This window comes from Ambystoma mexicanum, chromosome 1p (genome assembly GCF_040938575.1).
Source record: "Ambystoma mexicanum isolate Mex_15411 chromosome 1p, UKY_AmexF1_1, whole genome shotgun sequence".
Lineage (NCBI taxonomy): Eukaryota > Metazoa > Chordata > Amphibia > Caudata > Ambystomatidae > Ambystoma > Ambystoma mexicanum.
In genome coordinates, this window is record NC_090921.1 from 1,221,029,546 (window position 1) to 1,221,173,724 (window position 144,179).

General features: G+C 44.1%; 1 long non-coding RNA gene across 1 annotated transcript; it reads left to right on the top strand.

Annotated features, from left to right (window-relative positions):
• The first annotated feature begins 18,001 nt into the window (after window positions 1-18,001).
• Window positions 18,002-88,887, top strand: LOC138572856 (uncharacterized). The gene is made up of 4 exons (XR_011303915.1): window positions 18,002-18,098; window positions 46,464-46,568; window positions 46,657-46,767; window positions 88,007-88,887. It is a non-coding gene; the product is annotated as an uncharacterized lncRNA (long non-coding RNA).
• The last annotated feature ends 55,292 nt before the right edge of the window (window positions 88,888-144,179 follow it).

Below are 144,179 nucleotides of genomic sequence, written 5' to 3' on the forward strand. Positions count from 1 at the left end.
ATGAACCAGATGAATTCCTTGAAATTAACCCTAAAAGTCACTTCAACCCACAAATACTGAATCACGTCCTGTCAACATTTGAAAAAAACGTTCTGCAAGACCCTAAGAAAATACAATTTAAAAACAGCGGACATTGTAACTTCTCCACACGTGAGAGACAGACCTTAAAAAATCTACTGGACAACCAAACGATAATTTTCAAACCAGCAGACAAGGGGGGCGCCTTGGTGTTGATGGACAAGAGCGACTACTTGGAGGAAATTGAGAGACAATTGGCGGACACAGAAACATACAGGGAAATACATTTTAACCCCACCAATCAAATTATGACACTAATTGAAGAAACCTTAGATGAAGAACAGATGGGGAAGATTTCTGAGAAAACCCACAGATTCTTGAGTAATAAACATCCTATTACACCTGTACTCTACATACTACCTAAGATCCACAAGAGGTTACTGAAACCTCCGGGATGCCCTATCATTGCAGCAACCAACAGTATCTTGGGACCGCTGGCACAATACTTGGACCGCATTTTACAACCACTGATCCAGGGAACAGAGACCTACCTGAAGGATACAACTGATTTTTTGAAGAAACTACAGAATGTCAGATTCATAGAGGGGCGTGATGTCCTGTTTACCATGGACGTCACGTCTCTCTACACAAATATAACTCATGATACAGGCTTAGAGGCAGTTGAATGGATGCTGTTAAGAGCTGCTGATTGCAAATCAAATCGAGTGTTTGTCCTAACTCTGTTGAAATTAGTTCTAATTAATGACTTTTTCAAATTTGGGGAACGTTATTTTCTGCAGATCTCAGGAACTAGCATGGGTGCAGTGATGGCCCCATGCTATGCTAACATCTTTATGTTCTACTTAGAACACAAGCATGTCTTAACATCTCCCAGATGGTCACGTCATTTGTCACTTTACAAGCGGTATATTGATGACATCTTTGAAATCTGGACGGGTCCCAAAGGTGAACTACAACAATTTTTCTCGATGATGGACCATATGAACCCGAGAATCAAATTCACGACATCCACCAGTGAATCTGCGATTCACTTTCTTGACGTTGAAGTGTATGTGAAAAATAGGAAACTGGAAACAGGAATCTTTACAAAGTAAACTGACAGAAACAGCTTGCTTCTAGCGACGAGTTTTCACCCACAAAGGACACTGGACAGTGTACCTATAAGCCAGTTTCTATGATACAGAAGGAACATTTCGGAAGCCACTGAATATTCAAGACAATCATCCACTCTACAAACTAAATTAATTGAAAGTGGATACAACAGGAGTTTGATTTCTGAAGTAAAAAAAAAAAAGTGGATCTTATTCAAAGGGAAAGCCTCTTGACACCTAAACCTATCCAAGATCATCAAAAACTGGTATACGTGACAACACACTCCACTCAGAGCAAAAGAATCAAAAGGATCATAAGAAGCATTGGCCCATGTTACAAATGGATCCAAAACTCCAACAACTCTTTCCGGAAACTCCGGCATTTGCCTACAGAAACAACAAATCACTACACAACCGTTTGAGCAGAGCAGACATAACTACCACAACTGGAAACCAAACTCAAAAAGGAACTACACCATGCCTAAATTGTCAACATTGCAGTAACATAATAAAAGGGAACACCATCAGACATCCACACACTGGAAAAATAATTCCCCTTAAACATTTGTGTACTTGCGATTCATCTAATGTCATCTATGGTTTAAAGTGCCCATGCGGCCTATTCTAGGTAGGCATGACCACTAGAAAAGTAAAAATACGTTGGTCAGAGCATAAATCAAAAATCAGAATGAATAGTCAGAAATCACCAGTGGCAATGCATTTTGCAGAGGCCAGACACTCAATAGCACAAATTAAATGCGTGATATTGGAGCAAGTCAAACTCACCCCCTCAAGCAGCGACATAGTGAGAGCGTTACAACAGAAGGAAATTATGTGGATTGATTTACTTGACTGCCTGAGCCCTAGGGGCATGAATGTAGACTTTGATTTGATGTGCTACGTCTGATATGGTAAAAATTGTTTCAATGTGGACCTTGTTCTCAATTGAGATGCATCTCAATCTGAATTGTAATGGTTGGATTCCAATGTAAAGATTGGCTCACGTAGTGTTGAGAGGCCTAGAATGTGAACGTCACCTAGTGTTCTGAGGGAGTTCAGGCTTTCCTTGACGGCAGGGACTAATGGAAGGAGTACATCAATCAATAAGTGTATCAACTAATAGGTGTGCTTGAGATGGAAAATGATGACAAGAACAGCTGGGGCATTTACTTATGAAAGGATATGTTTTAGGCATACTCCAATACCGACAGGATGTGATATAACTGATGGTTATATGGAGGCTTTAAGTTATCTGATCTATTAGTTTACTTTCCCATTATGCAGTGGCTATGTCTGGGGCACATGGGGACCCGAGCAGACTTGATCTGCGTCCCCCCCACCAGCCTGGACTGCGATCTGCGTAATAGAATCCCCAATAGACATATGGATCCACCATGCTGGACCTCTAAAAAGACAGACACACAGGTGGAGTCACCTGCTCCCCACGGTTCTAAAAATACACGGGGTATGGAAAGACCTTCCTCCGTAAGGACCGACATTACTGATCATCCTATGGAGTTAAAAATCCCCAATTGAACAGCTATGGTCTGCAGGGGACGAACAAAACGAAGAAGCTTCATTATGTGAACAGAGATTGCGGTTGTTTTCAAAATCACTTAAAAATTACCCAATCGAGGTCACACCTTTTTCCAAATGCACAATCGCATTTGTCCCTTTTTTTTCCTCATATGCAGGGGCCTGTCAGCCAGACATAAAGATGAGGCGCACGCGGCTGTGCAAAGATTTCAATAGTCCAACAGTGGAAAACAGCACTTCACATGAGTACAGTGAGAGCTGATAGAAAGACGAATTAGTACCCATACACATGCGTACTAGATACACACATTTTGCTACTCGCAAGAACGCAGGCGCCGGGGAGTAGCGGCCCGTTCACACGGCCTGCGCTGCTCGACCTGCACATCCATGACGAATAGTGGCTGCAACATAAACACAGCATCCGGACGAGAGTGCATTACTCTCATGCCGGACGTAAGGTGTCTCGTACACTGGATTTATTTCCTTTGAAGAGGTAAGATTAGCGGACGCATTGCGCCACACGGGCTGCATTAATCCTGCAGCCGGTGTACCTAACATTAGATAAGCAGCGAATAGCAACTAGACTAGGGTCCAGTGAGCAAGGTATCACAAGCTCACAGGCATGTGGACAACCGAAGGTTTAGCTTTACCTTAGACACGTTTGTATTAGATACTACCATTTAGGGTTGAAATTAACCACAGAATGTAGGTGAACGTATACGATTTGGGTGAATGTCTTCATCCTCCATATATGTGCTATTTAACCATGATGGACGGCTAATGATAGGACTCTGGTCCCGCACAGACATAACTAATAAACTGTGGATATAAATTACATAGGGGTGTCTTCTGATGCCTTGAATTTCCCCAATACAGCAACTAACCTATACCTCTCTCCGCCTTATCTCTAAAAATTATTTCTGAGGGGACCCGCGTGAGGTGGAATCTAACGCACATAGAGGTGCACGTGCGGAGCCACGTCTTGTACTAAGGGTGTGCCTTAAACTGGAATTAGAGATCCCATCAGTCTGAATACGAGGTGGGTTGTGTGCTATTATCCAACCTTGAATAGTTGTAGTTGAGGTTGAAAACAGTATTAATAGTTGGAACTTCTCTGCATGTTCATTTTAGGGACTGAAGTTGCGGATATATCTTCTTTTGGGAACCAATAGTATCACTTGCCCTGAAGATGGACCTTTTTAGGGTCCGAAACGAGTTGGCAACACAGTAAAAGAATTGGTGCTATTTGGGATTGGTGACGTTTAACCAAGAAGAATTTGTGTTTGAGTTTTGGTATCTACAACGACTAAAGGGAGACAATGTGAACATATGTGAAGTGTGTAAATAAAAACCCAGTTGCTTTCTGAGAGAGAAAGAATTACCTGGTTGATTTCACAATTGAATTTCTGTTACGTTAAGTGCATGACACTAATGTACTCCTGTTTTGTTTGTTTGAAAATATACACAGTAATTTGGTGTTTCAATTGATTAAAAATGACCCATAGAGGGTCCTACTTTTTACTTTTAAGAAAAAGTTTGTGTCACTGACCTGTTCCTTTTAAAAAACATTGAGTAAATAAGTGTTAAAAAGAGAAACCTCAAAACTTTTGAATCTGAAGTTGATTTATATGAATTAACATCCAGTAAAACTTCTACAAAGTCTAGGATTGGATATTTCCTGTTTTATAGACTGATGTACATTAACCCACCCTGAAGAAACCCAATAATTAAAACAAAATACTGATTGAGTTCTGCTGGTCGTAGAGTTTATCCTCTACTCTGCCAACCAGCTACACAAATACATTTGGGAGTTTTCTCCCCGTGGAGTGCACTGGGGGTTGGCGCGTAGCAATACACGTCTTTTCCTCAAGCTGGCCAACATGTTAAACCACATCATTAGAAAGGTGACCATTGCTTCCACTCTTGCCAAGATTTTGAATAATTCTGGAGGGGAAGCTAGGTTTTGCTTTTGGAGGATTTTGTGAGGGTAGCCATTATATTGTACTGCCTGTAGCCTTTGCACTGGAGGGTCTCTTCTGATCAGCATTGAAATGGTTATGCAGTTGACCAGAGTGCCACATTTAATCGAGTCCATGAGGGTTGCCATCTTATGGATTCCAGTCAATTGTAGAATATGTTCCACTCCAGGGAATGCTGGTGTTGGCAGAATGCTGCTTTTTCGGTGAAGTGGGGTCTTGAATGTAGCAACTCATTGATAATTGGAAGCAGGCAGAATTTAGCCACCATAATTTATCAACGCAGATGTCTTAGAATGTTTCTTAGAATGTTGCCAAATATACCAATTCAAGGCTTTAATTTGACTATCACCAATGCATGTTTACTCTCACTTGCCACGCTTTTGGAATTAGCCAAAGGCGCAGCCACACTCCTGCATGCATCTGCTTTCACATATGACACAAATTACACTATGTACAACACTTCTGCCATAAGAATGTAGCTATCGTTCATGAAGAAAATGTGAACTGTAGCTACACACATAACTGACTATCCGCTTACACACCCCTCCAGTTTATTTCCCTAGTGCACATCTCTCCACCCATACACATGCCAATTAGACATGGATGGTTAGCAGGGACACTGCCAAGCCCTCATATCATTTAATGCCCATTCTGCACACACACACATACAAGCACCTCATAACATTCCCATACTTCGGACTTCGGAACCTCAGAGTGCTTTCAACTGACAGCACATTGGGACTATAGTGTAATAATCAAAGCTCCTTAGTCATTCTGTGTAGGTTCCACAAGTCATTTTTTTTCAGGTACATTAAGATGGTACATTAAGATGGTAAACATGAACCACTGGGACCCATCACGCAGGCAGGGCCTCTCCAACTGACATACTCTGGAACCTTCATGTCAGACATTCCTACACTCACAACCAAACATTCTCTCAGACACACCAACATTCTCTCATGCATTACCTAGCACCTGCATTCACACCAAGCACAATACAACACATCTCCCTCCTTCACTCACACACGAATCAGCAAAAGGAAACGTACAGGGAACACTCATACAAGACATCTTTTTCTTATGAGAGATGCAAGTATAAAGACGGAGGACGTCCCCCAAACATACCAGCTGTGCCTACACCAACAGCCACTCATTCCTATGGAAGGTACCCCCCCCTATCTACCCATACTCTACTTTTCTTAGTGACATGAGAAAGGAAGGCGTCCCCCCAACATACTGGCTTTGCCTCCAAAAACAGCCACTCATTCATTTGGAAGGCGTCCCCCCTAAATACCCATTCTTTACTTCTCTTAGTAACATGGGAAAGGAGAGCACCTGTCCTTTATTCACAAACGCATCTGGCCCATTCCTCATCTCACTTTAACTCTGCTTGCCTGAATAATACCCGTTCCTCACTTCACTTTAACTCTGCATGCATACACAATATCCATTGACAAGACCTCACACCCGATGAGAGATCTGACCAAACCTCACACCAGAGGAGAGATCCCACTCCTTTTCTATACACACAATTGTGTTTGCACAGTGTATACCGCAAACCATACCTCATACAAGACAAGACTTGTATCCTTTTCTCCTTGTCTGCACCCCCCGCAGCAGACTGATCACCTTTATCTTCTTATTTCCCACGTAGGTTCTTTTAGTTTCCTTGAGATTCTTCGCCCGTGTAGAAAAGTAAGTTCCTTGGACACATTTGTCAGGTTCCGCAGGTAAGCTTTATTCCAGTCACACTAATGTGGTAAGCATTAACCACTGGGACCCATCACCCAGGCGGGGCCTCTCCAACTTGCATACTCTGGAACCTTCACGTCAGGCATTCCTACACTCACAACCAAACATTCTCTCAGACACACCAACATTCTCTCATGCTCTGCTTAGCACCTGCATTAACACCAAGCACGATACACCACATACCCATGGTGAAAGGCGACACAATGAAAGGAAATGAAATATTGTTGGCAATAGATCTCTCCCCCCACTCTTTTGTTGAAAAGTGTTTATTATATGCCTTATTGGAAAAGCACCATTGCTGGTAGGTTACTGGTCAATGTTTTTTCTCTCACAAAGTGATACTGGAATTGTACAACAAGTTCATGGCTGCATTAGGGCAGGCACTACACCTGTAAATGGGGCTACATATTTACTTTACCATGGACTTATGGACCCATGGTCAGAGTATTGACTCAGCACTCAGTTTACCCTTTTCTTCATCAGCCAGTACGGGCCCCAGGGTAATTCAAAAGGGGCAACAGGTGTATTCAAATTGTCACCAGTCAACATTGTTTATACAATTATGTCAGGGCAGAAGCCACATTTGAGTTGAAATCTTGAGAATATAATGGAGGTAAAAGCACTATGTCTAAGGCTTTTTAGTCTGTGCTTTGGCTTTGTTGCACCAGACAATGTATCCAGGGGCGTAGGAGACCCATTAAATCTTGGGGGGACAGGGGACACCTTGGGAACTTGGGCGGGGAGAGGCAGGAATTGCCTGCTCACAGATACTCCTTTACATCTTTCCCCCATCACTGACATATGCAGTAGATTGTACAGGAGTTTACCCAAATGTATGGAAATACTTTGGTCTTAATAATATTCCCCCCATGGGCCTTGTTTTTCTATTCCACCTCAGTTGGTGTGATGATCTGTTTCCCTTCTTGTGTTTCTCCGGGTCTCCAAGCGATGGACCTTTAGAGAGATCTTTTATAATACTTTATGGAGTTTCGCCAACTCATCCTATCCTATTCCACTTGAACCCTCAGCAGTGTGTGAACTGCAATCATACCTCGGCACCAGGGTATTTACTGGATTTACATGTATAGCGGAAGAAGTGCTGTTGTGAATCTCGAGGCTCTGCTTTATCTTTTTCTGTGTCACCCAGATGGCTTATGGTGGCCTCTATTAAAACATGTCTGAAACTCATATTCAGCTTGTGATGGGTACCCGAAATTCAGTTGCATCCCTATTTTAAAACAAGTGTTGGCAATGCCAACCGTTTGGGTTTTAATGAAGGCATGGAAAAGGCACTTGGCAGGCACCGCCATAGTGGTATTAGGTACCTTCTGATGGTAGAAGCTGCAAAATGGTGCAAGTACCTGGACATTTAATGGCAGTGCCTGGCAAATGCCCAATATGTATACACAAGCAAACACTTGCCATTGCTGGTTTTTAGCAGGACTTCAGTGAAGGAAATGCAAAGTGCTAATAGAGTGGGTGAAGGCATCCCTGGATAAGACATTTGTATTACACCAGTAGTATGTTCCCAGCACCAATTAAATTATTAACTACACATGGCTTTGTAGTATGATATGATATGATATGGCATGTATAACACGCCTATACACAAGTGTTACAAGGCGCGACGAGGCAAGGGAGGGGGAACAGAGGGAAGACTGACAACAATCCTACTAGGCCAGGTGTCATTCAAAACGCGCAAGTGCATGGGAAGGAGAAGAGGCAAAGTGCGGAGGGGGTGGGGGGAGAGGACAGTGCAGTACAGGGGATAATAAGATAAATAAACTAAGCAAAAGTAAGGCCAGCAGGTGGCAAATGCAAGGGTAAGTGAGGTGCTTCCGGAACCGGAGATGATTCTCCTCAAGTTTCAGGGAGGCAAGGAGGCTGTTCCTGATGAGGGCCCCAGCCGACAAAAGAGATCTACCACCAACTCGTTGCTTGGAGGAGCGCCTGATCCTGAGGGAGTTGGAGGTGGATGAGCAAAGAGCTTGAGAAGGAAGATATTTAGGGAGAGAGAGTTGAAGGTATTGAGGCCCCAGGCTACAGAGGGCATTATGGACAATGCAGAGGGTTTTGAACTTAATCCTCACAGCCACTGGGAGCCAATGCAGATATTTCAGTCCTGGAGAGATAAGATCCCTGGGCTTGAGGCCGAGGACAAGTCTTACAGTCCTGTTCTTGATGAGTTGCAGAGGGCGGAGAGTAGCAGGAAGATTTAGAAAGAGGCTGTTGCAACAGTCCAGCATAGAGAGAACCAGAGCTCTGGAGACAGTGAGCTTCTGGGGGAAGGAGAGAAATGGAAGAATACCTCTGAGGAGCTGCAGCTGGTAGTGAGACCTCTTAGAGACGTCAGAGATGTGAGGAGAGAAGGAGAGTGTGGAGTCGAAGGTGACACCGAGGTTTTTGGCCTCACAGGTGGGAGCGGGAAGAGGGCCAAGAGAGGTCGGCAAGAAAGTGACTGCAAAGGAGGGAGCGGGTGTGCTAATGAGGCGAATCTCAGTCTTACTTGCATTAAGGCAGAGATCATTGGTGGAACACCACTCCTGTATGGCGGGCAGACAGTCAGAGGTGAAAGAGAGAGAAGAGGTGGCTCAGGGTAGCCTGAAAGTGAGCTGAGTGTCATCCACATAGCACTGGAAGTTGGGGCAGAGCACGGCAATGCGGCGGGCAAGAAGTTCCAGGTATTGGTTGAACAGCCAGGGAGAGAGGCTAGACCCCTGGGGAACACCACATGTAGAGATAGAAATGGAGATAGAGATAGAGATAGAGATAGAGATAGAGAAGATGAAGGACCCAAGTTGAACCTCGGAGGGTTGATCAGAGAGGAAAGAATTCAGCCACGCCAGGGCCTGACCGGTGATCCCATGGTTATCACTGAGACGGTTGAGCAGAATGGCATGGATGACTGTTTCAAAGGCAGAAGAGAGATCAAGTAAGATGAGGACATAGGGGGTGTTGGAATCAAGGTTGGAGAGTAGGTCTTCACAGAAGTTCAGGAGAGCAGTTTCTGTGCTTCTGGTAGGTCTGAAGCCAGACTGATTATCATGGAGACAACCAACACATTCAGTGTGAAGATTGAGCTGGGAGATGGCTAGCTTTTCCAAGAGTTTGCCAAGGAAAGGAGTGATGGAGATTGGGCGATAGTTAGCTGGGCAAGAGGGTTCAGCAGAGAGTTTCTTAAGGAGAGGGTGCACATGGGAGTGCTTCAGGGTTGAAGGGAAGACTCCAGTGGCAAAGGAGTGGTTGCAGACGTCAGCCAGGGCAGGAGCCAAGGAGTCAATGTGGTCCTTGATGGCTCTGGAGGAACAGGGATGAACCTGTTTTGATGAGACTTTCATAGATCGTACTTCTCTAGAAACCTTGTCTGGGGAGAAGAGGGGAAAGGCAGAGAAGGAGGGGGAGGGGTGGCTGAAGAAGGGTCAGAAGAAGAGCAGGGAGAAGAGGATGGAAGGGGAGAGGAGGAGAGAGGGGACAGGATGTCCTGAGTTTTAGAGATGAAATGAGAAGCCAGTGCTCTGCCGCGCAAACATCCCTAAGTCAATGGCTTTATCTAAACCCGAAGCACTTCCTATGATATTTCTGCCCTACACCACTCTCCTTGTGTCCTGGGCTTTCCTGAACCCTCTCTCCCATGCACACACTGGTCACCCCATGCTGCAAACCATCCCCATCTTTCATCTGCACTCCGTTCTTGTTCCCATCTCCCCCCTCCCTTGCTCCTCTCTTTTTCTGTCCTCTGCACCCTGTCAACCCCTTTTCACTTTGCATTCCCCCACTCCACTGCACCCCAGTCGCACACTTCCCATTCCCCCACGGCCAGAACCCCACAACTCTCACCTGTACACTTACTCAGCACTTTCTCCTCAGTCTTCAGAGCACCCTCGATATAATTGGGCACTTTTCTACAACAATTAGTCATGCTCCATTGTTGTACCTCATTTTGGGGTCTTCTCCAGGTCACTGTCGAGGCAAGGCCCAGCCAGTGCTGTGCACACATGCTTGTATTTATTATTTACACTATAATGCTGCTTGCCGCTTGCCGGATGCTGCCCCCCCCATACCGGCCTGCACTGCACTGGTCTGAGACCACATGTTTGCCTCACCTGCATTGTATGAAGTGTCAGTATACATACACTCATCGCTCTGTGGTGATGAAGTCCAGGTATGAAGCCAGCTGGGGGTTGAGGGGGGCAGGTGGGTAATGGGGATTATAAGCCACTTGAACTTCCATAAACTATTGTACTGTTCTGGATGTGCTAAGGGATGGCAACATGCTTCTTCTCACAGCAACAGCATTAATAATGCATATACCATAGGGACCCCTGGGAGCTCTGGGAGGCAAACACACAACACAAGGGAAAGGAAACTGCAACGGAGCATGGACAGGAATGTGCACTGGCACGCAGGTCCATGGGAAAAGAGGCCTGCTAACAAGGCCATCCAGTGCTGTCTCGGGTCACTGTCACCAGGTAAGTAGTACGACGTAAGTGACTTGTCTGCACTTATTTTCGGGGTGTTGAGCTGTGGGGTCAGGTCTTTGTAGTATTTACACATTAGCCTGCAGTGCAGGTCTAAGTAACTTCTTATTTCTGCATTCATGTAATACAGACTATTCTTTGTAGTCGACACGATTTCCAACGGGTCATCTCCCTATCATGGCTTTTTAATTCCCACGAGGCGCAGGTGTCATGGCGGTGGTGGTGCTCTGACCTCACACTACACTTATGGTTCCTACATCCAAATTTGAGCACTGCAGAGCCTAAACAAGCTCCCCCCTGGACCCGGGCCAACCGCTCCCTGTGAAGCACACCTCCCCTCAGCCACAGCCACCACAGTACCGGAGTTGGGTTCAACTGCTTCAAATTAAACCACAGACGTGTGAGTACATCCCTTTGCTCTGGGTACAGGTTGAGGCAACTTGCATTTCACACTGACTTTTGTGGTACTCACGAATGCCCTCATTATCAGGAAGACCACACTACACAATGCCCTCAATTATGAGCTTCAATATAAACAAATAGCTTAATTTTGCAAACAATGCAGACCGTCCCAGAATAGCACTCTGGTGTATGTGCTCCAGGTATGTCACCACAAACCAGTTTGCCTGAGGCGACCTACAAAGAGTTCCACCAGCGGGTAAAAATCAGTAAATATTGAATCCCTCTGAGCTGGTTTTTTTTTCTGAAGTCGCGTAGGCTTGCGATGCACTCGGCAGCACGTTGCACAACAGAGGGGTCTTGGGTGTTTATTTATCATTTATGTTCTCTAATGGTGCTATGCAAAATGTGAACAGTGCATGCAACACATCAGGGACGTATGTATTTTGCTCATCGTTTAAAAGTGCACATTGCATGCACAGAACAGCCCAATTTAGCACGTGTGTGCTGTTGGGTAACCTGCATGCAATTTGTAACCTTCACGAGGCATGGGGCGAATCCTGTCTTTTCCTGTTATCATGAAATAATCAGTTTGCAACGCGCTGCACGTGTTTAGAAAGTGTATAAATATGACGTTGGCACATTCCCCCAAATAAATCCTCCCTATGCAGGCCTGCAGTGCACCTGGGAGAGGGGGGCCATTTGACTTCCCTTAAGTACAGTAGATGAAGTCTCAGGAGGTCGAGTGGCAGTCAGAGTCTCACTCTGTCTCCCTCGATATTAACACACGCTGTCAGTCAGTCACTCACAGCAGGACCATGCGTCGCTGCCTATGTTCTCCTTCGTTCTGGAAGCTGAGGCTGCGCAGCAGTGCACTGCGCAGAGGCATGTGCAGTTACCCGGCCTGGGCACATTCCAAATGCACAGGCGCGGGGCACGCATTAGCAAGTAGCAGAAGTTCTTGTTTTAGCCCGCTGCTGCTGTCATGCGCCCCTTTTTCGTTAAACATTGGAACCATTGGAAGTTTGGCCGCCATGGATTGTCCCACTACGTTTGATACGTTTCTTGGGACACGGTCTAGTCTTCTCCCAACATGGCCGCCCCCAGCTTATTAGGGTTCAGTTGCTGCCCGCTCGCCGCGTTGCAACTGTTGCTATCGGCTGTTCTCTCAGTTGTTACGCTTGTCATTTCTCTTGGCTCCGCTGAGCCCCTCCTTTCCTCAGGGCTCCTTCGCCCCTCCCTGCTACGTATTTTCTCTTTTTCCTTCTCCTTCCCGGATCTCCGGGTTTTCCGTTTGCTCTATCCCTATCCCGCTTCCCTGCACCCTTTCTCCCCATCTCTCTGTCTCTCCTGGTAGGTTTCTACTTACCGGTTTCTTTCTCCTCCGGCCCGCCTTCTCCCTGGACATTCCTCGTCTCCTCTCAAGTGCCACAGAGAATCCTCCTGGACTCCTGCCGGATGCCCTTTCTCCCCTGGTACCCTGGCTCTTACCTGTTCCTGCGCATCGTGGTACTTACCAGTCATCAGAGTCCGCAGGAGTACTTCCCGTCGACTAAACATCCTGTTTTTTTTTTGCCTAACTGGCTTTTTCCCCGCTGGCTATCACGGTTCCGGGGCCACTGGTTTCTGGAAACTTCCGTACCCATTGTGGCGTCGTTCCGTGGTAGACCGTATCTTCTAAAAAAGAAATCATCGGTCAAAGAGAGAAGAAAGAAGCTGCCCCAGGACATTTTCCCAGGTGAGGAGGAGGGGGAGGAAACAGAAGTTGGCAGTGACTTGGACATTACTGATAAACCCGAAGCGTATGACAGCTGGAGACAGTCTGAAGTTAACTTGCACTTTTGCACCCATGACCAGGGATGTCATTTCACCAAAATGCCAGGGGTAACGGGAGTGACATCACACAACCCTTGACCTCCGATGACATCACAGGAGGTGATGTCACTTGACCCCACCTCAAAGTGATGTTGCGGCATCACATAGCATTGTTCCTAAGTACACTACGAAAAATATGTTTACGATATCACTATAATGTGATGTACAATTCATACAAGAATGGATCGCCATATGTATCATTAGGATCAGTGTGTATAGACCCATATTACCAAATTACTGTGAATGCAAGCAGAAGTCCATGGCCAAATGATAATGATGTGTTATTATATAGCACTTATGCTTAAGCACTTTATATAGAAAAAATATACACCCAATATCACCCAACCTCTGTTGTTGGTACTCCTTTATCGACCTCAAAAGGATGAAAGGCTGAGTTGAGGTGTTTAAGAACAGACTAAATCAGTGACTCTCCCCCTACAGTTTGCCTGAAATGAACCTTTAACAAGTCTAGCAATTATTGTATAGAATTCCAGAAAGACACATTATTTGGTTTTCCTATTCTTTCTTATTTAGGGTCAGTGCTGAAAGTGTTAGACTTGTGGCACCCCTGTTCTTTTTTTTTCTTCTTTTTTTCTTGGTGCATTTTACAGGGATGTATTGAAATCACCTAATTTAAATAGGTAGATCTTTTATAATCTCTATTCAGACAAATGTGATGTTAGTATCAGAGTGATTTGAAAAAAAGCATGACATCCTCTCTCTTATCATGTCACGTGATACCATGATAAGAGAGAGGATGGCATGCTTTTTTCAAATCACTCTGATACTAACATCACAATTGTCTGAATAGAGATTATAAAAGATCTACCTATTTAAATGAGGTGTTTTCAATACATCCCTGTAAAATGCACAAAGTGGATGCTTTGATCAAAATCTTGAAGTATTCTGCGAAAACGCTGATTAAATTGTATATTTGTGTCTTGTCTTTTAGTCAGACGATCATGATATTGGCTTTACAGGTGGTCTTTTTTAATGATTTGAGTATGAATAAAAAATTGTTTTTTGCAAATACCTATGTTTATGTGATCAATGCAGCCAAGTGAAAATAAGAATCAGTTGGAGGAACCATCACCTCTCTGACAGTGTGTAGGGAAGTTGGGTAGCAAGTGGTGTTTTTTGCTTATGTACTTAGTTGATTCCTCATACACCCTTGCCCCCTAAAAAAATAGGAAACAGTCGTTGTGCTCAACTTGTTTACTAGCTCTTTCATAGGACATTATTACAAACTAAATTTCTATGGCTTTTACATAGGGAGCAGTCACCCACTAACGTTCTCATGTTCTGGCATAGGGCACCTCCATCCACTATGGTTATTGTGCTCTATTGCAGGTTCAGTTGCTCACTAAGGTTCTTGGGATATTTCACAGGGTGCAACCACCCACTGAAGTTCTCACAGGTTGTTTCCTAAAGTTCTCCAGATCTCCCCAAGACCGCTGCCACTGCCCTGAATGAGCAATCACCCAGTGAGGACAGTCCCTACCTCAATACTTCCTCATTCCTTCCCACAGCACAGTTCCCTACAGGTGGAAATGGAGGTCTAGCGCCACATACATCCTAGGTTCCAAATTACCAATACACAGTTCTGTTGCTCCCAGCTAATGAACTGCCCCCAATAAAAGCAGTAGATTCCTCCATGTCTTATTACGTGGTTCAAGGGCTCCAGCCCAAAGATGCAGTGGGTGGCACACTGTTCAAACCAGATATGGGGCCTCCCTTTGCACTCAGTAGCCCATGCCACTGCTACAGATTGGCAGGATGGATAGGTGTGTGGATTTCCGCACAGCATGCTCAATGTACCCACTGTCCTCCATTCAGGCCCCGGCACATGCTAGTACCCCCTCAGAACTGTTGGTTACTGCATTGTTGTTATCAGCCTCTGTGGAGACTGAAGACGTGTAGCCTGCTACACCTTCCTGTGCCACAGTCTCACATGGTTCCTTGGGGCTGTTGTCCCTAAGATATGTTACTTTCTCCTACACTTAAGCCTCCCATATGCCTCAACTGTGCAGAAAACCTCAGCCCCCAAACCTCTGATGATTTTTCCTGGAGGCAGGGAAAATAATCCTACACCCAGCATCCTGCACTGCTCCCTGGGGCAAATCTGTGTTTAACGTGTCCATCTGCAGCAGCATGTGCACCCTTCTATTCCACCACATTATCTTCTACCAGCACCACCTCATCCTCCTGAGGTAAGTCCACCACCATCTGTGGCAACCCTGGAGGCTGGTCCTCCCCCCTAAGCCTCCTCCTGAGTGGCCATCCCATCTTCCTCAGCAGCACCGTTGTTATGCTTTGCTGAAAGCATGTTCTGGTCTATTCTCCCCAGACAGGAGTTGTCCCAAATTGCTCCACCACAAAGCTTGCTGCTGCCACCCTCTCCTCTTGCATCATGAACATGACCTCCGGCTCCTCGAATGCCTCCATTTCTTAGCTGAGGGTGTCTGCATACATCCCCGCCTCCCCTTCCACTGCGATGCTGTCTGGATGAGGCCTTGCCTTTGATGTTGCTGCACTTCTTGTCACTGCCTTCTCCAATGTATTCACTCCCTCTGTCACTTCTGAGTCCTCACCTAATGCCTCATCCTCCCTTACTGACTCAGAGGGACATCAATACCGTTTGGCCTGGATTTGCAAACCAGCGCCCACAAAGAGCACAAGGTTTACCCCCTGCAACCATCAAGTGGGAATCCTCCTTCTAGCCGCCTTCTAGCACTTGCCCTCCCAGCGTTGCAGGTGCAACATGAAAAGGGCTACAAATGGAGAGCCTGCAAAACTGCTGCACAACCTGAGGTCCCAAAATTAGACTTGACAGACCACAGACAACCAAAGTGAACCAAAACACTACCCCAAGCCAACCAACAAATGAACAAACAAGTGAACAACAATTCTTCTAAGAAACCTCTTACTTAAAGTAAAACACTTTTGTACTACAGTTGTATAGTAATACAGTACTTCTACTGCTACAATACTATATAGAACAGCAAATGACAACACACAGGCAGAAGTGCTAAAGTGTACACACATGTTTGTGTTTTTTTCGGGAAACAAAGAGATGTCTGAACATTTTTGGATTTTTTTATTTTTCATAAGGGGATACAAAAGAGAAAGGCACAAGAGGTAAACATGTTTCCTTTTTTATATGGCGAAGCTAATACAACAACATATTACATAGTGGACAAATACGACAACAGTGACAACAACAAATTGCATACAGAAATAAAGTAAATCCCAAGTACTACACAAAAGATCAACGACAAAAGGCTACAGCTCCTCCAAACTCTTCAACACACTTCTCCAACGCTCCATAATTCCTCAATACACCAACATGTGTGAGTCTAAACTGTGCAACACCATTCTTCACAGCATAACGAATCCCACAAAGGAACACATGTCTGAGGGGGGTTCTTGGGCTCTGATTGTCTGAACAAACTTGAAAGAGCTTGATGAAAATCCTGAGAGGGCTCTGATTGGCTAGACAAAGAGTCTGCAACTTTTTGATCTCCATATGTTTTGGTTTTTCAGTTGCCATCTGCTATAGCCAGTATAGTCAATACGGGTCATAGTCCAACACATCTGGAATTCTGCTGATGGAGAATCCCTTGGCTACAGAAGCCTAACGAATAAAAAACATTCTTCGACAGACAATCCATTGCTCCTGTTCGGATGACAAATCATGTGAGAGACCCCAAATCCTCCAATGCATCTAAACAAGGTTTTGTTGGTGACAAAAACTCATCCTATAGTTGCGGTTGGGATGACCGTTACTGCAGGTCCGTCTTTGGGGAGTTTGTCCAGGACTAATCAACGCTTCCTGTTCTATATGTTAATAAAATTAGCAAACTGAACAACATTGTCTCTGTTTCCCGATGCACACATTATTAATTTATCATAGGAGATTATGAATCTATCCTAGGAGAAATTGCAGGATCACAAGTTTACAAGAAGGTACTATATTATCTTCTGTGTTTAAAAAAAAAAGATATGATTACAATTAATTGGAGCTCTAGAAGGTGATGTTTCTACTCTTTCCCCTCCCGCTACCATTTGTGTCTTATCCGTTGTTCATGTGGGGTAGTAGAACTACTCGTTTTTATGGGTAATTCAAAATGCAAACATTTTAATCTTTGCTGAGTATAACCTGAGCATAGCATTGCTTAACCAAAACTAGGCATCTGACTGAATTGCTGAGTTGTATTTTCAATGGTTCTTTGTACTACATTACTGATTATTATTTATAAATATGGAAATAAAAGAAAGGTTCAGATTCACTTCAGATAAGAAATTAATTAGATTTTTTTATTTGTATTATTGTTATTATGATTACCACACGCTGCTTTGGGCCTTTACTGAAGCACCTAGCATAACACCCTATAAATCACGGCATACCTGTTCTACTGTACCCGGTTTACCTTATAGTGAATAACGTTTCCATTTAAACAAAAGCCAGGCTATTATGTAAGTCTATGCAAAAGGGAGGTGAATACTGGTCCTTGGCACTTAAGACCTATTCTAGCACGATGACTCAGCAGAGTCATGAGTTTATATTGGTTTGCTTAAAAAAGTTGACCTAACTATACTTAATTGAGGTCTTCCAATTATAAACGCCCAACATTAAAATTCCTAGTACTGAGCACGTTTTACACACGAGCGTTGAATCATTGCTTCGTGTAATTGATGGGTGTCTCAACTTTGCTCAACCGGCCCGAAATGTAGGACGTCAGTGCGTTCTGCATCGGATCGGACAAATTCAACGAAAAAAATTCCATACAAAAACACAATACAAAGATGTGAACAGGTGGTAGCCACTCCCACTGCCGTGGCAGGAAGTATAAAAGTATCGGTGCATGACAGCTGGTGACTATTTGACATTGGCAGGTCTGTATAAAGCAGCTGAGGACAGTCGTTTTTGCAGAACAGGGGGAGACTTGGTAAGTTTGAACTTTATAATCAAGAGCCATGATTAATATTACGTTTCTTTCTGCATATAAAAAATTATGTTCTTTGCCTACAATATTTCTAAACCAAAATAACTCCATGGATGGAAACGTGGTATACACCTTTCCAGAATCCAGTGATCTGTGCGTGTTTATAATCCATTCGGTAAAGTTGTATTTTGTGTTCCCTTTTCGCTAAGTGACAACATGCTCACTTGTCTGCTATTACAAATACTGGAAACTGTGCGAGACTAAAGATCCCCACACTGGCCAACAGATTTCTGATTCGGTCTATTTACTTATTTGTTTTTTAAAATATGACTTCTACTGCAATTCATCTGATGGTGGCAGAACCACATCCAAAGACTCTCTGCAAGGGAAGGAGAAGAGGGTAAGTATGGTAGAGGTGTGTGGTATGGAATCCGGGAATTGTGCAGCGATCTATGCCACTTCAGGGGATGTGCCATCCAGGGGTGGATTGGGAACCAAAACAGGCCCTGGAAATCATTTTCAAAGTGGCACCATATAACTAATTTTGAGCATTTTCCTATGAGAAAAATTGAAAATAATATAGGTAAGGGGCCAGGGTGCAGAGTCCTACCGGGAAATCTCAAGAATTCCCTATAGGCCAGTCCAGCCCTGGTGCCATCCTGACCCCAATCTTAAATGGGAGTAGCTTGTTTAAGTCTACTGCCAGAATGGTGCTAGTCTGGTGCCTTCTGCATGGAAAACCTACTCTCTCTCTCTCTCTCTCTCTCTCTCTCTCTCTCTCTCTCTCTTTCTCTCTCTTTACAGGACCTTGAGGTGCTAATAAAATTGCTTAGTGGTAAGGTACACTGTGGTAGGTATCCGCCCTCTAGGTCGGCAATTGGTAATAGGACTGGTGGGGCAGTCAGGCACTTCTAAGCCCACCTTATCCTCTATATTTGTATTTGTATTTTATTTATTTGTAGAGCGCGAGCCAAGCCCTGAGGCAACTGGGCGCTAGTCTTACATGTTACAACAAGTCATGGCAATACATAAAAAGTCATGGCGATACATAACAGTACACAGATAGTGGAGCAGTAGGTAGTCATTACAGCAGGGTAAATATACAAGGAATAAAATACAGTGATATGGATGGAAATATATACAGCAGTGGTAGTACTCTTTTAGGGTATGGTCAATTGTAAGTACTTGTTCAGTTTATGGTAGGACTTATATGTGTGTTGTGGATGAGAAGGAGGCAGGTACATTTGACCCACCACATCTCCGGCTGTAGAACGATAGATGTGGATTTCAGTGGACTGGGTGAGTTTGGTGGGGCAATGCAAAGTCCTGTTGGGGCTGTGAGCGCATGTGATATGAGAAAGATGTTAAGGAGGTGGGAGGGTGGCAGCTTAACTGGGGAACCGTGACCTTTAGTTAGCGGCTGGCATAGGCAAAGGGGATACAAAAGGACAAAATACAGATGGTAGCTAGTGGGCAATTTAAAGCGATAGAGGGGTGAAATGTGTGGATGGTGAAAGAAAGGTGTGTTTGATAAGAGCATGGAGGTGGAAGTAGCGAGGATTATGCAGGGCGAGGGAGGAAGCAGTTGGGTAGCAACATTTTCCAAAGTTGTTGAGTGGTGAGAAGAAACTAGTAAAACTGAAGAGCAGTGAGTCTCTCTCTATTCGTTAGGAAAGAGGTGGTGGTGCTTGTGTACGAAAAGAGGCAGCCTGAGAGTAGCGGTATGCTGGAAGTGAACACAGAGACATGCAAATCTGAAATCTAATACTGCATGGCCTGCGGTAGCAGCCCTGTAGGTATGGTTAAATTGCTCAACCCATAGGAAGAGCACTTTTTGTGCGATTTATAACTTTGCCCCCCCCCGGACGAATCCTCACAAAACTTTGAAAAAAAAGTATCTAGCCCTGTCAGATTGATTCTGAGAAGATTGGTGAGGTTTTGTGTAGGGGGGCAAAGTTATAGGGGGGGTCCCAAAATGTGTGGTATTTGCCATAGACGCAATGGAAAACAAATTTTGCTCACGCCTGCAGCCCAAACCGCTGATTGGATTTTCATCAAATTTGCGGCAGGAGTGGCACTTGTTCCTGAAAGCGTGCTTTTGTAAACTTAGTGTAAATCAGTAGTTTTTTTTAAAACGTCCCAAAAATATGTCTACAGAAATGAGTCTGCAACAGAAGGTCAGGGAGACCCTCTACTTGCACAAACACAACCCATTGACCTGTTCTTGGGTGGTTGTCCCCCATGAGAGTCTCAACCATGCTTTAGCTCACTGAGATTTTCACAGAGGAGAAATGTCCATATGCATATCAGTTTTTGTCCCACCCTACGGCAGTCCAGTACCAAAATGCTAGGCAAATCTCCTCCGAACAAGAGTACCAACAGCAACCCGAGACACGTGTTTCGGCTTAGTCAGGCCTCATCAGTGAGGTGGAGCTGTGCCTCTCTGAGAACAGTGAGTAAGGGGTCCACGTCTGGATTAATCTGGTAACTTAGTGTGAGACCCCAAGTACCTCAAAATATGCAACAGAAGGTCCGGGAGTACCTCTGGCACAAACACAACCCATTGAACTGTTCTTGGGTGGTTGGCCCCCAGAAAAGTCTCAACCTTGCTTTAACTCACTGTGCTTTTCACAAAGGAGAAATGTCCATATGCATATCAGTTTTTTTCCCACCCAAAGGCAGTCCAGCAATGAAATGCTAGGCGAATCTCCTCTGAACAAGAGTACCAACAGCAACCCCAGACATGTCTTTCGTCCCAGTCGGGCCTCTTCAGTGAGGTGAAGCTGTGCGTCTCTAAGCACAGTGAGGAAGGGGTCCACGTCTGAGTTACCCTGGTAATTTAGGGGGAGACCCCAAGTACCTCAAAATATGCAACAGAATTTCTGAGTCCCACTACCAGCACAATCACAGCCCACTGACCTGTTCTTGGGTGGATGGCCCCGGGAGAGTCTCAACCATGCTTTAGCTCACTGCACTTTTCACAGAGGAGACATTTCCATTTGACTATCAGTCTTTATCCCACCCAAAGGCAGTCCAGAAGTGAAATGCTAGGCAGAGCACCTCTGAACAAGAGTACCAACAGCAACCCCAGACACCCAGGTAACTTAGGGTGAGACCGCAAGTACCTCAAAATATGCAACAGAAGGTTTGGCCCATTGAACATTTCTTGGGTGGATGGCCCCGGAGAGACTCTCAACCAGGCTTTACCTCACTGTGCTTTTCACAGAGGAGAAATTCACTGAACAAACTTTGTCAAAGGGACATTATGGTTAAGTTGCACTAATAAAAACCCATGAAATTCAATGAAAAAACGTTGTTAAAGGGACATTATGGTTTAGTTGAACTAATAAAAAATGATAAGAAAAATGTAAAAACTTTAACGGAACGTTATGCTTACAAGTAAAACCGAAAATCCCCAGAAATTTGCCAGTTATGGTAAGCTAAGCAACCATAACGCGTGCCACCACCGGGCACCGCTAAGACAAAACACCAAGTATATGAAAGATGACATCACAAATGTCAAATGTCCTTGATGACATCACTGATAACATCACCCATTACACATTAAAATAATTTTCATGAACAGTCCCTAAAAGGGGTAGTGTTTATAATGTTGGTAACAAGATGTTAGGGGGGATCGGGAGATCTAGCATAAACTACCTAATGTATTAAAGAATGTCTCATCTAAAGCAAACATTACATTCAAATGTTGTTGTTAATAGAGGAACCTAATAGTAGATACACAAATGGCTGCAAGCAGCAATATTTATTATCTATAAATAAATGCTACCTTATCAAAGTTTTGTGGCATTAAACATCAGATAAATATCTAACAATTGCAAACTTATGACATACTTGTGTAAGTACAAAAAATACATATAAACCCCCCAAATGTTTACAAATTAGAGCCACATACAGGGAAACTAAAGTAAAGAAGAAAGAAACAACAGCACCAGAAAATTACAATAACATTAGAGTTGATTATCATGAGCACAAATGAATTGTGTATTTGAGGCCTGCTTACTGCCCCATGTATGTGCACTATGAGGTCAAATCAAATTCTATGGAAAGCAGTTTAAGAAGATATAAGAAGGTTAATGTATATATAGCATTTAATGAAAAAAAGGACATCCACATTGGGGACAACACAATTTGCTTGCATTGTTCATTTAAGTTCAATCTTATAAAGGTTCTGTGCTTAAAGAGTCACTATTAGGAAAACAATAAAAGAGTGTCTAAAGGTATCAACATGTATTAATAATACAGTGAATCATGACAAATACATACCTCAGTGACACAATCTAAGTAATTTGTAAATTTGCATAAAGTAAAACATATGAAATACATCAATCGTGAGTGAAAAGATAAACAATATAGAAATGTTTGTGTAAACAAAAAGAATTTAGGAATTCTACTTAACAAATGGGACACATGAATTTAAATCAAGTATTTATGGGTGTCCTGGATAGGAGCCTTATTCCTACTTTGAAAGGATATCAGGATGCCTATTTATGTGTTCCTGATTAGTTTTTTTTTTTTTATATATTCCAATATTCTAAGTACATGATCAATGTATGATCATGTTTTCTAATTGCCAGATCATGCATGCATTTTATGAAATGTGTTGATTCATTGTCAAAATGATCTTATTAGTATTAGTCTGTGAAAAAAATATTTGCAGTGTTATCACAGTGATTTCCTAAGGTTTTGTGAAGATTTTGTGTATGGTTTTCATTGGATTGTGCCTATGCTCACTGTTATTAGAATTGTATTGCTTTGTCTCTATTTCTTGTTGCCTTTTATACAATAATGTTTGCATTCTCCCCATTTTTTGAGAAGTGTTTTTTTGCTGCTATCAAGTATTGTAATACTGTGTGTTTTAATCTTGAGGTGAATATGTATGCCACATTTTAAAGCCGTATAGTGATGAGTATTTTAATAAGGTCTTAATATCTATGCACTTTGCACCTTATTTGACTTTGTTGTTTACATTCTTGTTGTTTACATAAAGAAAGATGCACTAGGCACTTTATTGATGCACTTTGCGCTTTCTGATTTGGTTCTGTTTAACCTTAATGTTTTCAAAAACAGAAAGATGCACTGTGCACTTTATAGAATGTTAATACATTGTCTTTCTAAAACATGACTTTAAGTCAATTGAGCTAATTTAGCATGTTGCAATTGGCATTGCTTTTATACAGTGATTTTATTGCTCCATTCATAATCATTTATGAGCTATGTAAATCCGATCTGTACAGACCCTGATCAAAGCGCAGAGCTTTCTCACTCTCAGCCTGTCCGCCATACCTGTATGTAAAAAGCATCTTTCACCATGTCTCAATGCAATCTGCCTCAACTCATCAATACTGAATTTCTTTATTTGGTTTAGATTATCATTGTATGATAAATCGCATTGGTTAGCGATTTACAATGTTTGAAATAATTATTTTTTATTTCATTCTGATAAAATATCTAAAAATGAGGTGAATATTTGCTTTTCTGTAATTCAAATAATGTCTACAATGGTCCACGGTCATATTGTTGACATAAGACATTTGGAAGAATTAGTATTGTTCTACACATTGTTTCTTTCGATTATAAGGTATAAATAATCTAAACTAGATGTAATGATCCAGATAGTTCATATATCCAATAAAAGTGCAGAAAGTCAAAATAAGTGGCAAAAAGGTTGTTAGTGTTGAGACTGGCCCCACTACAAAATGTACACTGTGTTTTATGAGGTTTTGCACTGAGGCCTTGCAACTTGTATTCACATACGTAAAAAGGGAGAAAGGACAACAAGCAAAAAGTATCATAGAGACTGCAATTCTTTGTATATATGCATGAGCTTTCAAGTGAACTTGTTTATACTTGATCAAGCAGCAAGGGTGCTGCGAAACGCGGTGTACCCTGTTTTTAGCTGTCAGCTGATGCTTTAATAAACTGGATATTTGAAGGATTATACAGTCATTTTGTCGGTGATTTATTGGGATGAAGTCACTGACTGGCGTTCAACCCAGTCCTCTCTGTGCTATCCCTTTCGGGAAAGAAGGAATAACTTTCCCCCTTTTGTCAATATATATAGGAAAAACTTCATTTGCATGGGCATTAAGGTTAGAACTTAATGCAACAAAACCCCTTGAAATTCAGCTAATGCCACCTAAACTTCGCATCCACTGTTGCACAGCCTATGACCACAATGATCATATCACAGATCGCATCACTGATGACATCACTAATTACATGCTGTATGAGAACACTGATGACATTACAAGTCACATCACTGGTGCCATCACTGGTGACAGCACTAATTACATTGTACATAACTGATTACATCAATTATGGCTTTAGACATAACATGATTAAGAAGTTAGCTCATAAAAACATTGATTTTCTTTATAACAATTTAGGCCATGGGCTTGGCCATGACAAAGGCTGTAGTCACTGGCCATCACCCAACACCACAGGTAGTGGTCAGTTAGTGTTGCAAAATACCAATGTGCATGGTTATAAGCCATGCCTACTGGCTTGTCACTGTTTTAAAATATACAGTGAGCAACATTGAAAGCTGTAGTCAGCGGCCATAGCTTGAGGCCGTAGCCAGTGCCCATTAATATGTTAGAATATACAGGTGGCACAACCAAAGGTCGTGGCCAATGGCTAGAATTGTGTTTAAGACCATTGCTAGTGGCTGATTAGTGTATATAATATAGAGTGGGCACAGCCGAAGGCCATAGCTAGTGGCTAGTTAGTGTTGTATAATACACAGTAGGCATGGCCGAAGACCATTGTTTATTGAATTTTATTATTGTAAAATATACAGTGGACATGGCCAAAAGATGTACAAACTGCTCATGGTCAAAGGGCAAGCCTAGTGAGGCCCCTTTTATATGTTAGAATATATAATGGTCACACCCAAAGATGTGCTAAAGTCCATGACTAGTGTCTGATCAATGTATAAAATATACAATGGACACAACTGAAAGCTGTATCCACTGGTGAAGGCCTAAGTCTACGAGTGAGGACCTATTAGTTTTTTAAGGAATACAGTGCACATGGGTGAAGACTGTGGGCAGTATCCATGACTGAAGGCCATGATTAGTACCCATTAATGTGTTAAAATATATTTGGCCATGCAAACTGACCATGGCTGAAGGCCATCCGTAATGCTAGTTATTGTTGCAATGTAATTAGTGATGTCATCAGTGTGGTCATAGGCTGCACAAAAGGGGGCGCGAAGCTAAGGTGATTTTAGCTTAATTTCAGGGTTTTTTTTTGCATTACGTTCTCACCTTAACCACCATGCAAGTAAAGTTTTGACCTTGAATTTCAAAGGTTGTGTTACAATGTATTGCTCACCTTAATGTCCATGCAACTAAAGTTTCTTCCTTGAATTTGAAGGGTTTTGTTATTCCATAGATTTTTAGAATGCTTGCAGACCACTAGCATTGTCTTCGGTCATGGTCATTGCGCACAGCCTTTGTCTGTATCCACTGTCTATTTTAAAACACTACCAGACCACTAGCCATTGCCTCTGGCCATGGCTGGTGGACATGACCAAAAACTACCACACCACTAGCACACCCACTCAATATTTTAAAACATTTGCAACCCATCACTCAAAGATATTCATAAATCACAAACTCATTTTGACCTGTTTTGACAGTCGTATTGTTATACATAAAATATTGCAGACTTTGAGAAATCATAATGTTTTTAGGCAATACACAGTGAGATTAGATTATTTCCTGAGGATCTCTCACTTTGATTAAAAAATGTATGGCCATCTCTTGGTGACTGTTGTTTTACACTGTACAACCCCAACTAATCCCATTTAAGCATCACTGAAAAAGTAAAAAAAATAACTAACTGCAAGAATTACATATGTCCAGTTACTTTTGCCCCCATAGCGAAAATCAAAAGCTGGCACTCATGAATATATGCAAGGATAAGAAAAAAGAGGTAGGAACTGGGAAGGGAAAGACACGAGAATTCATACCTATAACAAGAGGTAAAAAAGAACATTTATTTGTTTTCGCAATTTATATTTTGTAAATGTTTTGATATTTTGTTTCTAAACAATGAGGAAAAACATAGACACTTAAAACTATTATTGGCATTCGCAATTGGCTGTATGATCTAAAAGAGCTTTGCCCAAAGCGTCTAGGATGCCACATCCAACCTCGATCAAGCTGTGACAAGTTTTGCATATCACCACAAAGTTTGAAAGATCCGGTGCAGGCGGAAGGGACTGAGATTCGGTGTTAGTGGAAAACAACTACTGATAGTTTTGGAACTCTATGGCACAGATAATACTGATATCTGCTCCTCCTTACTTTCATCCACCTCCAACCTCCTCCTCTTGGGTGACTTGAACATCCAATTGGATGCCTTTGCATCAGCATCCACTCTTTTCATTGACCCCTGTGCCTATCTCTCCCTCTCCATCTTCCACCTCCAGTCCAACCCACTCGGCTGGACATACCCTGGACGTCATCACCCACTCCGATCTCGTGCCAACCCCCCTCTTGTCAGCCCTCTCTCCCGGTCAGACCATGCTCTCCTCTGCACCTACCTGGATTCCTTCAGCCCTCCTACCACACCCACAAAAGCCCTGCCAACCTCCTTCTCGAACATTCGACCGATGAAACGAGTGTGAGCCGCTGCCTTTGCTTCCCTCCCTACCTCAGACTCTGCTGTCAGCAATCTTCAGTCAGAAATCAACAATACTCTTGACATCCTTGCCCCAGTCATGAGGATCCACCTGAAAACTGCCTCTAAGCATTACACCTGATATGAATCCGAACTTGCAGCACTGAACTGAAAGTGCAAAGCAGCAGAACAGAAGTGGCAAACCTCAGGTTTACCCTCTGAGAAACTGGCCTGCTGCCTGCTCCAAGGACAATACAGACTTGCCATCCATGACAAGAAAAGGGCCAACATTCAGGCACAGGTAACATGTGCATCCAAAACATGGCTGAACTTGTCAAAATCAGCAGGCAGCCAGCCAACCCTTCTGCAGTATCGTACTCCCCTCTTCCGTGCCCAGGCCCTCTGCAATGCACTGGCCACACACTTCACCACCAAAACTCATGAAATCCTGAACACCCTTGTTACTAACCCACCAAACCCATCCCACATCCCCTTATCTCCATTGGCCACTCCCCCTCCTCCTTCCGCCTTCTCCTCCTTCCTTCCTGGCACACCTGAAGAAGTTTCCAGAGTTGTCTTCTCTATGAAGTCTTCTTCCAAATGGGTACCCACCTTCTCGTCCAGAACCTTCAAGGACAACATTGGCTCTCTTGCCCTCACACTCACTGATCTCTACAACCACTCTTTTGCCACTGGCTCTTTCCCCTCCTCCCTCAAGCACTGCCTTGTGCACTCACTATTGAAAAAACCTTCAGTAGACCCTACCCGTCCATCCAACTACTGGTCTGTTTCAAACACCCCCTTCCTGGGGAAACTGCTGGAGAAGCTGACCTTTTCCCAACTCAAATCGCACACTGAACCTGTTGGTGGTCTCCAAATCATCAATCTGGATTCAAGCATCCAGAAGCATGGAAACTGCTCTTTTGAACACCCGTGAAGAACTGCTCACATCCCTGGATCAACTCCCCAGCTGCCCTCATTCTACTTGATCTCTCTTCTACCTTTGGCACTTTCAACCATTCCATTCTCATACAAAGGCTTCATGATACCTTTGGTATCTCAAAACGGGCACTGGAATGACTGACCTTTTTCCTAACTGACCGCTCTTAACATATCATCTTGGGCATCTTCTCCTCTCCTACTTCCTTCTCCACCTGTGGTGTCCCCCAGGGATCTATCCTCTCCCCCTGGCTCTTTAACATCTACCTTGCTCAGCTGGAATGCCTCATCTCCTCCTTCTCCCCCAACTTCCAGTGTTATGCAGACAACACTCAACTCTTTTTCAGACTTCCTGCTGACTCACTTGCACCTTCCTTCCTCCCTGACTGCCTGTCTGCCATCCAGGCTTGGTGCACTTCCAATTATCTCTGCCTCAATGCCAGCAAAACTGAGATCCTTCTGATTGAGACCCCTGCTCCCTCCTTGGGCTCTCCCCCTGCTCCTTGTTCACACAGGACATTTCCAAGAAGTCCCACTTCCAACGCTTCCTTCTCAAAGGAATTCTCCCATTTTTCACTTTCCCCCAGAAGCTCAATATTTCCTGAGACCTGGTTCTCTCTAGACTTTACAATTACAACAGCCTCCTTCTTAATCTACCTTCTTACACTCTACGACCTCTTCAGCTAATTAAGAATAGAGCATCAAGTCTTATCTTTGGCCTTATGCCCAGTGACAGCATCTCTCCTGCTCTAAAAAGCCTCCACTGGCTACCGGTTGCTGCACGGACCAAATTCAAATCCCTCTGTATCATCCACAAGGCTATGTGGGGCTGGGGACTACACTATCTGCAACTCTCTATTACCAAATACTCTCCTTCTAGATTTCTACACTCCTCTGGCACCAACTATCTGTCTGCAAAGCATTTGCTAAACAGAGAGCTTTCCTCGGCTGGATCCATCCTTTGGAACAGCCTCTCCCTCCCTCTGCACCTTGAGCAGGACCTTCTTAATTCTGAAAGCACATCAAGATTCTCTTCTTTTCCTCCCCCTTCCTCTGCTAATCTCACAGCTGCTTTGATTGGTGTCTTGGACCCTTATGCATCCTTGGGGCCTCTGGCCATTCACACCCAATCTCCCCAGCTTCTCTCTTCCTTCAGCACTTGCCTCGACACAGCCTGGCATTGGTGATTCTCACTTTCCACCTTATGCAGTTTCTGGCCGCATAGCACTTACCCTGCACTTCATCTGTGGCTCACCCTCGAGCATGGGCACCACAGCACCTACCCCACTGCCCTCTACCTTGCTGCACTTGCACGTTCTGAATACTCACAAGGCATAGTCGGTTTGGACGCCCCTTCCCTACTGTATTTCTTTTTTCTTTTTTTGTGTATTTAATTGTACTGCTATCCCATGTTCCTTCCCTGCTTCCTTGTGGGCACTTAAAAACAGAATGTATTTCCTGTATAATCACCTAACAAGCAAGCAAACAATAAATAAATAAATAAATAAATAAATAAATAAATAAATACTGCTGTACTAATCTTGCTCCATGCGCTTTCACCTTATATTTCACATGAGCCTTCCTATACGATTCATCCACTTAAACCCAATGGATGCAGACAAGATGTTAAATAAACGTTGAGGTTTCCAAACTTTGCGCCAGCTTGTTTGAAGGTCCCCTCCACAAACCTTACCACAGAAATTGTAAATGACCTCCTGTTTTAAATGGCGTCCATGGAAAGGGTGAACTGACTTTGTATTCCATTCCATGGCGGACATCTTTTTCAGTTGCAAAATGCCAGTGTGTCTTGCAACCAAACCAAGACACTATTAATACCCCAGTCTAATGGGCCATAGACCTAATAGCAATGTGCATTACCGCATCAGGTGATGAGGTAATGCCCCAGGGTCTTTGTTAAAGCCCTCACTTTGGCTACATATCCTGCTGACATATTTCAACATATAAATAAAATAAACATTAGCAATATGTTTAAATTGCATTGAACATTGTCACTTTCTTGGGGAATTTGCAAATCACTTGCACAAACCTTACAGAAGACCTGCTCAGCACAGAGAGAAAAAAGCAATTCAAGAAAGTTATGAAGACATGCGTGGGATATTCGCCTTAACTCCATGGAAGAATCAATGTGCCCAGAAAACTGTCATTGACAGCTGGCAGTATTTCGGGATCGAGTAGCATCGGAGTGGGGGTCGTGGCTACATGGCCATGGGATAGGCTGTGTTCTCCGGGAGCTCCTGCTGATCCTTGGTAGATCCTAAGAAAAAGTGATGTTGCACAGCAGACTCAAAATGCAAACTAGAACCTACAGAAGCATGAATGAACGGAGGTTGCACCGCTCGATTGCCCGGTGAAATTCGTTGCATGGAGACTTAACTGGGAGCAAAAGAAGTTTGCGTACGGCGGCTGGTGGACAAACAAGATGGCAGCATTAGAACACAAAGAATAGCCAAATGAAGGCTGCACCACAACAGTGTAGCCAGACGAAACGCTGCTGCAGCTAGAACTCCCATCGGGAGGCTAAAAGACTGATTCGGTGTGAAAGCTGAAGTGTCTGCGGCAGCTCACGCGGTAATACAAAGAAAAAACACATTGGTTGCTAGCGGAAGCCAGCTGGGGGCTACGCAATGCGGTGAGAGCTGGAGTGGCACAGGGAATAGATCAGGATGCCAGAGTGACTAACGGATGAGAATCAACTCTCCCATACGGAACAAAGCTGGATGGGCATTCTGGGTCGCGAGGCCACCCGACAAGAAATACGCGGAACACAAAGGAATCTCACACCAGTGGACGTGATTGAACGAAAGTGTGAGATCGTATCTCACTAAAACAGATGAGGAACACTGCTGACAGGAGACCATGGAACTAAGTCCCTCAGGTGCTCGGGACAGCAACGAACGTGACAAGGGGTTGAGTTACATTAGATCAAGGCTCGACTACTAGGGAGCATGCACAATAATACGAGCTAGTGAAACTGACATCCGCAGTGAAACAGGGCACTCCAACATAATCCTGGGGAAAACAGATGCACAATAAGTGCAGGCTGACCGCTAAAGAGGATTCAGGAACGTAAAAAAATACATTGGAGGCCCACATGAGATACTTGGGAACACGCTAGAGAACGTCACACCGGCCCAATCCATGTGAGGACATGGCTCTGTAGAACGCTGTTTCTACGGTCAGTATACTGATCATGGGAGGACCCCGGGATGTGGAATCAAGATGGCGCCCGTTGCAAAACAGTAGGGGATAAAAACATTTTTTTAAAGAAAAAAAAAGAAAAAGAAAAATGTATCCTTGTGCACTTTGACTGCGTCCTGGGACCCCCACGGCTCAAGGGCTCAGAAGAGTTACTACAAAATTCGGTGGGTCACCTCAAGTCATAGGATAAAAGGCACACAGAAGCTCCCTGCATTGAAGCGATTGGCCCTCAACATAGGTGTGTGGACCCATCATATGGGGGCACCTGACAAGACTGCCCCACGCACACGAGAATGGCATCCAAGCTGCCCAAAGATCGAGGAAAACAGTCATCCATAGAGGAATTCGCCAAATCATCACCAACAATGGAAGGGGCCAAAACGAAGGGACAGTGCATACAAGATGCAGGAACCAAAGGTCGTAATGACCAACAGATAATGGATGCCATAGCTGAACTAAAATTATCTTGGGAGAACAAAATTGACATGGCTATCTCGTAATTGAGGACCTTGCTTGAATTCAAAATTGACGCGGTAAGTGTGGATGTAAATCTATTGCAGCAAGATGTCCGGGCACTAGCTGAGCACACAGGAAGCCTGAAAAGGGGGTGGGCACCAACACAAGCTTTGTGTGACTAATACAAAAGAGTTCCATACGCTGCTACAACAGGTGAGCAATTTAGAGAACAGAGCTGAAGAAGCAGAAGGGCATACGCGCAGAAATAACGTACGCATTGTGGGGCTTCCGGAAGGCGAAGAAGGGTCGGACCCAATGAACTACATCGAAAACATGTTGTTGCAAGAGATAACAGGCGGAGCACTCTGCCAGGCGTTCGCGGTAGAAAGAGAGCATAGAGCCTTGGTCAGGAAACCACCACCCGGGGTCCAACCACGACAATCATTTCCAAGATACTGAACTACAAAGACAGGGAGAAAGTCTTGGAGTATTTCCGCATATCCATACTATACCTTCTTGGTGCAAAAACAGTGCCTGAATTACGTGGCGGTCAAGAGGAGATTACGTGAGGCAGGCTTCATATACATGCTGCTGTATGCGGCAAAGATGGAAGTGTTCCATAAGAACAGGGCCCTCTTTTTCGACTCACCGGAGTATGTATCTGCATGGCTGGACGCGAGCAACTGTCCATTGGGAGCAGAAGGCCAGATGGAGAGCGGAACAGAGAAGTGACCCATCCCTGTTTTTTCCAGTGCTGTAATGTTGGACAAGTAGATATTATGAGAGATAAGTACAGCATGTAAATATTGACTTTAGGACTAGAATATAATGACAAATGTACAGAGATGGTACAGGAAGAGTTGCGCGGAGGCTCACACAAACTTGTATTGCTGTTAGCTTAAAGGAATGGTTGGCCCAAAAAATGTTATTGCCCAAAAAGATGGGCAATAACAAAAAAATATACTGCCACTTTTTTTTTAAAGTTCCTATGTAAAATTTTGAGCAATTGTAGCTAAAAATTTACAAAAGCAAGCACATGGGGGCATCCATTTTGTGTAATGGATGCCCGCCTGTGCTCGCTTTTGCTTTTGCGGCACTAATGAAGGAAAAGCCAGCCAGCTGTAGTAAACAAAAGCTACCACTGGGTGGCTTTTCCTTCATTGGTGCCAGGACTTGCAGGACGGAGACCGGAGACTACAGGCAGAAAAGCTGCAGCTGGAGGAGCCCAGAAAATGTACAAATAAAACTGCAGCTTTAAAAACGTTTTATTTATGTTTGTGGTAGTTTATGAAGTTACCGCAAACATAAATAGAACGTGATTGTGTTTGAAAACGCTGTGGTTTTTCTTTCTAAGTTTCTCAGGCTCCTCCGAGCCGGAGGAGACTGAGAAACTTAGAAAGAAAAACAGCAGCGTTATTGAAACACAACCGCGTTGTGTTTCCATGCCGCAGTGTTTCTGCCTGCAGCTGCTTTCCCATTTGGGGCTCCCGGGAGCCCGAGAACCCCAAATGGGAAAGCAGCTGCCGGCAGAAACACAGCGCAGTTGTTTTTAGAAATGCTGCAGTGTTTCTGCCTGCCTTGGCTTTCCCATTTGGGGCTCTTGGGCTCCCCGTGGGGAGCCAGAGAGCCCCAAATGGGAAAGCAGCTGCAGGCAGAAACACAACGCGGTTGTGTTTCCATGCCACGGTGTTTCTGCTTATAGCAGCTTTCCCATTTGGGGCTCTCGGGCTCCCCACGGGGAGCAGCTGCAGGCAGAAATCTTTCTAAGTTTCTGAGGCTCCTCTGGCTCGGAGGAGCCTGAGAAACTTAGAAAGAAAAACCAATGAAGGAAAAGCCACCCAGTGGTAGCTTTTGTTTACTACAGCTGGCTGGCTTGTCCTTCATAAGTGCCGCAAAATCAAAAGCGAGCACAGACGGGCATCCATTTCACAAATGTGCTTGCTTTTGTAAATTTTGAGCTTCAATTGCTCCAAATTTTACATAGGAACTTTAAAAAAAAAAAGTGCCAGTATATTTTTTTTATTATTGCCCATCTTTTTGGCCAATAAAATGTTTTGGGTGAACCATTCCTTTAAAGCAGGAGGCGCAGGTGTTGCTGTAGACAACCGGCAACAAGAGACACACTACCATCCCCCGTTATAGTTTAGTTGGGATACCGGTAAAGCGGTATCCCCCTGCTAAGTACTGAGTATCAGTGATACCGAGAAATGGGCTAGATGCGGGGTAGCCTCAGATCCAGGGGTGGAGCTGGGCAACAGTTTGGGGAAGTTGAGGGGAGGGGAAGGGGAGAGCATCAATTGGGGATGGGAAGGTGTTGGGGAGTTTGAAGGGGTGTTTAGAAAAGTAGGGGAGCGAGCATATACCTACAAATCACTTAGCATGGAGAGGAAGATAAGGGAGGACAGGGGCGGAACCGGGCTTGGATGAGATGAGAGACCTCAAGATAGTGACATGGAAGGTCAGGCGGCTCAATAATTATCTGAAGAGGAATAAGGTCATGATATATTTGAAGAGGCAGAGAATTGATATTGCTTTACTACAGGAAACTCACCTGACAAAAGAAAAACAGGAAGTGGTGGGACGGAAATGGAGAGGGATCACCATAGGAGCAACATACTTGGCGTATGCCAGAGGGGTGAGTAGGTGGATAGCACTGCATGTCCCTTTTAAGCTGTTACAGTCCACCGTAGAGCCAGATGGGAGGATGGTGCTAATGAGAGGACTAGCTGAAAACAGAGACTTCAACACATATGCCCCAAACCAAGATGCTGCCGGTTATTTCAGAACTCTATACAACAAGATCAGCCCATATATTGGGAGGATAGTCACGTGGGGAGGGAACTTTAATTGCACGCTAGATCCTAGGGTTGATAGATCAGATGAAAAGTTGGGAAAGCCTACCCTGGTAGCTAGAGCCCTGAGGACCCTATTGAGTGATTTTCAACTGGTGGATGTATGGAGGATGCACCACTCAAAGGATAGGCAATATTCTCACTATTTGGCCCCACAAAACCTACATATTCGCTACACCAGAGTTGACGGGGGAAATAGCACAGTCAGAATACAAAGCAAAGGTCCTTTCAGATCACTCGCCATTGGTTATAACTTGGCAGTACTCGCCGCCCAGAGCACGGATCCCGACATGCAGACTTAGGGCCGAAGCTTGGAAAGACACAGTGTTTAAGGAGGACCTGAGGAAAGAAATAGTAAAATACTTCGATCACAAAATAGGGAGCGTAGAATCGACTGGCACATTATGGGAGGCATTTAAGGTGGTGGTGAGGGAGGTGGCAATATCAAAATCCAAAGGCCTACAAGGTGCAATAACGCATGAGTTACATGAAGCAAAAAAGAAATTAGAGATAATAATGTGCAAGAGTGGACATTCCCCAGAGGAACTATAAAACAATTACAACAGGATTGCAGGGAGTACTGGGAGAGATTATGCAACCTGAACTACAAAAAATTAGTTGAAAGACAACATGCAGATGGAGACAAGCTGGGCAGGTTGTTAGCCTGGTTGTTTAAGAGCGAGACACCCAGACAAATGATTAGAGTAATACAGGGGATAGATGGACAAATACTAGATACCCAGGAAGGAGTGAACGCAGGCTTCTTAGAGTTCTACCAGCGACTGTATATTGATGTTGACGAGGGAGGAGAAATTGATGTGATGGAAACATTGAAGGACATCGGCCTTCCCAAACTGGATGCAGCAGAGAGGAAGAACTTAGAGGGCCGAATCACGTTAGAGGAACTCGAAGCAGTGATCAAGCTCCTACCCACTAGCAAAGCTCCAGGGGCGAACGGACTCCCTAGCGAGTTCTACAAGACGTACAAAGCAGAGTTGCTCTCTCCACTACTGGCAATGTTCAATGAGGCGTTAGATAGGGAGATGCTGCCACAGTCTCTGAGGAAGGCAATTATCATCCCGCTTCTCAAGCCTAATAAACCATGCATGGACTGCGGGTCTTATAGACCGCTATCCATGCTTAATCAGGATAGCAAGATACTTATGGCAGTGCTGGCAAATAGACTGCGACCGGTTATCAATAAACTCATACATCCTGACCAGACGGGGAATGTTACGCGCAGAAGTATATCCAACAATCTCAGAAGGCTCCATCATGTTATAGAACAAATGGAAAGGGACCGCCAGGAAGTTGCAATAATTTTGTTAGATGCGGTGAAGGCCTTCGACTCTGTCAAATGGCCTTGGTTGATGGTGGCCTTGAAGGAATATGGGATTGGGCCCACGTACTTGAGTTGGGTCCAATTGCTGTACAGTAAACCACTGGCTAGAGTTAGGACAGGAGCGACCATCTCAGATCAATGGCAACTCAGCAGGGGTACTAGACAGGGATGCCCGTGGTCTCCAATGTTTGTTTTAGCGCTGGCAATATATTTGAGGCAACAATATGGGGCGGTGGGGATCAACACGAAGGAAGTGCAGCATCTGATATCAATGTATGCTGATGATATGCTGTTGTATTTGAGATACCCTGAAGAGAACCTACAATATATTCTGGAAGTAATGCGGCGATATGCAGTGCTATCTGGCATCACAGTGAACCCTAAGAAATCATGTATATTTCCCCTGGTTAGATATAAAGGGATACCATGTTAGAAATTGCCGACATTACAAATACAGTGAGATACCAGGACCTTTAGATACCTGGGGATTGATGTACATCACAGTGTAGAGGGCGAACACAGACAGAACACAGGGAAGGCAGTGGCTAACATTGAAACAGCATGAAGTTCTGGGCCAAACTACCTTTGACCATAATGGGGAGAGTGGCACTGTTAAAGATGGTGATGCTGCCTAGGCTGTTACATTACTTTGTGAATATAATATATATGATACACAAGCAGATTTTTGTCAAAATCCAGAGCATATATAGGGGGTTCATATGGCACAATACTAGGAACAGGATCGCATTATGGAAATTGCAGCACGCGTATGACCAAGGGGGCATTAAATTGCCCAACTTTAATATTTACTATCTGGCCAGCCAACTTCAATACGTGGCGTGGTGGTTATCAGAAGACTCCACATCGGAGTCCAGACTATTGAGAGCGGAATGCATCCCGTTTTTCCTGAAAGAATGGATATGGTTACCGAAATCACAACAAGACGGGGGAACAAGAATGTTAGACTTGGGATTGAAGAGATGGCGACAGGCTTGCAAGGCCATGGAGAGCCCTTTCCCGTGGTCTGCAAAGATGCCACTAGTGGCACTATATGGAGTAGATGAGCAATTGCGGAAGATAGTCCGAAAGCGTTTGGAACCGATTGGTATAGCGACGCTGGGGGATATATGGCAAAACATGGTTTGGAGATTGCCACACATATTGTACAGCATAATATAGATGTGTGTGCTTTCTCTGAAACATGGGCCCATACGGCAGCAGGCCCTTCTCTTAATTTAGCCATCCCATAAGGTTATGAGATGATTAGATGTGACAGGAAAGATGGTAGGGGAGGGGGTGTTGCACTCATATGTAGACTAAATTTAATATTTGGCAAAGTAGGGAATTTGTGATGGAAGGTGTTGACTCCCTCTGCATTAAAAACTAGTTTGAATGTGGAGAACACACTCAACATACTTCTCATATACAAACCACCTAATTTAGTTGGAGACTTTGTGAAAAACCTCTCTGCCTTCCTACTCTCTGCGCTTAAAGCAAATAAAACATTTCTGCTTATGGGAGACTTTATCTTGTGGTTTGATCACAAGGATGACAAGGCCGCATCTGAACTACAAAATACTCTGATTGAATTGGGCTTTACACAACTCATTCAGGAACCCAAACACAATATAGGACATACCCTAGACTTGGTAGCTAGTCACGCAATTAATCCGACTAACATTCTAGCATCACCATGTCCATGGTCGGACCACTTCTTTGTGAACTTTGACATTTTGGTAGACCTCCCTATCAAACTTAAACGCCAAAATAAAACCGAAATGTTGTATCGGAATCTAAAAAATATCACTATAAATAAAGTACAACCAATACTTGACTCTATACCTATGCATCCTAAACTTGACACACTGGAAGATCTAGCAAAACTAATCTCCACCAACTTAGAAACTGTAGCGAACATCCTGGCACCCATCAAAAAGAAGTCTCCAAAACCTTATATTAAACTCAATCTATGGTTCACACCAGAACTTCAATCCTTGAAATCACTGACCCTTAAATCTTACCATACATGGAAGTCCTGCAATACACCCGCGCTCCTCAGTAAATATAAAGCTATAGCCTCCACCTACAAGAATACCATCATATAGACCAAATATAACTTTTTAAATAATAGGATACAAAATGCTCAACATGATACAAAAGAGCTTTTTCGCATACTGAAAGAACAAGAAAGTACTAATCACACTATCCCAGAGAGATCCATCACTGATGATGACTCCCGGTGCAATGTAAAGCAACAAGTTATGCACAAGAAAGTTGACACTATCAAGGGTAACATCTTGGAAAAGAGCACTAACTTAAAATGTACTGGGTCTATGCCTGCGGACTGGTCCTTTCAAAGATCTCTGCTCATCCCCACCTTCAACCTAGAAAGAGCTAAAGACTATTATTAACCAACTTAAGCCCACAAAATGTAAGAACAATATTTACACCACTATGCTGATTAAAACCTGTGCCCCCTCTCTAATCACCCCTATTTGCAAGTTTATTAATGTCTACATAACCTCTGGTGTGGTGCCACAGGATCTTAAGAAAGCCTGGGTCATGCCTATTCTGAAAAAGCCTGGCCTCTCAGACGATGCTCCAAATAACTACCGGCCTATCACTAATATGGCGTTCCTTCTAAAAATCCTTGATCGCGTGGCTTATATACAAATCGCCGATCACCTAAAGAAATATCCAGTTTTAAACGATCATCAGTCTGGGTTTCGGGTTGGCTTTGGAACTGAGGCCGTGCTTTTGGAACTTAAGTCCAAGCTACTGTCCCGCATGGATCACAATGAAGCTTCACTACTTATGTTCCTTGATCTCTCTGCGGCGTTCGACCTGGTGGAGCATGATATCATGGCCACCAGGTTGCACGAAGTCGCACATTTTTCTCCCCTCCTCATTTCTCAACAATCATGATAGTAGGGTCTTCTGCGGTACGGCGTAATCTGAACCCATCACAATCACCTGCAGCGTTCCTCAGGGTGCTTGTACCTCTCCCTGTTTCTACAACATCTTCACAGCCCCTTTGTTTGCAATGCTTGACCAGGAGAACATAAGATTTACAAATTACGCGGATGACACTCAATGTGTCATCCCGCTCTGGCTCACATAGCATAGATGAATCTGCCATCAATAGAGTTTTCGCCTTAATTGAAACTTGGATGATCCATAACAAGTTGGCCTTGAACAAATCTAAAACTGAGCTGCTTGTTATAGGTTCCTTTAACACTCTACACAAACTTGGACCAAAGTATGATAGTTTTCAGTTGGGAGATGAAACCATTAAAAAAGGTGAAAACGTTAGGGGTGACCTTTGACCAACGTCTGACAATAAAACAACACGTCAGCAGTTTGGTATCGTCATGTGCCATTACATTAAACTTTTAGCAGATCTAAGACCCCTTATTCCACAAGACAACGCAGAGGCTATAGCAAGAGCGATCATAGGATTTAAAATAGATTACTGCTTAAGTCTCCTCCTGGGACTCAATAAGACTGATTGCTCCATTTTGGCATACTTGCACTCTATTACAATCAGAACTGTGATGAAACTCAAATTTAGAGACCATGTCACGACCACAAGAGGCAATCTCCACTGGTTGCCCGTAGAATCCAGAATCCTATTTAGGACTCTTACCCTAGTGCAAAAATGTAGACTTGGCAACATGCCTGTATACCTACAACAGCTACTTAATATGAGAATGAACACCAGAACATTAAGATCCAATAATTAACAATTATTAGTGGTACCGAAATATTGAACGATTAAAGTGGCCAACTCAGCCTTCTCCTCCATTGGACCAAAGGTTTGGAATGCTCTCCCCTTAGACATGAGACGCATCGAATCACTTGAGATCTTTATAAAGAGGTTGAAGACTCACCTTTTTAATTAACTCACATACTCTTTGTATCTGATGAGTACTTCCCTTTTAGCATGTATGCCTATTTTTTATATGATTTTTTGTTATTTGTTTGTATGTGTCTTGTAGCACCCTCACGCCTTAGGGTCTATGGCCGCGCTATAGAAATGTAATAAAGTAAAGTAAAGTAAAGGTAAGGAGGTGGAGTTTGACACACTGGTGGAAGAAACCGGTTTACACCGGGGACAGTACATCACGTATACCAGGCTAGTGCGGAAGATTAAAGACACGTGGTCGGAAATAGTGCTGGAAAATCAGCCCAATACAGTCATAGAAACATTTTATGATGTGTCAGTCGGAGGCCATGAGGTCTCCCGAATCTATGAACTGCTGATGTCAAGGGTGGGGAAGGAGGTGATTCAGCTGAGACGGGACTGGGAACAAGAAGCTGGGGAATCTATGAGTGATGGGATGTGGGTGAGGGTACAGGGATACCACAAAAATGTGTCCAGGAATGCGAGGTTACAACAAATCCAGTTATATGTCACCCACAGAGTGTGTATGAACCCTCAGAAGATAGCAAGGTTTAAAAATGCAGCTACACAAACATGTCCTAAATGCGGGGAGGAGAATGCAGGAATGGTACACATGTTCTGGGCGTGCCCGGAAATAGAAGATTCTGGAGGGAGGAGGCCCACCTTTTGACCGAGAAGGAGATTAATCTGGAGGTGGAATCGTTGTGGGCATGCATGGTGGGGGGGTTCCCTAGGCCACGTAAGTTGAAACATGTGAGTAAAATCAAAGACCTGGCTTATATACTTGCCAAGCGTAGAATTGCCATGAACTGGAAAGCAGGTAATAGACCAAAAGTAGAAGTTTGGTGGCATGACCTACAGAAATGGGCAGATGCAGAGACTGTGGTATGGAGCGAAGCAGCTAATACAGGGGGAGATAATGAAGCAGAGACATTGATGGCCTGGAGGCACCTAGTAGCTACACTGTCTGGGTCTGCCCAGATTGGCCCAGGGGACATTGGTTCCTTAGAGGGGGCGGAGGGAGAGGTGTCCTCAGATAGAGTGGTGGAAGGCAGTGATGTAGGGTAGGCTCGAGAGAGGGGAGGGGGTGATTTGGAGGCAATGGACACACCGGGAAACTGTACATGAGAATTGAAATGTATAACTCGTTCACTGTCTTTTTTTTTTTTTTTTGGTTGTTTGTTGAAATGAATACAAATTGTTTAAAAAAAATAATAAATGCATCGGAGTAAAGGACATTAAAATAGTTCAGTGTGTTTCCTATTTTAAACGTTTGCAGATGGAAAGTTCCAATAAACCATCCCAAACTTTTACAACCAGTAATTTGATTTAGCACCTCATCCGATTACATTCCAAAAATGTGGAGAAAACCTATAGGAAGGCTATTTTCAATCAGAATGTACAAACCAATGGCCTATAATGAGCGCACAGGTATCTGCTGTAGAAAAGCAAATCTGTGTCACTCTATTCCACTTCCATTGCTTCCTCTTTTGCAGCCACCTCCACCCAACCTCCTCCCATCCTACACATACCCAATCAGGATGTGAAATCACCCCTACATAGTTACACAAGACCTTTTTTATAACACCAAAGCAATTGCTGCTACTACAAATATGTATTAAGAAATTCAGTCACAATTTCTTTATCCTCTTATTTTACAAAAATAAAAACAGAAATAAAACTCTTGAAAAGAGTAGGCACATCAAACCAATAGTTCAAATATTGTGGACACAAATTGCATTGCTGAAGCACATAGTGTGCCTGCATTTATTGGGGCAATTTGCACCAGACAAAAGATTCCATTTCTTTTTTTACATTATAGGAGTTTGCACAATTAATATCATTTCTTTATTCTTTATGAGTGTATATTTAAAAATAAAACCTAACAAATATATATTTTCATGAAATTACAAACACATGAAGACAATGCATTTTCTCTTACAGATAACCACAAAGTTACACACTCCAGAAGAACAAATCTTTTTAAATCACACACATTTTCAGGTCACCCTAAAAAGCACTTTAATACACACCACAACTGATTATAAAAGCATTGTAAATATAATCACGTTTCTACTGCTCTGTGATCATTCTTCTACTTTGAGTGCAGGAAGTATGCTTACTGATTATTTATTTTGCACCTCACTGGAATACATTTTCTTTCCTAATAAACAACTTCTAACAATTGTTACCACCCATGTTCTACATATACAGCAGGACCACTTCATTATTAACAAATACAGTAAGAGAAGAAAAAGCCCATCAAATACATCTTTCAATAAACCAATGACAAACAACTGATTAATGCCAATCATATTTTGTCACAGGTAACATGAATTGCACAGTGTGGGTTCTGATGTCAAAATGAGAAAAGTAGACACATACATAACCCTGCTCAGCATCTCTAGTATCCGCAGCTATCCAACGTGGCTACAAAGCTTTCTTGTAGCTGCAGATACATATACATTTTCTACAAACTGAAAACCAAACTAAGCTAACCTTCAAAACTTCAAAGAAGAAAGGGCACCACCTAATCCTGCAAAATAACACACACAGATACAATTCTTACCTGCATCATCCACATAAATAATATGATTATTGCACAGACAATGTCAAATAGACGTGGCTATAACCGTAGCCGCGTCTATCAGAACAACCAACGAAAAGGCAAAAAAGCAATGACGCGCCCACACATGTACTTGTTAGAGCTGCGGTTATAGAGAAGCCTTGCCGGTTCAGCTGTTAATACATGCGGCTAAGACACATCCACAAACACCCGACGTGCCATTTGCTGGTAAATAGTCGCAGCTTCACAGGGTGCCACTTGCAGGTTGCAATGCTGCACACCGAGTGGCTGCAGGATAATCGCGGTTAAACACGCCAGCCCGTTGCTGTCGCTAGGCGTGATCCTCAAAAGACCAATCACTCCCTTTTTTTCAACAGCCTCTTCCCTCCCATATTAAAACTCTCTTGTAGCCACGAACGCTTGACATGCCATTTGCCGGCATATATCGCGGCTGCACAGTGTGCCACTTTTAACCACGGGTAGCAATGCTGTGCAATGGGTGGGTGCAGGGTAGCTGTGTTTATTATTTATTTGATCAAAAATATCTGAATATAGAATATAAATAACAAAAGAGACAGTAGTGAAAAAATGGTACTTAAAAAGTGTCAATCCAATAAATGACTGCTTGTGGAGTTATCTAAAGGGGATGATTATAAACTAATCTCAGCGTTCATAAGAAACCACAACCAATTATGAATTGCAAACAACAACATACAGTCTACATACCCAATTTCTATAGACATGATGGAGTACACCTAACCAATGAAGGAAATGTGGTGTTCCTTCATAATATCAAAACAGTACTCCAAATGTGCTAAAATAGTACACTAAGTGTACCCCAAAACAATCCTTTTAAGGACTACTTAACACATATAAATACACAAATTCAATAAAATAATACGCAAAAACATGTTTTAAATATAACCGCAGTTAGAGTTCATTGACTTTTTTTATATCCCTGGTTACAAATATTTTGTTAAAGTGGTGGGGGATCACTTCGGGTGTTATAATACAATAGAAGTTATAAGATCAATACAGTAAAAGACTGCTCATGTAGTTATGTAAGAAAGATGAAGATAAAGAAAGCAGAGTATAATACATAACAGTGAACTAGGTGGGGATAGATTTAATAGGTACAATTACACAAGATAAAATAGCACGGGTGACAACACACAGTATGGGCATGGAAACCTAGAGTAGAGTGGCTCCTTCTTCTATTGAATTTTCCAAACAATGTTCTTCTGTTTTTGTCCACAGTCTCACATGTAAGAAAGTCTGAAAACATACAGCCAAAATAGATAAGATACCTACTGTGTCACTGATCATGGCTTTTGGCCATACCAGTGATGTTTCACCCCCAACGTCACTATACCTATCCAAATAACTTTAAAAAACAGAGACACCCCAAAATGTACAGTCACGGGCATGGAATTACTCTTACCCACTGGTATCTGTAGTCCTTCATAGCCTCAAATGAAGCCACAAACATTGGGAAAATGGCAGATTAAAAACAAAATGCATTCCTTCCCCCCAGGCCCTCAACAAGTACCCCCTCATCTGTGACAGCTCCCCCCACTCCACAGATGGCCTCCTAACCCCCCCTACTCTCCCTCTTTCCCCCCACAAAACAAGCTGTTTCTGTGACGTAGTTTGCTTTGAGATGTCGGCTTCTTCGAGGCTTTAGCCACGGTTACAGAAAGTCTGGTGTTGCAAACTCAGTCCCTGGATCTCCTCTAACTTCCAAATTTCACTTGGAGTCCTCCACCAACCTCCCCACCTGTAGACTAAACTCATTTGCAATTATTTTAACCGCCAAATAGCTTTTTAACTACTTTTCTTTTCCCGTTATCATCGGCTATAACCACGCTTATCTATTGCATTGAGAGAAAAACAAGATGGTCAGTCATTTTATTTCTAAAAGAACCCTGTGTCTGGTAAATCCCTGAGATATAGCTATCTATTTTTGAGACAGGCAAACCCCCTTCTCCATCAAATATTTAAATAACTAGTGCGCGGAATAACCCCAAAACATGCATGGATCGCGAGTCAACGCTTCATGCCCAAGTTGTTTCAGACCTCGTCCAAATCCGTCCAGCAGTTTGAGCTGTGCGCTTTGGCAAAAATTGATCCTGTTTGCCTATGGGAAAATTAATGGTAAGTAGGCCGCACTTTTTGAAAAAAACTATTCTCTTCTTAATATCTTTTTTTATTTTGTAACAAATCTTTATGAAACTTTGCACTCCAGTGGGGCCCGCGAGTCCTTAACCACCTTTGAAATCCGTTACTCGAATTAAAGGTTATTCATGATAGAAGAGTCTGACTCACCTTAACTATAGGGCGGCTACGGCCACCCTATAACATATATATATATATATATATATATATAGATATATATATATATATATATATATATATATATATATATATGTATGTATATATATATATGATTGGGTTTGTATTGCAAATACTAATTGTTACTTAGAGGAAAAGGTCTATTTGTAGTTAAGCTGCTGTGATATGTCGTGCTGTGATATGTCATGTTATGAAACAGAGGGCCTGATTTACACAGCATTTTTCAATGCAACTGTAATGAAAAATATTTGGTCCATACTAATTCTTTTGAGATAAACCAGCTTTTTAATAAGTTATGGAGTTATTGGTGGTCAAGAATATTGTGAACTTTTCTCTTTTTCCTTCCAACCTCTCCCGCCCCTACTAATGTCCCTTCTGCCTGAGACTGCTGGCCTGGTTCCTTCAGAGTCATACAGGGCACCTGTCCTTCCCCTGCCCAGTCTACCTCTCCACTTGTTCTCCTGTGACTCCACCCTTCCCAACCCTAATCCTGAACTTGCCCTCACAGGCCACCAGGCTACACTTAGCTGGCTGGCTTGCACTCCTTGGAGGCATTCCAGCCCCTTAAATTGCACTTAGTTGTGGAACCCCTTCACTCTCTGCTTCCCCCTGGTCCTGTCCACCTGGCCTCTCTGGCACTCTCCTTCTCCTGGGCCCTTCCACCCAGTTCCTGCACTTCCACACCTTCCCTCCCCAATGCACTTCTCGTTACAGCACTTGCCTGATCTGAATTGCACAAGGCCTATTAGGATCGCTACTTTTCTACTACCTGTTCCCACCCCCCCCGCCCCCCCCAATGCCTTGCAGTGTCTCAAAACACCTATGTATCGGCGCATTAGAAAAGAACAGTACAAAAAAAGACTGACCTATAATCAATGTAGGCCAGTCTAGTCACGTAAAACACTTATCATGCTTGCTTTACCCTTGATGCTCAATTCTGTGCATCAAGGGTAAAGCCAACGATAAGTGTTATTATATGGATTGACTGTACTACATTCAATGTATGTCTGTTTGACCACATAATAACACTTTTATCCATTTACATATTAGTCTGTTCACACCCACAAGGGAATTCCAACACTGAAATGCTATACCAGTCTCCTCTCACCAAAAGTACCATCAGCAACCCCAGACACATGTGCCAGCCTTCTTGGGCCAACTCAGTGAGGTCAAGATGAGCCTCATTAAGGCACAGTGAGCAAGGGGTTCATGTCTGAATTACCCTTGGTGACATAGTGTGAAACGCTGAGTTTTATAAAATTAACAAGTGTATGGGTGAACATCTACTGAGAACGAATATGGTTCAAATAACTTGTTCTATGGAATGTCTTATACTCAGGAGGGTCAACAACCACATTTTAGATCACTGCACCCTTTTACAGAGGAGAAATATCAATTTCCACATCAGTCTGGTCCCACGCACAAGAGAAGTCCACCACTGAAACACTAGGCTAGTTTCCTCTGAACAAGGGCCACGTCACTGAGCTCAAACATGGATGTAGACCCTCCTGTGAGCTTCTCCGCACTGAGGAGGTCCAGCAAGGGTAAAAAAAGTGTCAGAGGTTGCTGAAGGTACTCTTGTTAAGAGGAGAATTGCTTAGCATTTAGGTGTTGGACTATCCCTTTGGGGGAACCAGTCCAATATGCAAATGGATATTTCTCCTCTGCAAAGGTCAGTCAGTTAAAACATGGTTGAAGACCTTCCTTAGTGGAAGGAAGACATTTCATAGAACAGGTCTTTTGAACCATGTTCGTTCACACTAGAGGGCATACCACACTCTCTTTAACTTTGCAACATCCGTATGCCCTTGCTAATGTCCTTGCTTCCATTGAGCCTACAATGGCTGGGGATGGCTGCCTGTTACTACAGAAGCATTTGGCTTAAGATAAATACATTGGGTATCTGACAATCATCTAATGAAAATGACCAACATAATTATAATTCATGCAATAGTCATTCTCTTCCTTTTATTTGTTCCTATGGACTCTTGCATAACCCTGACTGAACAATTAACTCCTCCCTGCTTGAATCTCTTACTCCTTCTGTGCCATTTATAGTCAATGTTTGTGTCTATTAACTCCGCAGACTGTCGAACATAAAAGGAAACCCACAATTCTCTTGTCGATTAACATCAAAAACCCAAGTTGAAAATGAGATCCTCTCTTTCTGTCTTTCAACTGCTGGTGTTTGGTGAGTGCTAAACAAAAACAAAATGGTTTCTAGAAACTGCCTAGTGAAACAATCTGCTTACTCACTAATACATGTGTTCCTTTTTCAGGGTTGCTCTTTGCTGATCAGGTTTGGGGCCAGACAACAACAACTGTGCAACCAACAACAGTAAAGAAAACGTTAGCATGTAACCAAACAACAGCTGACAACCAAACATCAGGTACAAACGATGTATATGTTGGTGGTGTGATCTTTGTTGGGCGATGTGTTCCAAGGGAATTATACAGTTTTGGATGTGAGCTCCGGTTTGTGATGTGGAATGGCCATGTTGTACATTGGGGCATACTATAACTGAATAGAAAAGGGAAGAACTATATAGGCCGACTGCAACTCATGCTTTGTTCTGCAAGCAGGTGGTCTTCAAAGTTTGCTGAGCCCACAGTTTGATGTGGAGATTAGTAACCTCATGTCGACTGATAAAGGCTGTACAACCGTGTCAAATCGTTAACACTGACAAAAAAATGCAATACTGGTTTTCTGTTTCCTAACATAATTGTTTCATTCCACAAAAGAACAGCTGGTTGTAAGAACAAAGCTAAACCAATGCAATAAACTACTTGTTTGCCTGACAATCAATCTATTCACAGACTGCAAAATGATCATGAGAAATTGTTCCAAAAACACACCTCATATGTGCCATGTGAGAAATAGTCTACATTAACACAATGCATATGCCATTTATGTATGCATTCATTTATTTACTTGAATGTATTTACATATTTGTAACATGTGCATGCATACTTGGCTCACTTCAGAGCGTATTTCCAAGTTCCAATCTTGTTTCTGTTGAGACCTTTTTAATTAATGTGTAACATTCAAAGATACAACTTTTCAAATATAAACTGATTAAATAAATCATTAATAATCCTCACCAGTCGTTGTGTCACATATAGTGTTATAATCATGCAACGTAATAAAACCAAAACAATTCAACAATTTCAGTACGTCCATAGATAAAAATGATTCATGACCCGAGGACAGTCTTTACCAGAAATTATCTGTATTCAACCAACCTATCTTATCTACGAACCATTCCAGGTGGTGAATCCTCGAGTCTTGGGTCGCTGGGCATTAGATCTGAATATGACATCGTGCTTGTCCTACCTCCTCATTACATAAGGAGCATTTGCACATTATTTTATACTCTTTGCCCCTTGCCGCCAAAATGTCCCCCATTGGTAATAGGTTTAGACGGAATCTCAGAAATTCCCCCTCGCCATCTAGAATTTGGAAATGTCTTCAAGTATGATGGGACAGTGCCCCTTGGTTTATCTAAGAAGCAGCTATTATTTTGTAACTTCACATGGTGTTTATTGTCATAATCCAGTCTGTTCTCATAATCGCTCTCTTAACACCAACCTGATTATCTACCAGCTCCTCTACGGTTGTAATACAGTTGGCCATAATTGCCATCACCTTGCCCTCCAACTTACATAAAAAGTGACTGGTGCCTCCCTGCCACATAAATTTCACTTCTTCAGTATGCCTGGTTGAAACCCAGATTGATCGATACAATTGCACCAGCTTCCATTCCAGACTGGCACTAAGCGAACCCAGGCCTAGTTCATATCTTAGAGTTGCCATCCGAAGGGACTGTGGAAGATTTAAGACTTTCTTCCACAGCCTTCCTTCCAGTCATGCCTAATTTAAATTCCATGCTTGTGACTCCACATCCATCCCATATAATAAAGTTGACTTACTTTGCTTTTATGGAAACTTATTAGGGAAACAATCGAAATCTACAATATTTGACCTTCAGTTTCATCATTTGGTAAGTAGGTTGGCTATGTTCCCTTTCAGTCTACTCTCTACTACGGCAATGTTAGGGTGTGAAGTCATTTTAAATCCTAAATATAAAACCTTTTTAGTTTGATTTATTGGCTGGCCATTGAGTGTCCATTTAGGACAAACTGCTTTTTGTTGGATTGCAGAAGCGTATGATATTAGATTTGGATGGATACATGAGTACATTATTTCCTTCAGCAGTTAGTAATCGTTGGAGACTGCATGATATATAATCCAATAACATAATATCATCTATGTAGGTCATCCAACATATGTTTGGTTTCCCCACCATCGGCCTAGCAAGAGAATTATTGTTTTATGCTTTGTTCAAGTCTGCTAGATAGAGGTTAAAGAGGCAGGGGGATAGAATGCACTCCTGCCTCACTCCTCTGTCCGTACCTATGGGCTTAGTTAAATGACCCTGGCCATCTAGTATGACCTCTAAGGTCACGTTCTTGTGAAGGTGGACTATTATTCATAGCAAATCTCTGGGGGTACCCCATCGTCTTAGTTTGTTCCAGAGACACCGTCTATTGATGGTGTTGAAAGCTTTCGACAAATCAATGAGGGCTCCATGGGGTGGGGGGGCTTCTCACTTTCCAAGCCTTCGCGCGCATGATTTTTATGATCAAGCCATTCAGAGAAGTCGACATAGCTTTCCTAATGCCATTCTGTGGTTTGTCCAAAATACTGCTGTTCTCTGCCCAGTGTTCTATTTCAAGGAGTATAGAATCTGCAAACAACTTACTGTCCACATCTCGAAGGGCGATCAGCCTGTAGTTGGCAGGATCTGCATGATTGCCCTTCTTATAGATTGGAATTTTAATTGGAGTTCTCCAGCTCTTTGGACACTGTTTCAAATGGATCACATTATTGAACAGTGTCAGAAGAACCAATGACCATACGGCTATGTCAAATTTAAAGATTGTATTAGTTAGGCCATTCGGCCTAGATGCTCTTGAAGAGGATGAATTCTTTATTAGATCCAGTACGACTTCTCTGGCCATATTTAATGACCAAGGGCCAGGATCTTTCCACTCTGCCCTCAACTGCTATTGGGTTTTTATATAGTTCTCTGAAGTGATTTGACCAAACATTCTCATTCACCGAGTTACTTTGCCACTGGGCTTGTTTCCCACTCTCCTGATTTATTAATGCCCAAAAATGTCATTAATTATTTGATACCAGTGTGCCCAACATTAGCTCACCCTGTCTTTGGTGCTTAAGACATCTGCTAGCCCTGGCCAATTCCTGTATTCCACAACAAGCTTCTTTTTTTCCCTTAGGAGTTCTTATTTTACTGAATTCCCTTTCTTAATGGCTCTGGTGTTTTTTTTCTCAGCTCCATTTTTCATGACCAAAGGCATATTAATGATTAATGCCGGTTTTGCTCCCAATATACCTATGTTTATCCTGTTCCCAGATAAAGTCTAGGAAGTTAAACGGGAACATGCAGAGATGAGTTGTCGTTGCAACATCACAGTCTCTGTATTGTTTAATTTGTATTCAACATCTGACCTACTGCTCTTCGATATTCTATTTCCCCTGAATTCGCCTCTAGCCTTTGCTTCAAAACAATCTCTGGCCTTACTTCCGCTAAGGAAAACTTTGCAGTTACCATGTTATGATCAGTATTTTTCGTCATCTTAATCTCCATAAATAAACATCGATCGAACATGTCTCTAGATAGTATCATGTAATCTATGATCGACTTAGACACACCCCGTTTCCATGTGGGAGCAGGTGGACGATCACCGTTGATGCTTCCATTGCCCAGGAAAAAGTCCCAATCCTCAATATAGGTCATAATTTTTTTTCCATAGTCTCAGGGCACTATGTTTTTACATGAAGGTGGATTTAGTGGCAGGTAGTTAGAGTTAAGTCACCCGCCATTATTATACTCAATTTCTACCCAGAGAGACTGCCTCCAATAATATTACAGGTACATTCTCCATAAACATTTCCAAGTTTGAACACAAGGGGTTCCAATAGAGATTAAATATTATGAAGCTTCTCAATACTGCTCTGACCTGATAGTATAATTTTACTGCTAGGATACCTTGTGAGTGTCTCAATTATAGTTGTGGTTTTATTATTCTAGATTTCCAGGAGGCAATTAATAAGCCTCCTGAGGGGCGTCCTCCATTCTGATGTGTTGCCTTTTGTTCAAATATGGGGACGCCGTCTATTTTGAGTCCTGACGTTAGTTAGGTCTCCAGCAGTAGAATCAGCTCATATTTTCCTAATATTTCTACTCGTGTGAGGTCATTTGTGAAGCTTCTATGGGCGTTCGTGTTCCAACTTAGCACATCAAATTCTTGCTTGACTAAAGAGACACATTACTCTCCCCTAATTTCTGGAAAACCTGTGAGAGAATGTCAGGCAACAAGGACCACACTTTACTTTCACAATCAAATAAAGCACAGAATTGATTTACTTCCCTGCCTCCCTTCCCTTAATTCTACTCCCATAATTCTCACCAGATTGAGTAGGATTCAGGGTTTATTTCCTACCCCACCTACTATTACTACCCTCAGATAGAGTCCTTCTTTTTTCTATGGGCTTCATGTTTGAAAATTGCATTACCCAATTTCTGAAAATCATTTTGGGCCGCAAGGAGTGCTTTGCTCCCAATCGGGTCTTTAATCTGATTTTAGCGATGTCCTTGCAGTCATTAAATGGAAAATGTATGTAATCTTTGTCATGAGTATAAAGAAGATAGAGGTCATGGATTCCTTTTGGGATGTGTAATATAGCATGTCTATTCAAAACCAGTTGAGTTCCTACCAGCACACGCTCTTTGACCAGACTCTGGGGCAGGCAAATAACATGTATTGTTCTTTTCTTCATTCTGGTTGATTACTACTGCAACCTGGTTTCTTTTTGACCCTGAAGTTGAAGAGTCTGCCATTTAGGAATTCACCAAAGTTTGAGGTGCTTGTCTAAAATTGGTCACAGTTCCTGACCTCTGAGGCAGAACATCCCCTGCATTGGCATTGTTCAATTGCATTTGGGCTGGCATTGTGATTTATTCTGCTGGTGGTTCTTTCAGTGTTCTATTCTCACAATAAAGTATTGGCTCCGATCATCCATTGGGGGACTTTCTTCAACAGATCAAGGTCACCTGGCATCGCTGTGATGAATTCACTTCATTTGAGGTTCTCATGTATGTTTGAGTTTGCGACGCTTTGTTCTTCTTAGCCATCAAATTCATTTTCCCTGGTCCTCCACGAGTAGTGTTTGCTGATCTGCAGCATTCATTCTAGGTCGGTTCATAGCATTTTCTTTTTTGGAATCCCAAAGGCAGTTCTGGGCCCACCTTCTTGGTGGACTGGTAACCTGGATCGACTGAATTCACCCATCTCACTTCCTTGAATTATTTTATACTGGATTTTAGTTTGTGTACTGGTAAATTTTTTGGTATATATGAGGAATTTCTGGCGCTCATCTCCCTGGTCATCCTTCGATCATTGGCAGATTTATCTTGAATCTGCTCTTTTCACACAGATAAATTATCAACCAGGTTGAGGTTTCTCAAAAACTTTCTGGAGTTTCTTTGTGAGTTTTTTCCCCCGTATTTTGTTTCCCATTCGACTTTTTTAAGTTCCTTTTTGCGCAACCAATTGTGTTGTCATTTCCATTCAATGATTTGTGTCGGCTTCAGTAGGGGCCTCCTAAGACACGTCTAAGACTGCCCGCCTCGAGGGGTGAGCGTCTTCCAAGTTTATTGATTCTGGAACCAGGGCAGGAGTAGGTGATTCTCACATTGGTGTCAAATTGTTCTCATTGCAGTGAAATCCCTCACTAGTTGTTAATTGGGACTTAAGAGTGAGGCTCGGGGGCAAGACTTTATCAGACAATGGGCCTCATTCCGAGTATGGCGGTAAGGGATAGCGGACACCGGTAACGAGACCGGTGGCGGTAATCCCTTACCGCCATACTCCGAGTTCCCTTTGCGCCCTCGCCCTTAACGCCTGCTTTGAGCAGGTGTTAAAGTCGAGGGCGCAAAGGGGCCTCCAAGCCAATAACGGTGACCGTAATGAACGGTCACCGTTATTTGCATCTTCCCCATTCCCATTGAGCCCTTTGGGGGCTCATTTGGGAATGGGGAAGAGCCTTGGTGAATGGGGAATTACCGCCCCGCCAACCTTGGAATGGGGCGGTAATTCCGCCATCCACCAAGGCGCTGCCGGTCCGGGTACGGCGTCAACCAAGGCATTAATAGCGCCATTGGTTAGCGCCGTACTCGGAATGAGGCCCAATGTGTTACAGATAACCCCTATCACCTTTGAGATCTACACTATTCTTTCATTCAGTCATCACTGAGTTGTAGCTTTCTTACTTTGAGTCTTAAGCATCTCATTTTCTTTGTTATCAAGTGAGTCTTTAAGTGTGAACAGAGTGATCTTTATCTCGCCCATTTGTAGTGTGTTGCTGAGAGTTGAGTCGTAATATTTTTGCATAGGCTCACAAACGAATTTAAGAACAAATTCAAGGGCGAGATGGAGGGTGCTGTTAGATTTAACCTTTCGTCCATTTTTCTAAATGTCTCATGCAATCTGTGATGTAACTGTAGCCCTTTGTATGAAATAGAGCTCTACGACAGATGTTCAGTCAATATGAACAATAGGCAATCTTCTCAGAATTTATAATCCCCACCTCCTCTGTTAATTTGGAGGAGTTTTTTAATTTTTTATTTGAACGGATCCATTGTGACGCTGAGCCCCGGTGGTATCCGCAGGACTCTATTCACAGATTTCCTCATGAGTTGAAGTCTCATGGTGGAGGCTTTGTCTGGCAGAGTGAGCCTCTTTAATTGTATTTTTGACCCATTGCCAGTCGGATTTACAGATGATGTTGTTAGTGATGTGGGAATTTGAACTTGATCTGAGGACTCCTTGCTCCATGCAGGAAGTGGTTCTATAGTATGTGACATGTTGTTCACGTTTTGAACTGCATCCACACCCCTATTTGGATGACTTGTAATGTCCAGTTCGACTGGTGCCTCATTGGTCACATGTGCTGTTTTGTCCGATAGAGTCATATTTTCTCCTTCTTATGACCACTGTATTGCAGTTGGCGTTGTCAGTTTCATCGCTTTTTTTTTCAAATGTAATTTATTGATTATACATAACACATATAGGATGCAGTGTGACATTAATCTGGTGTAACAAACAATGAACACATCATTACTTTAGCTGATTTTCTGAAGTAACTTTCCCCTCCCCTTCTCCCACCTCCTCCCTTTCCCCTCCCCCTTTCCCTGCTCCCTTCCCCCATTCAACACCAGGAAAAGAATAAAAGCAACTATGTATCGCAGTAGCACGTCACAAGTCCACCATTCAGTACTGTGATCTGGTCTTGGACCAGTCGTAGTCTTTTAACTCCCTGCTGAAGAGAAGCACGTCAATCGCTTAATACCATGGCAAGAATTCCAATGCTGCTGGGACCGGTTCAAAGGGAGACGCCTGTTACAGAGAAGTTAGCAGGGATTCCTTGTAAGTTGCACAATGTTCTATGAAGGGGAACCATATTAGGTCAATGTGCTTTCGTGAGTCATGAAGGACTGCGGTAAGACTCTCCATTTCATATATGATGTGTGGCCTGGTGATCCATTCTCTCCTTGAAGGTAAGGTAGCACTCTTCCACTTGATCATTAGACACACTCGTGCTGCCAAGAGAAGGTTGCAGGGCATGTGTGTTAACACTGTGTACAAGTCTACCTCCTCCTATTCAATGCCGAACAATACCAATAAAGGAGAGAGCGTTCTGGTGATCCCATCTATTGCTCGAATCCACCCCAGCACTTCACTCCAGTAGGTCTGGACATGCACACAGTTCCCCCAATAATAGCTGACCTGCCCACACCACCCTCCAGCAAAGCAGTGATACTCCTGGGTACATTTTGGAAAGACTTTGTGGTGTGTAGTGCCACGTTAACAATAGTTTTACACTGTGCATTTTGTATTGCATGGAAATGGACGACCCCCTTATCCCCCTATAGATCGCTTGCCAGACTCTATGTGAATTCTGTAGTGGCAGGTCTATGTCCCATTTGTCTTCTGAGGTGGGTCGTGTCAGATGGCCCCTTGTGAGTAATGCATTGTATGCCGCAGGGATCAGTTCCCTTGAGCCTCGGTTCTTTGATAAGACTTGCTCAAATGCAGTGAGGGGGCGAGATAGGGAATTTCCCCATCGGGGGTCATGGAGGGTACTCCTAAATTGCAAGTACTGTAGGGGAGGAATTGTAATATCATGCAGCACGTGTTCGAGCTCTTCTTTCAAAAGGTACTCCCCCTTCTTCCACAACTGCCCTGCTCTTACTAGTCCCTCCTCATATAACAGTTGAAAGCGGGCGACTTGACTGAGGCAATCCCTTATTGGTGGGGATCAAATGCAACTTTGGGGGGATGGCCATGTTGGTACTCCCTTCAGGGATTGTCAAGGGTGCCAGACAGACCACAGTACGGTAAGGACTGGTTGATCTCGAATTCTGCGGGGCATGATGGCGCGTGGGACCCATAACTATTCACCTAAGGTTACCGGGGCAAAAAGGGAGTTATCCAAGGGGACCCACTGCCTTTCCATGTTTTCCCAGAGGTGGTCAGAGGGAATCCTAAGTTGGGTAGCCCTATATTATTCCAAAAGGTCTCGGAACCCTATACCCCCTTTGTCCTTTGGCAGGATTAGTGTCCTGTATGGAATTCTGGGCTTGGAGTCAGCCCTTAGGAAGGCCAGAAGTGTTCGCTTGATTTCAACCATCAATGTGTTCGGGACTATGACTGGCAGGGACTGGAAGAGGAAAAGGAACCTTGGGAGGACGTTCATTTTGACAGTCGTGAACCTTGCCGCCCAAGATAGGGAAAGTTTGGACCATCTGTTCAAGTCTGATTTAATGACGTTCCAGAGGGGCGGGAAGTTTGCTTGAAACAGGTTGCTCAGGACTGGAGTGATGTTTACCCCCAAGTATCTAAACCCCTATGTTTGTACTTGGAATCCCCATCTTGTCATTAGCTGAGAGGCTAGTGGGGTGGTCGGGTGAAGGGTCAGTGCAATCGTTTTCTTTAAATTGTCACGGAATCCAGAGAATCTTCTGTATTCCTGCATGGCTTCAAAAAGGGCCGGGATAGATTCTGAAGGGTGTGCTAAGTATGTCAGGATGTCATCTGCAAACATCGCTAATTTATATTCTGTCCCTCCCCTTACCATGCCGCGAATGTTGTGGTTCGAGCGCACCTTCTGTACAAAGGGTTTGATTACCAAAGCATATAACAGCAGGGAGAGCGGGCATCCCTGTTGCGTATCTCGGGTTAGAGCAAAGGGGGAAGAGGGGACACCATTAACGAGAACTCTTGCTGTGGCATTAGAATACATTGCACTCACCCCTCTAGCCCAGACCTCCCCCATGCCTGCCCATTCCTTTTCAGTGTGCAAGAAAGGCCTCTCAACGTGATAGAAAGACTTTTCTGCATCGATGGACATCAAAGTGGGGCAGTCTTCAATTTTGTCAGGCAGTGCCATAAGATCTAAGGTTTTCCTCACATTATCTGCCCCTTGCCTACCTTTTATGTATCCTACTTGGTCCGTATGGACCTGTTGTGGGAGAACCAAAGCCAACTGGGAAGCGAGGATGCTAGCATATAGTTTAGCGTCCACGTTTATGAGAGAGATCAGGCGATAGGATGCGCATTCTATGGCATCTTTGCCCTCTTTGGGGATCACCACTATTCTTGACTCTGCGAACGACGGAGGGGCATGTCCGGTCTCTAGTATCAAGTTGAAAAGTTTGGTTAAGTGAGCAATGAGGGCACTAGAGTTTGCCTTGTAAAAGGCTGGGGTGAATCCATCCTGCCCGGGTGCTGAGCCAGCCTTGAGATGGGAAATAGCGTCTTTAACCTCATCGGTCGATATTGGGCCATTGCGGGTTTCTAGATGTTTACAAGATATCGTGGGACGGGGTAAGCTAGATAGACATTCTCTGATATCGGACTCTGCTCCCTGGTTTTCTGCTGTATACAGGCTGGTGTAGTATCTGGAAAAACGGTCTGATTTCTCTCGGACTAGTCAGGAGTTGACCCCGCTCACTTTTGATTTTATATACCGGGCTGTCAGCCCTCTGTCTCCGTAGGCGGTTAGCCAACATGGTGTGGACTTTGCCGTCTCTCTCAGAGAATTTTTGTTTCAGCAGTATCAACTGTGTTAACGCTGTTTTCTGCCAGATCTCTCAGTTCCTCCTGATGCATTGTGACATGTTCTAAGATTGAACCCCCCCCACTTTTTGGGTGCAAAGCTTGCGCTTGTGTTTTCCTTCTATGGGCTCCCTCCGATGTCAATACCCCTCATAGTGTGGCTTTCCCGTCTCCCATATAATGGATTGCACAATTTCTCCAGTGTTGTTAAGCTCAAAGTAAGTCTTGATTGCTTCTGTGATTGTGTTCTTGAACACTTGATCTTTACAGAGATAATCATTACACACCCACCTCTGCTCTGTGCTATGTAGCAGCCCCAGGTCTAGATCTAACACACAGAGTTCCTGGTCCGACCATTCCACTATCTCTATGGAGGTGTTTAGCACTAGGTGTTCGTTTTCCACACCAAGTAACAGGTAGTCAATGCGAGAATAGTTTAGATGAGGGGGAGAGTAAAATGAGAAGGCCCGACGTTCCGGGTGTGCTGCCCTCCAAGAATCTATGAGATGATGTTCTCTAAGCTGGCCTAGGAACTTCTCTCCTTGTGTAGGGCTCAGTGGATGGGAGTTCAACCTCATTGAGTCCCAATCCAGAGTGGAGTCTGCTATCATGTTGAGGTATCCTCCACAGACCAATGTGCCTTCCCTCAAGCCCTCAAGGAAGTCAAATAAAGCTTCTGTGAACTGCAGTTAGTTTTGATTTGGGGCATAGGCTGAGCACAGGTTGACTGTGTGTGATCTTAGTATACCTTTGAGGGCTACGTATCTACCCTGATTGTGTTTATAGACTTGCTGGACTTGGAGGCCAATAGACTCCACATGGAGAATCCTGACCTCCCCTTTTTTTCTTTTGGAGGCCCAGATTGCATCTCCGATATCCCTGCCTACAATCCTGTGCTCCTCCCCTTGGATGTATTTGGTTTCTTGGACAAAAAGTACATCCAGGTTCTGAAAAACCATGATAGCATTAAGCGCTTGTGTGGAGAGTTTAGGCCCTTAACATTGAGGGACCCAATTGTTATCATATCGTGTGTGGACATGTTAAGGTGTGTGCTGAAACTTTGATTTTCTGCTGGAACAGCGCTGACCTGGTTTTGTGATGAATGTACAACTGATCAATGGCTGGACCTGTGGCGGATTGTGAAGTGAGTGTGACATTGCTATGGCATGGATTGTATGTGAGTCTTCCCCTTGATGCAAGTTTTTCTCCCCCCCACCATTTCCCCATGAAAAAGGCCATATCGGGCATTTTCCAATGATAGGGACGCCCTAATAATCATACAGAAGGGGCAACCTACAGGGACCCCACTCCAGACAAAATTAACGATCAACTGATACCTTTAGAACATAATGGTGGAAGACAACCTTGCAGAGAACACTCACAGCTTCAACCTCTGCTGTTATAATAAATGTCAGGACCGCTCCGGTGGAGCATCTGGCGGTTCATTACGAATGTTTCACTCAGATTGTTCACCAGTGTGGGACTCCAACAGAAGGGGCATGAGCCCCAGGGCAATTGTGCCCATTAGCGGGCAGCCCAGGCTGCTAAGGCACAAAGGCACATCTTAGTGTTATGGGGTGTTGAGCCGTTTGTACTTCCATTTTGCGGGAGCTCACCCTCTTCTGGGCGATGTTGGGTGGCTCTTCTGCATCGGGTCTTTGACATTTCCGAAAGCTTCCCCTTCTGTGCTCGTTTGTAGGTGGTCTAGGGCTCTCTTAGCTTCGTCTTGTGAGGCCATTTTGAAGTTTTCTCCTTTGTATTCGAAGCTCAACGAAAAGGGGTGGCCCCATCGGTACCGGACCCCACCCTCTTGCAGCCATGTTGTCAAGGGGTGACAACTTCTCAAATTTAGTTTGGCGGCGGAGAGATCCTGGTACAATTTGACACTTGATCCATAAAAGTCTTTGGACTCGTGATTCCTGGCTTTCTGCAGGATCTCGTGCCTTTGTTTATAATAGTGACATTTCACCAAGACAGAACGCAGGCCTTTTGGTGGTCTGCCCTCTCTATGGATCCTATCGAACTCCAAGGTGGTGGGGGACGCCTCGAAGAGGGATGTTATGAAAGCTTTCAATTTGGTCTCTAGGCTTGTAGGCGTCTCCCCTTGTTTCTCTTTGAGGCCCATTATGCCAATATTGGTCCGCCTTTCCCGGTTTTACAGATCATCAAGTTTGAGATGCATATCGCGCTCCTTTTGCTCAAGATCCTGGAACCTAGCCTCCTAAGTCATTAATGTGATATCTGCAGACTGCTGTTTGTGGTCCACGGCTTCCATTCAGTCTTCCATTTTGGCCATTCGGCCTGCAGGTCTGTGATAGTCTCCATTAGGCTAGTTTTGATGGAGCGGATTTCCACCAGGAGCAGGTGAATGTCTGACTTGGTGGCGCTGTCACAGTCATTCCCCGAGATCTCTGTGGAGCTTTGGACCTCTTCGTGTTCCATGGCTTTGGGCGTGCAACTGAATGTACGCAGTTTGTTTAGAGTGTGCGGATCCAGGGTCTTCTGATACGGGCGGGGACCAGTGTCAGACCAGTTTCAGAGTCAGACCCTGCTCTTTAAGGGAGGCGGTAGTGTTCAGAGATGGCGTACCACAATAGGAGCTGCCGAAACATTTCTGGGTGAGTTGCACTGTGTCCTGCAGTTTGAGCTGGCACACCGCAAGGCCCCTGAAGCACTTCTTAGGAGGAGGAGCCCCTGCTCTGCACTGTGTGACAATGACTTCCTTTGATCCTTCAATGTTTATCTCCACATTGTGCTACCCGAGCTGGATGCACACTGGTTAGCTATGCAGGCAGATCTTTTCTCCCTGTGCCTGGCAGAGGCCAGTGCTGAAGGTAACAGGCAAGCAGGCTAGGGCCACAGAGTTGAAGGATGTAACAGCGGTCCCAGTGCTAACCTATGGTGTACAGGCGTGCAGCACCATGTGGAGAGACCATTTGTGGCAAAATGAGTAGTGCAGTGTGGCGTGATTACTGGTATGTGGCACCATAGAATTCCAGCAACTTATGTGTCTGATTAGTTGGTCAGTGGTGCCTGCATTTCAGTCTTGCAAGTCCTGGTGGGCTCCTTGGGGAAGCAGCACGCTTAATGGCTCCTGTCACTCGACAAGGTCAAAGCAGGAAAGGTTTCCGCATGTGCTGCGTGCTCTAAAGTGACAACCTCCCCACAAGAGATGCTGGAGTGAGAGTGTCCTTTGTCGCTTGGTGGCAGGCAGGGTGCCTGCAGTGTGTGGGGGCAGAGATGGCTGCTCCTCATGGCTGCACCAATATCTCTGCTCCACAGGGCCGTACCATGCGTGCCTTAACTCCGGAGAGCGAGGCACTGGTGCCGCGTGGTATCCCAGGAGAGCCGTGGCTGTGGGAACGCTGCCGACAGGCCCAAGTTTGATAGCGCTCTGATGGGGGTGGGGGTGCCGTGCCATGGTGATGACCGGGGCTGGGGGGAGAAGCCAATGTAGCACTTACGACCCCTGGGGCCAAGCCAGGGCCCACCCGCTTCACACCCAGTACGCCCCCCGCTCCGGTCGACCTCTTACCTGGAGTGGCCTCAGCTTCTGACAAGGCGCCCGCGCTCAGGCTCGCCAATCCGCTGGGCGAATACTCCTTTGAATGGGCACTTGGAGTTTGCGGGGTACACGCCTCTTGGCTGCAGTCTTTTCAGTTGCAGGCCGCAGTGACCACCATGCCGCGGCTGCGAGTCGCAGGATCTTCGGCGTTCGTCGCTCCAATGATTTGTGCTGCGATTTCTCTCCAGAATTTACCCCGGCGTGCTGCATGTGTTCTAGAGCAGAAACTTATAACTTATATTTTGATGGCGAGAGGTTTACTTTTAAGGGCCGTTATCCAACGTATGAATTGTGCCTGGAGAGGGAGACACAGGCTCAGGCTGCCATTTCGTCTGCACCCACTGGTGGTCTCCATTTTCATCGTTTTTTATTTTGTTTGACTCAGATGTAGTTCTTTTGTGACATTTCTTTGTCGTGTCGGCTCTTCGCAACTCGTACATATATGTGTGTTTAATTATTTGATTCTGTGTATTCTTTCAAACAAATTTAGGGTGGCCGATGACTCTTTCACTATTTTGACAGAAACTGTTCTGCAATACAGACTTTCTCTTCTTGACTCTGTATCTCAATAGCTCCTTAGTATAGCTCCTCATTCTATAAAGCTCATAGAATACACGAAACTCTTAAAGCCAATTTTTAGATTGTTGGCGATCTGGTGGAGATAGGGTTTCCAGATAATGTGAATAATAATATTTATATGAAGGGGACTTCATTCACCGTTGGTTTGAATGGCTTCTAGTGATTAGTCTCCCTGGCTTTGCAAGTTAGAGGGAGAGTTTAGCTAGGGCAATTCAAAGGCAGTATTGCCTGCAGTAACTGTCCCCATCCACTGTCCTCCCTTTACTTCCTTGTAACGTTCGCCTCCAGACACCTGCCGGTCGTTAATTGCAGCGATCCAGGCCAAGCTAAACCATACAATATCAGACTACTGAGTAATGGACAGAGAATATGCTTGACCAAGCATCATTAGAGATAATTCTATGAAGATTAAATGAAAAGGAAAACCTTGTAAATTACATACGCAACGACTTATATGGATCACAGTGTTCTTTCAATAACATGATTACGCTTTTAAAATGATCTGTTTATGTTTACAAGTTTCACTAGTGCTATTGTGTTTATTGCATCTATTGATCATGTATTATTATTTATTTTCTTTACTGTGCTTCGTTCAATGGACCATTTCACAGACTTATAACAAAACAGTAACAGCTTAATGCACCAAATCACATTAATATCATGCATATTAAAATCAGCGTTAGCTTCAAAATTAGCTTTTAAAATCAAGGCATAGTAACACTTCCAAAATGATCACATTCCTTATTTATACCATGCTACAATGTAACAATCTAAAAACATGTAACCAAATATAATAAAGTGCAAAGTGCCATGAAGAGAGGCTCTAATTCAAGCAATATGTCTAAAATTCTACACTCTTCATTGTATTACAATCATGAACAAAAGTCCCCAGATTACACATAAATAGGCAACCAACACCCGGCACTCCGTCCTAACATGTGTGGCTGTCTCCAGCACATGTCTCAATTTACAGATTCCACAATTTGCATTGTCCTGTGAGATCTTCAACTTAGGACCAGTCAAAGTCAGAAGTGTCAACTGGTTAATGCGAAACCACAAGATTAACATCCTAACAGCTCCCTGGGCCATTGTAGCAAATATAATTGAGTAGTCTTAAATGTATGAACAGTCCGAGACAAAGCTTGATAAGACTTTACCCTCGATAAATGGGAGTAGTTCATGTTGCAGTGCCAGATAGCTTATTTCTTCCCTAAAAAGCTGCTTAAACTGGTAATAATCGTTATTGACTTCTCCAGTGTCAACAGCTGCATCTACAGGCCAACAAATTTGTTGAAACAGCCACTCATTTAATTTTGTGTAGTTCTTTGTCATAGAGAGCCTAGTGATAAATTCATTATCAAATTGTCTCCAACCTTGGTGAATAAAGCGCACTTATTAGAATAGATTGCTTTCAAGTATAACTCCCTTCTTCTTTTCAGGGCCAAAGCGTGCAAAGATGTAAGCCCCACTTATAATCTAAGCAGTTCGATTTGCAGGAGCTATAAAAACCACTTTCAGAATTTCCCCTCTAGGACATTTAACAATCTCAAGTCCTTCAAAGTCATGGCTTCTAAGCCATACAAAACTGCCGGGAAAATACTTTGTTTATACAGCAATAACTCCCCTTAAGGCTGTAGCCCACAGTTTGTTTAGTGAAATTATTAAATAATACTCTGAGTTGGGCCGCTCGTCTACATTTAGTCACAATCATTTCCATATAGCTCAAGGTCTTGCCAAACTCAATACCCAAATAGGTGTAGCTATTGGCATATTCAATTACACCTTGTGGTATCTTAAAAACAGATTTCTTTAATGGCCGGTAGGCATACTGCATAACTCTCACCTTCTCAAGATTAACCTCAAGGTCATTTTCAGACACATTCTCACAGAGCTCTAGTGGTTCTCAATAGACCCATGAATATATGAACAAAGAGTGCCAAGGCATCAGCATATGATAAGCATACTATATGATCCTGTCCAAGCCAAGGTGGGCAATTTGTTACTCCATGTAATCTAGCCAGGATATCTGCCAGATATATGTTAAACAAAAGTTGGCAAGCAGACAACCTGGCTTCACCCCACTGCTTTGTAGATACACATTCAGTAAAGTGGCCCTCACTACTTAATCTCAATTGAACCTAAGTATAAGTGTGCAGTGTAGTTATAATCTGAAGTAGATCTGGCAGACAGACCCACTTCCTAATTTTTTCCCACAAGATTCCTTGGTTGGCTTTATCAAAGGCAACCCGCAAATCTAAAAACATAACATACAAAACCGGGTTGCCCTTGCCTTGTCCTTGCACAATTAGTCTATTGATCAATCTTGAGTTGTGGCAGGTGACAGAACCAGATCTAAAACCTTTCTGGGACATATCCAGTATATAATTCGAATTAACGAGCCATCGCAAAGCTCTTAAGACAAAGAAAGTGAAGACTTTCCCTGTCACAACCAGCATTGACAGTAACCTATAATATATTGGTGATAAACAGGAACCCTTTTTAAACACCACAATTAACAGGGCACAACACCATGAGTTAGTTAATAATTTGTTCTCAGCAGACTTCAATAAATAATATGTGAAACCGCTTGGCTCAAGCCTCAGGGTTCGTATTTAAAGCAAGACTAGCCAAGCCGTTTGGGACAGGGGCCCCTAATTATTTTAGAATTCCAATCACAGCATGGATACTTCCTAGATCCCCCTTCAATGCCCAGGAAACAGGGCTCACCATCAGCACCCTGTGCTCTTTAGTATTCAAAATTTCAGAAATAAATCATATCCAGGCATCTTTATTAATCGAATTAGTGACCAGATTCCCTTTTGCCCCACTTTCCGCCCCCATAGTCTGCCATATAGAACAGATATTCTGATTCTTGAAAACTGCAAACATGTGCTGCCACTGGGCATTCATACCTGAGTACTTGACCCATTTACAATATTTATTTTTCACTTTCCTAATTTGTTCATTCATATTAGTTTTCTCTGGACACACTCTTTTAATATGCCTAATCACCCTTCTCAATATGCGCTTGGTATCACATATTTTCCAATCAAGCACTTTGTCCCGAGTCTTTGAGGATGTAACAATAAAATGACCAGAGCAGAACTCGAATTTAGCAGTCAAACTTTAAAAGCAGGTTCCTGTTTCATTCTCTGTCCAATCACTCATGCAATTTAGATAATCATAATTAGAATGTGCAATAAAACAAGCAATCCTGTTTAAATTAGCCACAGACCAATTCACACGATTACCAGAATTATTCACTTTTACATCACCTACTTTACGTGCAACCAAGTTCCTTTGGGGTATTTGTAAACTAAGGGACACAATAGCATGATCGCTATACTTCTTAGATCAAATTCCAAGACTCTGAATTTACACAATCAGTTCACCACTGGCAAAATAAATAATCTAGGACAGCCTTGTCCATCTCATTATTCCATATGCAACTAGCTGGTTGCTCCCCTAAATTTTGCCTATTGAACATGACCAACTCCCAGTCTTTTAAGGGTTCCAGCCAAGCCCTACCTTGGCTGTTTGATATTTTACATTTATTCCAAACACATTTTCACACTCCTCATGGACAATATTATCTTTACATCTTGCATTTAGATCACCCATTAGGATCATATCCACTACACAGCACCAGTTCATTAATATGATATTAAAACAATGTCTCTGTTGGATAGCACCTGGGGTATCTTAAATGCCTATGATTATAAAAGTTTAACTGGGTTGTCATCTAGCTGAACCTTAACTGTAAGGACGTTTTGCGTGTCATCATTGGGACCCATCTCCCTAGCTATAAGAGTATTCTTGACCCCAATGAGCAAATCTCCATATGGACACCCCATAGGGACTTTTTTTGAAAATGATACAAAAACCTGATAGCCATCAATATAGATTGGTGAAGTCAGTCATGTTTCCTGTAGCATAAAGATGTTGATCACATGCAGCAAACCTTCCTTGCTCAGGCAATGTCTATGGCCCAGTGTATTCCATATCATTACATTACAAATTCACTGATCCACATTTATGTTTGCAGGTGGAAAGCTAATAATCCACTCCCAAACTCGCTCATTTTCTTTACTGGCTAAATCTGCTATTGTCATACTTTTGCCCCCAGTCGCCTTAACATTAACAGCTACCTCGCATTTACCACAATTGTCACAGCAAACGCCAACAAGAACATCATAAATATGTTCTAGATAATTTCCCATTTTTGGGAAATTTTCCTGATGGGAACAATTAAATAATGCTATATCTTACATGTAACAATGTACACAAGATGACCTCCTGCAACCGTACTCAAGGGGTTAAACAAACTAAAAATCTTGAAGTTCAGCACACCTAGCGAGGGTATCTATTGCAGTAATTGCAATAGGTTGGATCGACTTATTCTGTTCTTCTTATGGTAAGAGGATTTAGATGTAATGAATAAGACATTTTAATCCAAACCATGCCCATTTTTACTAATTGGGGCTTCCGTGTGTCCTTTCGGGCGATCCAAGGATCTCACCACTTCCGTTGTAACTATAATAGGAAGCGTTCACTCAGGCACAATGTCACAATTGTCCATCTAGATAATTGAATGATCCTCAAGACTGACTTTCTCATTCCCAGGAACTTCCCTGTCCATGACCAACCAGCTTGTCAGGGTACATGCATTCTTAGTAAGTTTTTTCTTCCTTCTGTTCTCCTTTTTCCTCATTTTTTTAGACACTTTTGTTGCCACAGACATACTAGTTAAATTCTTTGGGGCTGTTGTTACAGCCAGCTTTCAATGATTGAATTTGGCCTCCTGTTCTCTCTGCTGCTTTACAAATATCTCTGCTTTCGAGACTGTTATGTTTCCCATAAACGTTGGGCATCAGTCTCCCAACCGTTGTGGGATTTGCAGTTGTATTTGTGATGATATTTTGGAAGGAATAGTGAGTTAATATCTATGTCTGAACGATTTCGGCTCTTGGACACTTCCAAATTTTCCTCACCCATTAGATTATCTGGCTCCTGGCCCCTCTTTGTAGGTAAAGCCATTGTGTTACCTACTCTGGGTTGGAAAAGGGAGGTTATTTCCCCCCTATGGGGCTTTATCTGAAATTACCTGATTAGCCTCCTCTTACTAAGCAGATGGAGAACTTAACTCTTGTCTTTCAGTTAATTCACCATCACTTTTCTGGGAATTCCACTCTTACCATGAGGCTTATTTTTTCTTAGATTATATGATTTGGATTTCCAGTGACTTTACCCTGCATGGTAAGAGATAGCAGTAATTGATTCAATGAATCCTTACAGACCCTTACTCCTTAACGCTTGCCAAAGTTAGAGTCCAAGTGGCTGGGACTGTGCTCACACTTACTCAACACACTTCCCAACAATTAGGCTGTTGAGTTTTCTTACTGAGATTCATACTGTGCACCACTGCAATTTGTATGGTCACCAGGCACTTTAGACGTTGAGATGATCTGAACCTGATGGAATGAGTTATGTTAGTAGAAGCAGGGGGAATGTAGGATGTTAATGCTGTTATGATTATGCATGCAGGTTAAACCATGTTGAGGTCTGTGTGTTGGTATATTTCAAGGTTTTATTTGCCCACAGCAAATAGGCATTTTATCCCTATCAGGTAGATTTGTGTGCTTGCAGTCCTAGAATGCATTGTTCAGGGTTGTGATATGTAAGATGGTTGTAGAAGTGTAGTGCTGTAGGAGTCTTCTTTGAGTTTGATAGGTGGGGTATTTAGATTGCTGTGCCAGATAGCTAAATTACTCCGCCCGTCATGTGTGGGTCTGAGAGTTTAAAAGTTGAGCATGTTAGCGCATGAGGTCTGTGAAGGGCCCTTAGTGCAATTTAGGGCATCTCAGTAGAAGTGTGTTTCTGGTATGGAACTTGTGGGTAGATGTCCTATTCAATCCTTGAGTTGGATATAAGTCTGTCTATGTGCAGTGCACCACAGCAAATTTATGGTGCTAGTGGAAACGCAGAAAGGAGCAAAGAAGCAGGAAAATAATCCTACACCCATTTATAACAGGGATGCAGTAATTATCAATAAGGCGTTTTGGGAGCAGCTGTACAAGTTTTGATTTCTCATTGGATTATGTAGCAGCAATTCATCTGAATTTACTGAAGGTTTTGGGCAAACACACCAGAGGTCTGCTTCCATTGGATGTCCTGGAGAAATAATGTCCTGGAGAAATAATACATGTCCTAGTTTATCTGGCAGCAGGCTCACTGGATATTTTATTAGGCAATCGGAGCATATATGATGTGCTCTGTTCTGAGTTTTTATCTTGTCTGGCATACAGTTGTAATTTTGTGTAAAACCCAGTAGGTGATTGTTCTGTGGTGGCCTGGTTAATTGTTTATGTTGACTAGCCAGGTTGTTTATGTTTTCCATAGCTTAAGCTGACCCTGGATTGTGTAGATACCCTTTGGCAAAAACCTAATAGTTTCATTGTGATGTGTAAGTCAGGAAAGTCAATCTTGTGAGGAATTGCCATTGGCAAGGGTGTGGAAGCCCTGGCTTTTTTTATCGTTCATTAATGAATATAATTGAGTGGGCAATTCTGTCTTAGAAAGGATGACCAGCCAACCAAGTTCTCCTTTCATAAACGTCAAGCCAAAATCATAGTGCACACCTGTGCCCTGCTGGATCAGTATCCTAATCTGCAGTACCTACTCTCCAGTGACACATAGCACGTTCAGTGGTTGCAGGGCCCTTCTTGACAGCTGCAGTGACAGCCAAATCTCTGAAGTGCAGGGGCTACATTAAATATATGCACCACTGTCCTTAAACTATATAACTATTAGAGTTACTTTTGTGGTGGCAGTTGTACATTTTAAATATAAGCCATACCTGACTTTAAGATAAGATAGCTAGTATCTCTCATACTTTTTAAAGCCACATCAAATTGGTATCATGCATGTGCCAGCATTGTGTGTCCAGCTCATCTGTGGAACGGTTATGTGGATTCTGGTCATGCAACTGGGCCCTGCCTTGAGACAGGACAGGAGACCACATAGCTATGCTTCCCCTTTGTGGTCAGTTAACACCTATGTCCAGTGAGCCAGCCTCCCAGCAGGAGGTGGCCTGGAAACATGAATGATAGGGCACACCCATCACAAAAGGATATGTTTGCTGTTTGGTTACAGTGCCTTGGCACTGGCCTGCCAATGATATACGTTTTTGAACTTAATACCTATTTTACTTACTGTCAGTTAACACCTATCTCCATTGAGCCAGCCTCCCAGCAGGAGGTGGCCTGGGGAATGAATGATAAGGCACACCCATCACAAAAGGATATGTTGCAGTGCCTTCGCACTGGCCAGCCAATTATGTACATTTTTTAACTTAATGCATATTTTACTTACTTACTGACTAGCCTAACAGTGGGGTGCTGCATACAAAAAGGGCCTTTGATTTTATTGACGAGGGAAGGGGGAAGAGTTAGTGTAGACAGAAGGAGCTCAGACCAGCTGGAGTAAGATTCCACCATTGTGTTTTCTCTCTAGCTCTCTTTTCATTACTGACCTATCCACTTCCTATAACACCAAACACTTTGGGTATCATGGTTAAAGTCCACTTGTTGCAGGGATAGGGATTGGACCCCTAAATCATGTTTGTTTTAGTCCAATCACCTGTTGACCTTTTCCTTTAAAAGAAGTATTCAGCCACATGTTCATGTATCAATCTCTGGCCTTGACCCTTGAAGAAGAATTTGTTTGGATCCTGTTAGGAGAAGAGTGATTTTCAAATTCCTAAGTTGTGAGGTGAAGACAGGTCATCTAAGGCAGAGGCAAGCTCTGCTCCATAAATAGTTCCAGGGCAAATTGGGTGTGACCTGCTGCTGGAGCAAAGCTTGCCTCTCTGCCAGCTGCACTGGTGCCCATGACCAAACCATTCTGAAAGACCCCTGCAGATGTGTGCCAATCTTTGCCATGGTAAGGTGCTTGAGACTGATGACTAATATTGCCCCTGAGACCCTGGAGCAGGACTCTCAGCTCGTGAGAGCGAAGGCAGCCAGGAGTTCTTGACATTCATTGTCCAACTGCTGTGAACAGTGTTTCAATGCATCCTACCACATTTGGACTAACAGGACCATCCACAGCTGCCTTTGGAAATCACACTACTTTGAACCGCTGTCTCTGCATGTTCGAACCAGTTTGCCTCAACAAGCCAGCTGAATCGCAATGTTGCCTCTGCTCAAAAAAAGAAGCATTGCCGCACCTTCACCACTCAAACAGCTGTTCTAACTTTCAGCCTCTTCATTTCTGATCCAGTTGGTGATCGAACCGACCCTGGTGTTCTCCCATCGAACTACATGCTTTGAGCACTGCATTGAACTGACTCACCTTGCGCATCCCTTCATCGACTCAATCCAGTGTGGTCATGTATATGTCGTAAGGCTACCATGATAAGCTTGAACCTTGCAGTACTCCATGAGTTATGTTGCATGAGTATATCTGTAAGGGTCTTGCCAGGTGGTTTATGTTTTCTCTGTGACTGACGAGAAACCTCGTCCATTGTAGGGCAGTGTTGCACAGCCATGCTTCTTCCAGACTTCACATTAGTTCTGTAGTGTTATGGTATCAAAAGCTACTGAGATATCTTGGAATATGAAGGGTGATGTGATATTTTCATCAATGTTAATCAAAAGTAGTCTCATATGAATAGAAGTACAGATTCTGTTGTCCACTTTGGTCTTAATCAAACCCGTTTGTGCTTCAGCATGTTGAATTATCCCCATCCCCAGTTTGATGATAATCTGGCATTAATCCGTGGAATTACTGTCAATATTAGTTACCATTACACCGCTCAGTCCTCTGGCATTACCACTGGATCACGAGTGATGGTAAAGTGGTGTAAATGCCCATTTCTGGAGTTTGTATGACTCTATGTGGATCTTCAATGGATATACCACAAGCAGTGTTACTACAGTGGTGAAGTGGAGAATGTATCAATAGCGAAATGCTGGAGGTACATCATCCACTTTACCTCCAAATCTGTAGTAAGGCGTTGAGGGAAAAGTAGTCAGAATTGGGTGAGCAGTGTGGTCATTGGTGGTGTTTCATGTGAACAATGTCAGTGCTCCCGTGAGTTAGTTCTACGTCTACGGCTTGGTGGATGTTTCAGAGCTTGTTTTTGAAGTAATTGGTGATGTTGTTCCATATATTATTAGAGGATGTATGTTTTTACTTCAGTAGGTAAGGTTTCCCATCTCCTTCATCGTTTTGAACATTTTTTTCTGCTGCTGAGTAGCCATCCGGGTATATTTGGTGTGATGTTATTTCTTTGCACTCACTTTTGCTACTTTGTAGTGTCAGCTACATTTTTATTTTTTTGAATTTGTAGAGTGCACTACAGCCCAAAGGCACTGAGGTGCTGTTACATGAAATTATACGTAGGCATGATTCATGGTTACATTGGTGATGGCAACACGTGGGGTTTCTTGGTTACAGATTCAGTTGGTAGCACAGATGGCGAAAACAGTGAAAGCTTACTTCATCAGAAAATAATCCATTTTAAGAGGGTTTCAATTTCAAAGGTGCTGCACATCCAGCCACAATACGGCGAGATGTGGGAAATGGGAGCATGTGCAGAATCATACACGTCACACAAATAGCCTTGTTTTAATAGCTTTGCAGAAGGCTAGGTGAGAGTCACTCATCCTAAGGTGATTAGGTAGAGCATTCCAGTGTGATGCAATCATAGCTGGGAAGCTTGTGCCACCTGCACACACTCTCCGGGTCTTAGGCGAGGAGATCATGTTATTGTAGGCCATTCTCATAGGCCTACAAGGAAGTTGGCTTCGCTATTCTCTGGACCAAGTAACGGGGTGCCAAGTCATAGAGGCATTTATGCGCGAGAGAGAGGATTTTAAAGACAATTCTCCCTTTGACTGTAAAAGCAAAAGAGAAATATTGAGGCTGAGTACCACAAAGGGAAATACAGTAATCACAGGCTTATAAAGATCCTCAGATCTTTATTCAAATAACTGTACAGTCTACAAATGAACAAAGTATCAGATAGCTATCTGGCCCTCAGTACATCACAACGAATAACAGCCCTTTCGGTGTGAGAAGTGAGAGGTACTGGACGTCTACATATTCTCATCTTTTACACAATTCTCAATCGCAATGTCCAGCCCCTCTGCAGGTTAATTATTTTCGGACTAGAGTTTGTGCCGAGTTCGCCTCTAGTTAGTCCAACTATATACATGTGGATTACATGTAGTTTATAAAACAACAAGTCAGAATGGCAACAGTCTATCTTAGAATTTGACATTAAGCCTTGGTACACGTTTTATACAATGTAGTTCAACAAGTGCTCACATTCAGTATTTAAACAATATTGTATTCAATGTAAGGCCACGTATCAGAATTGTTGGCGCAAGTAATCCTTTGATCTTCAGGTCAAACATAAGACATGGTCTTATTACACGACCCAAACATTTAGCCTACAGGCAGTTTAGGCATTAACCTGTGTAAAGATCAGGACAGCTAAGGTTACGAGAAGGAGAACACTGTCCACCATTTTAGAATACAGAGTGACAATGAGGTGGAAATCAAAATGGCGGATGTTCCCAAAATGGCGGCTAGGTTGATCTGAGGTCGGAACCTTGCTACGCGGATTTCTTTGCAGAGCGACTGGGTTTAGGCCAATATATACAATAAAGGAGGCATAATATGATATCCCGTTTAACATGACGAGAAGCCAATGAACCTGCCTTCTTCCATTAGAGATGTGGTCCTTCTTGGAGATTCCTGTGGTGGTCCTTGGGGAATTATTTTTAACCAATTGGAGTTTGGCAATGTTTTTGACAGAGATCCCAACAAGGAGGGCATTACAGTAATCCAATCTGATCCGATCATTGCCCTAGCAATAGTGAGGTAGTTCTGTAGAGCTAGAAAGGGTCTTGCTGCATTAAGCAATTTCGAGTAGTAGGCCGATGAGGAGGCAATGGCATTGACCTGCCTATTCATAGTCAGATTGGAGTCCAGATAGACGCCCAGTGTCTTGATTGTTTGGGACACTGAGGTGTATTATTAATGGTAAAGGAGCTGTATTGTTTGTCTAGGTTACCCAGAATGGACGGTGACCCAATTAACAGAAGGTCGGTTTTCTCTCTGTTAAGGCATAACCAGTTTTCTGCCAACCAAGCTTGGATCGTAGAGTAGATAGAGTTAAGGGTATTCCTGTCGGCCTCATAATCACCTGTGAGGTGGATAAGCACCTGGGTGTCATCAGCATAGTTAGTTTATGAGATGCCCAGTGCGTCCAGAATGATGAATAGAGGCCTAGTGAACAGGCTATAGAGGGTATGCGCAATGCAAGAGCCCTGGGGAACTCCATATTTGATGTGACTTGGATTAGCAAATGCCGAGTCAAAGAAGACTTTCATGGCCCTTTCCTGTAGAAACAAGGTGATCCAAGCACACGCCTTAGGGGAGAAGTTGATCCCTATGAAGAGATGGTGGCAAAGTGTGTTATGATCCACCAGGTTGAATGCATCTGATAAATGAAGGAGCAGAAGGAGCACTGTTTTGCCTGCATCTCCGATGTCGTCCATTTGATTTTTCAAGTCTAAGAGAGCTGTTTCAGCTACACTGCTGCTACGCTGATTTGTCTTACTGCTGGCAGCATTTCCCCCATTCTTCGTCTAGTTTTTTATGTCTTATTTCAGGACATGAACCACATGATAGTTGTTTCACAAATGCTGCACATAACTGACAATAAAGATAACCGAGGCAGATCCTGAGTAAGGTGCCCTTAGCAATGTAGGCAAATGTCTGATGGAGCAAAACAGTGCCCCTGGGTTGGATGTGCTTTATAAATATCAAAATAAAATAAAATAAATAAATAAAGATGAAGTGAAACTGCACTGGAATGTAGAAAGGGTACAGACATAGATACAACTTACATTAAGGGTCCTCACAATAAAGCAATATGCATATACTTTCTGTACCTCGTTAATCTTCTCTCAGGCTCTTACTAGCAACAGCATGAAAAGAGGAAAGAATAAAGATATTGTGGAAGGGGTGCTGTATTTTTGGTGAAAAGGATGAATGGGAGCATCAGCAACAGAGGCATCCCCAGTGTTGGTGACAGGCCTGGCACTTAGTGTCATAGATTGTCATATCCTGCGTTGAGCAAAACTGTTCATTCCCTTGGCACTCGCATAAGAAACAGATACTTTGTTTTAATCTGAGCGTAATCTTTTCCAAGAAGAAAAGACATTTGGAGAGACAGAACAGTGTGCATTATTGGCGACATAATATCATTAAGAAAGGAATGTATTTAATTATACTCTTTTTTTTAATTCCAAAATGTTAATTTGTGATGATGACTTCCAGTATATAATGTAGACATAATAACATAGATGCACTTGTCTCATTCTAGTGACCGTACCTTATTATATTATATTGGGGAATCTAGTGATATATGATTTGCGATATTTAGTGATGATATATTGTTTGCGGTATTTAGTAGTGAGCATATTTTTCTTCCCTATATTATAACCCATCATAAACAAAACCTTTCTTTCTATTAGATTACCTCTCAGTGATCTATAGAGAGCCCTGGACCTATGCAAGTGATGGAAATCCAACAATTTTATATAGAGCGCCACCTACAGGTTGTGGCTGGTATCACTGGATTATCTACATCCAGTGATCTATGCGCCCTTGGGCATCACTGGTTTACTAACCCCAGTGATCTATATATTATATCAGATGCCTTCCAAACAACATGCAAGGAAGGCGCACACACACATAGACCTTCTTTATCACTGAATATGATCAATTTATTCTGGATTATTATTCTATATACATGGGCAAATTCACAAATGCGCTACTAAAGAGCATGAATCTCCCCTGTGTATTCATATAAATTCACAGTTGCAAAAATAACACTTAACCAATTGTTTTTATATTATATTACATTATATTATATACAAATACAATTCACAATTATCAGTTCTTCTTACCATAAACATTGCACCATCATCTGTAATACAAAAGAAAAAAGAAACAGAGCAAGCAAGCCTTTTAAAACATTAGTACATTTTTAACACTCTGAACATGACAAAGTAAAAATGCAGGGGATTTCCTATCCTGTCTACACGGTATTATAATTCAATCATCCATGCACCCACACACAGTGACCTCACTTAATTTATCTCCTTACCAAAAGTGTTTGTTTGAAGTTCCCCCACACAACCTTTCTTCACTCATCTCAGAAAGACAGGCCCAGTCAGCATGAACTACTCCTGTAATTTTGGTTGTCTGAGAAGCACGGCGAGAAACTCTCAAGCCAGCGCTTAGTGACACCACGAGCTTCTGTCTTCAGAGCCCACTCAGCACAAACTGCTTTCTCTCTGTATGTTTTCCCATTAGCAGAACTCGGGACCTCCCTATCTTGTCTACGTGATAGGTCTGCAGACACTTTCCTCCAATCAGGTTGAAAGCATGTTTTCAGAACCACCCTTCACTTCTACACAATGGGATCCTTGCTCACAGGGCAACTGTTACACTTTTATTTCCTTCCGTACATACTTTCTGCTTTCTGCAACCCAACACAGAAAGAGAGAAGAAAACAAATGCCAGCACACTTTTAAAAACAAATTCCAAAAAATGTATTTTCACCTCATTTTGCACATGAGACTACATTATAATGTTAAGGAATTTAGAGTTAGTGTTTAGTAAATGTTAATTAAAGTTAGTCAGTTATATAAATAATGTAGTCTTCTATGTATGTGGTATTTAAGAAAAAAAACGGTGCACTTTATTCTCTGCAGTTTCACATTGGGTGTTTGCTGTGTTATGAATTCTGTACCTTGCATGCCACCAACAACATATTCACATGTTATATTGGCAACACAAAAATAACTATATGTGTGTGCCACATTACTGCTCGCAACAACAACAAAAAATGCCATCACATTTAGTAAAGCGCTATATATTCTTATGAAATATTGGAATTGTGGGAGATGATAGTTTTTTCAGAGTGGCGAGGTTAGCCCCGTACAAATAACCTGGGGCTTAATCTATTTCTTCTGCATCCCCCCTAATCCTACAAACATACGGGTCTCTCCAAAGTCCTCTTCCCTCCAGATCCCCAATTTACTGTAAGGAATCCAGTCCTGGCTTGCCATCTGATAATGAGTGGAATATTCAGGGAGGTAACATATTTGTAATGATGTATTTCTCAATACAGGCATTGTGGCATGGCCTGAGAACCTAACTAGTGAGATAGTTTAGTGAGACGAGTGCATGCTGCTGAGATCTGTCTGTGATCTGCCGGGCGCAGGTTCCAGCACAGCAAGCTCAGCATTTTATCCTTCCAAGGTCGATAAATGGGTACCAAATTTCGTTTTGTGATAATTGTTGCAAAATGTTCTATGTACAGCACTTTAGTGAACACACTACCTAAATTACAGATCAGTATCATTAAAATCTCTGTGTTATAGTGGGTCTGCAGACCTGGGGCTGGCAGGCTATTGTTCAAGAGAAGATGATGAAGATGATGCAATGTCACTTTGTCCCATATGTTACAAAAGCTTGTTCAGTATAATTGATACAACCATGCTTATAGCAGCACTGCTGTTTTGTTGCATTTTGCTAGCATGTTATTCATGCCCAACAGTGGTAGATCCAGCACTTGTCATTCTCTGCAAAACATAGCTTCTGTAGACACCGTGATGAACAGAACATACTCAGCACATTGCATTTCTGAGTATAGATCAAGTCCAAAGCTACTATCGTCAATATGACTCCGCCCAGGAGTCCCATCTAGCCCCCTCAGTGATTGGGCTGAGTAGTCCCTTCTTCCAATCTCATCTAGTTTGTTTCAGGGTTTCAGCCAATGTCACAGTCATGTACTAATTGTTTATCCATTCAGCTATGTCATGGTCAACTTCATTGCACAATGAATGTACAATATTCAGACATTTTCCATTAGTGCCAAGGAACCTAAAGCCAAGATATTTGTCCTGCCCCAGGCATACCTCTCAGAGCTAGAGCGCTTTGCTCTGATGGCTGACATGGTATATGTCACACAGGTGAGTGAAATAAGTTGCAAGAAGGAAGGTAGCATGACATTATTCTGGTGAGATCGTTGCTCACCTTGAGAAAGTGCTGCATTGGCTGAGCCTGTGGCTGGAGACATTGGCCCTTTGTTATGTTAAGAAAGTTTAACCATAGCCGTATTTTGAGTGATGTGAATATATCTATCTTAAGGGATGGTAGCGGGTTCGGGCAGGTGATCATGGAAAGTCCAGCCCCTCAAGTTAGACCAAAATACACTCCATGTGTAATGTGGAAAGTCAGTGTTTGGGAGATTTTCTTTTCACAGCCCTATGATGAGGGGTTTAAAACCATCTAACTTAAGGTAAAGACAGGTTTTCAACCAAAAGATGGACCACTCTCTCTATTACTAGCTGTTAGGTCAGAGTTTCATATTTGTGGGTTCTGCTGCCCCTTTTATCGGACAATTAACATTTTCTATGTTCCCCTTTGTTTTTTTTTTATGAACTCAGACTTCTTTTTCTGGTCAGAGGTTCTTCTACTAAGGTTCCCTTGCCACTGTAACCCTTTTTTCGTAAATGTGCTCTTATGGTAGCCCATATGGCTCTGTTAAGCAGAAGCCCCACTTTTTTAGGCACATTCTTTCTGCTGGCTCTTCAGGGATGTGGTCTTTGTTTTCCCCTAGCAAAGCCTGATCCCTTGACTGAGAATGTGGTTTTTTGATTGTATGTGCACTGATTTACTAGTCCTCATGACGCATTAGACAGGAGTGTCTCAAAGAATCCTCCTATTCTCCCAAAGAATTTAACTCTGTCTCCCAGAGATAGTGTCTTCACCCTTAGCCATGTGCGTAGACCGATTATCGCTTTTTCATCTGTTAAAAAAAAAAGGTTTGTTTGGGAGGTATTAATTTAACGTGGCTAGGTCCCTTTTGACCCCTTCCTCCGTTAACTAAAATGGAGGTTGTAGTTATTTGCCTCAAAGACCTGAGGGTTCAGATGATTATACATTGTCCCCATGCATGCCTCTGTGTGTGTTTGGTGGCCACCTTTGGCCACTGGATGTTTGTTCACAGGACTCAGGGATGTAGTCTGCCTGAAACCATTTCTGACTGGCATATGCAAATGTCTGTATAGTACAGTGTGAATTAATTCCTTTGTGTGGGAGACACATCCAGAATGCATAGGTGTGCTTGGAGGGATGTTGTGCGATGAGGCAGTTTTTGTACAACCCTCTGATGGATAAAAAATGACTAACCTTAACGAGGGGCTAATACACATGGCAAAAAAAGGAAGCTGTGCCCCTCTTGAAACAAAATAGTGTGGGCAGAGCAACAATGCCTAACTCTCGGGTAAGGATAGCAAGCCTTGGATGATGGGTAAGGAGGCCAGGAGGGAAGGTGGAATAAGGAGAGTGGTGTTGGTACTGGAGGCTGAGAAATAAATAAGTTTCGTCTAGGAGGAGTTCAGGAGTTGAGCATTAGCCAGCTTGAGGCCATCCAATTGTGGTTGGCCATGAGGCAGCTGGCGATGCAATCAGAAATGACTGGGGAGAAGGATGGAAAGGAGAACAAGATTGGGTATCATCCACAAAGAGGTGGTAGTGAATAAGAACGGGTGAGTTTGCCAATAAAAGAGATGATGAGAGTAAAAAGATGTGGACCATGTGTAAAGACTGGAGGGGGTGTCCGGACTTCTGCTCTCTATATGGTAGAGGAGAGCCAGAGAGGACCCCAGCCAAGATTCTCTATTGTGGTAGCAATGGACGAGCAATCAAGGCAAAGCTTCTCAGTAGGTGATGCAGGCTGGTTCTTAAGTACAGTGTAGCCCCCCAAGCACCCACAAAGGAATGTCCGCACACTGTTTTAGTTAAAACACAGTCTTTATATAAGTAATATTAATGTTTATGTCCAATATCACAATAACTCACTTTGTGCTCGGTTATCTACAATGGCAAATATACAGTTCTAAGTGGTACCACTATTACTATTAGATCTCATTAAAGTGCATCAACTGTACGGTTAAATGTCACACAAATCAGTTTGTAAAGGAAACCAACAATAGATATACAAAGAAAGAAGTTGGTTAGAACAATAGGAAGAATACTGGCCCTGTTTACCTAGACACAATTCTGTGTGGAGATCCCCCCCACCTGGACAATTTGTAAAATAAAGATATATCACAAGGCCAGTCCATATATTGTTCACAAGAGTCTTCCCAATAGTTCAGCAACCTCAAAGTACCTGGTGTTGTAGGGTTCCTTGTCGGGAAATCGACGGCCCTTCTTGAGTGCACTCCCTTTAAGGCAGGAGCCATGGGTCAAAAGTCCGGCGATGAAATCTGTGAACAACGGCAGTGAAGTGGCAGCTTTGTTCCTAGCGGTGCTCTTCGACGGGGAAGAATAACCGTCCTGCAAGGAAGAGGCATGCCGGGCTCCTCGATGTCAATAGTTCTGGACCGCAGAGAGTTTGAAGAACTGTGGCCCAGCAAGGGCGTCAAGTTGTCAGCGTCTCTGTGGTCTTTGGGTGGCAGGAAACCCACCATTGGATGCTCCTCAGCGCATCGACGGCCTGGCCTTCTCTGGCAGGATAAGGCGCGCCGCTGTGCGGACAAGGGCATCCGTGAATCAAAAGCTCTTAGGTAATGGGAGCACGGTGGCTCCGGTTGGCGATGGCGGACAACAGTCCGGGCGCTTCTCTTTGGGATTCTGTGGCAGTCCCCATCTCCGGTGGGCAGCCTAACGTAAGTCGTCTACCAGGGAGCTTTGGCAAAGATCAGCTGGTGCACGATGGTCCCTCATAGCTCGGGAAGAGGGCGTCTTACCAGGTCCTCTCTGGGTCAGTCCTTGGAGACACAGCAGCTTTCAGATTGATGAAGAAGGGCAAGAGCAATTCTTCTCTTCCAGCAGGGCTTCAAAATCAAGCTTCAGTTTCACTCCAGTTACTATTCGTAGTTTGGACTTCACCTTCTGAACACAAATTCTAGCAGGGAGAGGCCCCCAAATATAATATTTGATCTCCCATTCATTCTGCTGGGTCACACTCAGGAAACCAATCGGTCAGAAGGGCATTCATTCAGGCAGGCAGCCAATCAGGTGCATTGTGCATTCAGGCCATTCATGTCTCTCCAGACACTCACAACAAGTTATGTGTATTGGGACAAGTACTCAGCCATTCATCACTCCACACTGCATTCATACCAGTTTTGGGAAGGGCTGTCTCAGTCGTTGGGTCAAACACCAGAAACCAGACATCCCCAACAAGAAGTGCATATTGTTCACACACTCCATTCACCCAGGTCCCACCCACAGGGTGTACCCACAACATACATTCACTGGGAAGGCTCCAACCAGTCTGGACTGGACTTCACAACTACACCATATATGGAACTTCCACCCAACAGCCAGCAGTCAGGGGAAAGGGACAGAGTCAGGGCTTCCCAGGACTTTGGGAAACAAGGTAACAGGCACTAGAAAGCAAAAGGCCACAGGTGCCATCTTGTTTCCTATCAGGAATCAACTGATTCCAATGGCAGGGCCTGGGTATCCCAAAATGGTGGACACTCAGAGCACCTGTCAAATTCAGCATGGAGCTGCCACCAGCCCATACCCTGCTCTGTGGGCCAAACATAGGTGCCCAAAAACATTACACTAGGGGCAGAAGGTTGCACCCCCACCCATGGGTGCCATAAGGGTATCCCATGTGTCTGCACACCAAACCAAAAGAGAGAGCTGCACCGCCAGGAGTCCCACACGAACTCCTGTGTGGAAAACACCACAGAACACTGGATAAAAAGCAGTAAAGGAGAAGGATACGGAGGCCCTGCCCCTCTGATGCATACCAAGCATCACACCATGCGCTGAGTCATGTGGCACTCCAAGGAGGATCACAGGGGAATATCCGTTTGAGTTGGAGAACAAGCTATCATATAGGTCAGAGTCCCCAAACTTAAGTACAGTGTCCTTGAACCCCAGTGAGAGTGGGTGTCATGCCTGCGCCATAGGCGCATACATTGGCGATCATTATGGACCTTATTTCTCATTTTCGAGACTTTGGTACTTTTCTATTTTTTCCAACAAACTTCAATAACCATAATGCACTTGGCTATAACCATCTATTCCTGGCTAATCCTATTGGTCATCATTGGAACTACAATTCCCAGAAGCTCTAGGGATTTGCTCTGCTTCCACCAGCTCAGGAACAGAGAGGGAGGTGGCCGATTGTCTGCAGGTGTGCTTAGCCAGGTGCGACAAATTAGCATGCCTCTGTGCTGGGCTGGGCAGTATAAAGCTGCTGCCTGCAGGGGCTCAGTCTCTTGCATTAAGTGTCCTTCCAGCACCTTTTTGCTTCGAGCTACGTATCTTTGTATGCGGTTCCTCTGCACAGCAGCCGATCAAGCTCAGCTGCTACCTTCCGTCTTTGCCTTCCAGGATCCAGCCGTGCAGCCGACCACGTTCCGCTGCTACCTTCCGCCATTACCTTCTAGGCTCCAGCCAAGCATCTGATCACTCTCCGCTGCTACCTTCCGCCATTGCCTCCCAGGCTCCTGCTTTTCAGCCGATCACGCGCCGATGCTACCTTCCGCCATTTGCCTCCCAGACTCCTGCCTTACAGCAGATTCACTCCATTGCCTTAAATCTACAGTCTTCATCCGCTGGGCTTCCAGTCTAGCAGCATTCTACTGTCCTCCTGCACCCTTCTACAGTCAGCGGCCCTACTCCTCTGGGCTCACTCCTTGCTGCCCGGCCCTTCTGGGCTCCTTGCCGTGCAGCCTGCTTCACTCCGCTGCCCTAAGCCCTACCCCTTGGGGCTTCCTTCCTTGCAGCCCTGCTCCTTTTGGGCTGGTCCATTGCTTCCTTGCTTTTCTGAGCTTTCTACCTTGTACCCTATCGTCCTCCGTTATCCACATCAGTTTACCTTCATTATTTACTTTCAGATATTACAGTTCCTTTGTTTCCTGACTGCTGCTCCCTTGCTTTCTTACTTGTTTTCAACCTTCAGTTCTTTCTCCCTATCCAATCCTGTTATACGGCTTTCCCTTCATTTCCTTCTGCTAGTTTGCTATTCAACTTCCTTTTCCCTGGATTTATCTGTTAGTGTCTTCTCTTGTACTGTTTGTAAAGCCCTTGTACAGAGCTTGTCTGTTGGTTTCCGTCAGGCAACCTCTGCCCTTTCCCTTGTCTAGTTTTTACGTTACAGACACCCATAGCTGTTGTTCCAAGCCATGAGCAAACAGTGTGGGCCTCTGTTATTGCAAACTGTGCAGGAGGTTAGAGTTTTCCTAAGGTTCGTGGAATACTCTTTCCCTATATCTGCATACACCCCAAGAGGGAATCTATCCTGTACCTTTCCCCTTACTACACTTGTCTACTCTTCGCTCTCCTTTCTTTCCGCTGTGTGTGAACTATTCTGTCCTCTTTACTTTGGCACAACCACCCAATCCTTCCTGGGTGTCCTGTGCCACTCTTAATAGAGTACCATCCTTGACAGTGGGTTTGGATGAGGGGTGGGTGTCCCATAGCGCCAGAAGCTGCAGAGAGGTTGAGTAGTAAAAGGATGGAAAAGAGATGAGAACAGTGAGCTGTGGGTAAAGAGTTGGATACGTAGGGGGGAATAGTTTTTGTCGAGGGCTTTATCCAAAAGCCTGATTGGAGGAAATTAAAATCCTAGGGAGGGTCAACTTCAAACTTTTATCTAATTAACTTGAGGCTCACTTAGATTTGAGAGTGGTGAGGAAGGAGGGAGACTAGTCTGTAGACGGAGTATTTGTTTGTGTCAGCCGTGGATGACTTGAGTATCGGACTAACAATGGTAATTTTGTAGCAGGCATGAAAGAATCCAGTGGAGAGGGATGGGGTGAAGAGGGATGATTGGATGTAGTAGGTAATAGCTGCAAGCTGCTTAATAGTTTGTGAAGCATTTGTGTCCGTGAGGACACAAGATGGGTTGGCAGAGCATGTAGACATTCATCTTTGGAGGTTGGGGGGGGTTGGAGAGACGTTGTTGAGTAAGAATATTGTTGGAGTGACTGACAATATGGAAATAAAAATGGGGAGGGAGAGTTAGAAAGGAAGGCAAGGTGTCTTGTAATTTGAAACTGTAGAAAAGTATAAGGCAAAGTTATCAACAGAAAGAGGGGATGGTTATCCGTTGTTTTTCTAGCCAGTTTTCAGTTGTTGAATTGTTGGGCAGATTCATGGTTGAAGTCGAGGGTGGGAGGGGATAGAGCTGTAAGCAGTATACTGGAAAGAGATGGCATTGGTCATTGTGGAACTGAACTCTGCTAGGGCAAATTTGATGGAGTCGGTTAGTGGAGTGGAGAGTACCTAGAAGGAGGACTTAATTTGGTCCAAGTATGGAACCATGGAGTTATATTTGAAATTACTTTTGGTGATGCACGATGGTCGGGGGCCGTGCTGGTAGTGCTGGACTGAGATCGAGATGTGCATAATTGACTGATCAGTTGGAGTATGGTCTATAGAGTGGAAGAGTTCAGAGAAAAGGCTAGGAAGATGAGATCCTGAATAGCCCCCGGCAGGCGGAAGCTGGCCTAGCAGAAGAAGGCCCTTGGAAAAAGGCCAACTTCCTGTTTGCCATCTGAACGCCTCTGGAGCCACTGGGCCACTACACTCTGCCGCTGAGTCAATGAACGCAAACCTGCTGTGAGTAAAGCATTGCGCCAAAAGACTAATGTACTGTATCCATAGAAACGCTCCTTACCACTGCTTAATGCAATGATAACATACCTGTACTAGTCAACTACCCTCTGTCATGGATTACTGCATTTATTGACATCTGTAAGGCAATTGTATCACGTGTCTACTCTAACACCTTGCCAGTACGCACCTTTGCTAGCACATAATCCTGCTCACCCAGGCTTGGTGGCTCCAGAGTTCGCCTAGTGCATTTATGTACCGTAGCTATCCATCGATATTTCCATGATAATTCTTAGCTCACAACTGCATCTTGATACCATCTAAGCAACCAGTACTTCATCCTCTCAGCTCGGCATTAACCCGACACACTACTATGTTGCCAATACCCTACCACTTGATGAACTCACCATCCCTCCTGTGCACTCTTCTTGCAACAGCGCTATTTGTTAGGATGATTCCACCTTTTTGCTCACTTAACTCCTACAACATGACTCCTACCAACCATATTCCCACTAACTCAGACTCCCACATCCTACCCTCTCTCACATACAGCCCCAAAGGAAGCTCCAGATGTTGTAGACTAAGGACACACACTCATCCCATGATCTTGTCCACCATTCCTACCTCACTAGCACACAGAAACATCAGACTGGGTTCCCGTACAGTTGTTAAACGTAACTCTCAGCTAAACAGTCCACACACTACCCACCCAAACACGACCACAACACCCACGCTAAAATCACCCAAAGCACTCTATTCTAAGCCTAAAATAACAAAAAAAGCAGTGTTCAAATAGAATCCATGCAGCACCGCTCCTCAAATGTGCTCTACTCAACACTCGCACTCTAACGGCCCATGCACTGGAAATAAATGATCTTATCACCAGTCTTGACATTTTAGCCATCACCAAGACTTGGCTGCATGAAGCGTCTGGCCCAACCATAACATTAGCCATACCCCAAGGCTACTCGATCCTCAGGCAGGATAGACCCAATAAAGTGGGTGGTGGGGTTGCCCACATCTTCAAAGAAATACATCATGTCAGGCTTACTCCTAACACATACGAAGGGAATGCGGACGTACTATCAGTCAAACTGCCACTCTCTCACAATATTACAATCAACATTCACGTCATTTACCGGCACCCAGGACTCCCAGCCGATTTTCAAGGGCAAATCACTCAACTTCTCAGCGAAAACTTTAAAAAATCCACCAAAACCATATTCCTAGGTGATCTCAATCTAGGCTATAACGATCCCAATGACAAAACAGCAATCTCATTCCTTAAGGACCTCTCCAACCTAGACCGCCCAAAAAATATTGTCTCCCACCTATTTTAAAGACAGAACTCTAGACTGACTGGCCGACCATAACTGCAACTCCTCCATTACTTGCAACACGTTCCTCCCATGGGCAGATCATAGCTGCATACAGTTCACAATCCCCACAGCCCCTACCACTAAAACCACTATGCACAAACCTGCAACACTAACAAGAAGCTCTAAAAAATTAACAGCCAAGAACATACGACCCCGCCTCAACATACCTTGCCTAGCCCCGCCATTCTCGCAAGACTCTAATATCCTAGCAGACATTCTTAAGGTCACACTCACCAATGCAATTAACAAAATTGCACCTCTAGAAGAAAAAAAAGAAAAATAGTCCTTCCACACAAACTCATGGTTCACAGAAGATCTCCTAGCTATACGCAATAATAAACGCCAAGCGCAAAAAAAAAACTGGAAAGCCAACCCTTGAGACAAAAACAAAGATATATTCAAAGACATCACCAAAAAATACAAAGACGCCAACTTCCAGGCCAAATCAGATGCATAAAACCGTTGAATATCGGACGCTAAATCTCATTCAAAATAACTCTTTACCATCTTTATTGAGCTTACAGCTCTGACAATCTCCACTGACGAGATTATCAAAGATGAAGTTTGGTGCAACAGTATCCAGGCTGCTTTACTCAAAAAAATAGAACTCCTACAAAACAAAATCCTCGACCATAACAATACCTTACCTAAATCTAATCAGACCACACAAGCTCCTACATCCAAAAAACTACCAACATCCCCAAATTTGTCTTTAATGACGTCTCAGAATCAGAAGTCATAGACATTCTTAAATACCTGAAACCATCAATCTGCAAAGGTGATGCGTGCCCTCCTAAGTTAATCAAGGAATGCACTGAACCACTTGCTCCACTCATCACCGCATTCATTAATGCCTCCTTCAAAACATGCTCTGTTCCCGATAGCTTCAAAGAAGCCTGGGTTTGCCTGTTCCTAAAAAAAACAAGACTCGACCCTACGCAGCCTACAGCCCCATAACAACAGTCCCTTTCCTTCTCAAATATTAGACAAAGTGGCACACAGCCAAATCCAACTCTTCCTCGAAACCAACTCTATCCTAGGAAACAGACAATCTGGCTTCCATAAAGGTCAAGGTACAGAGACGCTACTTGACCTAAAAAAACAAATAACTAAAATTCTGGCCACAGGCAAACCCGCCCTCCTGCTCCTCCATGACCTCTCAGCGGCATTCGTCCTTGTGGACCATAAAGCCCTCACAACACACCTCACCCACTCAGCACATTTCTCTGACCACACCACTTCATGGATTACATCCTTTCTAGAAGGTAGAGCCATGAAAGTCTTCTCAAACACATCAAATGCATCACCTACGATAATACACTGCGGTGTCCTGCAAGGCTCATGTACAGCCCCTACGCTGTATAACCTCTTTACAAAGCCCCTATTCGATAAACTTGATGCACTTGGGATCGCATACACCAATTATGCTGACGATACCCAAGTGCTCCTTCCCCTTACAGGCTCCTATCACACTGACGCTCCAGCTCTAAAACAAATATACACCACCATTCAAGCCTGGATGGCCACAAATGGCCTATGTCTTAATGGGGATAAGACAGAGATCCTCATTCTTGGCCAAATGTATACACTCACTAAGTTGGATAGTCTCTACGCCAACTTTAACATAGACAATTGCACCATCCCAGATCTTTCTTCGGTGAAAACATTAGGGGTACACATTGATGCATCATTGTCCATGAACAAACAAGTCAGCGCAATTGTCTCTGCCTCTGCACTAATCACTAAATTAATTAACGCCATCAAACCCTTCATAACCAAAGAAAACTATCAATAGCAAGAGTGACAATAGGCGCTAAACTTGATTACTGTAAAGTACTCCTAGCGGTACCTCTGTAGAAAATGTAAACAGACTTCAGGTCACCCAAAATAATGCACTAAGAGCAGCAGCCTTAAGCATCTCAAAAAAAGAGCACATCTCACAAGCAAGACAATCCGTTCACTGGCACCCTGTCAAAGAGCGTATCACCTTCAAGGTTCTCACTACAATCCACACATGCCTCCATAGCACAGTGCAGCCTTATCTCTCTGACACTCTCCACAGACCCAATACAATCAGACCCACATGATTATGTTATGCTAACCAACTTACTGTACCACGAATCAACAAGGCTACCTGCAGGAGGCTTAGGATTCCCGTACATAGCTCACAGACTTTGGAATAAAATCCCCCCTGCTCTAAGAGCAGAAAGCTCACTCACAGCCTTTAGAAAAAATCTCAAAACATCCCTCTTCAACTAATACACCACCACTCCTTTGCCAGACAACTACATAATGCTAATGTTTTTTTCTTTAATCATGCATGTATGTGTTTCTATGTGTAACTAAGTTTTTGCTATTGCTGTAACCAGCGCCACAATGCCTTCGGGCTGTTTTGTGCGCTTAACAAATACAAATAAATAAATAAATCTAGAGAGCTGCCAATGGTGTGGGTAGGAAGGTTGTGCAGGTTGACTAGAGAGTGGTCTGAGAGAGTGGAGTTGAGTTGTGGATGGTGATCGTTGATGATGTTAGAGAAGAGAAGATCACCTGTGATGACTCTGCAGATGTTGGTCTGAAGAGATTCAAGTAGCAGATGAAGTGCAGTGAGGAAGAGAGTGGGGTGTCAGGAAGGCGGTAGATGAAAATAATAGTGACTGGGGAGGGAGCTAGCATTCCAAGCAGATATGTTCAAACGGACGAGGATTAAAGTCAGAGTGGAAGATGGGAGCTGATGGTGTTTCCTTGCTGATCAACACACCAATGCTTGGTGCAGATGTGGTGCACCAGGCACACGAGAGTCTGAAAGGGGTGGACAAACCTCATGGCATCATAGCTCACCCTGTGTCTTTCAGAGCCAGATTGAGCTTATAGATACTCCAAAGTAGACTATCTTGTTCACAATAGGGATTCAGTCTGATTCAGGGTCCTTTTAAATAAGTTTCTATGTCTTCCCTTCCTTTGTTTTAGGATCATAATGGAGGCCATCATTGGAGGCCGTTTTTAGCAACATATCCTTGTAGACTAGCAGTCTCCTCCGAAAGCATATTGGTGTCTGCTCCATCAGGACCAGATCGTCAGCATATAGGGCCCATGCCAGAGGATGTCCTGTCCATTTACTCTTGGTGGGAATGAGTGTGTGTTGTCCAATATTTCATGATAGATTGATTGTGCATTGATATAGCGCTACAATCCCTCAGGTATCTGAGCACTGCTTATTTACCACGGTGTGTGGTGCTCATTGATCAACCTCGGAAGGATGAAAGGCTGAGTTTGGCCCTGCCGGGATTAGAACATGCATCAGCAGGATCTGCACGATGTCAAAGCAAGCGCTCTACTCGCTGTGCTATCTGACCGGCTCATTTAAGTCCAAGAGGAAATGGTTAAATAGTGTTGGAGTTAGAGGGCATCCTTGTTTTATTCCTCTCACAGTTGCAATTTCCCTTGATAGCAAGCCCTCAGAGATTAGCCTTATCTGCACTTTGTTGTTGTATGTAGGGCATTCATTGCAGCCACAAGATCGGGAGGGCAGTTCCAGGATGCCAGCTTTGTCCAAAGGAGATGTCTTTCCACACTATCGAATGTTTTTTTTAAGATCAATGAAGGGCAAGCATATTTTGGTGCTATTTTGATTGGCCTTCAATTTTAATATGTTGATAAGAAAAAGATTGAGGTCAGTTCTGACACCCTTGACAAAACCTGCTTGTCTTTGGTCCCATCGTTTCGCCTGTGTCGCCCACACTTGGAGATGTTTCAAAATCATAGCAGGAAAAAGTTTGCCTAGGACATCAGGCAAGGCGATAGGGCGATAGTTGTTTGGATCCATTCTATTACGATTTATTTGAAAATTGGAACTACAATGGATCTTTTCCATGAATCTGGTATCCCTCACCTTCTCATAACATCTTCAAATAGTTTGAATATAAAAGTGGTCCAGACTGAAGGATCAGATTTAATTGATCTGTATGTCAGGCCACCTGGGCCCGGTGCCGTAGTTCCTTTTGCTTGATTGATCAAGCCTTCCAAATCAGTTGCGTTGAAAGGAATGATCCATTTTCCTTCTCATTCTGTTACGGGTGATTTTACCATTGTCTCTCCTGGACCAAACAGCTTCTGGTAGAAATACCCCCAGTGTTCTTCTGTCACCGCATTTGTCAATAAGGCTGCCTAGTTTGATGCTGTTTGAATATTGCTAATTGCTAATTACTGTCCGTTTGTCCCCCACAGAGGCCTCCTGTCCACCTGGAAGTAACTACACGTACAATGCAACTTGTGTGAAATATTGCAATCAAATCAGTGAAGTCAATATAAATTGTACCCAGACTTGCAGATGTGCCTGCCCTGAAGGTCACGTTTTTCAGTCCAACACAAGCCTGCAATGCGTGCCCATCTCCTTGTGTGAGGCAAAATGCCCAGCGAACATGCACTTTGAAGAATGTGCCCCCAATACTCCAAAAGTGTGTGGCAATATTGACCAGCCCACCACCACAGGCTGTAATCCAAAGTGTGTGTGTGACGATAAACACATCCTAAGTTCTTATGAGCCCAGAGTGTGTGTGCCTGAAGGAATGTGCTTTGGTCGTGCAGACTAGCACTGCCCTGAAGGAGTGTGTTTCCGGTTGTGCCAACCGCCCTGAAGGAGTGTGCTCCGGCTGTGCCATCGAAACATGGACGCAAATATACGTGGATTTATTCATCAAACCTATACTCTGCAGATCAGCACATATGAAAGCAAAGTTAATTCACTGGCAAGTGCAGACTTTATTTGTGACACTAGCACATCACTTGAAATAGAGGAACATGCAAAAAACAGTAATTTAAAATAAAGATGCTTTCTGGATGGTAGAATCACTGGCATTGCACCGCTCAAAATGAACATCTGTGGCATTCAACAATAATGGAAAAGAGTGGTTCTTCCCAAAAAGGATTTGGGAACTCCTGTCCCCTGCACACTGTCGAATATCTGCAAATACAGATCAATAACTAGAAGGAGTTTTAAATACTCGTTTTATACATTGTTTAAGGAAACATTTAACATAAAGTAATTATAGTAAGAAATTGAAGTGGTACATAAACCATTTCCATTGAACAAACACATTTTTTTGAGGAAACAAACCACTTCAATTTCTAACTATAATTACTTTATGTTAAATGTTTCCTTAATAATGAAAGTAAAGGTTTTGGAGATGAATTTGAGGTGCGGGGGGGAGAAAGGCTCAACCTTGGCATCTAGGTTGGGTACGTATATGGAAAAGAGTGGTTGTTCACTTAACATAAAGTAATTATAGTAAGCAATTTAAGTGGTACATAAACCATTTCCATTGAACAAACACATTTTTTTGAGGAAACAAACCACTTAAATTGCTTACTATAATTACTTTATGTTAAGTGAACAACCACTCTTTTCCATATACGTACCCAACCTAGATGCCAAGGTTGAGCCTTTCTCCCCCCGCACCTCAAATTCATCTCCAAAACCTTTACTTTCATTATTTACCTGACTACAAATGATCTTACATAGGTCTGCCTCCTGGTTCTCTATACCTGCCGCATTGAACAATAATGGTCATTCCAGAATGAACCACACCCGGATTCATAATCATGTTTGGGAACATTCTGAGCAATTATCTATGGGTAATGTTTTCGATGTTTATAGCATAACAAATGTTGTAATGTATTCATGCAACTTTATTGTATATGCCACACATCTCCTTTCCCTAACCAGTTGCATTTGTTGGAAAGCAGTGAGCCTGGCAGGCTGGCATTGGTAGAGCCCCTTCTGTCCAGATTGGATCAAATTGTTGTAGAGCAATAAAGACAGCATGATTTCAGACACTTGCTTTGCGTCACCACACACTATGGGCCGATTCATGGAAGTCTTTTATAATGGTGCAATCCCATAGGAACACGCTCTGTGAATCAGGCACTATATGTCATATGCTAAGTTGTGGCATGATATGCTGCATGTCTGAGGTGAAATCACACGTCGATAAAAATGCAGCCTGCAATACGGAGGCAGGGGCCGCTTATGTGTAGACTTACACGTAGGTAGGTCCCCACCGCCGAATTTCCATTATGTGCAAAAGGTGAGGGCAAAAGATGGCGTACAAGGGAAGCGTTTGTTGTAGTTGTGTTGTGTGATGGAGATGCCCACAGCCTTGTGCTGATTGCTTTGCCAGAGCCCTCTCCACCACACTCCTGTTGACTCCCACCAGTCCTAAAAAGACAGCAAGGCCTGCCTCGGCTGCTCGTACCCTACAACACGTAAAATAGGACTGTGGAAGTGTGGATTGACAGTGCTTTAGGAATGCGCCCTGACTTATAGCTATGGATGTACAATATCATGAGTATGGGTCGAGGCGCATTCTTTGAAAACCTTTGCATTAACGCCCGTCTCTCAGGGCCATTGCTATTTTGCACATGATTTGTGATGCCACCCCCCCAGACTAATCGGCAATTTTCTATTTCTAGCAACGTGCAAAATAATAATAATGCCCACTCCACTTGGGGGAACTACCCCTCCCCCACCTTACATGCCCTTAACTATCGTTTTAAGAAATGTGACCACATGTTTTTCGAGAAATGACCAAGCTCTTGAAACATCAGCAGGTCCATAGTAGCTGTGCTCGGATGTAAAGGGAAATGCAGTGGCAAGTGGTTGAAATGTGCAGGAACATATCTGCACCAGGAGCTCAGCTGAGTATCCACCAACACACCAATCAAGGCTGGGTCCTCATTTCCTTCTGTAGCCTGTCAGCATTTGCCTCTCTCTGCCCATGTCCTTCCAGGCGTGCACTTAATAATCTGGGCTTCTACTTTCATCCGTTTGTGTGTCCCCTGGCAGTGTATCGCCCATGCTCTGCTGCTGCACAGCAAGCTGTGAGATATAGAAATGTCAGCACATATATAAATGCAATCTGACCTTATTGACCCCCTTCCCTACAGCACGGCTCTATATTACACAGTACTCTCAGCTGCAAGCCCTAATCTCAGCACCCTACACAGCATGCCCTATGTTTCTGTATATGGAATATTGTGTAAGGGCACCTGTGCGCACATATGTGTATATTTTTACTCATACATTTTCAGAATTGAGGTTATTTTTACCACACTGTTTCATGGTTGCTGCATAGTTGAATTCCAGTAATTTTACCACACCGTTCAGGAAGAAAAACGTCACTTAACACAGCAAAATACTAATGAATTACCTGAACCCATAGAAATACAAAAGCATATATGTACCCCTCTGGGCAATTTCTTAGACACACCATTAGGAATACTTGTATAATAATATTTCGGGCCCTGTACGGGAGGGCAGGCCTCTCCTTAGTCATTCTTGCTGTGTTTTTCCATGTATTGTTTCTGCAAGATGTTTCACCATTGCAAACCATATGTTACTCTGCACAATTTGAAAGCCAGCTCTCCAGTGTTATTTTTCACATCTTCGTTATGAAAGCTGCCAACTGATGCAACTTTTATATATGCTTCGCTGATAACTGTTCGGCTTGAATGCCATAACTCTTCAGGAAAGATAATACGCTATGAACTGACATAATTAAAGGTGGTTTTCGTTCTGTGCATAGCATCGCTCCCAGCATGTATACGTCATCAGGGCCTCAGTGAGTCCTCGTCATTAACACCTTTGCTGCGTGGCGTGGCATGCACACTCTTCCTGTCTGTTGTTCAAAGAATGGGGAGGACATTACGGTGCAGTACTTGTATTTTGATGTGTACATGGGTACTGTTAAAATAATTCTAGGAAAGCATTTCAATGAGAAACTAAATGTTGATGCGGTTGATTAATAAAGTCCAATTACTATCATGATTTAGAAGTGAGATGTTTTGTGTTTTTACCGCAGTAATTCACCATGTAACTGTTAACATAAATAGCTGTTTTCCGTTGCATTGTGCTAACCATATGTCTTGAATATGTAAAATATCAGGTGTATTTTTTTACAAAACAACATTTATGGGAAAAGCAGTGTCGAAGAAATCAAGCCCACACATACATTTTGGCTGATGACAAGGAGAGGCATCTTTATTTCTTATTGTGCAAGCCAAGGAAACAGTAACCTGCACCTATAGGGACCTAAACACAATGCCCTCCAGACCCCTTGACCTCATAGGTCACCTGTCATTTGTCTAGGAACATTTGAGAGAACTAGCACTAGGGCTTCAGCAGATGTATCCTGTCACCTGACAACACAATGAACTCTTGCATTGATATGCAGTCCTTCCTTAGTGTCAACTTCTGTTCATGTCACATGATGACTTGCAGTCAGTCATTCCTTGACGAGGGGCACTGGACCGCCACCCCTGTGATGACTTTTGGTTTATAACAAGCAACCTCATGGTAAGTAACAACCGAGGCTGGTCATTATGGGCACTACCTAAGTCTTTAGAATTTATCTGGTGTACGACCAATAAAAATGTCTAAAAATCAATTTCTCAGTACAATTTCGTGAATATTGGAAACCCAGGCGGAATGTATTAACCTACCATGCCCACATTCTCTATTTGGTTATTATGGGTGCCTTCATCCTTGGCACAGTAATCTCGTTTGGTCAGCAATTTTCAGTTTAGTCCACAGAGTGCAAGCCCAAATGAGTCCATAGGCAAGCAAGTAGTGACTAAGTGTACTGGGACCAGAGAATGTAATGAATGGTTTCTAAAAGAGGGGAATGAGTGGTGTGGGGGAAAGGCAAGGGGGATTTCACTCTAAACATGCTTCAGCAACTTCAGTACGCTTAGCATCTTGAAGATCTGCACTGCAGGAGGCTTGGCCAGGATTTGTTTGCTTGGCCTGGGCAGTAATTTATGCCCCACTGCCATGAAAGTACAAATGACCAGGGAGATGGAGGGCCATTCACACCTCTAAGTGAGGTAGCATACTTGCTTGAGAAGGCTCACTACAACTATCTACCAAGAGCCTGTGTTGCTTTTGTTTTAAACTGCACTGTTCACCTTATCTACATTTCCCAACATCTCAGTTACAAGGTAACCATTTTCTTATCTATTAACTATTTTCTAAAATCACAAGTTGATTTCTGAAATTTAAATCCAGTGATATTATCGCTGGGAGAAAAAACATTGAGGGAGACTCCAGATTTTTTTAAAGGCACTATCCAACACTTTCCCCAAATATTCTAGCACTGGAGTTTGTTCATATAATTGCACCCATCCGAAAATATGTTGGGAAGGGTGTTTAGTGCCTTTAAAACAAAAATCAAGTCACCCTTGATGTTTGTACCAGCAATCATATTACATATAACCCTTGCACACAGGGGAGAGTGTAGTAAAATCAAAAAGTGATATATGAAAGGCTTTGCATTAAACATTAAACATTACCAATGTTATTGCTCTGGGAAGCCTTCCATGCCATATGTATTTAGTAAGTGTTTAGTATGTCTTTGTCATTACAAAAGGGGACAAGCCATTAGCAAATGAGCCCGGTTCTGTCAGCAAAAGATACAGTTTAACCTCACCTGCTAGGCCATGTACACTCTGAACTGGAACACCAGCCATGGCAGGCATTTCTAGGGCTTGTGGTTTGGGCAGGGCTTTTCCCATAAGTGGCAGGCTGAAGGCTGATTTGCAAACAATGGCCTGCAAGGCTGACCAAAGCATTGCTGGTGGTTATGGTTGATTCAAAGACTTAAATCCATACTTTCTTAGTGCTGTTAGATGCAAACCAGAGCTCCTGCACTAGAACACAGATAGGATGGAGTTGGGGTGTGAGGTGGGACACACATCCTATGGGTGCGTTTACAAACTCATTGAATACACATTGCCATGTTAATCCCTGTGGCATTCCCACATACTAACCACCCCTCCCTGATGAAACATACCCTACTGGGATCTCTTTGAGTAAGATCTATTACAAAGTAACACCAATGTGTGTGCTGTATAGCGCCTGCCAGTGTTATACTTAAAGGCCACTTTAATAAAGCTCCTGGTATAATACAAATCTCCTAAAAATGTGTTTTGGTAGCCTGTTCATTTATAAACAATATCTGTGTCATGCATCTGTTCCTTGCACTGGAGTTCTGCCTAAAACAAGCAAACACAAAGCCAAAAATGTAGGCTTGTATACAGGTATCAGACATACATTTGCCACGCAATGGTATCATAGGCCCAGGTACTTGCACCAGTTTCTAGCTATTCCCATTTCATGACCATGTGGTACTCTTATGGTAGTGCCTGGCAAATGCCTATCCCATTCCTACTCAGAAGCCAAAGCTGTTGGCTTTGCCAATGTATGTTGGTTTCCGTAAGTGGATGTGGGTGCCTTGCTTGCTCAGCCCAAGGAATCAATCATTGCTGTGCTAATCCAACAAGGTCATACGTGAACATGTCAAGGCTAGGATGACAAGATGGCCCAATTTCAGAACTTCTTCTCATGCGTACCTACACGTGGGGTTCTAACCATAATAGAATGCATCTTTGTGTGGAAGCCTAGCCTGCCCTGATAGATCTTTTCATGATTCATACTGATAGGTACTGACTTGATAACCTCTTACTGTTGGAGTAACTATTAAAAGAGTTTGCACTCAAACAGGGCACATAATGTTTATTGTCACTTGTGTTTAGAAGGTGCTGGGGGCTGGGTGTTGAGGCAGTGTTGTGATTGAAAATGATTTACAGTGGGATCCGCCCAGTGGTAAGGGAGACAGGGAGTGAGATGGGAGGATTGTTCCCATCCCCAATAAACATTTAGCTTTCAGAAGATTAATCATGAATATCTGGAAAATAACACTAGAGAAGAGCTTTTCCTATAATGTTGCTGGTGAAGTATAAAATGGGCATATCTTTTGAACCTAAAAAGCAGCATTTAAATATTACCTGCACACTGCAATTAGAGGTGGGTTTAACAGTCGAGCAAGGGGCAAATGCCCATGGTGGCCCTGCTGCAGTTCATTTCTCCTCTCAAAGACAAACAGCCAGAGCTGCGGAGGCCCTCCCGGTGAGATATTATTGTTTTCATTTATTTTAACAGCAGATTATGAGATGGGAAAAGGTAACTTACTATTGTTGTGCCACTTTTTTCTTAAAATTATGCAAGATTTTAATAAGCTCTTTAAGTGTGATTATTGGGTGATTAGAAATGATGGTGTACAAAACAAGCTGCGTGAAACAATCACTCTGACATGCATTTCAGTTTGCCTTATGTCTGTATGAGATGTCTTGTAAGTTCTCATTAACTTGCATCCTGGAACATATAGGCTTCCATTCAGGATGAGGAAAATAAAGCTACAATCATAGGGGTAATTTTCCAAGTCAGGTGGAGTGGGAAAACTGACGCCAAAAGATTTACCGACACTTAACATGTGGTTCAGGATTTTGTATGATTTGGCAGGCAAATTTAGGAGATCTCATTTAACACATTTGCCTGCTCTTACAGGTTCCCCTGCCAAATCTGATTGGTATTTTTTATGCTGGTGGAAAACCAACGGATTCTCATGAAAACCACCTGATCTATACACCTGGAAAGAGCAGGCATTTTCCAAAGAAATCCATTGTAGGTGGCTTCCACAATCGTTAATTGTGGGAGGGATTTACACGTTTCCAGACATGTAATGGAAAAATGACGCGCAAATGGGAATTTGTCTGTGTTTTACTATTTACTTTTCCAGTATTTGGTGTAATGGTGGTCGGGGGAGCTCAGGGAAGGTGACTCAGGGTGAAAAGTGAAGGAGGACGGATATAACAGAAACGGAAGAGCAGATTGGAAAGGAATTGAAGATTGGTAAATTGATGTTGCCAAACTATTTGGCTTGCTTCTCTTTCTCTCTACTGTTTTTATAACTCATTTATAATTTTTTTTAAAAAAAAGACACAACTTTTTTCTTATGGCATGATTAATTGTGATTCACCACTCAGGCTCTTGTTCGGGGTCTGCAGTATACAGTTGTACATTTGTCATGCTTTCTTTGTGGAGAAGGGGGAATTGAAGGAAGCTGACGCGAGTAATGAATAGAAAGTCAATGTAGTGTGGGACTTAATGGGAGGGAACAAAGGAGTTGATGGAAGAAGAGAGCAGAACACTTTGGAAAGGATACTGGAGAGCATTTGATTTTGGAAGGGATGTACAGATGGAAATGGAGAGCATATTTCCCAGTTGAACAAATTGAGTGATCCTGGGGAAATCTACTTAAAAGCATGGAGCATTTGTCACACTAGTGACAGCCATTTACTACTCCCAGCCTAAGCTCTACCCCCATACCCAGCATACCCAGGACCCTCTTGAAGTCTTGCCCATGAATCACTTTGCCTGAATGCTGTCACTTAGTTCAATCTTAAAAAAGCATCCTGATCAGACATGCAGGTATTCTTAGGGGTGTGGGTTATATTTTCCAGCTAAGCAGAACTCCCCTACTTCACCAAACTACATCCCATCAGTCACCAGCAGAATGGCTGTGTTGGCTCTGTTGAGCACTATCGCCTTGCATTAAAACAGCGTTTTGCAGTCTCCAACATGATGGCTGTGCCATCTTACCAGCCACATATGGGGCAAGATGAAACACAGAACACCCCGAGAATTGCTGCCAGTATTTTCTTCATTTGCACCGTAGAAAAGAATTCAAAGGCAGCACTGCTATGCTGCCAGCTCAAAACATTTTCACTGAGAAAGAAAATATTCTGCCTTTTAAAATGACTGTACCCTGATGCTCTATTTCATCTGTTCAACAGTACACAGTTCTGATCCAGTGGGACCCAGCTAAGTCCCTCCATATTCAGGTTGTGCTCCAGCAAAAAGGGGGCATTTCTCATTGAATGACAGGCTGTGTCAGGCAAGATCTGTGTAATAACAAAGAACTTCACTTCAAGACATGGCCAAAATGCTTTCCTTTTTGCAACACAATGACACAGATAAACCCTTCATAAGAAGATCTCTCTCTATTTGCTCATGTCAGTTTCATGGGACCCTTGCTTTGAACAGATTCTTGTGTAGTAGAAATTGACTATTGCCATGGAAATGTTCATAATAAAGACACCAGGAAAAGCCGCATTGCAAAGTGACAGCCAAGGAAAATCAACCACATGTAAAATGGTGTTTTTACAAACAAGAAAATATCTGTTTAAAAGTGAAACGTTGAATTAAGGCCCTGTCCTTGCACAGACATGTGATGGGGGTTTGTTTTAAAACATATATAGGATGTTTAATTCCAACAGTCTTGCTTTCTGGTCTGGAAAGAAAAAAAAAAAAAATACATTTACTGTGAAACCAGCATGAAAGGTTTTCAGGCCCTGGCTTCAAAGGACTGACTACATGATATACCTCCCCGCAACTGTACCAGCATCTGGGGCTTATGAATAGACACGAGAGAAGCATCTCACACCCTCATCAGACTCTGTGGCAGTGCTCCAGCCGGGTACAATGGATTTCTGGGACACATAGGTGTGACCTTTTAGCACCACCTCCCCTCCACTGAAACTGAGGAGCTTCAAAGACAAATACTTGGCAACACAGGGCTAGGGCCTGACGTTTATCTGTAGGTTGAAAAAAATTCACCTATTTGGAAGACAGTGCTGGCACATTTTGTACAAAAGACTGTTCTGAATTACTAAACTTTAAAACTTTTTTATTGCTGCAACTGGAAAACGCAGGAATGCAAAAGTTTAACAGTTTAAATATAATTTTTGTGGCATTAAAACAAGATATTGAGGATTTCCCTAGCATGTATGAGAAGCAAATGCCAGAAAAATGTAATTCATGGGAAAAGTGTACATGGTATAACTTTGAAATGTAATGCAAACATGCTCTGTGATAATAGTTACACCTATTTAAAATTGTAGAACTTTAAGTGAAATATTTCCCAACTAAAATTGTGAAGGATTATTACAAGGGCTAAATGATACCCTATAAACTTGGGAGTTGGAATACCATGCTCCGCGTGAAATATGTAATCTGCCTATGTGATTTTCAAAGTGCCACAACTGTAACAAAGTGCATTTTTGTGTCATAACTGATTTTGGCAAAAGTCACTGTAGGGTGGCTCTGTACCTCATAAAAACACACCCCATAAAACTGATTCCCCTCCTTCAGTCCAAACTGCTTCTAGATAGGAGGCGACATACATGGGCTGAACTATCCGAATCTTAGAGGTAGGTCTAGCTTAGGTCTGCCCCGAGAGTAAATCCTTTGATGTCACTTGCCTTATATAATGTAGAGACTCACAGAAACAAGGACACTCTCTTCTGAATTTTCCAGCTCCTGCGCATCCAGATATTCCATCTTCAGTCTGCAAGATTTCAGATTCCACTGCCAGGCCAGAGCATAGCTGACCTTATCCTGGCAGGACCATTGATCCAGAAAAAACCCACAAAAATCCCAGTAACTCAGGGAGAAAGGGGAAAGGTGGCTGAATCCACATTAGGATTATGAAGTACTACCTGCTTGCCCTGCTACCCGCTCGCTGTCATGGATGCCTACCCCCGGGGAACCAGACCAGGCCCAGCAACCCCGGAAGCAGGCATCAAGTTATTTTGAGCAAGCCCAAAAACTAGGGGCTGTTATGGTGCGGTCCTGGCGCCTATTGCGCCAGGCTCATATGGAGAGTTAGTCCTGGCACCATAGGCACCAGGCTCATAGAGTAGAACTTATCTGATGCAGACCATGCTGCAAGCTTACCTGATGCAGACCATGCTGCAGAGCTCCAAGCCAAAGGAGGCTTGGAAGGGACTATTTTACCTAGGGATTATTTTTTACTCGGGTGGGGCTGGGGAGGAATACTTACCTGGGACTACTTTGGAGGCTATTTAAACCACGCCCGAAGAGCAGCACATGCTTCGCGTTATTCTGCATCCAGCAGTGTAACGCTCACCGTGTCTGCAAGCCTGCATCCAGTCTTCTGCCACGCCCGCCTCGAGTCTGTAGCTCCTAGAAAAAGAGAGGAACAGAAGGAGAAGAGGTTAGAATAAGAGCAAAACCTTGGATCCTTACCTGAATTCTGGATCCACCGCGCCTTCGAGCTGGAAGAAAGAAGCCTTGCCTGCTGCAGCACCGCGCTGAACTCACCGGCCTTCGCAGCATCCTCACGATCCATCGCATCCTTCTGCACGTTCCCACCGCACTCTGGCACCTAAGGGGAACACAAGAACAACAAATGTGAGCCAAGGGAATAAACAGAGGCAATAGTAATTACCCCCATAGACTTACCTGATTACCGCCGGGGGTACTATTCCTCTTCATGGGTCGGCGCAGTCTCCATTGCATCCTTCGCCGTACCCCGGCCCCTAAGGGGAACAAAAGGACAACAAGGTGAGACGAAGCGACAAACAAGGGGAACTCTTCTCACCACAATAGACTTACCTAATTTTACTGCCGGAGGCATTATTCCCCGAACTTCATATTTTCTCTCCACACCTGAATAAGGGAGCAAGCCACAGGTTACATTCTGGCCTTATTTTATTGAACTGTGTAGGATAAGCCAAATCCTTACCTGAACTTTGTCAGCTACCACGAGGAACACTTTGCTGGGGTCAAGCTGCAAGCTGCAAGGAATCCGACAAGAGTGAAAGTCAGACATGTGAACTCTTACGAACTACATACTTTTCGGAGTCAATATTGTTCTGGAACTCACCAATTCCTTCGAGCCAGTGAAGCAACTGGTTATCAACGTGCCCCTGCGCTCAATGCAGGATGGAGAGCTCATCTTTTCAAACCGTCAGGTGAGATTATAAGAGGGGACATCAAAGGTGATCTGTGGGGAGAACAGCGGGGGTGGAGGGATTTACGCTCAACCCCATGGGTGATTAATTCCCTTTCTCCATTTACAGAAGATTATTCCTACGGGCCAAGCAAACAAAGCTAGGTGGGCCAGTACAGTCCGTTATCTCGGCCCTACGTGTCACATTGGTGGAGACCGCAGCTGTCCAATTCAGATTGACGCCTCTGTGGGAGCCAGGTGAGTGTAACAGAATGCAAAGCCTACCCACAAATTCCCACCCGGGCGTTATGGAAACCTCAGAGACTGACCAATTGGCCCAATTACTAGGGGAACTGAGGGCTGAAGTGCATTCCGCCCGTCAAGAAACCAATGCTCTTAGGAGAGAACTGATTTTGTCAAAGGAGCGAACTGATGACCTTGCTAGGCAACTATTGCAAACCCAGGCTGGACAAGCACCCCTACCTGGTTCCGGGGGAAATCCAGCTCCTGTGTTATCGAGTAACCCTGTGCAAATAAACCTACCAGGAAATATTCCATTAGCCCCACCCGAACACTTTGCCGGAGATCCCAAAAGGTCTGCCGTGTTTATGAACCAATGGCGCTTGCATTTTTTATGCAGACCTGGAGCCTTCCCAAACGATCAAGCCAAGGTATCCTTTGTATTGTCATATCTCAGCGGCAGTGCAGCTGACTGGTCAATTCCACTAGTTACTCAGGATGACCCAATTCTTCGGGATTTTCAGGGCTTTCAAACTAGCATGGAAAGACTATTTGCCCGGCACTCCCAAGGACAGACCCTGGATAACAAACTTTTGTCCCTACGACAGGGTAACCAGGACCTTCTATCCTACATCGCGACCTTTAATAGGTTAATAGTGGAAACTGGATGGCCTGAGGTAAAACGGATCACGTTATTTCATCGAGGGCTTCGAGGAGAACTCAAGGATGTCTTGGCTCAAGTCGTGAACCCACCTCAAGACTGCGCGGAATATATAGACTTAGTGGTCCAGCTAGATCACAGACTTCAGAACAGAAAGGCTGATTGAGCCAAGTTTGAGAATCGGGTATTGGTCAAAACCCACGGTAACCCCAAAGGAGCAGATGCTTCAGAACCCATGCAAATCGGAGGGGTTAAAGGACCCTTAACCCAGAAGGAAGGAGAACGGAGACGGCAAATGCAATTGTGTCTATATTGTGGAACTTCTGGACATTTTCTACGGGATTGCCCTGTAAAACCACCCAAGAAGGTGGTAGGAGCTGCTGATAAAAGCCATATGGAGTCAGACTCGGGAAACGACCACGCCCGACAAGCATAGAGGTCCGCTTGCCGAGCTTGAAGAAGGATACTCAGACCTCTCATTTCATCATACCAATGGTCCTCGTAGATCCAGGGCAGCCATCGCGTATGCAAGCAGTAAGGGCATACATTGATAGCGGGGCCATAGGAAACTATGTGGACAATGAATTGGCTTCCATGATGAATCTACCTCTCTGCCGAAAAACCACCTCAGATCTCATCACCACAGTCGATGGAACTGAAATTGCCTCTGGGCCTGTAACTCATTCAACTGCAGAGATGACACTATTGGGTCAGGATGGGCATCGAGAGACTATTGTGTTTGATCTAATCAAAGCCCCACAGTTCCAAATAATACTGGGGATACCTTGGTTGGAAACACATAATCCTTGTATTGATTGGCGAGAGAAGAGAATAACCTTCCTGGACTGTGCACAAACCTGTTACCCAAAGTAAAATCAGAACGCAGGACTGGCCACAGTAACCACAGCAGTCATGCACCTACCTCCAGAATACCAAGAATTCCAGGATGTCTTCCAAAAGGAACAGGCAAACACCTTACCTCCTCACAGATCGTACGATTGTCAAATCGATCTCATACCCGGTGCACAACCCCCTTGTAGCAGGATCTATGCCCTTACGGAACCTGAGAACCTTCACCTACGACAATACTTAGACCAGTACCTTGCCAATGGCTTAATTCGCCCATCCAAGTCCCTGCATCTTCAGCTTTGTTCTTCGTACCCAAAAAGGAAGGTGACCTCAGAACATGCATAGACTACCGCGCATTGAACCAGATAACTGTTAAGAACTGATACCCGTTGCCTCTGATCCTTGAACTACTAGACCAAGTGAAGGACGCTTGTATATACACTAAATGAGATCTCCGGGGGGCATACCATCTGGTACGTGTAAAAGAGGACAACGAATGGAAGACTGCTTTACGCACTAAGTATGGGTTATTCGAATACCAGGTGATGCCTTTCGGCTTGTGCAACGCACCAGCAGCCTTCCAATACTTCATGAACAATGTCCTTCGTGAACTCATTGACGTTTGTGTTGTCGTGTATATCGATGATATTCTAGTATACTCCTCTTCAGAATCTGACCATGTGAAGCACGTCCGAGCAGTCCTTGAGAAATTGCGCCAGCACAAACTATATGCAAAACTAGAAAAATGCGTGTTTCATGCCACAGAAGTTGAATTCATTGGGTTTACCCTGACCCCAAAGGGAGTCCGAATAGACTCACAAAAGGTGGACGCAATCCTTAAGTGGCCATCACCAAGTTCAGTTAAAGGAGTACAACGCATGCTCGGCTTTGCCAATTTCTACCGCAGATTCATCCCAGATTTTTCACATGTCGTACATCCCATCACAGCACTCTTGTGAAAAAATAAACGCTTTATGTGGACTGAAGAAGCTGAAAATGCCTTCCACGAGCTGAAAGTGAAATTCACGTCTGCACCTGTGTTAAAGCACCCGCGCCCTGAACTTCCATACATAGTGGAAACTGATGCATCCAGTCTAGCCATGGGAGCTGTCCTGTCTCATAAGAACCCTGAAACTGGCCAGCTTCACCATTTTGGTCCAGAAAGTTTTCGGTACCCGAGTTAAACTATGCAGTTTCTGACAAGGAGTTATTAGCCATTAAATACGCCTTCAAGGCTTGGCGGCACTATCTTCTCGGTGCCAGGCATACCATTACTGTGATCACCGATCACCGGAAGTTACAGTATTTAAAAACAGCCAAGGCCCAATCGTCACGTCAACTCCGATGGGCATTGTTCTTTGCCGAGTTCGATTTCGTGATAACCTATCGACCAGGTCGTAAGAATGGTAAAGCAGACGTCTTATCCCAAATAGGGATGGGAGAGGCAGAAGTGAACCCAGAACCAGTACCTATAATTTCCAAACAAAGGATTCTTGGCATGACTACTCTACAGACACTAAAGGACATTCAGGTAAAGATCCAGCAACTCTTTGATCCTACAGCCCTGCAGGACTGGGTAAAGAAAGGCCCGGACTACTCTGTCACCAATGATCTGCCTTATTACCAAGAGCAGCTATTTCTGCCACAAAAGGAACTACAAGAGCTAGTCATTTCCCGTTATCATGATACCCTAATGAAGGGGCACCCAGGTATTGCTAAAATTGAAGCTAAAATTAAATGACAATTCATGTGGCCCTGCTGGCGAAAGGATATTAAATGATTTGTGATGTCTTGTGGCATTTGCGCCCAAAACAAAAGTCAAAAGAAAAAACCAGCTGGACTCTTACAACCTTTAGACATTCCGCCTACACCATGGCACACATTATCGTTAGACTTTATTACCGATCTACCTCCTTGTAATGGGTTTAACACCATTCTAGTTATTGTGGATCTTTTTTCCAAGATGGCCCACTTTATTCCTTTAAAAGGACTACCTTCAGTCTCAATCCTGGCCAAAGAATTCCTCGAAAACATACATGGATTTCTGTCCGTGTTGGTCTCTGACCGGGGCAGTCAATTCATTTCACATTTCTGGAAGAAATGTTGTCAATTGGCGCAAATCGACGTGAGATTATCGACCAGTCACCACCCCCAGACCGATGGTCAAACGGAGAGGACCAACCAGACTCTTGAACAATACCTGCGTTGTTATGTTACATCAGACTAAGAGTAATTGGAAGGACATTCTTTGGATCGCCGAATATGCATACAATAATTCAGTACATTCTGGAACCGGACAAAGCCCCTTTTATACCCTATATGGGCACCACCCTCGAACCTCAGACCTTGACTCACCCCAACACTTAGAAATGCCCGCAGTGGACCTTCTACACGCTACGATTACACAAGCCTTTAAGAAGGCAACTGCACATTTAAAACAGGCGAAGGAGAAATATAAGAAAGATGCTGATCGGTATAGAAGTGATACTCCACAGTACCAGATAGGGGACCAAGTATGGTTGGCCACAAAACACATACCTCTCAAGGGAACGCGGACCTTTAACCCTAGATATTTGGGACCTTACTCTATTAAGGCCATTATGAACCCGGTAGCTGTCAAATTGGACTTACCTGCTAATATGCGAATTCACCCGGTCTTTCATATGTCACTTTTGAAGCCAGTGCAACCAGGGACAAGACTAACCAAGCCACCAGACCCCATCCTTATAGACGGGGAACCCGAATTTGAAGTTAAGAACATCCTGGACTCCAAGATGGTGAAGTCAAAACTTTTTTATTTAATCGACTGGAAGGGTTACGGACCACAGGAAAGGTCTTGGGAACCTAGTGACCACGTGCATGCACCTCGATTGGTGAAAAGATGCCACTGAAATTTCTCAGACAAACCAAAACCACGGGGAAGAAGTGCTGTCATGGATACCTACCCCCGGGGAACCAGACCAGGTCCAGCAACCCCGGAAGCAGGCATCAAGTTATTTTGAGCAAGCCCAAAAACCCCTGCTAGGGGCTGTTTGGGTGCGGTCCTGGCGCTTATGGCACCAGGCTCATATGGAGAGTCAGTACTGGTGCCATAGGCGCCAGGCTCATAGAGTAGAACTTACCTGATGCAGACCATGCTGCAAGCTTACCTGATGCAGACCATACTGCAGAGCTCCAAGCCAATTGAGGCTTGGAAGGGACTATTTTACTTAAGGACTATTTTTTACTCGGGCGGGGCTGGGGAGGAATACTTACCTGGGACTACTTTGGAGGCTATTTAAATCACGCCCGAAGAGCAGCACACGCAGGATGGAGAGCTCATCTTTTCAAACCATCAGGTGAGATTATAAGAGGGGACATCAAAGGTGATCTGTGGGGAGAACAGCGGGGTTGGGGAGATTTACGCTCAACACCACGGGTGGTTAATTCCCTTTCTCCATTTACAGAAGAATATTCCTACGGGCCAAGCAAACTAAGCTGGGTGGGCCAGTCCAGTCCGTCATCTCGGCCCTATGCGTCACATTGGTGGAGACCGCAGCTGTCCAGTTCAGATCGATGTCTTTGTGGGTGCTAGGTGAGCGTAACACTCCATCCAGCTGAGGTGCCGCTGTGCCATGACCAGACCTTTGCCCAGCTGTTTTCTTCTAGGAGAGCATGCCGCTGTGACCAGTGACCAGATATTGCCTCGCTGTCCAGAAACTCGATCCGCTGTCCTAAATACCCCATTGAAGTGCTTCTTGTGAGTATTTCCCTTACCCAACAACCAGAACTTCATCCTTTGCTCTGTTACCTTGTATAAGGTCCCATCCCACAGAAATCCAATAACTGCCTTAGCAGAAATACTTAAATCTGTCAGAATCCTCTGTGCATCCTGTCCTTGGTCTCCAAGTGTTAGTGCCATTCTTCCACTCATTTCTGTCCTTGTGTAAATCCTTAGTACTATTTTGATTAAATTAATAAATTCTCACTAAAAGAGACACACAGCATGAAGGGGTTACAACCGCAGCTTAACATTCTTATTCACGGGTGGTGTTTCTCTTTTCTAGCCACTAAAATCTATTTTAACTTGTAATTTCCTTTCCAAACCGATTTTCTCTGTCAACTGCTTTAATTTTAAAACCGAATTTCCTTTCCCATTGAGAATCTCAATCTTTCAGTAATTTAGAGTCACTCTTTCACTTTCATATCAACCCTGTGATGTGCATCTGTCGCTCAGTATAAAAACCTCATTCCGATTTTGTCTATTTCACTCATTTTTCAAACAGTTTTGACATTTAAACCTGTGTAAATTAGCAAATGCAATTTCTATGCGTGTGATTTGGCTGCACTGTGTTTTTCACTTTCAAGTTCATTTTCTGAATTGTATGCCCGTTGTTAGGACATTGCTTGTAGTGTGCTAGTGTTCTTACATCTGTAATGCTGCTATACTCATATTTACCTCATTTATTCAACCACACATGTAAAACAAATATTTACTCATTCTGAGTGCTTTTTTTGGCATGATAAGACCTCTCAAAATTTGAATATCCGAACACATCCGCTCAATCAAACAGAAAGACATACGCTATCCCTTGAGTAAACATTTTTTGGAAAATCACCATGATAAACAGATGAACCTGATCAGATTTTATGGGCTCGAACATGTGACTTCACCAAAAAGAGGAGGAAACAGAGAAAGATCCCTGCGAAAAATGGAAGCCAATTGGATTTACTCTATGGACAGCTGCATTACCGGCTTAACTTCTCATCATGAACTAAGCCACTTTCTATGATGTCATAATAATGTATGCCGATTTATCTTTCCATCATGATGTTCGTTTGCTGAGAATAGATATATCTATGTATTCATTAACATTTATACTAAACCATGCATCATTAAATCTATTCATCCACAAAAAGAACACAGACAAGCACAATAGGAAACTCTTTGGCTTTCACACAAACCATATGTTTGAATATAGGGTACATAGGGCACTTTTGCAACTCATTAATATAATTAATTACCCACCAGTGTTAGTGTATAGCGTTTTTCCGCTAAGAGCATCTAGATTTAGTGATTTAAATATGCTAATCACAATTTAAAACTGAATTGGGCTTAATGTCAAACTAGAAATGCAGCACCTTCCATTTATATATATATTTATTTTTTCAAAATGGCAGCCGCAACGTGATGACACGCATGACATCATCACGTTGCGAGATGCATGGAAAAGCGGCAATTTTGAATGCCACACTCGCAGTTCAAGCACCGCGAAAGCAGCATTATCCAGAGGGATCCAGGCAAACAGGAAGCAAAAAGGAGACATCCAGGTATACTTAATCTTTAACTTGCCTCAATCTTAGACCCAACCTCATCATTTTACTATTTACTTGCAGAAATTTGCAAACTAAGTTTATAGCCTCTAAGTATAACCTAAAATATATACAATCTACGGGAACTGTCTACCACTATAAGAATCTCACAGGATTCTTTCCCTCAAAAGGATACATTTAAGAATTATAATGCAAGTCAAATGAACTAATTCAATTCAAGACAAATATGACAATATAACTACTTCCATAACAAGAGGACAACCACTAAAACAGTAAGCACAACCCTAATTAATCTCTTCTTACTAAAATATGACATTAAGCTGTGTACCACATTGTAAAGACCGGAGGAGGGGTCTGCACTTCCGCTCTCTATATGGTAGAAGGGAGGCACAGAGACCCCCCTGCCAAGATTCTCTATTACGGTAGCAATGGACGAGCAATCAAGGCCTAGCTTCTCGGGAAGTGATGCGAGCTGGTTCTTATTTACAGTGTAGTCCCCAAGCACCCACGAAGGAATGTCCACACACTGTATTGGTTAAAACACAGTCTTTATGTAATTAATATTCAAGGTCATATACACGATCACGATAACTCACTTTGTACTCTGAAAATCAACAATGGTAAATATGTACAATTCTAAAGTGGTACCACTAACATTATTAGATTTCATTAAGAGTGCATACGGTCAAAATGACACACAGATCAAATAAAGAGGAAACCAGCAGTAGAGAGAGGAAGGAAAGCAAGCTGGTTGAGCAATAGGCAGAATACTGGTAACTACCGTTAAACACAGCTCTGTGTGGAGATCCCCCCACCTGGGCAACCTTTAGAAGAAAGATACAAGCCCTGTCCATATATTGTTCACACTAGACTTTACAATAGTTCTGCAACCCCAAAGTACCTGGTGTTGTAGCGTTCCACGTCAATGAAATCGACAACCCTTCTTGAGTGCCCTCCCTTTAAGGCAGGAGTCACGGGTCGTTGAACGTCTGACGGAGAACAGGTCGAGCTACGACGGTGAAGTGGCCGCGTTGTTCCTAGCGGTGCGGGGCACCTCGGTGTCAATAGTTCTGGACCGCAAAGAATTGAAAAACGGTGGCCCAGCAAGGGAGTCGAGTTGTCGGCGTCTCTGTGGTCTTTGGGTGGTGGGAAACCCACCAGTGGATGCTCCTCGGCGCATCGACAGTCAGGCCTTCTCCGGCAGGATACAGCAACAACGATGCGGACGAGAGCGTCCTTGGATCAATCAAGTTCTTAGGCAATGGGAGCACGGCAGCTACAGTCGCCAACAGTGGTGGATGACAGTGGCGGACAACACTTCTCCTTGGAGTTCCGCAGCAATCCACGTATCGGGTCGGCAGCCTGTCGAAGGTCTGTCTACCAGGGAGCTTAGGCAAAGATCAGCTGTGCATGATGGTCCCTCGTAGCTTGGGAGGAGGGCGCCTTACCAGGTCCTCTCTGGGTCAGTTCTTGAGGCACAACAGCTTTCAGATTGCGAAGGAGAGCAACAGCAATTCTTCTCATCCAGCAGGGATCAAGGTTAAGCTTCAGTTACTCCAGTTACTCGTCGTAGTGGACTTCAGCTTCTGAACACGATCCCTAGCAGTGAGAGGTCCCCAGATATACTGTTGATATCCCATTCATTCCGCTGGGTCACACTCAAGCATCCAATCACGACTATGGGCATTCATGCAGGCAAGCAGCCAATCAGGCACACAAGGTATTCAGGCCATTCACTTCTCTCCAGACACTCACAACAAGTTGTATTGGGACAAGTACCGAGCCATTCAACACTCCAAGCTGCATTCATACTGGTTTCGGGCAGGGCTGTCTCAACCATTGTGTCAAACACCAGATATTAGACAGCCACAACATAGAATGCATATTCGTCACACACTCCATTCACCCAGGTCCCACCCACAGGCGTACCCACAACATACGGTCATTGAGAAGGCTCCAGCCAGTCTGGTTGGCACTTCCCCACACTACCACATATGGAACTTCCACCAAACAGCCAGTCAGGGGGAAGGGACAGAGGCAGGGCTTCCCGGGACTTCGGGAAGATCAAGGTAACCGGTGATGGAAGGCAAGAGGCCATGGGGGCCATTTTGTCTCCATCAGGAATTTACTGATTCCAATGACAGGGCCTGGGCATCCCAAAATGGAGGACGCTCAGGGCACCAGTCATTTCAGCACGAAGTTGCCACCAGCCCGTACCCTGCTCTGTGGGTCACACATAGCTGCCCAAAAACATACACTAGGGGCACAGGGTTGTACCCCTACCCATGGGTGCCATAAGGGTAACCTATGGGTCTGTTCACCAAACCAAAAGAGAGAGAGCTACACCGCCAGGAGTCCCACATGAACTCCTGTGTGGAAAACACGACAGAACACATGATGAAAAGCAGTAAACGACAAGGATATGGAGGCCCTGTCCCTCCGATGCATTTCCAGCATCCCAGTCGCCCCCCCCACACTGAGGGGGAGGGTGCCTAATCTCCCAGGGATCGACACCCTCATTCAGACGGTCACCATACCTTCTGGAAAGGCCATCTGCATTATCATGACTCTTCCCTGGTCTGTGCTCAATGGTAAAGTCTAGCCCTTGCAGACTAATGGACCACCTGAGCAGTTTCGGGTTTTCACCCTTCATCTGCATAAGCCACTTAAGGGGCTTATGATCGGTTTGGACCTTGAAGGTAGACCGGGTAAGGTAGGGCCTAAAATGCCTAAGGCTCCAAACTATACTAAAACACTCCTTTTCAACAGTAGCCCACCTACGTTCCTACCCTGAAGTTGTCTACTGATGAATATGATTCGGTGTTCCCTTCCTTTGTCATCTAACTGGGACAAGACAGCTCCAATTCCGGTGTCACAGGCGTCAGTTTGAATGATAAAGGGCTTGCTGTAATCAGGCGCACACAACACAGGTGCCCTACACAGACTTCCTTTCAAGCCATCAAAGGCCCCTTGACAGTCTTCCGTCCAATTAACTTTCCTCGTTTGTTTGGGCGAAGTCAGAGCTGTCAGGGGTGCAGCTATGGTTCCATAGTCTGCCAGGAAATTGCGATAATACCCAGTGAGGCCCAAAAAGGCTCTCACCTGGGTTTGAGTAGTGGGAGTCTCCCAGTCCTGTACCTCCTGTACTTTACTGGGGAGAGGTTGGATTTGACCCCCTCCTACCTCATGACCAAGATATGTGACTTTCCACTGAGCTATCTGGAACTTGGTGGCCTTGATAGTGAGGTTAGCCCTTTTCAACGCCTGCAACACTTTATCCAGATGCGTCAAATGCTCTTCCCAAGTGGAACTATAGACGGCAATGTTGTCTAAGTAAGCCACACAAAAGGCCTCCAGCCCACTGAGCACATGGTTGACTAATCTCTGGAAAGTGGCAGGGGCGTTCTTCAACCCGAAAGGCATGACTCTAAACTGGTAGAGTCCCTCTGGTGTTGAGAACACCGTATTTTCCTTGGCATGGTCCGTCAGAGCTATTTGCCAATAGCCTGAGGTAAGGTCAAAGGTGCTCACAAATTTGGCAGCACCTCCGTGTCCATGAGCTCATCAGCCTGGGGCAGTGGGTGCATGTCAGTTTTGGTGACGGCATTGACTCCTCGATGGTCCACACACAGCCTCCAATCCTTGGTACCTGCTTGGGAACTTGCCTTGGGGACAAGGACCACGGGACTGGACCAGGGACTGGTTGAGGGTTCAATAACACCCAAATCCAACATGTTGGCGACCTCAGCCTGGATGTGGTTCTTGACGGTATCTGACATACGGTAGCACCTGCTTTTGACAGGCACACTGTCACCGGTGTCAATCTCATGCCTACACCTTGGTGTAAGGCCTGGTGTCAGGGAAAACAGAGCGGCATATTGCCGGAGCAAAGCCCTGAAGGCCCTCAGCTGCTCTGCTGTCAGATCGGGAGAGAGATGTACTCCCTCCACGGAGCCATCCTGAGGGTTGCTATGTAGCAAATCAGGAAGGGGCTCACTCTCATCCTCTTCTTGCCATGAAGCTAGCAAGAGACATGAGACTTCGGCCTGCCTGTGGAAAGGCTTGAGCCTGTTAACATGGAATACCTGAGGGGCTACCCCAGAGGCTCCCATGTCAACCAGATAATTGACTTTGCCCATCTTGGAGATGATCCTGAAGGGTCCAGTCTATTTATCCGCCAAAGCCTGAGGCTTGGTAGGCTCCATCACGAGGACCTCCTGTCCCGGAGTCCAATCCACTTGCGATGCTTTAAGCTCGTGCCAGTACTTATTCAATTCCTGGATGGCCTTAAGATTCGCTGTTGCCTGATCCATCATCTGTGTTATCCTCTGCCTGAGGTCTAACACATAGTCCCCCACTTGCTTGGCGGGACCTGGAGGGGTGGCCTCCCAACCTTCTCGGATCAAGGCAAGGGGCCCCCTCATGCGATGACCAAAGAGTAACTCAAAGGGGCTGAAACCAACACCCTCTTGAGGTACCTCTCTGTAAGCAAACAGCAGGCATGGCAGGAGAAGATCCCACTTCTTCCTGAGGGGCTCTTCCAAAGCGCCTAACATGCCCTTGAGAGTTTTCTTAAATCTTGCAACCAAACTGTTGGTCTGGTTGTGGTAGGAGGTGGAGAATTTGTAAGTAACTCCGCGCTCTTTCCACATGGTTTTCATGTAACTTGACATGAAGTTGGATCCTCTATCGGAGACAACATCCTTAGGGAATCCAACATGGGTGAAAATGCCCAGGAGAGCCCTGGTAACCACTTTGGCCATAACCGTCCGAAGGGGTATAGCCTCAGGGTACCTGGTGGCATGATCTATCAAGACCAGGATGAACCGATGTCCACCCAAAGTGGGAGGGTCAAAGGGACCAACGATGTTGATGCCCACCCTCTCAAACGGTGTGCCAACGACTGGCAATGGTTGCAGTGGGGCGATGACTCTGCCTCCAGTCTTGCCAGACAACTGACAAGTTGGGCAGGTCCTGCAATGGGACTCCACTTCTACTCCCATCCGGGGCCAGTAGAAATGGGTCGAGAGCCTCTGCCTAGTCTTCTTGGTACCAATATGACCAGCCAAGGGCACCTCATGCGCCAATTGCAGCAGGAAGGGCCGGTAAACCTGGGGTCCCACCAACCTCTTGAAGGCACCAGGTTCAGGCTTAGTGGGCTCACTAACAAGGAGCTCATGCTCCCAATAAATCTGAAACATCCTAGGCACTTGTCCTTGTGCCTGGGACAGGGCCTGTGTCCTCAGACCCTTGAGAGAGTGGCACTCTCTCTGTCCTTTACAGAAGTCTGCACGGGAGGGTCCCCCTTCAGCTAACAAGCATTGAAGGTCGGGATGATCCTCCGGGTTAAGAGCCTCTCCCACAGTAAAGTCTCTGGCTCTTCTCCCACAGGAGTTGAGATGGGATTCACAACTGGACCCAGCCAACCGGAGCATGGATCCCAATGGGTGCTGTCGGAACAGTGGGAAGAGCAGGGGCTCCCTCCACAGAGGCGGCCTTCTTACTCCTCCGTTTCTTTCGTGCCTTGGATTTCCCCGTCGGCAAGGATACTGGGCTTGCAGCCGGACCCTGTGTGACCTGCGATCAGATGACTGCCACAGCAGCCATGGGTAGACCATCCCTAACTTGACCAAATCGTTTCCTAACAAGATCTTCGCAGGCACGTTGTCCTGAACCAGGACCGGAAGCTTTGCTGTCTTGTCTCCAATCGTAATGTTGACTAAGGCTACAGGTGATAAGTTGGGAGGCTCACCAGCTAACCTGGTGGTTCTCAGAAGAGCACCTACATAGTCCTCTGGCTTGAGCAGGGTCCTGTCCACCACTGTCATGCTTGCCCCAGTATCTCTCAAACTAGTAGAAGGCTGGCCATTCAAGAGGACAATTCTCAAATATCTACGAGTATTTTACAGGATAGTCGCCAGTACTTCTGCGTACTGGTCCCAGGCCCCAAGGTACACCAAGGAAATCTCTACAGGAGCACCGAAGTTGATCCCAGTAGAGGAGGGGAGGACGGTGGCCTCCACCTCAGGTACAGAGTAGGGATAGGTCAGGTTGACAGTCTGGACTCCAAGTGCCTGACCCTTACACTTGGGGTCACCCCTTCGGTGGTCCAGAGCCCCACAATCCCAACAAGTGTCAGGAGTGCGGGGTACGGTACTGGAACCACTGGGACCCTGCTTTGCAGCAGGCGGACCACTACTCTTACTCCCAACCACAACAGACTTATCCCCACTAGATATTTGGGTCTTCGGAGTGGACGGTTTGGGTTTACCCGACTGTGACTGCTTTTAGGACTCCTCAGCTTTCTGAGAGGCCCCCTCTTCTTTGTCCTTGTCCTTCCCACTGGAGTCCTTAGGGGACACCCGGTGTGAGACCCACTTGTTAGCCAACCTAGCCAGCTTAAAGGGGTCCAAAATGTTCTGGTCAGCAAAATACTGACGCAGCTCTGGTGAACAGGCTTCCGAAAAATGTTAAAAAAACAAGAGGTGAGACAATTCAACAAACGTTTTCACTTTGTAACCATCAATCCACCCCATCATGTTCATGTGCACAGCACTCACCCAGTCAATCCAAGACACATTCTCTTGTTTCTTAAAATCCCTGAACCATTTAAGGTATTGGGTAGGCGTTTTGCCAAACTTGGCGATTAAGGCAGACTTCATGCACTCATACTGGCCCCTTTCTTCCACACTCAGTTTCAGAATACAGTCATATCCAGTTTGAGGCACTCTGCTTAACAAACACTTAGCCCAATCTCTCTTATCAACATCGTGGATTGCACAAGCCATTTCAAATGCTTCAATCCATTGGAGGATATCAGAACCCTCCACATACACACCAACCAAATATTTCATAAATTTAGTTGCTGGGGACCTGACACTCTCGACTAGTTTCACTGAAGTCCCCACTCGAGCCTTCTCTAGCCGGATTCGCTGACATTCAGTGTCCTTGTCTTTGAGTTCAAGATCCCTTTTTTTGAGTTCCACTTGTTGTGCTAACTCCTCTTTCTTGAGCTCAGCATCTATTTCCAACTTGCGATATTCAAAGGCCAACTTCATCCTTAATAACTCAAGCTCTAAAGAACTGCTGGGGTTTGGAACAGAGGCAGCAGGAAGGGTGGCATTCCCAGAATCGGATTCGACGACAACCCCCGGGGTAGAGTCCTCATTGGTTGCATCCTCCCCTTCAAGAGTTTCACAATCGATCTGGTAGTCCACCAGGGCAGCTATCAGCTCAGCCCTAGACTTATCCACAAAGTCTAATTCCCTGGCTTCACAAGCACTCTGGAGAGCCTGTAAGCTCATCCGAGTCAATTTACCATTCGCAATGGATTCCATTGCTTGTAATGTAGTTATCTTGTACACGACTAAACCTTAATTTAACAAAGTGTAGATATCCTTCGTAAGTGGCACGGTTATACACTGAATCTTAAAACCATAAGCATCCCACCACTGCCACCAGCTGTAAAGACCAGAGGGGGGTCTGCACTTCTGCTCTCTATATGGTAGAGGGGAGGCACAGAGGCCCCTGCCAAGATTCTTTATTATGGTAGCAATGGACGAGCAATCAAGGCCTAGCTTCTCGGGAAGTGATACGAGCTGGTTCTTAAGCACAGTGTAGTCCCCAAGCACCCATGAAGGAATGTCCACACACTGTATCAGTTAAAACAGTCTTTATATAATTAATATTCAAGGTCATATACACGATCACGATAACTCGCTTTGTACTCCGAAAATCAACAATGCTAAATATGTACAATTCTAAAGTGGTACCACTAATGTTATTAGATCTCATTAAGAGTGCATACGGTCAGAATCACACACAGATCAAATAAAGAGGAAACCAGCAGTAGACAGAGGAAGGAAAACAAGCTGGTTGAGCAATCGGCAGAATACCGATAAGTACCGTTAAACACAGCTCTGTGTGGAGATCCCCCCACCTGGGCAACCAGTAGAAGAAAGATACAAGCCCAGTCCATATATTGTTCACACTAGACTTTCCAATATTTCTGCAACCCCAAAGTACCTGGCGTGGTAGCGTTCCTCGTCAGGGACATCGACAACCCTTTTGAGTGCTCTCCCTTTAAGGCAGGAGTCACGGGTCATCGAACGTCCGACGGAGAACAGGTCGAGCTACGACAGTGAAGTGGCCGCATCATTCCTAGCGGCGCTCGTTGATGGGGAAGCGTAAACGTCCTGCAAGGAAGAGGCTTCCGGGGCACCTCGATGTCAATAGTTCTGGACTGCAAAGAGTTGAAGAACGGTGGCCCAGCAAGGGCGTCAAGTCTTCGGCGTCTCTGTGGTCTTTGGGTGGCAGGAAACCCACCGGTGGATGCTCATCGGCGCGTCAACGGTCAGGCCTTCTCCGCCAGGATACAGTGGCAACGATGCAGACGAGAGCGTTCTTGGATCAATGAAGTTCTTAGGCAACGGGAGCACGGCGGCTCAAGTCGGTGACAGCGGTCGACGACACTGGTGGACAACAGTCCGGGCGCTTCTCCTTGGAGTTCCGCAGCAATCCCCGTATTGGGTCGGTAGCCTGTCGAAGGTCAGTCTACCAGGGATTTTATACAAAGTTGAAATTACCATGGATAAGTGCATCCCCTCCATTCATTTATGAAATAATTCATGCGTAAAATACGCTGACAATCATCCTTTCCAAAGGGATAGCCCTACTTATAGGGCTTGTACTATAGACAAATCACAGTAGGTATGTTTGAGATTCATTAATTATATTTATTGCTTAAAAAAATCATTGAAAAGACACATTTATAGAAAATTGCCACACATAGCACATTATCATTTCATATATTAAAAAACAATTTTGAAAAAACACATATCACATCTAGAGAAACACATATCATATCAGAACCAGTGATAACATCTCACCCATCCTTACTCGCATCTACTTTCATGCCACATTCATACCATCCATCATTCGTACTGTGCAAAAAAACACCATTTTAATCACCTTGTTCTAAAAAAAAAACACCCATCTATTAGAGTCCAATGTTTTTGTATAATTCCAAAAAAAACCTATTTAACACTGAATATTTCTTTTCACAAAGTTGTACCAGGCAAATGTTCAAAAGAACTTATTTATGAACATATGTCAATTGCCTGTATATGTTATAGAAACCCAAAGAGGCCCAACTCAACAAAGTGGGCTCTATTGTGTTGTCTACTCTAGATTCGGGCACCACAATAGACATATAATATTTCTATCTGGTGCACCTCATCAGGACACAACATTAATAGATACAAAACAGCCCCTTCACATTGGCATAATACAGCTAGATATGTAATAGGTGTCATCTAGGTTTTCAGAATATAATTTCTTGCCAATTTCAAATGCGTTTCATACTTCTGTAGAGCAAACTGTGTTTCTGTGGAGACTTCCAAAGAGGAGTGGCTGAGGAAAGCTTGGATGTGCTTACATACTGTTGATCTCCCATTCATTCCGCTGGGTCACACTCAAGCATCCAATCACGACTACGGGCATTCATGCAGGCAGGCAGCCAATTAGGCACATGAGGTATTCAGGCCATTCACTTCTCTCCAGACACTCACAACAAGTTATGTGTATTGGGACAAGTACCGAGCCATTCAACACTACAAGCTGCATTCATACCGGTTTCGGGCAAGGCTGTCTCAACCATTGTGTCAAACACCAGATTCTAGACAGCCACAACATAGAATGCATATTCGTCACACACTCCATTCACCCAGGCCCCACCCACAGGGGTACCCACAACATACGATCATTGAGAAGGCTCTAGCCAGTCTGGTCGGCACTTCCCCACACTACCATATACGGAACCTCTACCCAACAGCCAGTCAGGGGGAAGGGACAGAGGCAGGGCTTCCCGGGACTTCGGGAAGATCAAGGTAACCGGTGAAGGAAGGCAAGAGGCCATGGGGGCCATTTTGTCTCCATCAGGAATCTACCGATTCCAATGACAGGGCCTGCGCTTCCCAAAATCAAGGACGCTCAGTGCACCAGTCATTTCAGCACGGAGCTGCCACCAGCCCGTACCCTGCTCTGTGGGTCACACACATGTGCCCAAAAACATACACTAGGGGCACAGGGTTGTACCCCTACCCATGGGTGCCATAAGGGTATCTCATGGGTCTGTTCACCAAACCAAAAGAGAGAGAGCTGCACCCCCAGGAGTCCCACATGAACTCCTGTGTGGAAAACACGACAGAACACATGATAAAAAGCAGTAAAATACAAGAATACGGAGTCCCTGTCCCTCCGATGCATTTCCAGCACCACACACATATACATATTTATACATTTTTTGCCAAGCTCAAATCATGAAGTTTTCAATGTTTTTTCTAAACAGAATGTCTCAATGCTTTTCTTCTCTTACGAAACATATTTTTTGGTATAAAATGCATTGAAACTTTAAATGCAGCACTCACATATAGGCAAAAAAATTCTTGTCTATTAGATGTATATTTTGAAAATACTAAACCACAAATATTGGAAATAAGTTTAATTTCTTGTTCACCTTTTTTACTTTTCAGCGACTGTACGAATTTACTTTCCCTCCTGATGAACCACCAATGTAAAGTGGGGAAACACCTGTTGAGGGCATTGATGTAAACCTTAAGAAGTTGAGAAAGAAATGCAATTAAGCTGTGAAGATAACAGTTACTACTAAATACATTTATGTTTGGAGCGCCTTGCAACAGTGTTTGTATCCTTCATTTGAGTACTTCTATTTTGGGCAATTGCAAAGGTTTTCAAATCCGGTTAAGAGGAGTTTGAGGGAGTATTGCATTGGGATATCTTAACTGTGGTGCTATTCACCCGAAAAGTAATATTGCTCCCATTAATTTGTGCTTTGTGTATGTTATATTACAAGGTCAAACTAAGTGAATTCTATCATTTTACAGTGTTATTATCACCCCACTGGTGATTGCTGCCCAATATTAAATTTGTTGATTTCATTTGGATTTTCAAAATAAATAAATATTGTATTACCACCTACCGGCCTGGTTCATGGTCCATTGTGGCCTGGGGTATTTGTAAAAGGGGTTGTGAATTCTTAGGAAATAAAGTAAAAGTGTTTTAATTGTGCGCTGCAACCTAGGCCAGTGGCAAGAGTCCTGGGCTGGTTTGTGAAGCCTGATTAGAATCCTTAACAGGGGTAAGTCCACAGTCAGACTGGGACAAGAAATAGATCCGGACACCCAAAAAAAAGTGGGACACACCCCGCCTCAGAAAAGTGACCTACCCCTCGCCTCATGACCCTTGACCTCTGATGACATCACCGGAAGTGATGTCATTTGACCCCACCCAAAAGTCACATCCTGGGAAGCGATGAAACACAACAATTCAACCCTTGACAAAACAGGAAGTGACATCAAATAGCATTGTTCCTAAGTACACGACGAAAAATATGTTTATGATTTTACTAATGAGATATACATGTCATACAAGAATGGATCACCATACATATCATTAATATCTGTGTGTATAGATCCATATTGTCAAATTACTGTGACTGCAAGCAGACGTCCAAGGCCAAATGATATTATGTTATTGTATAGCACTTAAGCATAAACTCTTTTTTTGTTATTGAACAAATATGTATACCATATCACCCAACCTGTGTTGGTACTCATTTATTGACCTCAGAAGATTGAAAGGCTGAGATGGCCTTGCTGGGATTGGAACCTGCAATCTGCAGATCACCCACTCACATCACATCAGTGAGTGCTCAACCCACTGAGCTATCATATCGGCTATAGTAAAATGTGCAATTATTCTGAAGTGGATACCATTAAACTTGTAACAGAGATTTAACAGCAGACCAGTTAAGTTCACCTGCTGGTCTGGTGCAAAGTTGGCCGCACGTCAAGTCTGCGTGCATCTACTTACAGGCTTCAGAGGTTGGCAAAATAGGGAAATCAGCGCACTCCAGGACATCCCATTCATGCAAACAAACATCCTGAACAGCATGCCAGGTAGATGGGAAAGATAGACACATTACAACAAATCCCTCATTGTGGCACAATGAAGTCAATGGCCACTTGATGTGCTATCATCAAATATTTCTACTCTGTACAGAAGCTTTTAGGCACAAGGATTTTGGCAAGAGACTGGGGACCCTGAGATGGAATGTCTTGTGATGTTCATAACAGGGACAACGGCACAGAAAAAAAACATGTTATTACTGCAACTTGCAAAAAGCAAAATAAATAGTCCGAAATGGATGCTTATTCTACTCTAATATTGGTCATTTATCACTAATACAACAGCACAGCTGGGGGTGGCTGGACAATACATACCCAAAGTCTTCTTACCTCAGCTTTCAGGGCCAGACTCCTAGAATCTCTCCATCTCCGCTGCCAGGATGTGGCGCCTGTGGGTGGCTGTGGGGGGTCAGGCCGGCCGGCTGCTGGGCTTGCTGCCTGTGCGCCCTGGGTGGCCTCAGCCTGCTTGCTGCTGCTGCACTGCTGACTGGCTGCTGTTGTGGTGCTCCTGTGCGGCCTCCTCCGACTCGTGGTCCTCCCTCCTTGTGTCTGTGCGAGTGCCGCGGCTCTCTCTCTGTGCAGCCCGTGGCCAAAATCATGCCCCAGCAGCACGGTCAGAGGCCCAAATATCCTCAGTCAGTCACGTGGTGTGAGTGAAGTGATTTGTGGCGGCACAGAGCCTGTCTCGGTGGCTGCTGCAGCTGTATTTTCATTGCCCCAATGGCCCGCCTGTTGTTCTGGTTGCCCCCAGGCACAACAACAAGTTGCTTTCAACTTTGCAAATGTGTTGCTTCCTGCAAAGTTGAAAGCAACTTAATGTGCGCGCCGGCGCCGTGGACCTAGGCTCTGCAGGCAGCGTCCAAATCAAATCCAAATTCATCATCAAAGCAAGGTAACATCTGTTACCTTCCTTGCTTTGATGAATTATGCCGCTGCAGGTGTATTTTTATTTTCTACTTTTTTTTTAACCGGCCCAGGCATGGGCAGATCCCCAACACCCCCTCCTCGAACCCCACCCCCCCTTGCACCATATACATGTTTTTGGCCGATGGGCCAATCACACTCTGGGTAACTGTGTCTCGCCCGTGGCCCTAACAACCTGTCCAATAGACTAAACCAATTGAAGGGTGCATATGGATTGTTCCATATCCAGGAAAGCCATTTTTTGCTGGAACATGGAACTTGGAACTCTGACCCAATGGAAATTGACCCCCCTGATCACAAACAGGGCCCACCCGATGAAGATTCCTGGCACCGCCAGATGACTGGTGACGAAATATGGGTTGGATCCATTTCATTGAATGCATAAGCAGTCCCTAACTGAAAATATTTTAGGGTGATTACCTGATAACCGAATTAATCGCAAGATAATGGCTGCGTTTACCAAATGCTCGAGAAGCATTCATCGTAAACGGAAAGAGCACTGAAATTATGGTTTTGGAAATGTCTAAGATACTGTCAAATTCCACACGATGGCGCCATTGCACATCATGTGGAATTTGACATTATCGTAAAATGACTTTTCCAAAACCGCATAGTGATTCCAGGACATTTATCCCCCACAATCCTTGAATGGAAGAGGGGACACTTCCCATAATACCCTACAACAAGAGCGGGAGAAACCCCTGCAGCCCCTGCTCCTCTTGTACTGTATAACATATACAGTTTAAAGATTGAACACCATGTGTGATCTAACCCGATCATATCATGGTGCAACCATTTCGTAATGCCGATTTGCACTGTAATTGGCTATACGACCAAGGGCCTGATTGGCGCAATCCCATTGAAAAACGATCAGTGAAACAGGCTGTAAATGTTTTCGATGACAACTCACAGTTCCTTATTTATCATTGGCTATCCATGTACGTCCTACCTGTTTACACTAGAGTGCAACTAAAATCGTAATTTAGCTGTATTCCCAACAGTTTGTAATCCCTTGCCCTGCTACAGAATAAGTCAGCTTTCATGATATGATATGGAATTTATAATGGGAATGGAACTATGTGGACAAGCATTTAATACTTCTATGAATTGCATTCTGATTGTCAATATTCATCAGGCAATCTACCTCTCATGTATTTCAATTACTTCATAATAATTTTTACTGAATAATAGTAACATTTGTTATTCAGTACTTAGTGGGGCCTCAGGGTTCCAAAGTTAACAACAATTAGTGTCCCTCTATTGCGTCATCTACGGCAACACGTGATTATTCCATCTAAGAGAACAAAGAACAGTATTAGACAGAAATTGGTGGTAAGGAGAGTCCTTTCCCTAATATCTTCAGCAATGTGGCTTATCCCATTGTAGGTAGTACACTGAGTGCATGCTCGGACTGAAGCCCAAAACAGGCCAGGGCACCAAAAACGTGGCCCACATGTTCAGTCCTCAACTCTTTGCGATACATTGAATAGCAACAGGAGGAACAATTTTGAGTAGATGTGGTATATTAAAGCAAACTGGTAAAGCGTATATGGTATGAAAGGGTATTTTGTGGTCACATGTTTGGGTGGATGCATTTTGAAGCACACTGGTGCAGTTATGCAGGTGTGTTTAATGACAGTTAATCAGGGGTGTGGAGGTTTCTTCGCTTTGAACGTTTAAGGAAAGGTTGTCACCTTTGATTCTTGTTGAAGCAAACCAATCCTCTAATATATCGCAGGCATAAGTGAAATGCATACAGTTCACAATTAAACACATATCAGAGGGTTACAGCTCAGAATGCATAATAATAACACCCTTCGTCGTTCATTGCTATTTTTCAAAATGCCTTGGAGAGCATGTTTTGCCTATTTCAACAATCCTGCAGTAATGCATATCTTTCCAAGTTTCCACAGTGCCACAGTAAAGTTTTAACAATATTGCAGTATTGTCCGGTACATACAACGATGTAGAGAAGTCCGACTGCGGAGTCAAGGGCGGCGCACTCACAGGACTGTTTGAGACTGGAGCTGAGCGCAGTGATTACCCTGAAGGAATCCATGAGACCACTGTACAAGGATACCCTGTTATTTCGGCCGAGCAGAATTGTGCCCTGCACCTTTAAAGACTTCCAAAGTTACTTCCTTGTAACAGGACACGTGTTTGGACACGTGATTAGGAGGTTGCCTCATTAACCTGTGTGCGTCACCTTTGCAGCGAGAAGCTAGACTGCGGAGACAAGGGCGGTGTACACACAGAATTCTATGTCAAGACTCGGAGGCTCAGATTATGCTCTGAACTTCTCTTTACTAAACTCGAGCAGCAACCAAAAGAACAAACAAATATGGAAAACAGGAAACAACTACAAATCCCAACAACACCCGGCAAAATTTTGTAGTTCGTTTTCCATAGGCAATAACATGTGATCCATTCTTCCAATCACCATCTCTTCTCTCCTATAATCGTCCATACTCCTGAAGTCCTTCCTCTTTCTTTGCTGCTCGAGCAGCCGAGATAAGTAACATTTATTTTCTTCATGAAATGTTTGTTTATTGAGTGCTTATAACATATTTGGACAGGGTTTATAGCGCGCGCGCCTAGCTACGAGCGCGCAGGTATTGGCGGAGCATATCCGCGGGGCAGACGCGACGGGACTCTCGTTCCGGCGTCAATCTTTCGTTAGGAGGCACTGTGGACTCGGAAGTTCGCAACGGCGCGACGGGACCTTGGGAGTTCCGGCGCCATTGCGAACTTGCGAGTCAGGAAGCGCGGTTGCCTCACGGAGTGTTTCACGAAGTCCTTCTATTTCCTGCATCTTAAAGGCCCGTTGTTCGGAGCGGACAGCTCCGTATATATAAAATATCAGGGCACCAACATCTTTTAGCCTGGAACGCCACCTAGTGGCTATAACGGGTAACGCAGACATCAGATCTGCTTAAAGACTGCACGTTGGGAAGGCAGTTAAATACACATCAACCCCTCATTCTGCCACTGGGGAGGAGGTGAAGGAGGCTACAGTCTCCGTTGACGGGCTCAGTCCCAGGTAAGACTGCTATTATTTACGTGGACTCGCCTAGCTACCTAATTCACATTTTGACGGGGGCAGCCCAAGCAAACTGCACTAGGCACCTTGATAGTGCTTCTAAGTCGGCGAATATGAGCGACTACACCGACGATTCGGACGGCCCGCATGTCAGCGGCCGCCGCATGAGTGAGGCAATGCAGATGCTGCAGAGTGCCGAGAAGCCCCGGGAAGAGAGGGGCATTTTGCGAAGCCTGGCAGCTTTGTCCCAGGGCAAGGCTCGCAAGAGAGGGGGAAGCAAACATAAAACCCGTAGGGACCGTAGCGCCCAGACCCCCCCGGGTTCTTCCCGCAGTTCGGGGAAAAGGAAGGCGAGATCCCATGAGAGACATGCTACTAGCTCGAGCGAGTCAGATGAGGACTACTGCAAGAGCAGCTCGAGATCTGAGTTTTCCACCTCCTCGGAAGCCCAAACCTCCCCGGAGGAGGAGGTAAGCCACCCTAAGAAAAAAAAAAGCAGGAGGGAAGAAGAGGATCTGCTCAAGGAGGAGTTCGATCCCGACGACCTTATCCACCCCAGGTCCAATGAATGGGACCCGCCGGCGAAGATCGCAGAATACCTTAGAAGGCGCCTGCGGGCACCGTTAAGCAAACAAGCCAGGTCCAAACTGAAATCAGAATGCCCTAGACCAAGGGTCCCGGATGGAGTAGCGGAGACCCCGGAGATCGACGAAAGGATCTTGACGTTCCTGGGCCGGTATGGCAGGGACGTAAAGAGGGGCTGCGATAGATCCTGGCGGTCCTGTCAGGACAAAGTGCTTGACATGCTAGGACCGGTCACCAAGATCTGGCAGCTGGCCGAGGAAGCGAAGGCCAAGAAAGAGTCCATGGACCCGGATATTATATCTGGCTGGGCTCAGAGAATTATCTGTCTGCTGGGTAACGCGAACACAGCGTTAGCGACCGAAAGGAGAAGGTCGATTCTGATGAAGCTGGACTCCAGGCTGGGAGAGATGGCGACGTCAGAACAGGCCGCAGCCGCGAGAGGCAAGCTCTTCGGGGACCTGTTCATCAAGGACATGGCAAAATTCGCCAGTACTTATGTATCGATGGACAGGGCCCAATCTTCCTTGAAGAAGATTTTCGGCCGAAGGGTTTTCAATAAGGCTGGAGGAGGAAGGGGCCGCTCGTCCAGCCGTGGCCAGCACAGAGGGTCCTAGAAGGACAGAGTCTGGAGACAGGAAGACCGGAGGTCCAACCCCTTCTTCCCTTCTAGGGGAAGAGGCAGGGGTAGGGGCTGGAGAAACGACGGCAGACAACAGCACCAAGGTACCTCAGGTGAGAGACATGGTAGTCACAGAAGGGCAGGTGGCAGGTATCCCTCCAGTAGGAGGGAGAGTGAGATTGTGTGTCAAAATTTGGGAAGAATTGTCTTCAGATGCTTGGATAAGGCAGACCGTAAGAGGGTTTCTGTTAGAGTTCTGGCAAGAGCCTTATCAGAAAGCGTGGCCGAGGCAGATAAAGTTCAGCAGAGAAGACGAGGACCTTCTAGACAAGGAGGTAGAATTGTTAAGAGCAAAAAAGGCAATCGGTCCAGCTTCAGAAGGTCCAGGGGGTTTCGTAAGCAATCTGTTTTTAGTCAAGAAGCGACACAAGGTCAGACCAGTAATAAACCTGAGGGGTTTGAATTTCTTTCTGGTGTACAGACACTTCAAGATGGAGGGCATCCATCTCCTGAGGGATGTTCTTCAGCAAGGAGACTGGTTGGCAAGGATAGATCTCAGGGATGCATATCTAACAATTCCAATTCGGTCAGAACAGACAAGGCTCCTTCAGTTCCTTTGGAAGGGACGGAGGTGGGAGTTCAAGTGTCTTCCCTTTGGGTTAGCGTCGGCGCCTTGGGCTTTCACCAAACTTCTGAGGCCAGTGGTAGCACGCCTGAGAGAGCAGGGGATCAGACTGATTATTTACCTGGACGACATATGTCTGATGTGCCAGGACAGGGAAGTCCTAGTCCAGCAGGTCCACCTAGCCACGGGGTTGCTACAACAGTTGGGTTTCCTAATAAACTGGGAGAAATCTCAATTAGAGCCAGCTCAGGATATGGAATTTTTGGGGTTCAATTTAGAGACGACCCAGGGTATTCTCAAGTTACCGCTGGTCAAGGTCAATTCTGTCAAGAAGGAGATCAAAGGGATGATAACGAAGCACGAAGTTTCCTTAAGGGAAATAGCGAGGCTTATAGGACGTCTGTCATCATCAATACAGGCGATTTTCCCAGGGCCCCTGCATTACAGAGCCCTGCAGAGGCTGAAGATCAGCCATCTCAGGAGAGGTTTTTCTTACGAACAGAAAGTCAAGCTATCCCAGGAAGCGAAGCTGGAGCTAGAATGGTGGTACTGCCACATGGAAGCCTGGAATGGCCGGGCAATATTCGGCTCATCCCCGGATCTGGTGATAGGGTCCGACGCCAGCCGTTGGGGATGGGGAGCCAGATGTGGAGATCAATCGACAGGAGGGAGATGGTCCAGAGAAGAGTTGGGTCTCCACATCAATTGCCTGGAGCTTCTAGCGGGCTCCTTCGCGATTCAGTGCTGGACACAGGAAGGTACAAAATCGTCCATTCTCTTGAAGATGGACAACGTTTCGGCAGTCAGATACATAAATCGACTGGGCGGAACGAGATCACAAAAGCTGACGGAGATAGCCAAAGGGTTTTGGCAGATCTGCCTCCAGAGAGGAATAAACGTGAGAGCGGAACATTTGCCAGGGGAGCTCAATCTGGTGGCAGATTGGAACTCGAGATACCTAAGGGATTCCAGCGACTGGCAGCTGGACGACACGGTATTCCAGGAGATCATGCGTCGCACGGGTCCCTGTCAGACGGATCTCTTCGCTTCCAGGCTGAACAGGAAACTCTCCAGATTTTACAGTTGGAGGCCGGATCCGGAAGCGGCAGCGACAGACGCTTTTCTCCAGGTCTGGGGACCAGCAAGGGAATACGCGTTTCCCCCGTTCTCCCTGATAGCGCGCACAGTGGCACAGGTCAGACGTCAGCTAGCAACAGTGATTCTGATACCACCAGATTGGAAAGGTCAGGCTTGGTTTCCGGACCTTCTGGAATTGTCGTTCGAAACCCCTATCCGGTTGCCAGTCAAGGAGGACATTTTGGTAAATCCAGCAGGAGAGTTTCACCCATTAGTCAGGTCAGGGAGTTTGAGGCTTCTGGCTTGGGCGATTTCAGGAAAAACTGGTCTAAGCCAGGACTTTCAGGCCCGGCTCAGGAGTTCATCAGGGAGTCATGGGAACCGGCGACAGGAAAAGCATATAGATTGGCATGGCATAGATGGAGTGATTGGTGTCTGGAGAGACAGGTTGATCCCGTATGTACAGATGTAGTGCACGTAGTAAATTTCTTAGCAGCTCAGGCAGCGCAGGCGAAGGCTTACAGAACCATTAATAATTATAGGTCGGCGATCTCTGCGGGACATGTTTACATAGACAATAAGCCGGTGGGCGAACATCCCTTGGTGTGCAGGCTTTTGAAGGGCATCAGGTGTATGAGACCTCCGACTCCCAAATACTCGCGTTTATGGGATGTGAGCGTGGTCTTAAGGATGTTCGAAGCTTGGCCGGACAATGAATTCTTGTCTCGGAAGGCGTTGTGTGCCAAGCTAACTACCCTTCTGTGTCTTATTTCTTGTAAAAGGGTCTCGGATGTGAGAGCACTGGAAGTGAACAGGAAATCTTTTTCACCTTCAGGGGTAGTATTTTTCATAGCAAGGAGAACTAAGACGAATATTAAATCCGTGGAGTACATGGCCTTTCCTAACAAGCCTAAGTTGTGCCCAGTTAGGTGTTTGAAGGCATATGAACAGAAAGCGGATGAAGTGAGGCCAGCAGGAGAGAATCAACTATTAATAGCAATTAGAAAACCTTTTAGAGCAGTAGCGTCAGCCACCCTAGCTAGATGGGTCAGGTGGTGCATGACAGAAGCAGGGATAGACGTGCAGCAGTTTGGAGCACATTCTACAAGGGGAGCTATGGCATCGTCTGCCTTCTTGGCAGGGGCTCGCTTGGAGGATGTTCTGAAGGCGGCAGATTGGTCTAACGAGGAGACCCTTAAGAATTTCTATTTTAGACCAGTGGAGCGAGTGGCATCGTTGGTGGTAGGTAAGCTTTAAACGAGCATAATCTGAGCCTCCGAGTCTTGACATAGAATACAGATTGTCCACACATTCGTTACAGAAAGTCATGATTCTATTAAAGACTCGGAGGCGAAAGATTATTCCACCCAATGTCAATCGCTATTGTATAAGTTATGTTGCCATGTTGTAAATAATGCAATTTTACTCGTAAATAATGCAGTCTTGTTTTGTGATGATAATAGTATTGCTATGCGATTGCCCACCCGTCCATGATGGGGTTTCTAATGGTTTATATCTGTTTTAGGAGCGGAGCAGAAAGGGACAACTTGCCTACCGGTTGGGGCATGAGTTTACCAGATCAGCGAAAGAAAGAGGAAGGACTTCAGGAGTATGGACGATTATAGGAGAGAAGAGATGCTGATTGGAAGAATGGATCACATGTTATTGCCTATGGAAAACGAACTACAAAATGTTGCCGGGTGTTGTTGGGATTTGTAGTTTTTTCCTGTTTTCCATATTTGTTTGTTCTTTTGGTTGCTGTTCGAGTTTAGTAAAGAGAAGTTCAGAGCATAATCTTTCGCCTCCGAGTCTTTAATAGAATCATGACTTTCTGTAATGAATGTGTGGAAAATCTGTACTGTTTGAGACAGTTTGGAGCTGGGAGGAGCTATCAGGAAACTGAGCATAATCGTGGCGTAACTGGTGGACTTAATGTTTAGGTCACCGTAGAACAAATAAATCTTCCGGGAGCTCAGTGCATCACGCATCACCTAACAAAAGGAAAGTGAAGGCATCCTCAACTTGACTAAACAGGTAGGTGCATAAGAGACATTAATTGTTCTTTGATCTGCCGCGATAAAACTGCTTCTCTTCAGCATCACGCCTTAGCAATGGTGTGTGCGCATTGGTTGAAGTTTGCTGGTACTGTTGGCTGCCAATGGGGCTTCTTAACACCCTACCTTCACCTTCAGATAATCAACCCGCCAAAATACACTAAAAAGGATGGTGGCGGACTGAAGGGACCCATGAGGACCCATATCTGCAATACTGCATAGTATCTCACCCACTTACAAGGTCCATCTACGGAACTACGCATTTTGGCAAGTGCGTTACCTTTTTTCGACAAGGTGTGCATATGCAATGTTAAAACGCATATAAAAGAACAAAGCTTAACTTTGCCTTGCTAGCAAGATAGCCGTACCCGGGGAGGGTCGGGGTCCAAGTTATCTTTTAAAAAGTGGAAAAGTACTGCAAGGCGACTTGAGATAAGCACACTCATAGTTGAGTTACAAATAAAGAAAGACAAAACTCTTGAGAAATATGAAGCTGCACAGCAAGGCCCTTCTGGATGTCCATAGATGTCCAGAATGGGATGGCTCATATGTAGAGCAGACGGGAGGTCAAGAATTGCAATCTACACTACAGAGCTCGCCCATCCCAAAAACTACTCCTGCTACATCTACTACGGCGCAGGTGCATTCACTACAAATAAACCAAGTGGACCTATCTGCCGATGTAACACATTCTTGGTGAAGTATAAAAGAAAGGGCAAGAAACTAAATCACAATCTCGCTGTCATCTCCTTGAGAGAACAAAAGGATAACTGCCACTCTGAAACCTTTAATACATTAATTTGGTCTGTGTATCCTCCAAGTTCAAGCGGACAAATGAGAACTATCCATCATCAGCACTCATTTGATGAAGAAACATGGGCCTACAAACAAATTCTCAGGAGGGTAAGTAGACGGCTGAGAAATCTCATTAGTGATCAAACCATATTACGAGGTGAACTTCAGTAACTTACTAGGTCCTATAAGCACTGGTCTCATTCGAGAAGAATCATACGCTATCAACAAGACAATTAACAGATGCTTGTGGCGCTTTGCAAGGACAACAGTTGCAACTTTTGGACCATCATAAATAATCTGGGAAAAAAAATCAGCCAGCAACAACATACAATGCAACCTGTTCACAGAAAAAAGTTGGACAGATTACCTTACCAAAAACTTCAAAAACAATCTGGAGGCTCATGGAAGTAATATGGAAGTTACAAAGTGGAAACTTACCTTCAACGCTCAGTCGATAAAAGATCTAATCTTAAAAGCTTCATCCTCAAAGGCCGCCAGCACTAATGGCCTAACTTATTAGGTCTTAAAACACAACCCTAAAACCTTGGCGAATTTACTATTTCATCTGTATAATGAAATCTTTGTCACTAATTTCCTTCCTCAAGGAAAAAAGCAATCATAATTCCATTCTACAAGGGGGCAATCGGTCACAACCGATCGCACTGCTTGATATTGAAAGCAAAATTTTCATGAAGATTCTGCTGACGGACTTGGAAGACTGAGCAAAAAAATTGAATATACTATCAAAATTTCAAACAGACTTTAGAAGCGGGAGGTCCACAGCATTTAATGGCCTGACATTGAACCTACTGGCTGAACATTCAATAGAGGCGGGTGAGGGCCCAATATACGGAGCCTCGATAAACTTCTCTAGAGCTTTCGATCTGGTGATAAGGGTATGTCTATGGGTCAAAATGAGAGACTGGGGTGTGCCAAGTGGCCTACTATCTCTACTAATAGAATTACACAAAGATACCTCAATGATGGTTCGGCTCGATGAGGCCGGCCACCTAACTGATTCGATCAAGGTTGAAAAAGGTGGAAGTCAAGGTTGCCTCGGTGCACCCGTTTTCTTTAATTTATATCTGGCAGATGTAGGACCTTTTCTGCAGTCCTGGACAATGGCGAGTCCAATGCTTAATACAACCAAGGTACATTGGCTTGCCTACGCTGACGATATTGTCTTTGTCGACAGGATGGCAGTGGGGCTGCAACACCTATTGAATGGATTGAGCGAATATGCCAAATTAAATGGACTTCTTATCAACCCGAAGAAGTCAAAAATCTTAGTGTTCAAACATACGAACAAGCACATCAACTGGGCAAACTGGTTGCTAGTAGGCAAAGCCATCCCAAGAGTTGAAGAGGCAGTATATCTGGGCTACGTTGTCCACGCCTCCCCAGCAATTCCCAAAATGGAACAGGAAATAAAGGTGAAAGTGGAGAAATCAGTGCCACAGATGAAGAAGATCCTCCGTGAACTCTGCAAATTCTCTATCATACCCCTTTTGAAGTTCTATGTTGCAAAAATAGTCCCAATAATTCTGTATGGCTTGGAGTCCAAACCAGCACTTTGGTCCTTGAATTGGCAAAAAGTGGAAGGCCATATCTGGAAGAGATTCCTATTTCTGCCAATGAGTCTCCCCATGTCAGTTCTCAGATTCGAATTCGTCCTCAAATCTTTGGAATCGCTAGCAGAATGGAAACTTCTTTCCCTCTGCAGGCTGATAGTAGAGCCGCAAAAAAACTCTCTATATGAGGACATAAATCAACATCTACAAAATCACAAATCGAAAATACTAAATTATATGGAACAAAAAGTTCACAGAGCTTTGTTCGAAGCTGATTCATCCATCGAAATGTTGCTTACCAACCCCATGAAAGCAAAAAAAGACATTGAAACGAGGGACTGGATCAAAACCGGATAGAAAATGTGTCAAATCAAACCCAGGAACAGCTTCCTAGTAGTGGATACAAATTTGGGACAGCTGCCAAATTACTTAATGAAACATCCAAATTGGGAATCGAGAAGTATATTCCTAAGGGCCTGTCTCCACATAATCCACACAGGAGAAATACTGAACATTAGAGGACAAAATCATAACGAAATCAAATTGTGTAACGGGTGTGAAGACCCAGCTAATCAAAATCTTAGTCATATACTTCGGCATTGTGTTGGCACATGGGATATAAGAGTAAACCATTTCTCCAAATTCGTGGACAAAGAGGACTGGATGCTTACAGAAAATGTCTGGTCCCGGCTGATTTAAGGGCATAATACAGCCCTTACAGTAGCAGTCAGTCAGGTTCTTCTGAGGGCTGGACTAATTCAAAAGGTCGATTTATAGAGTGTTGCTACTGCCTCATATTTAAATAGTTTCAACAAAGAAGTGGCCATGGTCGCTGGACGGCTATGGATTCTATTTAGAAGACACTCTGCTTGATTGCTTGACAATATAGAGGACAGTAAGAGGCTGTCCTATCTTAAGTACAGCACGCTGGCCTGGCCGGTCTATGTTTCCCTCTTTTTCCTTTTTCTCTTTATTTTTTGATTAGTTACACTGTCCACTTTTGCTTTCTCTGTTAAATGAAATGCATTTTCTTAGAAAAAAATGAGTTTAGACTATAAAAAACGTTCTTTTTACGGCTTATTTTAATGTTGTATATTTTGTAAAGGTAAGTTTCTGACCAAAAAAAAAAAAATACAACGATGCAGTGATAGATACATGTATCTCAATGTCAACAAATGTCAACAAATGTATTTGCGTTTTATGTGGTGCCATATGCAAGCATAGTAGCTTATTTAAAAAGAAAAAAGCTCACAGAGACTCTCTACCGAAAAATGGCCAAAATAACGTTTTTCTATAGGAAGGTGCCCACTCGGGTGGATCTAAGACCACGTTTTAGCTCACTGTACCTTCCACACAGGAGACATATCCATTTGCAAATCAGTCTGGTCACACCCTCTTAGGGAGTCCTGCACCGAAATGCTAGACAGGTCTCCTCTGAACAAGAGTACCAACAGCAACCCAAACACGTGTTTCGGCCTAGTGGGGCCTCATCAGTGAGTGGAAGCTGTACCTCTCTAAGCAGAGTGAGTAAGGGACCTTTGCATTGGTCTCTCTTTTGCATCCTCTTTGTTAATTTTGTGAATTTCTCATTTGAACTTTGTTTCGGTAACTTTCTCTACTACACATTCTCTTTTAAACAGCCTGAATAATTCCCTTTCTCCAGTCTATCCTTAGTTCCTTTATTTCCTTTTTGATTCTCTCTTGAGTATTGTTTTTCCCAGTGTTTTTCCTCTGGGTTCCATATTACTCCTCTCTGTGGGATTCTCTTGATGCTCTTGTATGTGTTTGGGCCTCATTTATACTTTCTCATCAGGCCTCTTTTTCACCCCTCTTTCTCAATCGTTCTCATCTGTTGTATTCTGTTGGTCTGCCTCTGTGTATAGGTGTTTTACAATCTCTCTAATTCTTTTTGTAAAATTTTTGAATTCACAGGGTCTTCATCTCTCACTGATGCAACAGAAATTGCTGGGTGCTAGTGAGCGTCTGCTTGTATCCTCCAAGAAAATGTTACTTTACTCCACCAGTCACTACTTTTGATTCCCCAGGCAGAATGTTCCACACAGGGGGACCTTGCCTCTGTGTCTTTGGGAATGTGCGTGAAGGAGCATTAGGCCTTGTCAAGAAGACATTTATACGAAAATGGGTTGCATATATTGGACACAAAGTTATAGTTTGCATCTCGTGGGAGTTAGATTTTGAGGCTCGCTGTGTAGTAACTTGTTTTTCTAGTGGTAGTTCTTGCTTAATGGGTGTTATTTCTTTCCCAGGTGCTGCTCTTAGCTCCTGGTCAAATTCTCATTCTGAACCCATTTTGAGTCATTTTACCCTGTATGTCTAGCATAGAGATGCTATCTAAGCTCCAAGGGTCTACTGGCTCCAAATGTCTCTAGCAAGGTCTTTCCTACTGTATCTCAATCTGTCGTAGTCTTGGGTATCCTTTTTGATTTTTGGTGCTTTTTGGTGGTATAAACCACCAAATATCACCAAAACATTGTTACAAGAAGGGACTCCAAGAAGCAGGCTTTGTGGCTTGCATGGCGACTGGAAATGCTGTGCCATACAATCACCAATACACTAAGGGGCCGATTCATGGAATTATTTGCAAGGGAAACTCGGGGACTTGCACACCAAACAGCACACAAATACGTGTTTATCGAATCATGGAACCAACTAGGTAGGACTTTCTTGGGTCATGCGTGGAGTTCGCGCAGAGCTGGGAACATCTGTGCGAGTCGACAAGCACCTTGTGCAAGAGTGTAGGCCGGACCTGTGCATTGACCAAAATAGGGGGCGCAGCATGCAGAATGCAGAAGAACATGTGAAAATATGACGGTGTTGAGGGCCGTTACACGGCCAAGCAATCCCATGCCCATCGACGCACAAATATAACCTGGATTTTAACTGGGAACGTCGGGTCGCAAAAAGTACATACAAATCCAGGAACCCATACGCCACATGATAGCAGGCGTAAATGTCAACACACATAGGAAGAAATGTGTATGAAGCGTTCAATACACACCAAACTAATGTCTACAACCACGATGAATCCTGCAATATTCTGAGGAGGAGGAGGATGCCCAGGGCCCTGATCTTTGGTACACGCACCACCATTTTTGGGATGCCCAATGATCAGGTGTGTGGCAGGTACAGGTTCATCCCTACCCATATAATACTAGACCGTGTCAGAGAGTGGGAACATGACTTAACATCACCCACCATCTTCTCCCAGGCCCTTACACCACTGGAAAAAGTGCTTACTGTAGTACATCTCCTAGCCACCAGCAGCTGTCAACATGCCCCATTACAAGTGACGCTGCACCCGGCATGGTACATGCTCATTATGACAAACAACAAAGAATAGACAAGAATGTGTGCATGGAGTCTGTGTAGTACATTGCAGCACAATAATGCGGAGCAATGCAGGGATGTGTGTGGATTGGTCTTGGGACTGAAGCCTCAGAAGTGGAATAAGCACCAAGATTGCATTGCCTGTGAGGGTATGAATTAATATTACAAAATTTTCAAATGGGAAGCCATGTGACAGCCAGCACATGTGTGAAGTGCACAGAAACACTGACCACCACCACCTTAAAAACCTGTCTCAGTACACAAACAGCTGTGGCAGCCACCCTCATTACAACACACCAACTAAGGCCCTACAATGATACCCACACCCAACTAGTATTCCGCAATTAGTGCTAACATGATTATCGGCAAGAAACAGCATGCATGCACAAATCATCCTAACAACACCCACAAAGCTGGACCTGTTTCCCCCAAAGAAGTGAAATAAAAGCAACTCCATACAGTGTCAGACTCCATGCCACAAAACAAAAGACAAGCCAAACAGTGACTGTGAATAACTTACCTGCACATGTCGTCCACCGGACTTGCATCCACTGCATCCCACCTGCAAATACATTTGGAAATCACAAACACACGCATTGCAACTACTTCAAGATACTGCCCATCCATGACAACACATGTAGGGAACACAAGTGAAGGCATGCACCACCCAGTGTACAAGGATCACAGAGTGCAAGAGGGAGACAGGACACAGAGTGATGATTGAGGAGCAGTGGATTGGAGCCGGACAGAGTGAGAGAGAAGGACAGGAAAAACATTGCAAGGAGGAGAATGTCTGGAGCAGAAATGAGGATGGACCCGACTGACATCACACTGTGTGAGGGCATAGACTATCCATCCTAAGGATGAAGATGGAGACATTAACATCTCTTCAAGTAGCATTCTGGTTGGAGAGCACAGAAAGAACAGTGATGGACAAGAACTCCATTTAGTGCTACATGAAGGTCAAAAGTGGGTGACGGTGAAGGGCAGACTGGCAAAGAATGGGCACATGTGAGAGGTCAATCATCAGCACTACATCAGAAAAACACCTGCAACACACACCATGGCATACAAACCACCCAAATACAGTGGCAGATGACATGAAGAATTAATCAAAACCAAAGGACATGTAACATACGTTGTTGCAGATAATCAACAACATCAAACACTGTAATAAAAGTGTCCTAATTGTGTGACACAGAACCTGTCAGTCACGGGAACGCATGCGCATATTTGTGTAATCTGAAATATATCAAGTGTGATAAACATGTCCTATGGAGTCAACGCACACAAGAGACCATAATGATAACCCAATAGAGTGGCCACAAAAATTAACTGTGGATTAGTGAAGCAAATCTTGCATTCCAATAATCGTAATGTCCCAGTGTTCATAGTCGGTGACTTGAATGTGAAAATATATGATGATATTGATTGCACTGATAATCATTTTGAGACTGGGCCCACATCCAAAATTAAAACTGAGCTTGGACCATGCTGTCGACTAGCTTAAATTTCAATATGCTGAAGGGCAAATGCTATGGTGACTCCAATAGACCTTTCACTAGAATTAGTGGCAAATCTGCTACCACAATAGATTATGTGTTTACGAATGAACTAGCCAAGAACATAATTAGAGATATGTCTGTCATCCTTCGTGAATAAATTGATCGTCTGCCCTTATGCACAATGCTAAATATAACAACCAGTGCACCAATTAGGTTCTAGGCAGGTGATGTAGCCCTTAACTCTGGCAGAAATAGAATTAGCTGAAATCCTACTAGCCTTGAGGCGGTGAATAATGTAGCCATTAAAGGACTTCGACTGCTAGCTAATAAAAGTATGGCCCCTACACGCAACCCAACATTTGACATCACACATGAGTTTTCCGAATTGGTGACTCTCATTAGTAATACAACGAAGAAAAAAACAAAATACCATACTGTCTGTTAGGAAAGATTTCATATTAGAATGTAATTTTCCCTCCATGTGTCAACCCCTAAATTATTTGCTGCTGTTTTACTCCCTGATCTAACCTTTGCCAGAGAAGCGCAGCCCTCAGCTGCACTCCTCTGGGCGTTCGCTCACTTCTCATGGGAAAACTGACATGCCCTTAAAACAGTCAGTACTGGGAGACTATGTTTCCCTTGGTCCTTTCCTCATGTTGCAGGTGCAATGTAACTTAATTTACCGCACCCTTGGGTCTCTAGTCATTCCAAAGGCCCTAGAAACTCTTGCTGGACTTTTTATGAACTGTGCAGATATGTCACAGACAGTGCTGGTTTCAGCTATCGTTTTCTTATGATTTTAACCCTTTCTTGCCATGTTAACCGTGCTTACCGCGTTTGGCACAAATAGGTGGCCTGGCTCCAAAATGGCCATGCCACGAGGTTCTTTGTCCTGTCCTTTGGCCATCTTGCCCCTTCACCTTCCCCAGGTCGACCCGGGTCAGTCCTTATTTGGTCATGCACTTTCCCGCGAAACCCAATGCTTTTGCGGGCTTCTAAATGCCTTGTGTGTGTGCCTCCAGGATGTGGGCTGGGATGTCTGTTCCCAATACACATCCTGGGTGCCAGAGAGTCTGGAGTGTCCTGAATGCCTGGGACCACCGTGGACTGTGATTGGTCCACGTATGGAGTGAGTGTTTGTGAGCAGATCTCCCATTGGGTCCTCTCCGTTTTGGCGTGAAGGGAACTTTGGATAAAAGGAGGCCGAAAACACCACTACCATGTCGATCTCCTGAGTTCACACGAACAAAGGATAGGGAGCCAAGTATCCTGCAACAAGAAGCCAAGTCGAGGAACCGCTGGTGACCCGCTGGAAGGTTTGGCACCCTGAGCCCGCTGTCGTCCGGCGAGACCCCTCTGCATCTGATCGTCCTAGATGGTCTGCAAACACGCTTCGACCATTGGAATAGTGGGACCAACTATTCTCGGCACCTTCATCAAACCCTGCAAGTAAGCCCCTTCGGAAGTGTCCCTGGGCCAACCAGTGGGCTGACCAGTTTACGCAGGATGTTTGCTCTGTTACCGCCGCGGTTTTGAAGAAGCCCTCGAAACTTGGTATACTGCTTGCTCTGTGTCCACGGCACCCTCACACTGAATTTTGTACACTTGGCATTCCAGGTCTGAAGTGAGACGAGTGCGCCCGGACCGGAGTAAATGCGGTTACCGTGTTGCCTTGCTGTGGGAACAACCTGTGCAAGTTCGCTGCACTTGTGACCCCCCTTGACCTTGAAGCCTGCTGCAGTGGAATTGGGCTGATTCCTCTGCCCCGGAGCGGAGAAATCATCCCTGTCCCATTTGGGAATCCCCGCTGTACTGCGGAAACTACACGGTGTCGAGACGTCCTGATTGTCACATTCGAACCTGCCAGCGAAGTGGAATGTACCGGCAAAGTCTGGGTCTGCCTGCATTGGGGACCGGTGAGTAGTCCATACCCCAACCGGTGGCCCCTAGTGCAGGAGCCCATTTTTATGCACAAAGTGGCCCCCAAGGGCCCCTTTCCACGGCTATTGCCAAATAGCGACTCCATCCCGCACTCTCAACCTGCCTCTGCCCCCAAGTGGAGGTCCTGCTTCAATAGTGGGGACTTGTTCTTCATCAACCTTATCCACCTTCCTGAGCTGCTAGTGACCCTTGAAGAGACCCTATTTTGACCCTTGGCACAAGCGCGTGCATGTACTATTGAGCATAAGGCTCCTCTCTTCGTAGGGCTTGGACTGCCTCTTAGTTAGGTGTATTCTTGATGTGGAACTGTGTCTAAAGATTACTTGCACTGCCTGTTTTCCTCCACATCTAGGTGGTCTACAGATTTCGTGCCTTTTAATTTTTAGACCCTTCTGGTCTTGTATATATATATTGTGTTGATTGTGATGTATTGGTTTAATTTAGTATTATTGTGATTCTTTGCTATGGTCTATGTTACAAAGGCCTTGTAATAAATATGTCTATATTTTTAATATAACACCTGTCTGGAGTAATTTGTAAGTGTCCTTGCTTTGTGTGCTCATTGAGGTCTTTCAGTCACCCTCACCCCTCTTGAGACTTAGTCTTGACCACCTGCCATAGCTACCCTGATTGGTCTGGCTTGTCCAGAGGTTACCCTGTTCCAAGAAACTAGGTTGGCCTTCTGAACCTCTGCCCCTCCAGGTCAGAGTTCAGAAATCCCTCTTAACACTGTAAATGAACGATGGTCTAAACCAGCTACTAATTATCTGAAATATGATCAAAATATCCAAGCGGCAAAAGTAGAGATGAGAAGGAACATAGCAAAAGCTGTTCACAATACTGGTAAGAATGCTGGGTACATTGGTGTGCCTAAAGAAGTGAAAGAAATAAAAAGAGTTTTTTTGCAGTTTCTTACACATATATGAAAGGAAGCAAGAACACACTGTATGGCTAACATTGGCATCCCATTCCAGAGACAAAAATAACAGAGGGATGTTGCATACTCTTAGGTGGGTAGAAAAAAGAACGATCCCAATGAATTGTGTCCCAGAAGATAGTTGGCATCAACATATTCAGAATACTTTGGGCTGAACATCACAAATGATGAATGTCATACACAGAGGGAAGCTACTTGGTGTTCAAGCCAGTCAGTTGAACAGCTCACAAGAATGATAGCCAATTCACCATCCTCACGTGCCATGGACCCTGATGGGACATGTAATGCTCTGCTCAAAAAGTCACCAGAGGCCGAGGCGGCAGCCTTGTAGCCACTTTTTAATAAAATAGGGAGTAGTGGCATAATACCTGCCACTTGGAAGGAAGGTACTATACTCCCTGTGTATAGAAAGGCACATGGAAACTCCCCACCAACTACAGAATGCTAGCTGTGCTAGATATTCCTGCAAACATTTTTGCACGGGTCTTACTGACAGAGCTAAATCAGTGGATTGATAACAACTCCATTCTTCCAATCAATCAGACAGGTTTTAGAATGAAATCCAGCACAAGTCATAACTTGATATCTCTTGTACCCACAATAGAATAGGCATGGGAACGTTGACAACTATCAGTGTACGCTGCCTTTGTGGATTTCAGCACAGCTTTTGATACGATCAAGAGGAACAAACTATGTAACAAGTTGGTTTCATGGAATGTTCCTCATGGCCTGTTAAAAATGATCCAGTTGTTGTACTCTGACGCTAAGGTGCGAGTAAGAACTAATAAGCCTGGTCATCTCTCCGACCCCTGCCAGGGGAGTCAAACAGGGCTGCATCCTGGCAGCAACACTTCAATCTATTCCTTCACTGACGTCGTATCTATTTTTAATTGCGAGAATGCCCACCCAGTTAAATTTGGCTCTCTGAATTATAGTTGGCTAGGCTATGCTGACGATTTGGTAATAGCCTATTATACACCGAAGGGTTTCCAGATACTATTGGATGCCCTGAATGAGTATTCAATAGCGAATGGTCTACGAAGTAACATCGAAAAAACAAAAATGGTCACCTAGAACAGGTACAAAGCTATCACTATTTGGGTATAGTAATATATGAGAAGCTACGTTGGGTTGACCAACTGCAAGCTGTTGAAAGTAAATGTATGGCGATTGCACACACACTGAGTAATTTCATTGGCCGCCAAAGTGGCATCTCCATCAAGGCTATATTATCACTATATTCTTCCAAAATTGCATCTTGTATGTTGTATGGTGCTGGAGTATGGGGATACAAATTTACAAGTGAATTAGGAAAACTAGAAGCTAAGATTGCGAGACTGCTGTTTCGTATGCCTGCATCCCTCCCCATAGAATTCCTGTTACTAGAAATGTCTATTAAAATCACGAGATTTTTCATTTAATCACGTATTAAAATCACGGGATTCAATGAACATAAAATGTCCATGATGTATGCGAAATTGCTATGTCTCGATAATAAGACCATTATGAGTGTGATGATGAATGTCTTTGCGAAAATGTCCAACCCGACTCAGTTAGGGACTCTAGGCAGGCTCTTCTTGAAACATAAGAAATGGATTAGTGAAAATTCAAACATAAATAATACTATGCCATTCACCAAATAAAATAGCAAAAACATTATTCTTGACCACCATCGTTAGAGAAATATGATACATTTAGCATCTTTGGCAAACAGTGGAACATTCATGGCATTTTGGCTAGAAAGATACAACCAAGGTGCATATATTGAATCATACATCAACAGTGAAAGTATATGAAACTACCTGTTGTGTAAATGTAATCATGCAGAAGTAAGAGAAATCATAGGAGCATGTAAGCACTTAACATGTGAAGAGCGCTATTGTCATCTCTGTGGCAATAATGAAATTGAAACAGTTAAAAACACATTTTATGTAATTGTGAGAGTTTTTATTTTTTTTAAGAACACGAACAATGCAAGCATATACAACTAGGGGTCTTCAACTATCGCCGTCAGAGATGTGGTCTGAGTCGATGAGTGGCAATGATGTAAACTTAATCTAACATGTGATGGGATTTTTTAAAGAGATCAAGGAGATTTTTAAACTTCTATCTGAGTGATTTAACTTTTAAATGTTAATGAAGAAAAAGTTGTTTTTGTAATTGTATTTTTGGATTGTTCATTAAGTTGCCATGAACATGAAGTATGTGTATGAATTTTTCATGGTGTATGTTTCGTACAAAGCCCTGTGTGGCTATATGTATTTGAAATAACAAAAAAACAAAACAATAATGATAACCATAGTGCACGTCATGAAGCGCTGCCACAGAGGATGATGATACATGAGAATCAATGTGTGTGGCACATGTAGAACAGTGGCAGGTCTTGGCAGGTCATGGAAGTGTAGAGAAGGAGCCTAGTACCCCCACCTCAAGCCTCTTGCCCATATTGCCTATATGTTGCGAACCAGAGTGTGAAGTACGTGCAATTCCGGTGAAAATACCAATACCAAGAAGAATCCTGGAAGCAAGGTTCCCGTTAAGAAAGCCATACTTGCATAAAAGACAGTATGATGGTCATTTGAATGAAATCCCAGAAGAAGAGTCAGAAATTAGCAAAAGAGCAGATTGCTGACGTCATACACAGCATGACTGACACACCCAGAAGAGAAGCAGAGACAAGAGAACATAGATGAAGAAGAAAGTAGCAAAGATAAGTAACATCTCGAGTTTGAGATGAAAAGGCTTCTGCTTCAGAAATGATGAAGATATCAAGTTATTTTACACGTGTACAGATGCAAAGAAACACAAGCAGACAAAGTATTCTTGAGGCTAGCTATGTAGTGAATAGATTGCGGCAAGCGCCAACGTATATATATATAGGAGGGAGTGAATTATGGACGATTCCACTCCGCATTAGAGCATAGTTGGACTAGGAAAAGGAAGGTCTTGTTCCAGTGTGTCGCAGTTGAGAAAAGCAATCGAAAACAGAAGTGAATCTCAGAAGGGCGAGGCTGGACCAAGGCCGTGTCAGGCTGGGATGAAAAGACATTTGTTATAATTGTGTGAAAGAACACAACTCCTGTTCAGAAGACATGCACAAAAACAAGGAAGACGTCAGAGGTTCATTAAATAGTAGTATTTTAAATGCACCAGAGCTCAAATGTGTGGTCTTCAGTCAGGTGGAGGGATGAACATGGAAAATCTTGATGAACCACACCTATGCAAGGAGACAGAGCGTGCCTCCACTCCCTCGTTCTCTCCAGAGCAAAGAACATTTCCAATGCCAAGTTCAAAGCCTTAATTGATGTGCAGACCACTGAGGTGATGATAGATGATATGCTAATTGGTGGGAAGCTATGGTTATGACCAGCGCACCAGCACCTGGAGACCAGCCTGTGTGCGGCTAACGTAGCTGGAAATGTACTGACAGATGTAAGAGTGCCAACCAATTATAGGGGGCCGCCTAGCTAAGGGCCCTATAGCTTGTATAACCAAAGGGACGTAGTGTATTTAGTGACGTTCATAGTGACCTGTTTGAGGGTAGGGCTTAGTTGCCCCACCTGACACAAGAGACCCTATCACTTTCCTAGACTAGTATGGAAAGCATACCTAGGTGTTCCCTCTAACTTTATTACATTTGCCATTAGGTTATTGAAGTTTGCCACGTAGGATGATGTTAGCAAACATTTAGGTTGATGTCAGTAATGACGAGTTTTTGCTATATATAACTCATGTTTTTTATGAACTTCTTTGAGATCATGCTGTGAGACGTCTGTTGATGTCCGTTGTATTCCTTGTTTTAGATAATTGACATTAACACTGTCAACATTGCCAACTTCCTGAGTCGTTTTGATTATTGATGTTTGAGCATCTTCTGCATCCCCATTCATCTCAAAGTATTGCTACCTCGTCTTAAAGGGCTGGGTCGGCTGTCCCGGTTCAGAAATGTAGAAGGGAGTGGATTTCGACGTGCCACAGGTCAAAGAGAAGTGTGCACAGGTCATTTCCCTGCAGGACATGGTAGCAAACATGTGGACAGGGGGAGTGGAAAGGTGACAGTAGGACACATCATCACTGTTGGTCATGAATATGCACAGTGAATGCATGCCATCAATCAGTCTGTACATCCAGGCTTCAATGAAACATTGCCAATGGGAAAAGTGTGGATAGTGCGATACATTTACTTCACATTATGGCATCAATCATCTAATTGCATCCACCCAAACAATTCACACGCATAGAAGTGTAACTGCACATACACACACATGCATGTATACAGACACATCTCTGCCCATACAATCCCCATGACTCAAGGTGAAGCCAAAACTATGTCAAGATGTCCGGGTTGATGAGCCTGTTCACTGCTCGCAACCCCCATTCGATGAGCCAGGCAATCAATTGGAGACCCCTGTACAAACCCTGTTGGCCTCCAATTAGGGCTCGAAAACATTCAACACGTGTTCCGCCATGGGTTCATAAAGATCTTTTGACAGGCCACCACCCATTTTGACATTAAAATCCCCCCAGATTAATCTATTATGGTTGCTCCCTGCATCTGCCATGCAAGTATCTATAATTTCGGCCAAATCTCCCCTTCCGTCTTATTAGGGCTATTATAAAAGTTTGGAACATTAAACCCATCAATGCTGGAAGTTTTAAACCTTAGTAATTGTAAGAAGTTCAACTTGGTCTCAACTACATCCACTGTGCATGGTAAAGAGGTCTTGACCATCACAACCAGTCCATCATAACTCGCCCTCTCCTCTTCTTTTTAGCGGAGATGTCATAAGAGGCATAACCATACAGACAGGGTATCTTAAAGTCCAATGTTATCTGGATGATCTTGTGGCGCTTCAGAAGTCCACGTTCTCATCCAACTGCATTTTACCCCTAGAGCCTGTGATATTCCCGGAGACCATTTTAACTTCTGTGGCCACCATAATTGGTTCAGTACCCCTGCCAGATGGACTCACCAGGGCCCTCTGGAGAAAGGCACTGGGTGACCTCCTGTCAGTCCTGCTCATCCTGTGACGACAATTGTTCAAATATATTCTGGGCCACAAGACTCCAATTGGGTTCAGCCCACCCCGATCGTTCACAACCATTCCCCCTCACATTTGCCCCTGTGGAAACACATGCCACACTGGGGATGGCAGAGGCAGCACCACCTTCCCAGCATGGGTCCCCTATTGTCTGCCTTTCCCTGCAACCCACTGGTGTGGCTGCTGCCAACCTCCCTTGGGCATAAAAGTAGTCCAAACCACCAACCTACTATCTAATTTTGAGCCATTGGCGTGAGGCCTCTGTATAAGTGTCTTGCTAAAATGGGGTTAGAAAATGATACCATGATACAATCACCCTTGACAGACTTCCCATCCCACTCCTCTGGCCATTAGGACTGATTTAGGGTCTATACTTGAGCCCATCAAATTGGAATGTATCCAATGTGTGGTCTTATTCATCAAAGATGAAGTTGTTTCTAAGACTCCCCGGGGTAAACCCTGAAACCCCATTATCACCGCTACTAAGGGAGCCGCCACCGGGGGAAGAATTAATACTACACTTGCCCGCTACCCCGCCCAGTGTCTGTTACCTTGGGCAAGGCAGACAGAGGGGATTAATCCCATCCGTTGACAGCGTCCTGGCTCCAGTGCAGTTTATCGGTGGACCAGCTGATGTAGGCAGGGGAGTAGTGCCACCTGCAGCTACACCCTCCATTTTCCCCTGCCCCACCTGGCTCGTTTCAGCATCTGGAATTTGCACTGTACGAGACCCTCTGCCAACTCAATTCTGGTTGATGGCATCCACTTTCATTTTCAAATCTCTGATTGAGTCGTCTATTATAGCCAGAGTATTCATGACCCTGTTTTAAAATGTTTGAAGCAGGGCATGTGTGGCCTCTATTTTTACTAACCATTGTGCATCCGGTAAGTGACCCCCACTCAAAAGCCCCATATTCAGGGCCAGAAGTTGGAATAGTGGTTTCATTTTACTGTCTTGTAGAGCCTTCAACCATATCAAATCATCCTTTGTGGATGAGGCTATTGAAACATTCCCCAGTAATGGAGTTGGCCCTTCATCCCTCAAGTCCTGCCCCGTATCCCGTGGGGGGGCAATGTGGTCACATTCTCCCCTATATTATCTGCTGGTCTGATACCCTGGCTAGCTGGCAAAACCCCAGAGGCCCCCCTTGGAACAATCTTCTGAATACTTGCGCTGCACAGAGCACTGGGAGCAAAAAGCCCCTCTCCCAGTCCCCCATCCTCTATAGCATTGATGGCCACTATCGAGGAAGCGGCTTCCTATATTGCTTTTTCTGTTACTTGAATCCTGTCTGCCAGATTCCCAGCCATTGTTTTTAAATAAGAATCCAGGTCAACTAGGCTTAGGGGCCTGGGCTGCAGGATTACTAATGACTTTAGGGGCTCTTGTTTGCTTAGATTTTTTGGCACTAGTAGACATGGGGGCCCTCCTCTCTTAGTTTTCTTTTTACCATTCTTAGTCTCTGTCACTGGTTAAACCCCCAGAAAAACAAAGCCTTGCAAAATGTTGCAGGTACCACCGTGCAGGAAATCCAGGGGACAGAGACGGAGCAGAAACAGAGCAAAGGTGAGTAATCAGAGATATAAAAGTAATATAAAATAGTATAAAAAGCTGCTGTTTTAATGTAATGCACAAA